Consider the following 105,140-nt stretch of genomic DNA (forward strand, 5'->3'; position numbering starts at 1 on the left):
AGAGAAGAGATGACTTTTACTTCTACCTATCATCTTAAAGGTTGCGTCATCTCTCGTTCAATTCTATATATAACAACTTCTGAGGAAGAGTGAAGATGATCACTACATTGAGAAAAGATGATGAAGATACAAGCTCTCCATTCTCAATAGCTTCTTGATTTTCTTTAGTTAGATTTGAGTTTCATCTCAAAATGCTCTCAAAAGTCCCACAACAAGGAAAAATAGTCTGTTAACAACTAATAGATTGAGTGAAAAATTGTCACAACATTGGCAAAAGTAGCGCGAATTTTTGGTGATATGATTATCGATGGATTATTAATTGTAATAATTGATGGATTTAATCAATCATCCAGTGATCTTATGAAGCATGATATTTTTTTAAGAATCGGTGCAGATTGCGATGACAGCGGGATATTCTACAACACACATCCGAACAGGTTTCAGCACACGTTGAAAATGTTGTCATGATTACAAAATATTAAAATAAACTTTACAGGTGTCTTAGATTTTTATAAATTTTTAAGTATATTCTTGTACTTAACGTTTTATTTATTTAAAAATATTATAAAACTAAATTTCTTATTTCATGTCCACAACATTCAAATCCATCGCCTGCCACTCATACCCATTCATCAATATTTTCCTTTCATTCTCTTTTGGGGGAGTCGCGACTATTGATTTCACAATAATGCATCGAACTGTCATTTAAACATGATCTCTGACATCCGTTATTACATTGACATTTAAAAACATCTCAACATTGACTGTTTACACTTGTCTTGACATTGAATAGCTCACACCTCTAATAATTTCTATCACCCACAACTGGACAACGTCATATTTGTCCAGACATCGTTCTAACATCGTGACAACCAACGCCTCGCAACATCTGACGACAGATGCCTTCTTGACAATCGACGTGTATATACTATATTGCCCTGAACATGCAAAGCCCGACTCTAGACAGCATTCCTTGGTCCTCTGATCTCTCATTGCTTGATACACGGCAATCAACATCTATCTGACTCTCGACATCCTAATACTAATCATTTTAAGCACAAATTTTAGTTAAATGACTTGTTATTTCTAAATTATTTTTAATACTATATTTATTCAATTTTTATACATTATTTTTAAAATATAAAAATTATAATGCAGTGTCCAACCCATATATGTGTCTTATATTTTCAATAATTTGTGTGTCTCGTGTCATATCTGCATCACTGTGTTCGTATATGTGCATCATAGCCACTGGTAAGAAAATTTAATTTTAATACGAGCATGATAAAAACGAGAATATTTCAAACCTAGGAAGGATAAACCGAGAAAAAGATCATACCAAGAGAGATCAGTAGTAATACTTCAAGCAAAAAAGATAGTTGTAAAGATAGAATTTTCATTAGAGATATCACAATAATATTTTTCATCACAAGTTCCATTAATGATTATTGCCAACATTTTTTAATTAATATTCATTACTTAAACTCCATCTTCAAAATTGACTATGTTCATTAATAAGACTTTATTGCTATTACTGAAGGAATTTCTATCAATAATAATATCAATAAAAAATTTTAATATCCTACAAGAGTTTTAATAATATCAAATTTTGACTATAAAGTCTGTTAGCAATAAATTTATTAATGGATAGTGCCTTTTGCCCATGAAATTAATCATCATATTAGACAACTTTTTTTGTAATGTAATATCTAGAAGTGTGAAACCTCTTAAATAAAAATAAGTTAAAACTCTTAAATATCGATGCGACTTTTGGTGTATTAATTGAAATTTTATTAAGAAACTTCATGGTTAAGTGTGCTTGTGCGGGAGTAATTTTAGGATCAGTGACCTCCTGAGAAGTTATACCAATGAGACAATACCTCAATAGTTAAGAGTTTAGACTATTATAAAATAGTATCAGAGTAATACACCAATCGAAAGATGGGAACTAAGTGTCATACATAATAAAGCAGTGCTACGTCATGGGGGCTACCTCTTAAACCCTATATGAGAGACACAATATTCATAACAAGAGTCACGACGTAAACTTGTAGGGGCCGCCTTTAGAATCCTATCTACCCAATGGATGGTTCTGAGATAAGGATATTAATGAGAATGTAAGTGACTTAAGTAGGAGAGATTGTGAAATCTCTTATGTAAAAAAGAAGCCAAACTCTTAAACATTGATACGCATTTTGATGTATTGGTTAAACTTCATTAAGAAACTCTAAATTAAGCATGCATGTACGAAAGCAATTCAAAGATGAGTGACCTCCTAAGAAGTTACATCAATGGGACAAAATTGTGAAACCATTAGTCAAAAGAGGACAATGCCTCGATAGTTAAGAGTTTGAGTTATTACAAGAGTACCTCTTAATTAGAGGCCAAAGAGGTTATATTTATAAAAAAAGAAGGCTAAGTCATATATGATTGGCAAATTTTGGCAATGTGGGATTCATGCCATACATGTCTTTAACTCTTATAAGTAGTGGATCAACATTCTCTTATGCACTAGGCAATATAAATAACACCTTAAAGCACATGGACTATGATTTGTGAGCCGGGGAGTAGTATATAGTCATTACTTGAAATAAAAATTGGTCACATTGTATCAATGGAGAAGTTTGATGGAGTAGTACCAATTGGAGTCATATTAATGCCATATGCAAAATCTTTTGGGATTCAAATAACAAATCTAATTGAGAAGATGAGGAGACATCATAATATGCTTGGAGATAATCCAATTGGCAGAATTTTATAGATATGATTAATTATAAACTTAGTAAAAGATAGGTGGCAAGTCCTTTAATATCCAACTAAGTGAGGTTACTTTAAAATGGTTGACATTCTATATTCTATAATGTTCAAATAATCCTAGTCTAATGTTACATATAACTTTTTTGACCCAAATCAAATTTGGCTGGCTCAAAGGTAAATTGATCCAGCTATGAATCAAACTATCGTACTCCTCATTGGACTTTTGAGTTTCATGAATACCATAATGTAAGAGAGCCTATACATTCATTTGAGAAAGCACTATAATATTCACATTGGCTGATTTAACCATTTTCAACTCTAACCTCTTCATATCATGAATCAATGCTACATTAAAGGTAGTCATCCAACCTACTACTCCCATGAGCATCCTGCTTAGAGCATCGACCAAAATATTTAGACTTATTGGGTTGAAACTAAATGTTGAGATCATGATCATTAATCAACTTTTTTTTTTGAGAAAATTTGGGGCAAAGCCCTTTCATATATCAAAGAAAATTACAAGTAAAATGAGCAAAGAAACTATAACTCCTAAACTCAAAAAGAAGAGAAGGAGTTCTAAAGAAACAAATACATAAAAGGTAAGAAAAAGAAAACCAGGCTGAGGAGCCAAAGGACTCAGGCTGTTCTGGCATTCTCGTTTGGGTCAGGAACGGGCTCATCCAGAACACATACCCCTGGTTGCCAGTTGGCCATCCAAGGGGTAGCATCATTGTCCTATCAAAAAACGGACGAAGTCACCTGTAAGAGAAGCAAAACTACAGGCATTACAAAACTACAAAGGCATAATGACATCAGCAACGGGTTCAGCCTTCAGCCAAAAAACAGCAACCAGTCGGGATAAATCAATATATCTTCCAGCCATAAGTTTTGAGAGTGATAGCTTTCCTGATTTTTATAATAACCGTGTCTTGACTGTTAATAATGCCCCCAAAAGTTCTCTCATTTCTTGCTCTCCATAAGTGATAGACAGTGGCAGACGCATAGAGAAAGTAATAGTGTCTGTTTTGATTGGAAAAACCTTGCTCAAAAATACTATCATAAACTTGATTTAAATTTGGTTTCATCAAAAGAGAGTTCAGCCAGGGAAGCAACGCCTTAGCAACATTAAAAGTAAAGTTGCAATCATAAAACAGGTGGGAAAGAGTTTCCTTGTAAGAATGACAAAAACAGCAAGTTTGATTAGTGATAATCCCACGAGAAGCTAAGAAATCTGAAGTTTTAAGTCCACCTTTAAGAGCCAGCCAAGCATAAACAGAAAATCGAAGGGCTGCTTTTTTATGCCAGATAAATTTGCACCAGGGCACATTTTCAAGATTGCTAAAGAAATTGGTTCTAAAATCAGCAAACCTGGGAGAAGATTTGCCCATCCAGTAATGACTCTCCTCTTGAGTGTCAATATTAACAGCCAAAATAAGAGAGTGTAAGTGATTATCAAAAGAGGAAGGGATAGCCCAGTTACCACCCCAAATAATATCAGCAACTTTCCAGTCAAAGATCTGGGAATAACCAGCCAACAAATTTCTATGTATCAAATACTCAGCAATAAAGCCTCCCCCGCACCAAGGGTCCCAAATAACAGATAGAGAACTATTCTGGCAAATCGAAAAGGTGATACAGTTTTTAATATCTGCAGCTTTCTTACACAAAAAACTCCAGTATTGAGAACAATTCATAGCCAACGTGTTCCACAAAGAATAGTATTTTGCTCTCCACCAACAAAAGAGCAAGTTGTTGGTGTTTAAAAATCTCCAAATGACAGAGCAGGCATAACTATGGTACATATAGTCAAAAGATGGAATTCCCAAACCCCCATTTTGCTTTGGGAAACAGGTGTTTTTCTAGGATACCGGATGTAATTTCCTTAATTTGATGTTGCCAAAAAAAGTGAACCTAGAGCACATACGGTTAATGAGCTTGCAACAACTTTTGGGTATTATGGAACCACGTATCTAGTAAGCCAGGGTGTTGCAAATGGTAAATTTAATGTTCTGGACTCTACCTGCAAAGGATAAAGTCTTAGCTTTCCAGCCATCAAGGAGGGATGAAATTTTTTGCAAGAGAGGCTGAAAATCTGAAACCTTGAGTTTTTTGTAGAAGATTGGCAAGCCCAGATAAGTCATTGGAGAGAAAGATTGTTAAAGATTAAGGATACCACAAATGCTACCAGCCTGAGGAGTATCCTTGGAAATCAAAATAGTGCTCTTCTAGGGGTTGGTCTGAAGTCCAGAGACAGCGGCAAATGAGCAGAGAATTGATTTAAGAGCATAAGCATTGCTGTCGGTGGCTAAACCAAAAACAAGGAGATCATCAGCAAACAATAGGTGAGAGATAGAGCAATTTCCCGCAGTGATGCCAATGAAGGATCTATTAGCAGTAGCCAAGTCAAAGCACGAGGATAACCCATCCATTATAATACTAAAAAGATACGGGGATAACGGACAACCTTGTCTGATACCAGAGGAGGAGTTGAAATACCCCTCAAGAGCTCCATTAACACAAACAGAAAAATGTACATCCGTAGTGCAAGCCTTAATCCAAGAGATAAACATCTCCGGAAAACCTTTTTCCTCAAGTCTTTGAAAAAGAAAATCTCTTGAAACCATATCAAAGGCTTTAGTAATATCAAATTTAGCACAAAAATACTTGTGCTTAGCCTTAAGATTGAAACTGCCAAGGATGTCAGTGGCAAGAAGAATATTATCAGATATGATTCTCTTATGAATGAAACCACCTTGGTTAGGGTGGATAATAAAAGGCATCACCTCCTTCATCCGATTGGCAATAATTTTTGCAATGATCTTGTAGATGACATTACAGAGTGCAATGGGTCTATAATCTTTTACGTTGCTAGCATGAGAATGTTTGGGTATGAGGGCAATTGCAGTGGATTTGATTTGATTGGCCATGTACCCAGTAGTAAAAAAGGATGAGATAATCAACTTCAAACATCACATCTACCTTAGGTTCAACTCCTCCTAATTAAAAATATATTTAAGCTTAAATGGCCAAAGTCAACTAAGAAAACTACCACCAATGAAGTCCTTTATTGATAAAGGTATGGTGTCTTTCAATGCTTTCAATGTTATGAGTATAATGGAGTTAACATATCAAAATTTTGAAAGTCAAATTGTCTGAAATAATTTTATGAATATCCATATATCAAATTTAATGCTATAAAAAATAGCCACAATAAACCATTGTCTTGGTATTGAAATAAAATTCTTTACAAGATTGATCCAATGTCTCAAATAGCTCACAAATCAGAGGTCAGCCCATAGAAGTTGTAGTAATATAGTAATATCATAAAAATTTTTAGATTAAAATTGGGCTGCTGGAAAAAAGCAAATGATTTTTTTTTTACTTTTACGCGAAATAGTTTTCTTCCTAAGAATAATTAAAAGCACGAATATCTTTCATATTAATCTCATTTATAGGTCGTAAAAACTCCAATAAATTTTGATCAAAAGAATAAACTATGAGAAATTTGAGACATTTCAATATGACGTGAGGCTAACTAGGCCCATACTACTCACGAGGAGAGTACTTTAGTGGGCCCGTCAATATGACAGGCATCAACGATGATGACCACTTGTCACTCCCTTTATGTATGAAGAGCAAGCTGAGGAAGGATAAGCGGTCTCGTCGACCCCACATATAAGAATAAATCTATTATCAATCAATCCAATTTAACCATTCAAGATCTAAAAATGCTCAAAATCATCCAACTTTTAAGTCCTTAGAATCCTCACAACAAGACCATTTTGAAATTAATTTCATTTAAATCATTCTCATCTCAACAAACCTAATTTATATCTTTAAACTCTATTTTATGATTTTCTAATTTCTACTCAACTTATGCACAATAATTGAAGTTCACAAATCAACTACCATATTTATTGACATTGAAAACGGGGCCTATTATTAGCTATTTATTATAAACTATACCATTAAAAGCTTATTAAGTAGTATGAAGAGCAAAAGTAAACGTGCGCCGTTTGTTATTTCTTTATTTTAGTTGTTTGAGTAAGCTCTCTTTGATGGCGAATTATTGCGGCCGGTTACCGGATGTCCGGACATCCAATCCGGTGACGCTATGTCACTCAAGTACACTGGGTCCCAATGTATTTTGGTGACTTTGCGACACCGAATTCGTGTCTAGAAAAATCCGGACACCGGACGCAATAATTTGCCCTCTTTGATTACCTTGTTTAAAAGTCCTCCAAGATTTAAAAAGTAAAGCCATAAAAAAAAGTCGGGAAGAGAAAGGTTCTTAAATTTTTACCTTAAAATCAACAAATTTTCAAGCTTTTAGCTCTTATATTAAATAATATAGAAGATGCGGGCGGGCGGACGAGCACATATGATAGGACTTATTTCAAAATGACATTCACATAAAATATTTTATAACATCATTTTAAGGCTTTTACTAATATATATATATATATATATATATATATATATCAGTTAAAATACTATATCAGTTAAAATACTCAAAATTCAGTACTCTATAACATATTAAAAGTTATACAAAAAAATATAAAACTCTTAAAATAAATTTAAACCTCATAATGTTTACCCATTTTTCCCAATTGAAAACTAAAGCAGAGAAACAAAAGCCTACCTTGTGTGACAATTTCGTCAATTTGTTTGACAGACGAATTCAAATTTGTTGCCTCCAAAACTCTTTCTGCTTTCTCTCTCCTTTCCTTCTCTTCTTTTCTTCTTTTTCTCTAGCTAGCAGTTGAGGGTGAGGGTTAAGTGCTAATAGTTTTAAAAATTTTACATAAAATATCATTTTTGATACAGCGCCGCGATGTTACCCATATCAGTGTCGTAAGGCCCTCTAAAATATTCCAGATGCTACCATATAGCGAGCGTCACAATGCCTCTAGCAAATGCTGCAATGCTCCATAAAATAGAAGCCCTATATAGAGAGGGAAATACCGCACCTCAATCATTCACAACACCGTAGTGCTCCCAAAAAATTTTCTAGCCTTAACATTTCTCACCTTCAAATTCAAGTATTGATTCAATTAAACTAAACTAAAAGTTATTATATGTGATATTTTTAACACCTTACAACCAATACCAAGAGCAAAAAGATTGACTTGCTTCAAATTAGCAACTAATATCGTTCGTAAAAAAAGAAAAGCCTTTTTTTTTTTTTACAATTTTAACTATATTTGCCATTTATTCATGTCGTAATCTAAGACAATTTTGATTGGACGCAGCATATTTGTGATGAATATATTTGTGACTGTCATTATGGTGAGAGATTATTAGGTGAGGAGTGCGGACGGAGAGAACCGTCCGTCACAAGCATTGGCGGGTGCTCGATACTGCTTGGTACTGCTAGACATTCAATACTTGTGCGGACGGTGCGCACTCCGCAACTAATAATTTTTCCATTATGACGAGCCTTGCCAACGCAAATATGTCATTGGAATTAGTTTTAGACTAAACGCAATGATATTTACTTTTATGAAATAACATTATTCCTATAGTTACATTCATTATTGGAAACATAGGATACTATGACATGATCCACTACAGGAAAATGCTCTGTTACCGACGGGAAAAAAATCTGCCGGAAACAATTAAAATTCGCAGGAAAATTTCATTTTCTGAAGAATTTCTGGCGAAAACTCATTCAACGGTAATTCGTATATCGAAAAAACTAGCGCAATTTTTCCGCCAAAAAATTTTCCAACAGAGTTTCCGGCGCAATTTCGACGAAAAATAATTATGCTTATATGTCGGCCTTCCTTAACAGATTATGACGTTTAATCCGCCGGTTAGGCCGTTACTTTTTCTGGCACTTGTGTATCCACCAGAAAGTCCGCTAATAATAGTAGATTCTCATGTGGTGTAAGGGTATGATTGCCATGAAATTCATTCATTTATTTTCTTTTAATAAAGTATATAAATGATGTATGATAAAATTCAAACTTACATCATATCATACATATACATATTTTTTTTCATATTTTACAATATAAACCCACAGTCATTATAAAAAAAAAATATTTAACAATAATTACAATCACAATAATTTATTTATTTTGCCATTAATTAAATAATAAGTAAATTATTTATAAATCAAGTTGCTTAGTAATTGAGGAAAATTTGCTTAAATTACATATATTTAATAATTTTTTATTTTTCTTTAAAGGATTGAGAGATTTTGTTGCATTGGAATGTGCATCAAAGGGTATCTAGTATAGATTCAGCCACATGGTTTTGAAGGGAAATTATAAAAGTATAGCTCGATGTGTAGCTTACGAATTCATTACTGGCTTTTGTAATAAAATATAAAATTGCACTCCGTGGCCTCTGTATGACCAAACAAATACTATTGGACTGGAAATGCAATTTTTATAAACAAGAGGTGCTCACATGGTAAAGTACACTAAGATGCACTAATTTATCATTTAGGTAAGATTTTGCAGGATTCTATTTGCTTTTAAATATTATTAAGGAATTGCTTGGTAAGTGTATGAAATGGGATAAATAATTATGATAGAATGAAATAATAATTATTTTAAAATTATAATATGTGTCATTTAAAAATATAAATTATAAATTTTATTAATTATTTTTTATCAAAAATTTATAAAGTAAACATTCAATCTCATCCAGACCCAAATTACACAATCATATTCCTACGTAATATTTTTCAAAAATAAAGGGAAATTAGTATGCTCAATCTTTTACTTTGGAACATCTTTCTTACTGCTTTCTAAAATAACTTTCGATACAATTTTTTTTTTTCAAAAAAAAATTGAAAAAACAAATTTGTACTAATAAAATGCTTTAGAAAACAGTGAGAAAACTATTCCAAACGGAATCTTAGATGAACCACTACTAAGATAATTCTCAAAAGATATAATAAGATGAGGACTCTTGTAGCTCTTTTCGGTCTGTTGGTTGAGAGTGTTGGCTATCGATTAATTATTCTGTGCGGACGTCAAACGTTGTCCGGAGACCAACCAGAATGAGCCACATCACCATGTGCTCGGTATCGCGGCTCGGTGCTGCTCGGTACCACGGCTCGGTGCTACTCGGTACCGTGTCTCGGTACCGTTGAAGTGACACATTCTATTTGGTCTCTTGACGGTGTTCTGCATCTGACCTCCACATAATAATTTCTGTCTCTTGGGTATCAACTAAGAGGTCTTGAGTTCGAGCCTTATGTATGTGATGTATATGAATTTGACTTAATTGACCTAAATGTTCCAAAAAAAAGGGCAAAAACTCTTTTGTAGGACAATTCAAGGAGATCCAGTCTTCAATAATCTAAGGATCATCATCTTCTGATGTGATGTTCACATGAATCGATATAAAATAATTTTTTTACATTTTTTTCTATGATATGGATCTAAGACAATGATAGGTTTTTTGTTTTGTTATGGTGAAGTTAGCTGGCACTTTTTTTGGAGTTTTCAGAGTAAAAGTTCTTATTCTTCATCCAATTCTTTGTTGCCTTAATGCTTATAGCATGATATTATTATTTTTTTTCAAGATTATTTTGGGTGAATATTAATTTTTTTTTTGGGAATTTATATACACACTACTTTATTTATGCTATTTATTTATCTAATATCTAAAATTTTAATATTATATGTGTTGCGTCCAGGAGTATTCGCGGCGGTACAGAAATATAAAGTTTATCGTCTTAGCGTTGTACGAAAATCTGGCACGCAATCAGATAAGGAGAGAGGGTCTAGCATTTATGAGACACCAAATTGGAGAGATTTTTAATTGGAAAGCACGTTATCGGCTAATTATCGTTCTAGAAGTTTCTCGGATATTTTTTTTTTAATTTTTATATATTTAGCGTTTATAAATTGGAAGCAACTTAGACTATTTTAAGGAAAGAGCAGAGCAATCGCATGTATTGCCACGTAGTGCTATAATTTTTATTACAATGTATAAATATTTAATTTTTATTATTTGTAATAAAAATAAGAATTAGCAATTAAAATTAAAATAATAAATATTGTGCAGAATTCTTGCGTTTCCTGAAAATCCGGCAAAGTTTCGGCGTCTTCAAGCGGCAGGAAAAACTCCGGCGGCGGCGGTGGTCGAGGAGGTAAGGAATCTCCTTTTCCCCTTTCTCCTCTTCTTCTTCTCTCTCTTCACTTGAGTCCCCTTGGTGTAAAATAAGGGCTCTATTTATAGTTTTTCTGGAGTGGCATAGCCCGTAAATAGGCGTGAGATCAAGGGCAAATTGGGAGTGGTTTGAATGGACGGCCGATATCAAATCCTTTGATCATGCACCGTTCGTTGATCATTTGGAGGTTTTAATGATGTCGGAATTCAATGATCTTGGGCTCGTTGGATTCGTCTTGTCGAGCCGTTCGATTCGAGTATAAGCTCGTCAAAATCGAAGACCGTTTGGTAACTCTAATTGCGGTTTGAACCTTCCAACAGCGCTTTGAACCCTTGATTCGGACTCATTTGGGCTCGGATTGGGTTGATCTTGGTGTCGTTGGGTTCGTATTTTCGAGACGCTCAGTTTGACTATAAGTTCGTTGAAATCGGAGTTCGGGTGCTTCCAAAATTAATTTTTGAAGTTTCCAAATAGCTTTTGCCTCGAGATTTGTGCCCGATCAAGATCATTTTGCAATGTCGTATCATTATGCCTACCATCCATAGAATAAATATGGGTGTATGAAATGAAATATTTAAATTTATATGGTGGTATGAGTGGTAAGAATAAAATATAGGAGTGATATATTTGATATTAAAATTTTATATGAGTGGTAGGCATGTAATATTAAAGTTTTGATTGTTAGATATGTAAATGTCATGAAATAAAGTGGTATGTATGTAAATCCCCTAATTTTTTTATTACAAATAAAACTTTAATTACATTTTAATTTTAATTTTTAAGATTATCATTTGAATGATGTTTAATATAGTAGCATGATTAAAAATATGGGCAAATTTTAAAAAGGGGCACTATATAAAATTATATAGAAAAAGATTAATTAGGAGATAATTTAATAAGAAGATTAAACTTTAAAATAATTATTTTTAAATTGCTAAAATAGTTTGCATTTGTCATTTTCTTCAATGCAATTGTTTTTTTCATTTACTTAAGAAAATGCAAAAAAGTATTTTTTCAAGAAACGCCTTTTTTTTGTATTTTCTTGAAAAAACGTCATAATTTGTTTTAAGTTTTCCTAAGAAAAATGCTGAATTATTTTACAAATGCAAAATATTTTCATGTTTTCAGAAAAATTGAAAAAATATTTTAGCATTTAAGCCCTTTATTAAAATAATTTCTCTTAATTATATTCTTATATAATTTTATATTTTGCTCATTAAAATTTGGCAAAAAAAGTATCTTTTTTTAAAAATATGAAGATAACCAAAATTAGTATATTAACAAACTATCAAAGATGTTGCCCATAATTATTAATGAAAACATAGATTAACTCTTTGTTTGGGACGATTTTCTTATTATTATAAAACATGTGGGTCTTTTCCGACCACTTGAAGATCGTTGATGAGGGTTTAGGGTTAGGGAATTAATCCCAAGCGTTATGGAATCAAAAGATCACCATTTAGGGTGATTGTAGAGAAGGGAGGGTAAGGGTCGCTTAAATTTTTTTACTTTTTTTAATTTAAATTTATTTTTTACAAAGTAAATAATGTCATGATCAAATTTTAAAATCTTATTTAAAATGTCCTAAATTTGAGTTATAAGTCGGACCAAGCCTTGTAGCCAATCCTCCTTGACTAAGTTGCCACAACTAAAGGCATATTGGTAATGTGTTGTTTACTGGCCTTGGCTTGCTAACATTCACATCCAAAGCCTTTGTTTATGTTAGGATGACCACGTCAAATCGTAAACTATGATTGAAATTTATTGGTGTCTTCACCCTAAGAAGTGCAAGGCCAAGCTATCGTTAAAGAGGTATTTAACTTGAGTTATTGTCAATAGAGAACCAATCATCCCAGTGTCATAACCCTAAAGTCAACGCCTTTCTTAACCAACTCACCATGGGGATATATTTATATGATTGTTTGCTTATGAAGGAAATTCTAGTTTTGACATATTAATTGTTCTAGTCAGGTCGCTATGAGTCTATGACCACACTAGTCATCTTTTTTGCCATTTAGATTGTTTATTCAATATTTAGTCACATATGCTAACACCATATAGGAACATCTTCGATTCACATGTATGTACTATGTTTCATGCCTCACCTTGATGTATCTAAAAAATAAGATGCAATAAAGAAAAGACTCTAATATAAAAATAATTATCAACATCAATATTAATTTATATTTAATTGATATCATATCAATCAATTTTAAGACCAAAGTTGCCCTCTTTAAAGGAAGCCAAACCATTAACTCAAAACTTGGGCTAAATTCAAGGATTTTTTATCCAACAAAATGCATAGATTATACAAAAATCTCTATCATATGATTCAATCTATGAGCAAGGGGATTGTTCCTCGAGGGCACCTACCAAGTTAAATGATTGAAAGAAACAGTAATTTTATGCTAATGCATGTCTATTAGGATAAAATTCTTACCCATTATTATTTTTTAGAATACTCATATTTCAGGGTTAGTCAGGATTCATTCTTGACTTATTAAAATTTTTGTAATATGCCTTTAAGCCATTATCAAACATATCAAGTGACTTTGAAATATAATATGTCAAACTTAATGCCTTCATACCAATTTTAGTATGAATTAGCTAAGCTAGCCTATAAAATTATTTTTGATCTTGTCCAACAAGTTCAAAACTAAACTATTCATTTACTCTTGGCCCTTTGTATCAAAGATGAGCTTAAATCTTATATTTGGAGAATACATCCTTTGACATGTTGGTTTTCCCATCTACTTGATATATCTAAAAAATGACAAACCATATTAAATCCCCTCTAATTTTTTAAAATAAAACCAACCAAGTCAACTTGGGATGTAGAATTATAGGATTTTGATCCAGTTGATTATACGTTCCAATCCATCCCTTACCAACAATTTCCTTATCCAATGCACAATTTCCATCCCTAATAGACAATATTCTTTTCTTATAATTAAGGATGTATTAAATGATTGATATGACATTTTGCCCTTGGAAAATTTTAGTATACTAGAATAAAAATAAACGTTAATCAACATATCATTTGACTTTGGAAAATTTTGGCCACAACCAAATCTTCCTTTGAAATCTCATGATGCTAATTTTAAAACTCCAAAAGTTGATAGGTGTCTTATTTATTCATCAAATCATATGAGTGAAATATCATGACAAATGTTGAAGGCCCGAAGTTTTTTTTTTGTCTCGATTAGAGTAAGTTTCTTTATATATGTATAGTTTTCTCTACACTTTATCATAATATCACTAATATGTATAAACATGAAACTATAATCAAATTTCTCAAATTCACTCTCATCATACAATAAACATCTATGTGTTTTCCACTTACAAAGTCTTCCCACTTAAGAAAAATCTAACTATTATGATTATTTTGCTATGGCACAAAGCCCATATCAGTGTCATATCTAAATTTATCCATGGGATACTATAATATCATATTCATAATTATGGCTAAGTAATAAGAGAGAATGAATGAAAGAAAGAGAGGTGAAAGACATAAAGAGAGAAGCTATGAGATTTCATTATATTGTTAGAATGTATAAAAATTATGATAATGATATGAATTGAGGAATATCATTATAGGAAAGATTAATTTTAAACTAAATAACTAAATTATATGACAATAACTAATATTGACTTATTATAACATGAATATGGAAAGCTCATAGCTACCTAATTACATTAAGTAAATTCTATGATTTTCAAATAAGGAATAAGTTATTAATTATAAAGTCGTTAGCTGGCTACACTAGAGTTTATCTATTCCTAATTAATAAAATTACTAAAAGTATGAGATGATTTCATCTAGTAGTTTTCTCTATGGCAAAGTATCCATACGGGTTGGGGAGAGTAACTCTAACACTTAGCAACTTTCTCTACCAAACTATGAAGCTGAATACATTTATCAAGGTTCTTTTGGTAAGTCCATATTGGTGGATTCAACATGTCGATCTTGTTTAGTCGAGTAATTATCCTTAGACTCGACCTAGATTAATTAGCAAGACCCATCCAATCTATTTCAAGAAATTTTGCATGCACAACTATCACCTTATAAAAGCTTTCATGTTTATTATTGTTACTAACCTAAACACCACCATATTGCTTCTAAGAATATCGACATCATTTCATACCTTAGAACTCGTGCTCTTTTGGTTATAATTGTACATAGATAAGATAGTTATTGTGCAGTTCACCCATTTATTCCGTATTCACTAATAGCAATCAGCTTTGTTTGTTTTCGCCATATAAGCCTTTACATTAAATATGGAAATAATGAAACTAATGCTCATACCATTCAAGAATAATTGACCCTAATTGAAGCCATTGTCATCCAGCTTCAAGCCTGAAAGGAACATGTTATATTTATCCTCAAATAAACATATTAATTATACCAAAAATATTTTATAGAATTTATTAATTGGGAGTGCTACTTTTTTATGATTCTTGAAAGCCTACTCCACATGAAAAGTTGAATACACATAGGCTGAAAAGGAATCCTTAATAGGACAAACTTCAACATATATTTCATAAGGATCATGAAATGCTTTCCTCTATTCAATCAATATTATCTTTAGAATTGTTTGTATTATAAAAACATAATTTATTTAGATGTTAGGGCATTTTCTGTCATCGATCTTATCTGGTAGTTAACTGCTTTATGAAGCTCACGAAATGGTCGCCTACGGTTGACATCGGGGTTGAATCTCCGGTGATCCCTATTTGGGTATCTTTTCCCTCCTTGCGGCCGCACCTGTTTGCCCCAAAAATTCTTCATGGAGTGGCATCCATTTTTGGCAAACCTCTAAAAATTGATTCTGCCACTTCTTTGGGTTCTAGACCGTCTGTAGCTAGGGTGTTAGTTGAGCTTGATATCACTAAATCATATCCTGATCGTATTTGGTTAGGTTCTGAAAAGCTTGGCTATGTTCAAGATGTCGTTATGGATGAATTCCCCTCTTTTTGCGGTTCTTGTCGTTGTTTTGGCCATGCGCTGGGTGAATGTCGTTCTAAAAATATTGTGTTGGAAACGTCTGCTTTACCTAAAAATGTAGAGCATGTAGCTAAAATTGATGATCCTGTTCATGTGGAATCGATTGCTGTGAATCTGGATCTCGGTGATTTTCCCGTTTCTGTTCATGGGGGACGGCCCTTCCATGTGGGTGAAATTTCGGGGAGTTTGAATGGTCCTCACTCTTGCGAGTATGCAGTAAAGCCTATTAATAATGAGAATATTGGTGTGATTGATAATTCTTTGGCTGTTGATGAGGCGCAGGTTGAGGAAATTCCTTCTCCATTTTATGTAACTGGGGATCAGTCTCTGCAGGTGAGCGGAGTGGTGTCTTTGGTTACTACTAACCCGTCCATCATTATACCCCATCTGAATGTGGCTGAGTTGATTTTTGATGCGAATGAAGTGCCTGGTGGGCGCGTTGGTAAATTTTCTGGCTTATCCCCCGATGCTGTTCCATTTGTACCTCCGGTTGTGTTAGATGTTAGAGTCCCTGTTTCTCAGGCGGTGGTGCCGGAGGTGGTTTCTGGTGCGAGTAATGTGGTGAATTCGGATGGCTCACCAGTTTGGGGTGTTGTGAATGCAGAGGGTGGTTCAGATGGTTTTTCGCCTGTTGCGGTAAGGTCGGTTGAAATTGAGAAGGAGGTTACGTCTATGGGTAGAGAGGAAGTTATTTCGAATAACAATGTTTTAGTTGTGGTACCTGTTAGTGAGGTTGATACCCAAGTGATGGCTAACTGTGTTGGTAATTCATCTGGTTTGGATATTAGGAACCAGAGTAATTGGTTGGTTCATTCGTCGGATACTGATTCAGATTCGGAGACTCTTAAGTCTGACCATGATTTTGCTCTTGTGCGTACTGCAAAAGTTGGCTCTCAAGGAAAATTTTGGGGAAAAGGTCGACGCAGAAGATGATTTTTCCTTTCGTTATGTCGTGTCGTCTTGCTATTGCTGCTTGGGTTTTGTCGGATTTTCTGTTCGATTTGTTGCTATGTGAGGAAGTGAGCAATGATGTGGTCAGGGCTCGTGTCAAGGTCGTTTTTGCTGGTGGCAACCGTAGGTGTGGATTTTTGGGATGGATCGTTGGGAAGCTATCTTCGACTTACTGGAGGGCCCAAGTGGGACGGCCTGGACGCTGGAAGCCTTGATCAATTCCTGAGCTCTGTTTTAGATTCTAACTCTCTATGGTGTTCAGTTTTTATTTTCTTTTATCCTCAAATAAACATATTAATTATACCAAAAATATTTTATAGAATTTATTAATTGGGAGTGCTACTTTTTTATGATTCTTGAAAGCCTACTCCACATGAAAAGTTGAATACACATAGGCTGAAAAGGAATCCTTAATAGGACAAACTTCAACATATATTTCATAAGGATCATGAAATGCTTTCCTCTATTCAATCAATATTATCTTTAGAATTGTTTGTATTATAAAAACATAATTTATTTAGATGTTAGGGTATGAATGATCCTTAAAATCAGTAAATTTATTTTGAGATTAGTACACTACAAATTTATCAAATATAATTTAAATCTCAAAGCAAATCCAATGATTTCAAAAAGCTCAAATTGATCAAAATTATATCAAAATATCACTACACAACTTTTTTTTTTGATAAATTAAATATTTAATCCTATCAGCTCATAAATACTCAAGAGTCATGGCAAGCCAAGTCTAATTCATTGTGAAGAACTATATTACAGATCAAGGCTAAGAAATGAGCCACTTCAAATCAAACTAATCAACTAAAATATGCAAAAGCCCTTAAGGAGGTAATTGCTTATTAGTACTCCAAGATTTATTCTCTATATTTATAGTAACTTGCATTTAGTTAAATTATTATGGTCCACAAACTTCATAGTTTGTGACTGAACATCATAGCTTAATCAATTGCAAATATGACTGAATAATTATATGATAATTGTATATTCTTTTCATTAATTGAATTGAAAATATCATTGCAAACAAAAAATTTCAATCATCTATTGATCAATAGATTCAATCGGGTCGATTGGAATAAAAGGTTGGATTGTCCGCTTATCTCTGTTTATTGTTGACTTTGGGTAATATGGCATCCATTTTATCCAAGAGATAGATTATTTTTCTCTAATCATAGACAATTTTTTATCTTTCAATCATCCCTTTTAAGAGCAGGATTATTTCGACCGTATTAAGCCCAAATCATTCCATTATCTCTTTCCTTTCTTAAAGGGACTAACATAACTACCCTCCGTTATCATCACCTTCTAATCATGTCATCTAGAGGTGTCAATATTTGAAACGACCCGAAAATCCGACTCGAACCCGATCCGAAAATTTCGAGTTAGGGTCAACCCGAACCCGAAACGGGTCGGGTTCGGGTTCAACATTTTGACCCATTTCAAAAATCGGGTCGGGTTTGGGTTAACCCTTTGACCCGAAATTGACCCGAAAATCCGATTTTGACCCAGCAACCCGAGATTGACCCGTTTTTTACTCGAAAAAGAATAGATATACCCGTTTTTGACTAGAAAAAGAGGATATAGACCCGTTTTTGACCCGAAAACTAGCAATTTTTTGTTGGAAACGGGTCATTCGGGTCGTGTCGGGTTGACTAGACAAAAAAGTATTGAATGATAGGTACATAATTCCACTAAAAATAAAGTGTTTCTTAATCATATGTTAAAATTTGAATATGAGGTGATCTAATCATCTCCAATTAACCTTTCATAATCAATAATATCTTAGCTATGCTTGGTTAGATTCCTTTCAAGAAATGAACCAAATTAATGTGGCATTTCACACCAGCACTGAACAATAACAAAGTTGGTATTATATATGTCAACTTAGGTGTCTTTTATAGCCATATTTGATATGATTATATTGATATCTTATTTTTAATATATGTATGAAATAAATTACTATTTCCTCGCATTAAAACTCATAAATGATGAAAAGGAAAAGCTCTTAAATGAATAAAAAACATATTTTTTTATATGAATTAAAATTACTTTTAAAGAAATAAAATAAGAAAAAAAAAAATGAAACCAAACTTGGCCTAAATAATTCTTTCCCTGTAGTCATTAAAATTTGAGTATCTATTGACCATTGCACAGTATGTGGAGCTGAGTGCACATTCTAACAGTAAAGTGACTTGCTACTCTCCTTTAATAGTAAAAACACAAGCTAGCACAGTTGCATGCTTTCTATGCCTGTATTGGTGAAGGCAAAAACTTAGCAAATAGACTTTGCAGACTTCTTATGCATAAAAAACATCATTTCAGCTCACAATAGAGTTGTTGTCTTCATCACTTTGTTGCCACTTGTTGATTTCAATTTCATTTTTCAATCTTTATCAAAGTTTTTGCAGCTTGTTTATAGTTGATGATTAATGGAGATAATGGAACATTTTATCAATTTCTTATAGTTTGTGAGATTATGATTTACTATCTAATTTCATCGCTATCTTCGTTACGTCAATCATAATTGTTGAGATTATTAACAACAAGATGATTATTCATCTCAATAATCTCTGTGATCTGATCATATTAACCGAGGGTTGATTGTTCGTCTCAATAATCTGCTTTCATGCCCGTGTTTTCTTTTGTTATTGTTACTTATTATGTATTAAAACTACAATAATAGTGAAGCCTCATTTGATGAAACTTTAATAATGGGAAGCTTTGATCTCCTACACCCATTATGCATGGATAAATTAAAAATAAGAAAAAGTTCTTCAAATTTCTTGAATATTTTAATAAAAGTTTATGAATGGTAAATTATAAATAAAACTATCTATAATCTCTTCAATAATATTCTTTTAAATCAATAGAGCCTAAAATGGAAACTTCAAATTGTAATCATGATTGACATTAGTTGAGTTATAAAAACATATTTACCAAATAGTTTTTCCAACTGTTTAGTTTTTTTTTTCTTTTTGGGAGATAATGCCTATCATTTTTATTATTGGGTGGAGTTTATGGAAATTCTTAAGATGCAATGCTATTGTTATTATTACTTTGAAAACATAGATATACGTAGCTCATCTTGATCTGTTAGTTGAAAGTTTAGCTATCAATCAAGATGTCTTGAATTTAGAGTCTTTTGTGTGTGATGTGTGTGTGAGTTTGCCTTTATTGGCCTAAATGCCTCAAAAAAAAAAAAAAAAAAAAAAAACCCATGTTGTATTTCTTTCCTTACAACTATGATGGCACTGAGGATATAACTAATTTCATGTATGGTGTAATATTGTTTCTTTTTAGTTTTTTTCAGTTACTCAGCTCAAGTTGGTCTATTGGTTGGGGTTTTAGCTATTAACCTAGAGATCATGGGTTCGATGCTTACATATGTGATGTGTGTGTACGTGAATTTGTCTTAATGGCTCTAATGTCCCAAAGAAAAGTTTCTCTCATTTTCTTCCTGCTCTCCTTTGTTCGTGTTGTGCATTGGTCCGATTTTATATTAGATTGATCCGCATAGACACCAAACCATGTGTAAATGCTTATAAATAGGTATTGTAGGCGGGTGTAAAGAGACCCTTGGTTTGCTTCAAGATGATTGAATAAAGGAATTCATGTCATCCCTCTCTCCCCCTCCTCTCTGTCCTTCTCTGTTGCCTTCTCCCTTTCCTTCTCTATTGCATTCAAGAATTCCTCCAAGATTTCATAACAATTAGCTTTATCTTTATTAAATATCAGAAATTATGTGAGAAGGACTCCATTTTTTTATATTTTTATTTGGTAATATTAAATGGATTAAATCTATAAACAATGAAATCCTTATAATAACATTGGGTATTAAAAAAATTTATTAAAAGAATTGTATGGATAGAGTTAATAAAGTGTGCCCTAGTTCAAAAGCAACATTTGTTTAGTAAAATCTCCTTCTACTTTTTAAATATGTTTGATATATTTTATTCAAAAAAAAATATATAAATAAAATATATTAAAATGAAAAAAATCTTAGAAATTGTATCCAATATGAATAAAATTAATTAGGAGATTTTAATGAAATGATAATATTATCAGATTATGTGGATTTTGTTATACATGATTTGAATATATACTATGAATTAAAATAATAATAATAATCGATAGTACATTAAGACTTAAGAGTAATAATAATAAGAATATTTAAGAATAGTATAATATAATTGATGTTTATATGTTTCCGAATTTTAATTTTTAAAAGTTTTTAAACTCAATTTTTGCCTCGAGATTTGTACTTATCTAAATAAGTTTTGATGATATAAACAACATCATTTGATTTTGTTTTAAGATTAGTGCTATATGAGAAGAAGTTGTATTGCACTAATCTCAAAACAAATCTATTAATTCTAAAGCCAATATGAATACAATTTATATGAAAATCTAAATATTTTTTCCCTTAGATTATAAATTTTTTTCCTCAGCTTATCCTAAAAATTTACCATATGATAAAATTTTTTAAATAATAGATATTTTATTTCCATATCAATTAAATATTATTTCTTACAAATAAATAAATAAATAAATAATAAAATGGGATAAGCCTTAGGCAGCTAACTTTGGGTTCTAACTCCTCAGTCACTTGCATTGACTTTTCCTCCCCCACTAGCTTTGCGTGTGATGTCTAATCCATTATTAAAACGCTGTAGGTTTTGAGGACAAATCCCTAAGGATCTGGCCTGAATAGTTACTAAAAATGCTAAAAATTTATAGCAAGTTTATTTATTTATTTATTTAACTTCATCATAAAATTTTAATTGTATGAATTTAATTAAATTTTGATTTTTGTTATTTTTTATTATAAAATGTTGTAAAAAAAAGTGTACTTCAAAATATAAATAAAGAAGATTATTTAATTGAGTTCAAGTTAGAAAAAATAGACGTTTTAATATGAAATTGGTCAAATTTGACAAATTTCAAATACAATAAAAACTAACAGCCCATCACCTCACCTCCCCACCAGAGAACGACATCTGCAAAGTCGTCCGCCAGCACTGCCAACCTACCACCGGTTACTACCGCCATTATATTTCAATGCATTTGAGTTGTATTATAATAAACGTACAAAAATATATTTTGATTTGCATCCAACTAAGCAACTCATATGTTCTAAAAGATGTTTTAATATGAAATTGGTCAAATTTGACAAATTTCAAATACAGTAAAAACTAACAGCCCATCACCTCACCTCCCCACCAGAGAACGACATCTGCAAAGTCGTCCGCCAGCACTGCCAACCTACCACCGGTTACTACCGCCATTATATTTCAATGCATTTGAGTTGTATTATAATAAACGTACAAAAATATATTTTGATTTGCATCCAACTAAGCAACTCATATGTTCTAAAATGTATGCATTCCAATGAGTCAATATTTCTATAATATATGCATTTTAAAAACATTCACCTAAACAAATCCTTAAAATATAATTAAATTATGAAAACTTTATATCATATTTTATATCACCTCACAATTCAACATTGCCTATACCTACTAAACTTCTAGAGAGAGAGAGAGAAAGGGGTGCTTTCTCTCTCTAGAGATGCATGATAAATGGGATGGTGTCCCCTCACCCACCACCATCTCTCTCCCTAACACCATGCTATGTCCACATGCCATCCATAAATTGCACCATGCCCCCTTTCTTCTATATCATATCTTCCACTTTGGCAAACATCTCATTCTAATTAATTTGGTCACATTTCATCATTTTTTGATGAGATATAATTTGGGCTACCTATATATTCCTTGCATTAAATGTGCTAACTCTTCTAAGTTCTATGCATTAAGAAACTCAATAGAAGCTTCATGTGACATGTTTTTAATTTTTAATACGCTTAGGCTTCGTTTGGTTAGAAAATATTAGGAATGACCTTTCTTTATTAGATTTAAACGAGAATTTGACTTTTAATAGGACACAATGGAGAAAAAGGATTCATGTAGCCGACCCCACATAGTGGGATAAAGGCTTGATGTTGTTGTTGTTGTTAGGCTTCGTTTGGGACGATTTCTTACTGTTTCTTAAAACATTTTTTTAGTACAAAAATTCTTTTAAAAATAGTAAAAAAGCTGTCCCAAACAAAACTTTAATCTTTTATTTGTATATCTAGCTAGTTTAGGGTTTAGGAAGGTAGAATTTTTCCTTTTTTTTTGAATAGTGAAAGCTCTTATAATCATGGTAATTACTAGTTCGCTTCAAAATTCTTATGCAATGGTGTGTTGTATAGTTGAAAATTAGTTAGAACAAATTGTTCATCTATTATAAGTGGTGTAAATGAGTAGAGTCCAATCAATTATCTCTCTGATCAAGAAGCTCATTTAATCTTTATTGAACTCAAATTTGAGCTAATGTACTAAGCTTGAACTAAGCTCATTCGACAATTATTTCAGTCAAGCTCAACTGAATTAATCAAATTAGTTTGGAAAGCTCGAGTTTGACTCGATAAATAATTAAAAGTGTTTGGTATATATCTATTATATGATTATGAAATTAATTTTGAAATATATTTTGATTAAAATGAGTGGCTTGACAAGCTTATAAGCCAAGCAAAGCTAAGCCTGAGCCCGAGCTCATATAATGTACAAACTGGATTATAGAATCGAGTTCGGACTCGTGGCTCGATAAGTTCAACTTTTGAGCTCGTTAATGAGTTGAGTTTGAGCCAGCTCACGAGCTGACTCAACTTACTTGCACCTCTAAAAATAATCATCAAAGAATAATGCTTCTAATACCCGTGCAACATACTCTAAGATCAACAAAGTTTTCCATATAATGTAGCATGAAAAAGAAATATGTTGAGTACGATAAAAAGATGGATTAATATCATACTTTTAAATAGTATGATATAGAACTAATGTTAAAAATTTAGATTAATTGATTGATATAAATTTCAACATAAAAAAATATTTAAAATTTTAATGGAGAAATATTTTTTTAAATATGCATAAGATGAACGTTTTGTTTGGCTACTTCTAAGGAACATAGCATTTTTTTTTTTTAATATTAGAAATAAGATTTTTAAGAATATAAAGGTTAAATCCTAAATTGTTTAAGGATTTTTATTATGTGCTATATATTTAAGAAAAATTTGAACTTTCTTATTGAAAAATAAAGGCTAATTTTTGCCTTATCGTTTTAGAATTTTTTTAATTGGTTAATTTTCTTTTTGGTTTTATGAAAAATGGGAGAATTAAATATTTAATTAAAAAAACTAAACATTTTAATTAAATAATGACCCAACCTTGTAATATAAAATCCATTTTATTCAATAAAACAAAACAAAAAGAGATCCTTATAATAAAAAGAATGTGAATATGCCATCATTGAAAAATGGACTCAAAGAGTATTTGTAACCCGTATATTTTCAACTGTCAAAAGAGTCAAACATCATCGGGCCCAAGCCAACCCACCCAACTTGACCCGACAAGATTGGGCCTACCCAACCCATTTACCATCCAAAGACTGATTCATCAATACAGTATGCATCATCATCAGACCCACAGAATTTCAACTTTAAATGCATTAATGCAGCATCCATCAACCAAGCAAGCACCAGCTTATGTGAGAATTACTTAAATCAACCAAAGCATAAATTACTTCGAAAATTAAGCACAAAGAAAGAACGATTGGGAAGACTTTGGCTTTATTTAGGATAATTTTCTTACTTTTTTTGAAGTAATTTTTAATATAAAATTTTCTTTAACTAAAATTTTTTTTACAAAAAAACTGCTTTAAAAAGCAATAAAAGCTGTCTCAAATGAAGCCGATTTGTTTGTGACAACTTTCTTACTGCTTCTTAAAGCAACTTTCTAGTATAAAAATTTTAATTTTTAAACTAGAAAGTTGTTCTAAGAAGCAATGAAAAATTCGTCCCAAACGAAACCTAAAAGGCGAGTTTGAAGCAATGGTTCAGTTATCCCCATTGTTCGAGTCACGAAAACAACCCCTCTACAAGTAGTCTATGAAAAAGGAAGCCGAAGTAAACAAAAAACAAAGAGGAATGAATGATAGTTTCATATGAGAAATAATACTTGAAAAAAAGAAGGATAGAATTTTTATTCTAGAAAACTGTTTTAAGAAGCAATAAAAAAGTCAACCCAAACGAAGTTAGAAGCAGTTGTTCAATTATCCCCATTGTTCGAGTCGTGAAAATAACCTCTCTACAACTTGTCTATGAAAAAAGGAAGCCCAAGTAAACAAAAACAAGGAGGAATGAATAATAGATTCATATGAGAAATAATATTTAGAAAAAAATAGAAAATGCAAACAGTAGTGAGGCAAACCAGCAATCATTTACACAAAATAGAATATAAGGTGCAAGCATACAAAGATACATTGAAGACACAATTTTGATCTGATAGTATACTCTCAGACAGGCAGTAAATGTAAGAAAACAAGCCATAACATATAAGTTTACAAGACAGTTCCCAATTTAAACACTTGAACTACTCGGTTTTAAGAGGGATAGTTGCAGCCATTTCATATTAACACTTGGATTGTTATCTCGGCAATGGTGATTCTAGTTTCGATTTTTGTTCTTCTCCATCACTCTTGGAGCTGTTAAAAGAAGAGACATAACGGTCAATTTAGTATTCAATGAGCATAAGGTTTCATGAAAATTGGTATAGTGTAATAAGGAAACTGTAGAGAGGAATTTACAGTATCAGATAATATCTTGTAATAATGCTAAAAGTGCATAACAGTTTCAGGTCTTCCAGATTGATGGAAGTTCAAATTCCAGGCAATATATTTCACTTCGGAACCCCCCAACCCGTGCTCGATTCCCCTCGAGCGGCAGCGCCTCTTAGATGGGCCCCAATCATGTTCGGACCAGGAGGTTTCTGGGGGTGAGTGTCTCTTCTAGGTCAGCTAAGGATTTGTCATGCCGCCAACCACCCTCTCGGGGGTGGCAGCGGTTGGATATCCCGTTCCCAAAAATATATATATTTCAGTTCAGAAGTATAAACCGCCACACACACTATTTGTATATTTTGCAGTGAGGATAAGGATGACAAATTGAGATATATGAATTATTGTCAGTAAGAGGTATATGAATAGAATTCAATTATAATATTGGCATAATACAGAGCAGTGACAGCAATGAATGCCAGAAAAGTTTTTAATAATATAAACAATGTCAGTAGAGGTTCATCCAGATTATTATAAAAAGGAAAAAAAGCTCAAAGGTTCAGCAAATAGGTTAGTGAAAACTAATTCAGAGATAATCCATACCAAGTCCAATTGCATCTGAACCTTTCATAATCCGCAGCCTCTTGCAAGAGTCGATAAACATTCTGAAATTCATGTGAAAAAAGACTATCAAACATGGAAAATTATTATAGCAGACAGATTAGTTTCAGAGACAAATTCAGATTAACATAGCAATAAATGCAAGGCTATAGAATTGATGCCTTAGATACAATTAGGGGTGTCAAAACTGGATTTCGGGTCGAACCCAAAATTGACCCAGGTTCAAACAGGTCGACCCTAACCCAACCAGATCATGTAAACGGGTCGTAAATCCGGACCTTGACCCGACCCGTCATTTAGGCGGGTTGACCGGACCCGTCGTAGAGGCGGGCAACTTCGGGCGCAACGTGGGCGGGTGCTGGCAGCCGTGGGCAGGCTCGGGCGGGCGCGCAGGCAGGCTTGGGCGGCCGCGCAAGCAGGCTCGCGGGCAAGTTCGGGCAGCGCGGTCAGCTCATTTTAAACGGATTTTTGGGTTGACCCGGAAACCCGTCGGGTCAAACCGAACCCGACCCGTTTCAAAACTAGGTCGGGTTCAAGTCGGGTTTTCGTGTCATATCAACTATTGACACCCTTAAGATACAATTTACAAGTTCCTTGAAATTTCTTACATGCGAACAGCTGCGCAACCTGATTCTATAATATATTTTTTTGGCTCTTTTACAGAGCAAAAGATTCTAGAAACTGTCAAACAAAAAAGAAACAGAACATCTTGAATGATATTTATGGCATTATGGTATAAGCCACAACTTTATACTTCTTAAATGCAGTAGGAGCTGACTCAGAATAGATAAGACTAACGATGAGGAATGAAAGGTGAAACTTACTCCCATGGAACATCACCAACGAGCATCCAATCTCCATCTTTGTCTTCATATGTAAGCACATACTCAGAACCAGTAAGAAGGTCCATCAAGCAGCTTTCACTTAGTCCATCCCTACCAGGAATTCCATGAGAGCCACACTGGCCTGAAGCACAACAAATTACAGGTCCAAGTAAACTCCTCACAACATTGGCCATTTGTTCAAAAGAAAATTCCAACTCAACAGCAAAAGTAAAGAATAGTGCATTTGTAAGGTCTTGAGGATGGCACACAGAGAACCATGAACAAACATTCTTCCAACTTGAATAACCACATTTCTAGAAATCATGCAAGCAAGGCAAAGATGCAACTTATTTTTATATAAAAGCTATAAATATGTAAGCTGATGTGACTATAAAAGAAAGCAAGGCAGAACCAGTGAGGAGTTTGAATGAAAGGAAACCAAAGTTTAGGCAAATACATATATTTTCGAAATATTTAAGCAAATGGATGAGGGTCAACCATTTGGTATTTCGACACTAATATATTTTTCACTTCTACATCTATTTTAGAGTGATGGTGAAATAGATGGGGATATTATCGACAGAATTCAAGTTGGATGGTTGAAATGGAGGAATGCATCGGGCTTTAGGTCACCACCAGAGTCAAACACAAAGTTCCCAAACCTGGCGACAAATTGGGGCTCATCCTTGGTGCGAGCAAGTTTATATCCTTCCCCCAGGCTATCATATCGAGCATCGGAGGTTGCCCCCATATCAACAGGCTTCCATGACACCAAAACTAATGTAAGTTGATTGCAACTGCAAACAAGCAGCTCTAAGATCAAGGATCACCATGGCACCCGAACTTTCACCAATTGATCTTCCATGATGGCTTACTCTAGAATTAGGGATTCGCATAGGGAACAAGTATAAGGGTGAGTTATAAAAACGAAGTTGGCTTGGAGGAAAAATTTGCTTTGAAAAGTTTTAAATACCTAAAGCATATTTTGTGTATTTTTAAAAAAGAAATCAATTAATTTCTAAAAAAAAACTTACCAAACTTGTTTTATTCTCTCATTAACATATTTAAAAACAAAAAACAAAAACAAAAAATAAAATGAAAAGTCTGGCCAAAGAGATCCTTGCTAAATGATAATCTAGCAAACCATTTGATGGTAAGAGCATCCATCATAAGCATAATAGTGACATAAAACAAATACATAAGACCGCACCATATATGAAATAAACATTTTCTCATTACTTTTAATTAAAAATTAGTACAACTATAAAATGATAAAATTAGAGAGAACAAATTGAATTGAAGGTAAACTAAGCTCACCCATAGTAAAACCACTAAACATCTTCTCCAGTGCTGATGAGAGCTCCTTGTAGCTGAAATAAGTCTTCAGGTCTACCTTCCTCAAATAGGGAGCTCCATCCATGCTAACCTTGACGTAGAGGCACCCAAGACCTTGATTCCCATCAACATCTTCTTTGTTCTTCGATGGGTTTGTAGCCATAGTGTTCTTGCGGTAGCTTCTAATTGGTGGCCAACCTACAACCTGCGCCCTGTAATCATAATATATGCCTTAATCCCATTCAGTTTAGTCCATTATGTACAATAGATCCAAGATAGAGAGGTCACAGAAAGAAATAAATGAAAAATTCCTTTCAAATCCATCAGTCAGAAAAAAGAGAAACAGCATATAAAGTGAAAACTAAAAGGAAGAGAGAGGAAAGCAAAATAAATGGGAAGAATCTATAAGAACGATGGTACGATAAGCACTATATCTGCAAGAAAACAGTAGAAGAAACAAATTCTCAACAATTATATAACATTCTTCCTTGCAACTTCTTCTTATGAAGTTTTTGCAGTTTAGTAACTGAGCAAAGACATAGATCAAACTATATAAATGATACAAAAAATAACATTTTTAGAAAGTAAGATAGAAAAGTCGTCAGCCTGAAGAACATATAACAATGCATGCATGACGGCCCAATCTGAAGATAGACTGCCAGAAAAAAAAAAATCTAGAAAAAAGTCTGAGATTTTTTTTTTTTTTTTTTTTGGGCAGTAATAATAAGGAAGTGAAAATGGAAAGAAAACACACCATGAGATGATGAGATCCACCAATTTGCTAAAGCAACTCACTCACTCATAATTTCTCAACTGCACTAAGCCAAACATAAACCAAGAAAAATTTTATGAAGATGAAGTTTTAAGAAAAAAAAAGGATCAAAATAACAGATCAAACAAACAGATATTGCTGAAATTATGTTCAAATCCTCATAAAAACACCAGAACAATCACTATTCATTGCACAAGTAACAACTGAAAAAGAATAAACGGAATTTACAACATCAAAACATATTCAGCAATTTCTCCTCGGCAACATCCACATTTTACTCCTAATAACGAACACAACAATATCAACAAACGAGACCAAAAAAGGCACATCAGAGTGTTTCTGAGCTACCATTTCCTATTCTCCAACCTCAAAACACTACAAAGTACAAACCATAAACTTACTTCGCAGCCGGCGGCCTCTGCGTCTTCTTCTCCTGCGATGCCGTTGCCTTCCCGGCACCAGCGAACTGCCCTCCTCCTCCAACTTTAGGCGAGAACAAGGTGCCGCCTTTCTCCATTTCCACCTCAGATCCGCTACTCCCGGACAAAGCCCACATTCCATTTCCATCAATGGCGTCAGAAAACCCTCTCTTAGCACCGGAAGCGAAGCCCTTGGGAATCTGTAGGCAGAGTGCGAACCCCACTTTCTCCTTGCGCTCCGGCGACTCGGAGCCCGGAAGGCCTAGCCGGAGCTCCGTTTCACGAAGATTCTCTCGCGCACCAGCAGCAAGCATATTGGTAGAGGACGCATCAGCAAGTCCTATGTAGTCGAGTTCAAGTGGCGGCGACATCAAGCTCTTCGGGGAATTTCAGCAAACATCAAACGAGTGCTCTGTGATGAAGCAGCGGAAAACCGAGAAGAAAATTGGTGCGGTAAAAGAAAGATATATCACGAAAAAGGAAACGCCTTTGCGATTGGGTGCTGAAAATGCAGAAGCTCTTCTTCCTCCTGTACGCTGTACTCCTTTTTGCCTTCTCCCACTCTCCACCACTTTTAATGGAATTTTTTTCTTCTGGATTTTTTACATCTTGATCCCTGCGTAGTTTTTTTGTGTCGAATTAATTCTTATTTCACAGTTTAAAAAGTAATTTTTTTTTATTAAGATTAAAAGTTCTCAGCTGTGTTTCCTTATTTACATTTTAATTTAATTTAGCTATTTCGTTTTAATCTTCTTCTGTCTAAGAACGTGTTTGAATTTGCGCCGCTTGGATATGATGGCCATGTTAGCAGTTGTAAGGAGGAGAATTTAAAATTGTAATTTGCAAATATAAAATTGTTTGGGGGCTGTTTTGTTCATGGCATTTATGATTCGGTTGGACTGCTTATAATATTGTATTTTAATATACATATTATTATTATCATGTAATTATATTATAATGTACTGAAATTTTCATAATAAAATAGAATTTTTTTCGTCTTAATATTATTTTTAAAAAATTATACATGCACAAATAATTAAATTGAGAGTAATGCATGATGAATATGAGGGTTTTTATGTGAAAAATCTAAGAAAAAAATAGATAAGGATGTATAGCCTATTTGATTTGATTCATAAGTTATAAATAATATCATTCTTTATAATTGTATGCATAATGTGGATGGTGACTTTCATTGTGCGAGTAATACGAGCCTTTGGTGCCTGATATGTTATCGGAAGATCGCTAGTGAGCTGCTTGATTGTTCTTTTGAGAATAAAGAAGAAGAACGATCAGGGTTTGACCTTCGTAGAGATAGGGAGCATATGCATTGATGGCTTCAAATTTATAAATATATTATTTTCAAATAAAAGTTTCTTAAAGCCAAATAAGTTGAGATGGTATGGCCTAAGTGTATTTCAAATTTTGATATAATACTAGTTTTGGTGGTATTATCTTGATCATTTGAAATGATTATTTAGGCTTCATTTGGGATGATTTTTTATTGCTTCTTAAAGTGGCTTCCTAATGTAAAAAAAAAAAAAAATTAATTTTTGTACTAAGAAGCTGTTTAAAAAGTACTAAGAAAGCCGTCCCAAACGAATAGCTAATCACATATATCAAGTACATATTGGATGTTATGATAGGCATAGCTTTAGATGAAATTAGGCTTCATTTTGGACAACTTTTTTACTACTTTGTAAGGTTACTTTTAGTACAAAAATTTCTGAAAAAACCTGTGTTCTAAAGACTTCTCAAACGAAGCCTTTTGGATAACTTTATTACTGTTTTCTAAAATAGCCTTTTAATACAAAAAATTTATTTTTTGTACTAGAAAGCTACTTTAAGAAGTAGTAAGAAAGCTGACCCAAACGAAACCTTAGTCTATGATAAGTCCTAGTTTAATTTTGGTTTTTCATTATATCATGTGTTGTAATTATGATTGGCTATCCATTATATTTTAGTTGTAATTGCATTCATTGTTGAAGGTATATATAAAAGTGTATATATAATGCTCCCTCTATATTTTTGCTTGCTTATCTACTTTCTAGATTATGAAAGCTTTATAAATGTGCACAAAGCATTAGCATGAATACACCAATATACATCAAATTAGAAAATTATGGAGAGCAAGGAGCTAAAAAAGATCATTCATTGTACTTTAAAAATGCATCTCTCTCTATATATATTAATATTTCTATATAGATTTAGAACTTGATTATATGTATGCATATCCCAATTGTTTTATATTTTCCCCCCTTTATTAGGGTGTTTTAAAACCTAGCTTATTTGAACATTCTCTTATAATTTGCATATTATTTATTAAAATGATTTTCATGTGCTTTTGTGATTTTCATCTTTATTAATGATATGTTATTTGTTTAGATACATCAATGTTGTTAGGCCTTAATAAAACTTACATTTTTAATAGATTAAATTGAAAATTTTAAGCAACCTTAAAATCAATCTAAGACTTTCTTACTAATTCTTAAAGCAATTTTTTAGTACAAAAATTAAAATTTATGTACTAAAAAGCTGCTTCAAAAATTTTAGAGAAAATCACGCATGAACTCTCTAAGCAACTCTTTTTAAACTAAAAGAGCAAACACTCTATTCATGTTAATATAAGAATACAAGCATTTTGGGTTGCCTAAACCTTTTAACAAAAGTAGATTCCTAAGTCACCAATAGTCAAATTGCTTATCATGACATGACCCAAGTAGTCAAGCATATTAGAATAACCTTCATATTAAGTACATATAACATTACATATCTTACAAATCCTATGGAGTATCATTCATTCATTTGAAGCAAATTAACTCCATGAGTTTTTTTTTTTTTTTAATGGCTCAGATGAAAATTTAATATGCTTAATTAGTTTAGAGGTTGTTTTGATCCAAAAGAGTTTGTAAGACTAGCTGGATATATTGACCCTATTAATCAAATCATTCATGCATGCTGGCTCTTTATATATGCTTCTTCTTATTTTGTAAGAAGAAAATGTCTTTGTTTTTTTTTTTTTTTTTTTTCATCATTTAGAATCATACTTTTTGAAGTATTTTGCAGATGATGTAATAAAAATATAGACTACATGTATTAGGGGTGTCATTTCAAGGTCACAGTCCGAATCCGAAACTGACCGTCACTATTCGGGTCAACCTGAACCGACCTAATTTTTGCAAACAGGTGGCTTTTTTCAGACTCGAACCCGACACGACCTGAATAACGTCCAGGACCGACCAAAAATTGCTAATTTTTTGGTAAAAAATGAGTCAATCTCCGATTTTCTGGTAAAAAATCGTTTTATCTTGGGTTTCCAGGTCAAAAAAGGGTTAGCACGTCAAAACGGGTCAATTTTGGGTTACTGGGTCAACCCAGCTTAGTTTTTAAAATCGGTCGATTTGTTGAACCCGAATCCAATCTGTTTCGGGTCCTGGTTGACCCTAGGGGTGTAAGTGAGCAGAGTTAGTTTAACGAGCCGCTCGAGCTCGATTTTGTTTATGGGCTCGCGAGTCGAGCTTATCAAGCTCACGAGCTCGCGAGCTCGAGTCAGCTTGGCCGTGAGCTCGCGAGCCTGCTTAAAATAAATATTAATATTTTTTAAATAATTTTATTTTATATATTAAATTTAAATATTATAAAATTTAATAAAAACAACTTAAGTTTTATTTAAATGTTAAATATTTCATCTTTAAAAAAAAATTGACCAAGTTTTAACCATCCCGCTTAAGTTTTAATAATCTCACCTAATTTTAAAAATCCCGCCTAAATTTTAAAATTCTCGCCCATGGCTAGCGAGCCAGCTCGAGCTCGCCTATCGAGCTCGAGTTCAAGCTCGCTTTCCAAGTGACGAGCCGAGATCGATAAGGGCTTCAACTCGACTCGACACGTTTAAACCCCTAGTTGACCATAATCTTGAATTTTCGGATTGGATTCGAGTCGGATTTTCAGACCGTGACAAATATTGACACCCATATATATATATATATATACACACACTAAGCCATAATTAAATTGGCTCAAGATCTTATCATGCATCAATGGACATTATTAGTCTTCCAATCCACCCAATTGCTTTTTTTTTCTATAATTATTTTTTAATTGATTTGGTTGCTCCATGCATTGGTTGCCACAAAGAGAAATCATTTAATATCTCCAATAGGGAGCATGCCACTGAGCTAATACAATTTTTAATTACTCACCTTTATTAATTAAGCTTTATTATATTCTTCATTAAAGGCCTTTGTGCCCTCTTAAGCAATGCTTTACACCTAACACCACCTCGATTAAAGGTGAAGAATGTCGCATTGGCAGCTTTCATGGTCTTCTGCCGGGAGACTATTAGTGCTTAATTAACTTTTAATTATCTTTGTTTGCAACTTTTGCTCTTTTTTTTTTTTACTTTTGAGATTTTCTTATTAAATAAGCTTTATAAGAATGTGTTGAGAAGTATATTGCAACCAATTGAAAGAGTTAAATTGAAAATATTTTTGCTGATTGGAGAGTTTAAATTTTGAATCTGTGAAAGGAAAAAAATTATCTATCTGTCACTTAAAACTTGAAGAGAAGTATATAAAATGATGTAATAAGCTAAATGGGTAGGGGGAATACTTTCAATTTTATATGGAGGGGGTGTTCTTTTGGGGCCCACAAATCTCATCATGTTGGTGGAGATAGAGAGAGAGAGATGATTCCATCTTAATGATGATTACGTTCGATGGTGGAATTATTTTTTTAATGAGGGGGGCGAAAAGATTTATACAATAAAGTTTATTAGGTAGATGGAGGTTATGACATTATTCGTCTTCTTAGAGGTGAAGTTAGGATGGCTTTGAGTCGTTAAACAAGGTGAAGCGGGAAAGTTGTGGAGGTAATTGAAATGACTAAATTGGTCCTTCTTATGAGTGCAAAATGGATAGTTTGATGTCTAACGATCAAAAGTGACGAGACATATAGGTTATGGATTTGATTTAAGGTGACGGGTTGATCCGTCTCTTAAAGGTGCATGAAACATGAATACAATATGTCATTTGAGGCAACACTAAATGTCATGCAGTCTATTAAAGTTGGTTGAATCAAGCCTCACGTGGAGGTAAAAGCCGTATAAGTTAAAGGTGCTCATCACGGTGGTGCTCGAGGGTCATGGAAATGACTAAATATTGACAAACCGAACCTCCCATGGATGTGGAGGTGACATGACCAATATGTGGCGGTTGATACCCCTTAGAAAATCATGGAGGTCATTATAAAAAATCACATCAAAATTCCAATGAAAATGCAAATGAGGTAATCTTAAGACTTTCATCAATGCAACATTAGAAAATCATGGATGACATTAAAAATAGCTAAATTAGTAGAGATAACACAACCTAAAGTAGATAATCAAGTGGAACTAATAGGTCGGAGAGGCCGAGAAAGATAACTAAATTAAAATTTATTAGTGGTGGAGATGATATAACCTACATGCATTAGTCAATATGGTGTTAAAAGGTATGGAGGTTATTAATGATGGTTAGTTCAAACCTCCTTCAAAGGAAGAGGTATTGTGACTTGAAAGAGGAGGTTGAGAGAAGCTTGCATTGCCTTAGAAGCCATTATATTTGTCTAAATTGGATCTCCTTTAATAGTAGAGATGACATGATCTGAAGATGGTGTCAAAGTGGCATTTAAAGTGGTGGAGGCCACTGAAGATTATGGATTAAACTACCTTAAAAGTGGAGGCATGGCCTAAAGACATTGGTGGAGGCAGCTCTAGATGGTCATGGAAGTCACTGGAGATTTCCAAAACAGACCTCCCCAAGAGGATGAGATGTCACAACTTGATGGTGATGTTTGAGGCAATATTGAAGGTCATATATGCTATGGATGATTGTCGAGGTGATCCTTTTTCCTAGAGAAAGGGATTTACTAACCTACAGTCTGCAATTGACTAAATGATATAAACATCAAAACATGATTTCTCCTAAAAGAAGGGAGATTGAATGTAAATGAGAGAATAATTAAAAGTGATCGAAATAGTCATTCTCTCAAATAAAGGGATAACAAAAAAGACACAAAGTTGGTGTGCAGTTGAAGGCAATCATGATTGCCCCACTCTTAGAAAGAATAAATGATTTGGAGTCAATATATAAGAGATTGAAACTATGATTAAGGAACACTAAAATAATCACTTAAAACTCTAAGCGGTGATCAGAGTTCAAGAATTCGCTATAAATTTGAACACTAAAATATCCAAAATGATGAGAATTTGGATATTATAAAGATTTTGGAGGAAAAATTTCTATCCTTATTACACCAAAATATTTTTTGGTCTTATATGAAATTTATCATGCATCTCATAATAAGAAAGTGATTTGATAATTCCACTCTTAGGCCAATGCAGTCAGCCGTCAAAGTCACATCAATGGTCGATATTGGTGTAATAATGATTATAGATGGTGAAGTCTTTGAATAACAAATAAAACAAACCATCTTATTGATTATCATGTTATCATGTCATAAATCTACTATATATGATTGGTTAAAAACATTGATCAAAATGATAGAAATAATTCTAAAAATCCATGTGGACCAAATTTACTACTTAAAATCTTTTTCCATGGTAAAAATTATACAACATAAATACGAACAAATTGTAAGCTAGGATATATGAACTCTAAAATGTTTAAATTTAATCATATAAATTTTGCAATATCAAATGCTTCCTAGCATGGTTAAGGGCGCCAAGCAAAAGCTCAAGAAGGGATGATACATAATATTAATCCCTACTCATTTATAAGGTAAGAAGGAAGAGGGGATTGACCCATTTTTTGATATGGTTCCAAATGTATTCAAATTTGAATAATTTTGGTGACTAAAATTTATCTCAATGAAAATTATTATTTATTCCAATATTTATATTGATTTAGTTTTTTTAATCTCCCTAACACCATAAAATATGCTTAGCTAAATCAAGACACAGTTATATTGGTTTGTTAATAGTGAAATATTTATTTCCCCATTTTTTTCCTTAAATTTAATGGATCAACATGCTCTTTGAATGGGATTTTCTTTTATCCTAATGATTTTGATCCCTTATATTTTTAGATACCTAAAATTACAAGTTTATTAATATATTAAGTTCCAAAAAAATAAGCCAATGGAGTTACAATAAGTGAGAAACTTTAAAACAGAACTACTGGTTAGACATTAATATCAATCTCCATTCACGATTGTGAGCCAAGTCATTCTTCATCGGTCACAAACTCCATAAGCACTAAAGTTTTGAATTTCACAGGAATGATATTATATGAAAAACCCTTTAGAAATTTGGATAAATTTCTTTTTGCTATAATATTAAAGCATCATTATGTAGCACTTTGCTTATATGTAACTATGCGAACTGAATCTTTATATAATTAATAAAATTACATTGTTTGCTCAATTTTGCTGTGAAATATGCACTGCTTTGATTGGAAATGAGACTTACTGAATTGTATCAACTTATTGAAATATTCACCTCACCACTTAGGAAGATGAACCTCTTTTAAATATTGTGTATTAATTTTTAGTCAATTTATTAATCCTTAGAAAATTTTTGTCTGTGAAGTAAACATTTGATGATTTGAACCCTCGTAGTTGACATGCCTTTGAAAAATTTTACTATGAGATAAAAGGCTTGTTAAAGCTTTGTTGACAAGTCCAGTCCACCACTTAATTACCTTTGCAAGTGGTATGCAATTAATCTTGGGAAGGAGGTAGCTTTGATCTTCTATTTCTATGTTAACATGATGAAAGTCCATATGATTTAGCTAGGGTTAGATTCTCGTCCTAGTATATGAAAGAAATTAACCCTCCACTTCTAGTGCAGAAAGATGCAAAATAGATATTCGATGGATACATATAACAAGGCTAAAAATATAGAACTATGAGATAAATTAATAAAATATAATAAAATAAAACATCCTCTTATTCTCTCTTCATTATTTTCTTTCACTTCCTCGTCTCACTTTATTTTCTTGGTTACGCAATGAATAACACCAACCAAATATATTTTTACACAAATATGCTGATCTTTGTACAATTAGTGTTTTGTTTATGATTATAGACAAACGATTTAAGCAGTCAAGGCATTCCTACTCTAGTTCTAGCCAAATCGGCTCATCTCAATTTAAGATAATTTGAGACCGAAGTAGTTCAAGCATCTATAAAGTCAACACGATGCTATCGAACTTAGTTGTGATTAATCATAACCATCTAGTGTTATTTGGACACCAATTCAAACTAGCTAACTCAATTCAAGTTCTAATAAGATCCACCTAATTAAAGTGGTATTTTAAGGATCTAACCACAAGAAATATAACTTTAACAAAAAATATGATAATTTTAGCAATAATTATTTGTTATAATGACATTCAAATAATATGATAATCATAATAATATTTTGATACAAATCATAAAATGTGACATACAAAGCAAATTAATCTTAAATTCATCATCACCAAATTTCATAATATAAAGAATTATTCTCAAAAATAAGATGTAATTATTTGAGAGAAATAGCATATATGAATTGAATAAAGACAAACCTCTTAGGAGTTAGGATCCACATCTACAAGTCAATTTACTAGACAAGCCCCTTAGGAGCCACATGTACAAGTTAATTTGCTAGAGGTTGACATGCAATGATTGCATGAGTATTACATTTAAAAATGTAATATTTTTTTAACTTTCTTTTTTTTTTTTTACTAATAAGCAATAAATTGTAAAATATGTTGCTTGAAATTTATGACCTTAAAAATATTTTTATTTGACTATTTTATTTTTTTCCTTTTATTTCTTTAAAATAATGAGCTATGAATATTAAAAATATATATGATTCGAATCCTGATAGGACAGTTCTGAATTATTTATTCCACTATATATATTTTTTTACTTGAGGTAGATATCTAAAATCCTAATATATTTCATATTTTTAAATTTGTGATTGATTAAAATAAATTTATTTTTCTATAAAAAATATCACTTTATTTTGATTATTTTGAGAATCCCTAAAATGACTCTTAAAGCAAATTAGGATTAAATAAATTTCATTTTAATTTCTTAATTTGTTTAAAAATAAAAATCTTATTTTAAAATTAAATTTATTATGAAAATATATTTAATCAGATTAAACTATGTATTAAATAATTTCCCTCCTTAAACATGATTATGATCGCTAATTATAATTAAACAGTGAAATTTATCACTATTTTTTTTATTATTTTATTTATTTGTCGATAATGATGTGAAATTAGAAATATTTTTTTAATTTTTTTGAGAGGGTGGGACCCATGGATGTGGGTGGTTTGGGTTACAGGAAGATCAGAGGTCCTTCTCAGTCACCATTTTGGGTCACTTATTTGGGTCAAACAGTTTCCCATGCTGCATTGTTATGGGCTGCTTAGAAGGTGCTGAGCAAAGGAGACAGTGATGCTTAGTTGTATTTGTTAAAATATAAATAATATTTTATTGGGAGAATATATAAATAATATTCAAGATATGGTAACTAATCAGAGTAATATTTTCTAAATTGCCACTTGGTGTGAAATTGAAATATTAAATGTTATGATGCCAAAAATAATTATATTTAAAGTATGAGAGAAAAAAATATTTTTATAATTATTTTAAATATTAATCATTATATGATAATAGGATATTATTTTACAAGGAGAAAATTTATAAGTTATTATTTTATTTGATGATATAATGAATTTTAGTTATTAATATTTATGATAAATTTGATGAATAATTAATTTAATCAACAAAATATTATCATATTTGAAATTAGATCAAAATTAAAGTTTCATATATTTTAATATCAATAATTGTTTAAATTAATCTTATAATTCATTTTAGTACTTTAGTAATTGATTAGGAGAAAAATATTTATTTGATTAAAAACTAACATATTTAAAATTATATAAATAACTTAATTTCAACTTATTTTATTGTCAATAATGGTTTAAACTACTCACATCGTCTTAAGATTTTTTTTTAAGTATTTGAATATCTATCAAACATAATTTTTAAATATAATTATTTATATTAATTAACAATAAAGTAGATTAATATTTGGCTAAACTACATTTATTATTTATTTAAATGATTTAGTAATCAGAAATGATAAGTAATTACCAAATTTATCATTTCTATTAATTAAATAAGAGTTGTTATAATAATTATAATAAACAATTATATATCAAATATTTGGATTTATTTTGAAAGGGCATATAGACCATTATTTAAAGTAAATGATAAATTTAAAAAATACTACCTTTATATATATATCCATGTAATTTAATCTTCTTTTTTTTAATTATTTTTGCATGAAAACTATTTTAAATTAAATAAATTAAAATATTAAAGTGGTTATATTATAAAATAAGCTTTTTTACATTAAATCTTTTAGGAAATTTATCTATCATTATGTATCACAAATAAAACAAAAGAAAGTAATCGTATGCGATACATAATACAATAAAAATAAAATTAATAGTTTATATATATACAATAAATATATTATTTCATATATTCATTGAATATTCATATAAATTTGTCAATTATTAAGAAGTTGCTTCATATTTGTGGCTTGAGAGATATATTTGAAGTCATTTGTAATGAATTAAAAATAATTCCTAACTTTAATCAAAACTTACTTACAATCTCAATGAAAGAGAGCGAATAATAAGTAAGAAAAGAGAAAATTTAGAGTGAGAAGCTTAGAGATTTCATTAAAATAGACTTTAATACATCAAATTATGTATCTTGGCACCACATCTAACCTCCTATTTATAATTTTGAGGTATAGTTCAAGTGCTACATGATTGGCTACATATAAGAATAAAAAAGAGGAAAATTATATGGTATGGAACATGAGTCATGTAAGCTATATGTAAAATTACTAGTTTTAGATGAGCTTTTTGCTTTAATTATTAGTCACACAACTTGTCTGAAAGAAGCTACAAACTTAGCTAATATAAGTGCTAAATTATCTAAAAGAAGTCCGCAAACTTGTCTAATATATGTCACAATTTATCTTAAAGAGTTACAACTTGTTTGATAGAAGCCACTGACTTACATGAAGAAGTTGTTTTCTTATGAGTCGAACGAGCACTTTGGGAGCTTTTAGCAATTTATAGTCGAATTGAACATCTCAACAAGAATCCAATGACAATAAAAGGATGTGATTTGAGTCTAACTGAACACAAATCAACTTAAAATATATTTGAAAACTTTAGGATATTGATTAAAGGACTAACCAATCTCTAAATCATGCATGCTTATAATCAAATTGAGTGTCTTGACAAGACAAATCAAACTAGGCTAAAGATCATTTAAGTCTGAGGTTAATAAGACCTTTTAAATGCTGATAAATAATCTATGATCAAATGATTCAATATGGGTCATCTTAGGAGTTATAGATATTTGACTAGATTATTAAAAGGGATAAATAGCACTTAATTCTTCAAATTAAAGTCACCTAGATTTGAGTTTGGAGAGAACTTAGAGATTAAAGACTATAGAGCTTTATATAGCATTTGACACGTGATCACAATCCATCACTATTGGTGTTCGAGTACTATTGTCGCTCAATGTTGTGTTTGTCCTACCAACACTCCCCAACAATATAGTACAGTCTTGTCAAATGAACAACGTACCATCATCGCACACATCATCTTTTTATTATTAATATTACTCAATTATCATCATTAGACTACTGTATACATATGAAAAAAAATTGTAAACATATTCTAATTATATAAATTGTATCAAGTTGGGCTTAAAAATCATTAAATTTTTATTGAGTAATTTGCATATAAAAAAAATTGTATTCCACTAATCTCAAAACATATCTAATAATTTTAAACCCATTCATAAAATTTATATCATCATATTCTTTACACATATTTTATTCAACAAAACATAGTTCCTATAAAAAATGAAATGATAATTTATTCATTCATTGATCAATTTTTTTAAATGTCATGATAATACAATAACAAGAATTTTAATTTCTTCAAATTGATTATTTATGCACCAATGAATTTTCATCTATTAAATTAAAAAAAATAGAAATCTATCTATTGATATTAATCCAAATCTTTTCATTAATTTTTTTGAGTAGTGATGATGAAGAATGCGACACATTCCTAACACTTTTGGGTTCCTTTACATCAAAATGTAATATTTTCAATATTTTTAAATTTTAAAAATTATTTTTAAGATCTAAAATAAGAGCAAGCTCAAATATTAAGGTCAAGTTGTTATGAGTGCTTGAATTGGTTTTAAGATAATAAGTAATAACTAATAATTATAAAAAACTCTAATTTTCTTAGAACTTATAACTACTAAGTAATAATTAATAAATTAATTAAGAAATTTATGAAATTCTAAATTTATACACATATTCTTAACACGTCTATGTTAAGTGAATAGAATATTGGTTGAGTGATAGAGAGATGTTATCTTTATATTATAAATTTTGAATTTGAATATGATAATAACTAATAATTAATAAAAAATAGCATTGGGAATAAAAAAGCATTTTCTTTATCTTTAAAATCTTTTATATTTATTATTGAAATAATATTAAAAGGGTTATAACAAAATAAAATTGTCAATTTTTTTATCATTGACTTTGTATAATTCTTTAATTATTTAATTATATTATTTAGAGGCATGGAGTATAATTTTTTCGTATAAATTGAAACTCAAAATTTATTTAAATTCATTAAAATATTGAATAAGATTTGAGACAAATTTAATTTTTATTTTCAAATTAATTAGCCACCAAACTCAGCATCAAATCCAATATCTTATCTAGCTTAAACATTACATACAAAATTGTCATATATTTACTAAATTAACTCAAGCATTATTTTTATTCATTTAATTTATTTTAAAATAAATACAATATGATGAATAATTAATTAGATATAAATATTACATTTATCTATAAATAAAGAAATAAATAATATATAAATTTCGACTAAATTTAAGTGAAAATAACCTACCCTTTTTTTTCAAAAAATTTATCACCATATTTACCCTGAGTTATATTCTTTTATTTACCTAAGTAATTTTGACAACCCATGAACAATGATTGGCCTCAATTCATGGCAAAGAAGCCACCTAAGGCCAAGAGCGGAACCCCATTGGGGTCAGAGGGGACAATTGCCCACGCCTCAAAAAATGTAAAAAAAATTGTTTATATGATTTTTTAGGTAATGTATCCCTCTTCATTTATTATTTAGTCTTTATTACAAGGGCTTTTAGGCAATTGTCCGACTAAAAATTTTAAAATACTATGGTCTTTAGGTAATTGCCCCCAACAAATAGTAAAGAGAATTCATCATTGAATTCCAAAAATATCCTTCAAACGAAAATTTGTTCTGGGGGCATTGCCCCTGGAAACCACCGCAAGGGCGCTGCCCCTTGACCCCTCCAGGAGGTGCTACTCCCTTTAACCCCCAACATATATGTCTTATAAGTTTGTCCCCACCTGAAAATTAGGGCTGGTTCCGCCCCTGCCTAAGGCCTTGTAGCATGTTCATAGAGGACCTCCCATTACTACAGTAGGTGTAGACAATATCACTACCCATAAGGACTTGGAAAACATTGGAATAGATAACTCTGTATCAACATTTCATTTGGGACAGTTTTTTTACTGTTTCTTAAAATAATTTTTTAAAAAAAAATTAAAAATTTTAAACAAAAAAGCTATTTTAAATTTTATTTGAGATAACTTTTTTAACTGATTTAAGTAGTCAAAAAACCTCCCAAAATGAATCTTTACAAGCCCTGCTTCATTGATTCTAAAGAAGAAAAAACATCATTAAATGACCAACACTTACCTTGAAAAGCCAATCTAGTGGAGAACAGTACAACTGAACAGTAGATGAATGGCCAGCAATAAGCTGCTTTAATTCACTGTCCTTCCTTTATGCAATCTTCCAGAAAAGAAATCTAAACTAAATTCTGTTGCTCCTTATTAGGAAATTGGATGATTACTGTTTTTAGAATATTTTCATAAACCAATGGTTGCTTGCTTTGTGATGATCCTTTTGTTTGAAAAGGAAGATGGTGGATGAATTGATTGGTACACTATGAGGAATTGAGATTTTAGTATGTTTGGTATGATTTCAGTTTCATTATTATCTAAGTTGAAAATCAAAATCAAATCTAGAGAGAATAAAGCCAATCAAAAGTAGATGATTTTGAATCAAATTTTTGTTTGATTTGACTCTATTTGTACTGAAAGTAGATGAAATTGAGGAGAAATTATTCTGTCCTGAGATCAGACGCAAAACGTCGTCCGGAGACTAACCAGAATGCGCCATGTTAGTAGTACTGAGCGGCAGTACCAAGCCACACCGAACATAGCAATTATTACATCCGGTCAAAACCGAACGTATCTAAATATATACCGAGTTTTAGGTGATGTGGCGCGTGGTTATTGGTTTATGACCGTGTTCGGTGACCGGACGTAATAATTGCTTCACCAAATAAGGGGTGACATGACGCACTCTGGTTGGTCTCCCGACAGTGTTCGACATCCGCACAAAATAATTAATTGAGGGGATGCACTTTGTTCTTGTAAGGGTGAGTAAGATCACATCATCCATATTCAATGTATTTGGTGATCTCCATTATGGCACCATTATCAGTTTATGCAACTGAGAGGCATTCAAATATGAATTGCTTTTAACTGGTTTCTTTTTTAAAAAGCCAATAAAGCTGCAAATGCTAGCTTATATAGAGGTCATTTTTAGCTATGAGGTAGCTTGCTTGATCTTCTTCCATTATCATATCTACCAGATGGATAGATCAGGTTGAATCCATATAAAAATAAGAGTTTGAAGTTCAACTCTGTAGCCAAGTCACTCAGTTGTTGGAATTTTTATAATATTTGACTTTGCTTGGAATCAAGGTGACTTAACCAGCTCAAATAGAATTTGGATAAGTCAAATTAGGCCAAATCAAGCACACTTGAGACTAAATTAAAATATATAAATATATACAAATACATTCATGCATATAAATATTTATCATTTTACTTCAAATTATATACATTTATGATTTGTGCTTAACCAATATATTTAGCTAAATTTTATTTTAAAAAAACAATCGACACAGAAAGATCCACAATGAGAGCACTGAGGGTATACCCCTACTCGCCCAAGTGTTTTTCCCTGTTCATCGAATGCATCTGCCATCATTGAAAAAATATTCTGTGCGGAGTCCACACCCAAATAAAAATGCACCACGTCTGGTATCGAGCTTAGTACAGAGCAGTACCGTGGCTCGGTATCGTTAGGTACCTAAGCGTAAACCGGACGGTTCTCCCGTCCGGTGTCCGCAAAGAATAATCTCTCCCATCGTTGACCCAGCCAAACATGCTACCTAGACACCCACTCCTAACGCCGGCCGCCAAACAGTGACGTTGTTGGCTGCTTGCATTTGCACTCTGATATTCTTTGGCCAAAAAGATCATTGTTTTAAGTTTGTTCCATATAGTAGAAGATGATACGAAAGTTCACACAAGTTTTTATAATGTTTTATTCAACTTAAACGAGACAACTTTCTTACTATTTTTTAAAATATTTTTTTAGCACAAAAATTCTTCGAACTAAAAATTTCAATCTGCAGGCATCATCAACTGCCCAGGCATGTGATATTTGCCTCCTAAATTATCTGTTAAATCTAATATTAAACTTGCTATCCACTGCCCTACCAATACAAACATAGGCAATGAATGATTTATGATTCCCCTTCTAAACTACTCTGATTTTAGCAATTAAAATATCAGCAATACAAAAAATTGTGTGCGCTTCAAAAACAAAATAATTGTAATTAGATCATGCAGATCATCTTTGAACAAACAATCTACAATTTAATGATCAGATAGAGCCAATTCAGGCAATTTGATAGATTTCAGATGTGAAATCTATGCAGATTGAAAAGCAGCCGTTCTCAATTAAAATAATTTTTTGACTTAGGCTTCATTTGAAACAGTTTTCTTACTGCTTCTTAAAGCAACTTTCTAGCAGAAAAATGATCAGATAGAGCCAATTCAGGCACTTTGATAGATTTCAGATGTGAAATCTATGTAGATTGAAAAGCAGCCGTTCTCAATTAAAATAATTTTTTGACTTAGGCTTCATTTGAAACAGTTTTCTTACTGCTTCTTAAAGCAACTTTCTAGCAGAAAATTTTTATTTTTTTTACTAAAAAGTTGCTTTAAGAAGCAAAAAAAAAACCGCCCCAAACTAAGTCTTAGACTTCATTTGGGTCGGCTTCTTCCTGCTTAAAGCAGATTTTTAGTTAAAAAAACTAAATTAAAAAATGTGTGTATTAAAAAGCTGCTTTAAGAAGCAGTAAAAAAACCGTTCCAAATAAAACCTTAGCCCCTAAAAATCAAATATACTTTTCTCTCAGAGAGAAATTAATGAGTCAAATCCAACCTACCTAACCTGAAACTAAGCCCAAGCTAGGGTCGAATCGAATAAATACGGCTAATGTCGAGATTAATCAGCTCAACACTCATAACCCTGCAAAAAAGAACTGAATAAACCATAAAGCATGAATGATTTCGTACCAGATAACAAAAAGAAAGATGCGGATTAAAGAACGGTTTGCCAGGGAAATATGACTTTCGGTTGCTGAGAGCTTTAAACTTTCAAGCATGGAATGTAGCTTCCAGCATCTGAGAAGAAATACTATGCAAAAACTCATGCCCCATAAACACTTAGGCTTCATTTGGGACGGCTTTTTTTTTCTTCTTAAAATGACTTTTCAGTTTAATTTTTTAACTAAAAAACCACTTCAAAAAGCAGAACAAAAGTCGTCCCAAACGAAGCCTTATTATTGCTGGATAACATTCTTCGAAATTTACTAAGCACCTGTAGGAAAGGTCTTAGCAATTTTTTGTAAAAAAAAATTTGGAAGAGTGTAGCACTACATCTTGGGAAGAAACCCAGCCATTTCAAGCTTTATAACTAAACACAAATGGAAAAATGGTGGGAAGAACAGGCCAATAAGAAATAGTGGCCTCAAATTAGCTTCAATGATAATTCAATTGGGAGCTTAGAAAAATATCGTTCAGTTTTTTAAGACTTAAAAACGGCTTAAACTAAGCATGATTAACGTGGAAAAGAGATTATTGAAAAATAATGCAAATGCCAGGTTAGGGTTTAAGACAATTTAGGTTATACCAATATCAAACAATCGTTGAGACAAAACTTCTGTAGGATTGGAGTGACAAATAATGCTTACTTCCATCTATCCCTCAGTTCCTTTTTCTCAGACAGGACCCATGTCACCAAGATAGCAGCTACCAGGGCAACAATAGTGATGAGCAAGAGGGCATAGTTGAAATCTTCTGTAAGAGAATCATAGGTCCGTGATGGGGCAATTCGGGTGAAAAAGAGATCGACCCCGTAGGCAAAGACGAGGGTGGTGGATTCCAATTTGGCTGGGATCGTTACTATGCCTCGAATGCCTTCCACTTGGAGCGAGTGCGTCACGTACGACTGTGGACCAAAATCGCCATGTGAGATCATGAATTTGAAAACTCAAAAAAAAAACCTTGATTGCTGCAGCATTATAGTTTATATGGCACATATAGTTCTGATTCTAGGGTAGAATTTGACTACAGGAAAACAAACTTAAAAAAAAAGTAAAGCCATAAGTGCTGAAATTTGACAGTTGAACATTGTGAACTTTTAAATTTTCCCTTGAATTTTTACACGTCCAATCCCCTTTCTATGGGCACAAAGTCACTGCTGGCTTTGCTCCATTAGATGAAGGCAACAGGCTTGGAATTACATTAGGCAGCTTCTTCATGTTCTCAATACACTAATCAGTAGCAATCAGAAAGAACAAAATGCCTTATTTACGGTAATGGTTGCAATGCACAGGTATGTGAGGAATGATGGGTCAAGATGTAATGGTTGTTTTTTTTCTTCTGTTATAGATATCTGAGTGTCAAAATTCATTCCTTCATAGAATTCTAACCAAAAAACCTTAAGCGTACAAACTGGACAACCAAATTGCCTTAAAATTGGAGTAAATCATATAAAGACTTTGAGGCCAGTAAAAATATGAGATGGGTCTCAGCTTTCGGAGAAAGGCGACCAATAACAGGGCAATAATTTGAAATTGTACAGACAACTGCATGTAAGCTAAGTCCACGTGCAAGTGCAAGATAATCACAAAAGCTAATAACTTGAAGTCAAATAGGCTTTGTTTTGAACATCAACGTGCATTCATCCTTGATAAGTTTTGCATAAGGAATTAAACCTATTTTGAGGAATTTTTTTGCATGACTTCCATCCAAGTTATCTTTTGATCAAGTACTTTTCTTCATAATATTTTGATGTTAATTTTATCCACCCTTCTTATTGGCACTTCCTCTACCGTGTAATGTATATTCCCAAGTCACATAAATAAACCTTCTAACATCTTATCTTAATACTACTCTTACTGACCCTCTAAAATAACTATTTCTAATTTCATCATTCCTAATTCCAACACCAAGCAATCTTGGCATTTAACCACAATCAAGGTTTTATCAATGACTTTTTTACTACCCAACTAGATCTATACAACATAGCTAGCCTACTCTATTTTAAAACTGACCATTTAAGTCTCAATAATATTCTCTTACATAGAACTCTTGAAGCACTTCTTCATTTTAGACATTAGTCTATCCGCATTCTTATGGATAACATACACAAGCTGCTAAAACCTATCATCTAGGTATACCTTATTTTCTAGTTCTATTGATGGAAATAAAATGTTAGCCCCACTAAGATTGCATATATACTCAATCATTATTCTATTAATTCTAAGATCTTAATTTCATAGACTTTTTATCCATTATTCTCATTTTCTGCTGCTTGCAACAATGGCCTTATCAATTAGAATTACTTAATCTTAAAAAAAATACAAAGGTGCTTTGAAAATATTTTATAAGCACCTCCATAACGTCTAACAAAAGATATGTAGTTAATATTGACCGATGTAAACAAGCATGTTTGTGAACTCCATCAATCCAAACAATAAATTATAATACCAGTCAATGCTTCATAATGCACATCTTTGATAACTTTAACATATCTTTGCTACCCATCTAATAACATTACATATTTCTCCAAACAATTAATTATTCAAATGTAATAACAATTTAAACTTAATAAATAAATATATCTCACTGAATAATCCTAATCATAAATCCAACAAAACAATTTTCAAGTTGCAACAACACCATTTCTTCCTAATTTATACAAAAATAAAAAATAAAAAATAAAAAGTTGCAATAGGAAATTGAAAGCTCTAATTTACATTTTATTTAATGAATTTAGATCAACAAATAGTAAAAGGTAAAAAAAATGTTGGTAAAAGTGTGTATTGATGCCTTTCAAATGTGAAGCACTACAATGCGGCCGGCTTGAGTACTACTAGCTATTCACGCGAACAAAAAAAGCAAAACACGTACTAAATGATGCTTAATCACAAGAAACGCTTGAACAAAGTGCTTGCACGATGGTTTTATCTGTCAAGCTCGATCATAAACTCCTGGGTTTGCTTCACAAAGCTTGGGGTTGAACAATATAGTCAATGAATAAAAGAGGTAGAAAATCAGTTCACTTGAAGAGTTAACAACCAGGGCCTGCACACTATGTACTTCATGACTAGTCTTACTTCATGCTCGCAAAATGACCGAACACTTTTTCTCCTTCACACCCTCATTTATGCTTCAGAGCTCAAGTTTTATACTTCACACTTCATCTCATCTCCGGGCTTTTTACCTGTATGCATCTTGTAGATGCAGACAAACTATAACCCTCTATGCATACAGGCATCTTTTTCCTCACATGTTCTATTTAGTTTTAAAGTATTTTTCACTCTTTATCGACTCAATTCATATTCGGACATTTAAATTTTTGAATTTTTTTTTTTTAATTTCTATGTTTTGTTTAAATTCTCAACTCATTATCACTTTAATTTTGAGATGACATGTGCACACTGCATGCATACTTTCTTAAGATTTATAATTAAATTGAAGATATTACTATCGTGATGTGAAATTTTGGCACAAAAAATTGGTCATTAAAAGAAAAGCATAAAATTAAATGTAACAGAGATGAGAATGCTTAGGTAGATGAGTGGCTTTACACTTAGAGATAGAATGTCAAACCAGTATATATAAGAAAAGTTAGAGTAGCTCCGGAGGCAAATAAGATTAGAGAGAGTCGCCTAGGTGGTTTGGTCACATAAAACATAAAACTTCAGCCTTCAGATAACCCTTTTAGGATATTAGATTTATTAAATCTAACTTATGTTAAGAAGGTTAGAAGTGGACATAAAAAAACTTGGTTAAAAAGAATTAAAAATGATTTTTTTTTAATCAAGATTTTGAAAACCAGACCGGACCGGACGGTTCAACCTGTTGAACTGTGAACCGGTCGGGCAGCCGGTTATGTTAACTCTTAGAACCGGTTTTGATTCAAACCGAGGAAAATAAGTCGGACCGGAGAACCGGCGTCGGTTCTTAAGAACCACACGGTTCAAAAAACTACGGATTTTAGCTGTTGATTTTGGATCAAACGGTCAAGTAAACTCAAGAAAAAATAAGAAATAACCTAATGCGTTCAATCACCCGGGTCGTAATTCATTTCGCTTACTTGCAACTCGTGATTTCATCTGTGCAGTGTTGTTCGTCTCCCGCTAACCCTAGTTGTAGCTATCGTTGGTGATTAGCGAGCTCGACGACGGAATGTGTGTAGTGTCGCTATCGTTCGTGCTAGCAATGTTGCTGCCTCTGCTAGGATTTTATTTTATTTTTTATAATGATTTGATAAGTTATAGGTTAGCCATGAACAAAGGGATTGTTTTCAATAGTTTAAATTTGAGATTTATGTTGATATTGTGTATTAATCTTGCATGAATGTTAATTGACGAAGTGTTTCGTGCTTAAGAAGTGGCACCGCTACATGTTAGAGGAGGGGGATTGAGTTTTTTTTTTTTCCCACCTTGTTATGTCTGTTCGGTGGTGTTTAGTAAGGCTTTACAAAATGCTTGCCCGCCATCTATTTGCTAGAACAAGTGAAAGCTGTGGCTTGACAGTGAATGTTGAGGAATAAGGTTAAGTTGTTTTGGGCTTGCAATGTGAGTTCGGCTTTTTTGATTGAGGCAAGGTTGTAATCTCTTGATTTCTCAGAAAACTTCAGTTATTTTATTTGATCCTGCATTGAGGATAAATTGATAGAGAACTCTCTTTTGTAGTTTATGGGATGACAAAGCATTGGTTTTTGTGTTGGAAGAGGTTTTGGGTTCGTTTCTTACATGATTTTGGTGCTTGATAATGTGAATGTTGATGAGCCTTGAGTTCTTCTTATATGCAATGCGAGTTCGATATGGTTTTGACTAAATGATATGAATTTAGTGTTTTTTTATGAGGCTTCAAAAAATTGTTTGCTGCGTCACAATATTTTCTTTAGGGGCTATTTGATTTGAAGTAAAATAGGTTTAAAGTATTCTAATAGTATGGTTCAAAATTGCGCAATATGAGGCCCGCCTTTGCGCAATTACATTAAAAAACGCCTCGATGCTTACGCCTCGAGTTTTTTTATGAGTCTTGCGCCTCAACTTGGTTGAGGCCCGCCTTGAACCTGCCTCGCCTCACGCTATATATATTAAAACTTACATAAATCATGAAGTAAATGCCCGACATTGGACTCTATAGAAGAGGAGGAAGAGGAGAGAGCAGTTCATCATAATGATTATTCAAATGAAGAACCCCTTAGTGATGACAGTGATGATAACTTATGAGTTCTTATGTGATATGTCATTGCTATTTAATATTTATTTTTGGAAATTGGAATTATATGTTAGCGAAAAGAATACTGGGATTTGGGAAAGATAGAATTTTGAGTTGAACTATATTTCATGTTGTCTAATTATTGGGATATTTTGATTTCACTTCATATCTTATGCTTTTTTATGTTTTATATTATTCACTCATTAGTATATAAAAAATTTATCATTTTATGTTTACGTAATCTTTTGATTTTGAGGCTTACGCCTCAAAACGCCTTGCGGCTTATGCCTCACCTCACGAATGAAAAACGCCTCAATACCCGAATACACAATTTTAAACATTGTCTAATAGCATAGGTTTTGAGAATATTGGTGTTTTGTTTGAAGTAAAAGAAATGCAAAATAAAATTTCGGCGTATTTGATATGAACCATCTAGTGTAATTTTGGTGTATTTGAAATTCGTTAGATTTGGATGATTTCCGCATACATCATAACTTTTTAGTCATTGTTGTCGGCTACCTTGCCAGAGGTTGTAGCCTTTTTGCATTAATCTTGATTATTCTTATTAGACATTTGCAAGAGGTTGTACCCTAGTGTATTAAGTGCATGGGTGGTTGATGATATTTGGACTACATTCATTGTAAATGCATACGGAAACAACTTACTGAAATTTTAAGTGCAATCTGCTTTAGTTAATTCAATTCATTGTGAACTACTGCACCTGCCCGATGAATTAGCTAGATTTAATTACATATTTTTCGTGATTTAGGGGAGAAAAGGGATTGTGCTTCCTTAGAATGACTTCAATAATTATATGCATAATTGTTTCTTAAAATTTTGTCCTCCATTTTAAGTTGTAGAGAATGCATGTGATTATTATTTATGAGAACTACATTCATTCTCTTGTTAGCTTAGTTGTGTTTAAAATTCATTTGATTGTTCATATTAGAATGGAAGCTCCTAGCGCTCAACTTGCAACATCAGGTTACGATGTGCGCAAAAAAAAATGATATTGTTTGGAATCATTTCACTGAAATTAGGGGGGTTGATGGGAAGAAACAGTTCAGATGCTGACATTGTGGTACTACATATAAGGGAGATGGCATAAACCGAATGAAGCAACATTTAGCAAGAGTTAAAGGAATATAGCTGCATGTAAAAAATGTGTCACATGATATTCGTTATCAAAAGAAGGAAATTTGAAGGGAATATTTTAAAAAATAGCAAGCACTACAGAAGTTAGAGAGTGAACCTATTCATATAGAAGAAATAGTAAAAGGGATTCAGTTTCTCTGCCTGGATCACAAACTTCTGAAATACATATAAAAGTTGATAAAAGGAAAAGAAAACTTGATGAGATAGAGAATTTCTTTGCTCCTAGAACTAAGCCTGGATCTTAACCCTCGCTTAAAAGTGTCTTAGCATCGAAAGAAGTAGTACATCGTGCAGATATGGCTGTAGCAAGGTGGTTCTTTGATTCTTGTATCTCATTCAATGCCTTGAATTCGATCTATGCACAGAAAATTGTTGATGCCATCGAAGTCATAGGTTCAGATAACAAAAATTCATCATATTATAGAATGAGAGTAAACCTGCTTAGAAATTATAAAGAGTATGGATTACTTATTGATTCATATAGACAATCTTGGAAGGAAAAAGACTGTACAATCATGGCTGATGGTTTCACCGATAATAGAACCATAACACTCATAAACTTTTATGTTTTTTTTTAAAATCAGTTGATGCATTTGCTCTAACCAAGGATGCTACAACCTTGTGTTCTTTATTCACTAAGTTAGTTGAATGGATAGAACCAGAGAATATAGTGCAACTGATAACTGATAATGCTGCGAATCATAAAAAAATTGGAGAAATGTTACATGAAAGATTCAGCAATATTTACCGGTCACCTTGTGTAGCATACTGTATGAACTTGATATTGAAGGATATAGGTAACATGAATCACATAGAAGTGCTAGCTAGAAAAGCATCAAAGGTGACATTTATACTTGCATGGCTTAGAAGAAGATCAGGTTGGAAGGAGATTGTGTGACCAGGAGCTACAAGATTTGCTACTACCTTTATTTCTTCAAGAAGTATCTATGATCACAAGCATGACTTTCAAGCTTTAGTCACCAGTAAATTCTATGCATATTCAAAGTTATCAAAAACCACCAAAGGAAAAAAGATTGTAGCTACTTAGATATGAACTTTGGAATGAGTGGCTAGTTATATCAAAAATATTTGGTCCATTAATTAGATTGATTTGTATAGTTTTTTTTTTTAAGATTGATTCGTATAGTTGATTCAGATGAAAACCCCACATTAAGGTATTGATATAATGGTATGTACAGGACAAGAAAAGCAATAAAGGCTGTCTTCAAAAATACGAAGAGATTGTATAAGTCATATACAACTATCATTAAGAGAAGATGAGATTCTCAACTTAGGCAAAATAAAAACTTTTAAGATGCCTTCGAAAGTTTTGGAAAGTCGATTGCTCTCACACTGTCAAAAGAAATACAACCGGGTAATTTTTTTATTATGTCAAAATATATTAACATTTCAATTTTATAAAAAATGAAAATTCATTAAGATCTCTCAATTGATATTTTTTTAGAAGAGTGGTACAAGATGTTTGGATCAAGTGTTTCAAACTTGTAAAAATTAGCAATAAGAATTCTAAGTCAAACATCATCCTCCTCAGGCTGTGAAATAAATTAGAGTGTCTTTAAACAAATTCATTCAAAGAGATATAATCTTTTGAAGCATCAATGGCTCAACGATTTAGTATCTATTCGATACAATCTCAATTTAAAGAATAGTATAATTTTCAAGTATATTAATATAGAATAATATTTTTACAACATTTAGCAATGCACTAATTAAAACAGTTCCTTTGAGTACGTGCCGATTTTGTCGCGTGAATTTCATTGGATGAAATTATATGCCATTTTGGGTATTGTCGACGCTCCGAGCGCAACGGCGAAATCCGTTTTGCAATCAGATGTCGTTTGGGAGACGTCGCGCGTCAACTTCTTCAATTTGCACGAGGCATCGGGATCTACTCCGATCTCCTCGTGTGACCTCAATTAAACAAACTTATAGTCACTTTTGAGTATTGATGACGCCTCGAAGTCTGTTTTGCAATCGGACATCATTTGGGTGACGTCGCAGTTAATTTTAGGTGTCGGTCATCCCTTTTGATCGATCTCTTCTGATTTGATTGTGAAGTGCTGCCAATTAGAGAAATTCGACATTCTAGTCGCAACGACGCAATCTGTTCGGTGATTGGCCTTCAAGTGACACATTGTGCTGACGTGCATGTCGTTAAAATCGCCGATTTTGCCCCTTTTCACGTGTTCTTCAATGTAGGTATCAACATTGGTTTTCTATGGACCTAAAGCCAGTTCAAGTAGGGTTCAAGCTGGATTAAATCTTATTTTAAATCAGAAAATGGAAAGCACATTTTCAAGGAGGGGGGGGGGGGTAGACAAGGTAAAGCAACTGCTAATCATTTTACTTCTATATTTTCTTTATGCATATATATCGCCATGGAAAGCAACAAGGGTAAAACAACTGTTAACCATTTTGATACCATATTTCCTTTATGCGCATAATGCCTCAATGCCAGAATCCCTCAAGATGCTGGTAAAAAAAGGTATTCAGAAACAATAACCATACCTTGAAACCAAGAAACCATTATCACAACCAATTGTAGATTTGTAAAATGGCAAATAAGGTGTGTATGAGACGCAGGCCAAGGATGCAAACGTAGAGTAGGAAATAAAGATAATTGTTTAACAAAAGCAAACTGTTCTATCATCTTAGATCGCAAGACTAGACTGAATATAATTAGCCAGTAGAGTAGACAGGAGAATACCTGAGGTATGATTGGCAGAGTATCGGTTAGTGGTATGATACCCTCTTCCTTCTCTGACTGGGTAGGGCTAGCTGTACGCCTTGGATCAAGATAGCGCTTATCAAGAGCCAATACCTAAAATTAGGCAGTAAAATTTATAGTTGATTTAGAACTTTCAAAATTTTCAACAAGAATTTGATCAATCCAGAAACGCAAAATTTATAGAGAACACATTTTAAAACGACAATGAATGACAAAGTAACGGAATTATATCAGCATAATAGAATACTTTGTTTTGATATATTTTAGCTAACCTGATCGGCAATAGTTCCAATGAGAAGTTGCTTAGAAGTTATACCCTTAGCTGTCGTAGTTACTGTCATTACTTTCACAGAATGGGTAAAGAAGTATGACTGGGATTTGACCACCACCTCCGGCCGAGAATACAAGGAGATCGGAGATGTCAAGTTATGCTTACCCAGAACAAGCTTCAAGACATCTTTGTTATCCTGTATAAAAAAATTTAAATTCTCAGTACTTTATGGTTTGAAATGACAATGATAGAAGTGTATGTATCATTGTAAGAGCAATTATGCCATAAATACTAACCGCCCGAGACTGATCATAGATCTCAATAACTGACATTTCATATCTGTGCGCTCTCAAATTGAAGTAGTGATATACTACCCAATTTTCACTAACAACCTTTAAAAGGAAAATAGAAATGAGGTCACTAGAAGACTATTTACAAAAAACTGCTTGATATTGTTGATAGAAACAGAAGAAAGTGAAGGATCAAACTACTTACAGCATTCACAGGGCCTTGAGCACCTTGGTGAATTACCCGATGCAATATGCGTCCAGTTACAGCATCAATAAGGTATGCTATTAACCAAGCTTCTTCAGGTGTCACTGAACCAATCTCACCGGCAGCCTTTGGAGAAATGGTCGCAACAAAGATCAAGCTTTTTGATATGTACTTGTACATCACATCCTGATCAGCTATGACCTTTGCTTGTGTATGAACAACCTAGAATTCAAACAGAATGTTTATAAACAATTCTGTGACCAAGATGTAATAACACGCTGAAGAAGAAAAAAAAACAAGCACCCAATATCTACAATCAAAGATCTTTGCACATGAGAATGGCAATTAAACAAGTTTTTTATGAAAAAAATAAAATGGTAGCCATTTAATTATTGATTGATTCATAGCATATGTTTTCAAAAATTACTTTCATCATCACTAGCCTTATACCAACTATTTGAAGTTAGTTTTATGAACCACCTTCCATTTAAATTGAGTGAACTATGTATGCTTAATGAATATTCCTCCTTTCATTTAGTTGGTTGAACTAGGTAATTTATATGAATCTTCTAAACTGTGCTAGCCAATTTAATTCTTGCATTGAAAGGAAATGAGTATATTAATACGTAATTTAGGCTCCGTTTGGGACGGCTTTTTTTACTGCTTCTTGAATGAGCATTTTAGTTAAAAAATTTAAATTTTTATACTAAAAAAAATTATACTAAAAAACTGCTTTAAAAAGCAGTAAAAAAGCCGTCCCAAACGAAGACTTAGGCTTGGTTGGGACGGCTTCACGGCTACGTTGCTTTATAAAAAATTATTAAATGTTCGTTTGGGACATCGCGGCAGAACGAAGTTAGAAAAATTTTTGCGGCCTGACGCTGCTTCCCGCGACCTTTCCTGCCTCCCGCGGTCCGCTGCTTCCCCTGCTTCCCGTGGTTTTTGAAGAGAAAAAAATGTCGTAAATGCCCTGCGAGATTGGTTCTTCCTCGTTGTCAGCGGACCACCCTTATCCTCTTCTCCTTCCCTACCTCTGTCATTCCCCTTGTGGCAGAATCAATCGAAACAAAAAGAGATAAATGGCAAGAGCGATAGGACACGCCATAGCTGCCATGATTACCAAAATCTCCGGCAATGCGAGGACGAGTGGTGACGCTGGGACCTCAGTCGCCGTTTGCATCGTCGGAGAGAGGGGGCCGGCGACTACGGCTCCGTCTCTTATTGTGGGTAAGAGAGAGGGCCTCTACGCATGCTTCACGACGTCATCAAAACCCAAAAACTCCCTAACTTTCGCTGCAAGAGATTCTACATCTGAACTGCAAACCACATCAAACTTCTCCAACAGCTTCAGCTTTTCGGCAGCGGCGAGAAATCTTTCTCCGACAAGCATTATAAGCCCAATAGAATCACAACAATAGAGATCGAGCACCAGTTCATGTGCACCAGTTCATGTGCACCAGCTTCAGTCGCACCCAGTTCAAGCATGTCGCCAAGTACGCAAACCCTTTTACCAGTACAGTCAAGGTTCTTCAAAGATTCAATGGCCGCAGCCATGCTCGTAGGGCTGGCATTGTAGGCATGTGGGACGCATTTGGGACCGCATGGGCGCTGGACGAAATCTTGAGAGTGATTATGCGATTTGATCTTCTTCTTATCTTCATGAATGCTATCCTGCTTTATTTTAATTCAATCTTAATTAAAAATGTATAAGGGTTATATTATTATTATAATAAGAAATTTTTTTTATTTCAGGTAATATCATATATGAAAAAAAATTTCAAATACCTTCAAAAGATGATATAACATTGTCAAAATAAAATTAGAGAACTTTGATATTTAAAAGTCATAAAATATTTTGATAAAGTGGATAAAATTTTAATTTAAAATTGTTAGTTTGTATTATGTACATGAAATGAAAAAAAAATTACATTTATACAATTTTTTTTCATCTTAATATATCTAAGGGTAGTACGGTAATTTGTTCGCATAAAGGTGCAGCACAGCAGTTTGACAGTTATGCTATCCAAACAAAATATAATGATTTATGTACAGTAACTTCAAAAAGCAACTTTCTGTACACCAACTTCACAACTTGCTTTAACGACAGCTGCAGCCGTCCCAAACGCACCCTTAGTTAGAAAGAGTGCTTCTCCTGCTCCAGAAAATTGAAAATAAGTTGATGCGGACAAATTTTCAGTGTTTTAGTGAAATGAAATAATATTTAGGCTTTGATTGGAACCATTGTACTGATGCAATACCTTTGTTAGATTGCATGAAATCGCCATATTCATATCAAAAGACATGCCACTTCACATGGCCCAGCTCCTCCATAAGATGGTCCACATGTCTATGAAATGATAATTGCACATGACAAATGGGATTTTCTAAATGCATGCCCCAGTTTTTCAAAACGTGAAACAAAAACTGAAGTGAAAGGATTCACGGCCCGATGGTTCAAAAAAGATAATGTTGTTTCTCTAGGCCGGAGGTTTGAGCCACACACATTATGATTTTACCACTCAATTTTCCAAAACATAAAAGCTGAATCAAAACAAGCCTAAACATGTATGGATTGCATGTCTTCTGATATTTGATAAAAATTCCTCTAGATGAAGTCAGTCATCCTTGTTAATAAACAATGCTAAGGCAGATTTTGTGGCAATGCACAATTAATAGCTACAGAAATTTAATAAAGACACAAGTCAAATAAGCAAAACAAGGCAAAACTTAAAATTAACAGATCTTAAAGATATAACCACACGAATATATTTTTAAATGGAAATTCTAGAAAGAGATAATGAAGGGTAGTAGTATACAGCAAGTTGCCTAGGAAAACTTGCCATGGAATAATGAGCAAAATAAGTATACGCTACATGTAGTATCAGGGTTGAAAATGAGCATAAGTTTAGCGTGCCCAATTTTCTTCAAATATTTATTATGGGTGAAAATTTCAAGAAACAGGCATAGGATAAAAATTTAACAAATGGAAACTGCAACAGACCTCATTCATCTTTCTCGTAGCAATGATTGCAAGCTTCTCAGAGTGAGCAGGAAAGATGATAGACCACAACTCTTTACTATTAAAGCAGTATTGATCTTCCATATCAGCTTTGCATTTGCCATTGAAAGAATAACCCTTCATAATGCCTTCAATATAATCTACTGCATACCAGTAAATATTTGAGATTTCACGGAGAAAGATGTCAATAGAGTCAGGTGTTCTTGGATACAAATGTGCCTCAAAATTTGAATCTATCACAAGATGAAGTCGTTGTTCGGTTGAATCTGTAAAAGGTAGTGGGATAACTTGAAGAAGGGAATGAGGAAGCTTTTGAGAGCTTCTCAGCTTCCCAGTATAAGAATCAATTATTGAGAAAACACCTGACTGAAGAAAATCAGGTCCACATTTGGCCAAAACAAGAACAGAAGGGCTCTCAACCATTGCACGATGATGAGGAACCTGCCACTGTGAGAGCTTTAGAACAGAGGGACATTCACAACCTTCTGATATACGAAGTGAACGAAGCAGAAGAGACCAAACAACTCGTCCATCTCCAGTGTGAAGTGCAAAAACCTTTCCAGCTTTAGTTAGCACAATAATTAACTTCCTAAATCCATTATGATCCCTAGTCATTTTAGTTTTCTCCGAACTTTTCAATCTCATCTCTTGTATAGCAGCAATGTCATCAGGAGTAGCAAGCATAAGAGTTTCTTTAAGTTTCAGCAAATGCCCCTTCAACAAATAAACCAAAGGCAGAGTCAGATGTAACCTTATTGCAGGAATCTTTTGCTTTGCTAAAAGCTCAATATGATAATTAGAAAAATAGCTAAAATGGAAAATCACGAAGATTTAAGCTTCAACTTCCCAATTTTGCCTTTTATGTACTCCTTATATTGATGCAGGACATGTATGACAATTTGATTTAGATAAATGACTTTTGCACACTTGATAATTAAGAGCAAGTTAATTAAAGCTTTATGATGATTCAAACAATGAAATAAAACCAAAGAGCGGTAAACACAAGCTTAGGCCAAGTTACTCGCGAAAAGTAAAAACCCCATAATAATCAATTACTCTTGACGTTGCATATGAGATGGGTTTCAACAAGAAATCCCTAATCTAACAATAAGAGTAATGCTATGAAAGATCTCTCAAACAATTCCTACAAAATACTAAGCTTTTAGCGGAGCCTGGCAAGATTTTGCATGAATCAAATAAAACCACAAACGAGGATCAACGAAGGAGGTAAGAGAGAAGGAAAGAATTCACCCGTTGCTAAGATTCAACCTCCTCGCAAGCTTGGACAGCAGTTGGTGGCGTCTTGACGGCTCGGACAGTAACAAATCCACGCTCGAACCTTTGGACAGCAAGTAGCCAAATTGGGACAGCGATTCCGCACAGTTCCGAGCAGCAACGGTCACTCCCAGAGGGGCTGGACAGCAGCGAACTGCTGCAGGAATCTCTGGACAGCAGATAGGTGGTCTTGAGAAGATCCTGGACAGCAGTTTGCCACTTGGAAAAAAGTTGGACAGCAACTTCTAATGCATAGAAAAACCTTGGATGGTTGCTAGATGATGCTGGGAACTTTTAGATACTAATTCAGGAACTCCAATAGTGCAGGACAGCAGGATAATTCTTCTGATTTGTGTAGACAGCAAGCCAAAAGTTACAAAACGGGAGGGAAACGTCAGGGACAGCTTGGGAGGGGCTGGCTGGATTTGGGATTGGTTAGGGAGAGCTTGATTTGAGGATTTAAGGAAGGATTTTAATTAGAAAAGAGAGATGGGGGGCTAGCAATGGGGAGTTAATTGGGGAATTTATGAGTCCTTCCAAACTTGGGTTGCTAAAAGGGGAAAGAGAATTAGAGAGAAATCTCTATCAATTTCAGATTTGAGAGGATTTGGGAGTTTCCAAAAATAAATCAATCTTTTTAGGAAATGATTTCAAATTCAATTTAATTTGAATTTAAAATTTGAATTCTTTTCAAAGTTAAGATGATCTAAATTAGGAAAGTATTTAATTCTTTCCCACATGAGAGGTTTTATTTTGGAAAGCATCAAGGAGGTGGGAGCTTGGAGGGGCCGACAGCACCAAGGGGAATTGGGGAAATTTTTATGGAAGTCTTTAATGCTTCCTTTAGTTAAGGAATTAAATTTGGGAAGAGATATTTCAGTTGGTGGCTTAATGGGGAAGGAGGAAGGGAAAGGAAAAGGAACGAAAGAAAGGTAAAGGAAGAAGAACCACAAACCCGGCCGTCTCCAAGATTGATGGGTGATCCAATTTCCCTCCCTAGGGATTGCTCCAAAGCTAGAACTCTCACAACTCTCCAAAGAACACATATGCAGGAATTTTCTTATAATTCATTCTTTAACCCTCCAAGAAGAAGAGGGAGGCTTTAAATAGCAAAATGCATGAAGAGAAATAACAAAGACACTATTGCCCCTAGGGCATACATAAGACAAAGCCCTCAAGTGAGGGTAGAAAGGGAAAAAGAACAATAACAAATCAAATACCTAAAATAGATCAAAATAAATAAGCACGATCGTAGCCGTGATCTCTGATGTCCTCATCATATATACTACAAACAACATTCACTTTACAAAGAAGTTTAAATGAAGATTCTCTTTTTTTCCTGTTGAGATGAAATGAAATTTGCAGAAACAAAATATTTACAGCTGAACAAAATATATGAAGCATCTTCATAGTTCTAGAAAAGTTGCAATAATAAATAAAAATCATTTTTAAAGACTAATTCATCTCCTTCTGCTTCAGTAACACAATTCAATAAAAATTTGTCTTATCATGATTGCTCAATTGCTTTGTACTGAGGTGGTGCATTTGACAGAAATTGAACACATCTCTTATGAGGTATGTGATTCATAAGAGGAGCGCGGTGTATGGGAAGATGGTGGATCACGCTTATTTCTTTTTATAATATATTCCAAAGAAACGGCAATCAAAATGTGTGACTTAGCGGTACTGAAAGAAGTTATCATTTCAGAATGAAGGATTAGAATAAAATTTTATTAATTTTCCTCAACGCAAGAATATAATGTACTTAAAGGACTGTCAAAAGAAGAAAAACGTCATAAACATTTGCATATCATACAAGTTCAAGGTTTGCACATAAGAAATTGAATTTTCCAAAAATATAATTGATGTCCAATGGATAGGCCTCTGTTGTATGATTGTTGGTCCTCACTTCAGGTTGCTCAGAAGATGATATTGATTCGCAGGAACTCCAAGCCAACATCAAAATCCTGATTTACGTAATATAAAAACAACAACATCAAGCCTTTATCCAACTACGTGAGGACATGAATCCTTTTTCTCCATTGTGTTCAGTTGTCAAATTCACATTTAGATCTAATAAAGAAATGTCATTTACAATATTTTCTAACCAAGTCTTTTTAGGTCTATCTCTACCCTTCTTAACATAGGTTAAATCTAATACATCTACTCTCCTAACCAGGTCATCAGAAGGCCGTCGTTTTATGTGATCAAACCATCTAAGGCGACTCTCTCTAATCTTATATGCCACTGGAGCTACTCCAACCTTTTCACATATATGCTCATTTCATATCTTGTCTTTAACAGTAAAGCCACTCATCCACCTGAGCATCCTCATCTCTGCAACACTTAACTTAATATTATGCTTCTCTTTTAATGGCCAACATTATGTGCCAGAAAGCATTACAGGTCTAACCACCATCTTATAGAATTTTCCCTTTAAGTTAATACATAAGCAAATAAAAAATACATGGTTTCCCAAAATAACTAGTTAAAAAAAGGTTTTTGACAACTCAAACATCACTCAACAGGAACAAAAAGAAATGAGGATTCATATTACCGACCCCAAATAGTTATAACAAGGCTAATGATGATGATGATGATAGGAAAACTCAACTACTTGATTTACAAAGTGCTCCACAAGCATCAATCTAGATAATGGAAATATGCTAAGATCTAAGAGATCAAAAAAATTCAAAGATTAAGTAATGGAAATCTTGTGTTTTACTATGGAAAAAGCATCATATCAAGAAATACTTAATGCACAATTTATTTGTTTTGTTTTGATAGCATGGTTCATTTTTATTTAACTTATTATTTTTGTAATTCAAAATATGCCAGTGATGATAGCAGTGAGTATTTTTTTCCTAAGCATTAGGTTAGTTTATATGGCTTGGTATTGACTGGGGCTAGTTTAATTCATGATTGTTTCCAGTTTTAAATAATGAGGTCAAAGTCATGTACATGTTATATTCACAGTTCTACACAGTTACGGTCATAAGAATTGCCTGAAGTCTATTGCATTGGAATAAAGGGGTATGCAGCCACGGGCTACGGTGACTTTATCATTGTTCTGAACTTTTATTCAATGCTCATCTTAAAGTTATATTAGTAAAATGGATAAATTACTACACGTGTTTACAAAGGATTCCACAGTCCAGCGTTATTTTCATCAGCCGCAAATTGAGGTATGTTGAGAAGGAATACACAGCTATAGATTTTATTTTCTGGCTGCTGATTTTAGTTCTTGTATTAGTGCATGGACTGTTCTGTTGTAACAACTATTCATAGAACTGAAAATTGAACTTTAATGACTATATTGAACAAAACAAAGCTGATCTTATGCCAACCTGGGTGATGAGTAGCCAATAAAAAATATAATTAAATTTTTAGCTGAAATAAAGTTTACATTCTAGTTTCAATTTTGTGAGTACAAGATGAATGTGGGATTCCTTCAAGCAAGGTCCAAGTGCGATTAACTAATTATGAGAAAGTTATCACCTTATATCAGCAAGATGCCTAGTTTTCATTAGTAATTCCGTTTATTGTCAATGTCTTCTGCATAATTTGATATTGGCTTGTGTTCAACTTTAGTCAGAAAGTGATATATAATTTTGAGAAAATTAATTCATTTGCTCGTTGATTTTATTTATTTCAAAATTTTGCCTAAATTCTCAGATATTTATGATCATATATTCATATCATTATCAATTCATAGCCTTTTTTTTAAATGAGTTGTTGGATTGATTCGTAACATGTAATCTATAAATTCTTTTTACTTTCTGTGCATGAAAGCACTTTACGCATTATATGATTTGCATTAAAAAGCCATAAACTTGAGTTGTCCAACTTTAAAAAATATTTCAGTTTCAATAGTCTAAAGAAGAAAAAACAAGCATATATACATGAAAAGGTTGGAGTAACTCCAGTGGAAGATAAGATTAGAGAGAAACGCCTTAGATGGTTTGCTCACATAAAACAGCGGCCTTCCAATGAACTGGTTAAGAGATTAGATGTATTACATTTGGCTTATGTTAAGAAACGTGGAGGTAGACCTCTAAAAGGCTTGGTTAAAAAATATTAGAAATGATCTTTTTTTAATTTGATTTAAATGAAAATTTGACTCTTAACAAGAAAATGGAGAGAAAAAATTCATGTGGCTGACCCCGCATAGTGGGATAAAGGCTTGATGTTGTTGTTATCATCATCTAAAGAACAGAAAATGTTGAGTTTTGAAATATATAAGAAACCAAACTATGCCAACATTAAGATAGATTAATTTTATTGTTAGAATTTTGATCAATAGTTTCAATTTCATATCTAAATGTTCAAGGTCAAAACCTTATCATCATCTAAAGAACATAAAATGTTGAGTTTTGAAATATATAAGAAACCAAACTATGCCAACATTAAGATAGATTAATTTTATTGTTAGAATTTTGATCAATAGTTTCAATTTCATATCTAAATGCTCAAGGTCAAAACCTAGGAGGATGCTAGTTTAATACTTAAAATATGTGTACAAAGGTGAGATCATAATAGACTTAAATTTTCAACCCTTAATTTTCTCACATCATGAAAATTATCAAAAATAATTTAATAAAGTTCTTTTAGGGATCTTAGGAGAGATATATATACACACACATAGAATGTTTAGAAAACTAGACCGAACCAGTCAGCTCAACCGATTGAACCGAGAATCGGTAGGCTAACCGGTCCAGAATATCCTTAACACCGCCTCAGCCTAGAACTGGTAAAAAAATGGATGAACTGTCGATTCGACCATGCAACCGGCGAACCGGCCGAATTTGAAAAAACCAGCTCAGTTCGAAGGTTGATGAATTGGCACAGTTGATCGCACATCTAATGGTGGAAAGGAAACCTCTCAAACCGTATAACCCTACCCTAGCTCATATTTGTTATTTCATTAGTTTTCTCATTCTATTTCCTTTGTTTCTTCCTTCCAGCCGCGAGAAGAGCTCTCATCTCGTTCATTCTCTCGTTCTCCTGTAGGCCGCAGCTACATTGCCCTTCATTCCTCCTCCAAGAGCTCTCATTCGTTCACTCGTTCCGATTAGCTTTCCACCATCTGTGGCAAATCGATTGCTTATCGAGGTATGTCATTTTAGAAGCCTCTTTTAATGTCATTGGAATGTTTTTGGATTGTTTTCTGATTAGGCATTTGGAAATGGATTTGTGAATCAGTATGGTTCAGTTTTTTTTTTTTTATGTTCGTTGATGTTGTGATGTTGATGAAACTTTGCAAAGCAGCTAACAGGTAATTTTGGATAACCTGTAAACATTGTTTTTCATAGACTAGTGAAGATAACATTGATGAAAACCATTGCGATGGTAAATAATTGGTTGTTTATATTTTCAAAGAAAAATAAAAAACAATGACAGGTTAATAATACTTTTATTATACATTCATTTAATCAAAAAATATTCAATATGAAAAACTGATATAAAATCATCATTTGTTTGGTACATATAGTATTCTCACGACCTACAAAATATAATACTTGAACATGCAGATTTTTTATATGATTGCATCATCATTATGTAAACTATCCTATATTGTAATAAAATTTGTATTTATTATGTCATCCAGTTTGACCCCGATTCGACTAGGGTCGAACCATTGAACTGTGAACCTCTCCTTCATGTTATTTGTCCGGTTCAGTTTTCACAACCTTATGTGTGTGTGTGTGTATATATAAACACATACATACATATATCATGGTGTAAAAAATTGTTCAAGGCACACAATGAGGGCCTCGAGGCTTACGCTTCAATAGTGCCAGTGAGACTTACGTCTTTTTTAAATGAGGTGCACACCTCGAGGCGTTTCGAGGCAGTGCCTCATTATAGTTAAGTTATATAATTTTTATTATATATTATTATTATTAATATATATCCTTTATTCTATTATACAAAAAGAATGAACCAATTAGCTATAGGACGAATAAGCAAGGTTGAAAAATTATGTTATGTTTAATAAAATTTGAAAGATACACACTTCAAATTATAAAGGCAAATAACTGGTGATGATGAAATGAATTCTTTGATTGTTAATGATATATTTTCTAATGATGAATGGATAATAGCAAAAAATAGTAAAATTTTTAAATTTGAAATGGAGTAATGCATTTGAAGATGAGAATAATGAAAATATCAATGCTAATATTAAAATGATTACTTAATTGATAATAACTTCTACTTCACAAGTAATTTAAAGAAAATAGCGAAATTGAGTTTAAACTATAAAAAAATAACAAATGGCGATTTAAATATAATGGATTATTTTGTTGTGTTATTAATATGTTGTTTTGTTTTATATTAAATTGAATCCAATGTTAATTAATATGAGATTAAAAAAATGCTATAATTGAAGAATGTTTAGAAGATAACAATAAGTCAGAATTCGAGGAAGTTATAATTATTACATACAATGGTTATTATGAAGAATATGCCATGGATAATCTTTATATTGTATTTAAGTTTTAAATGAGTGTTTACTTTTAATCTAATCTCAATTTTTCATTTTACAATAACATTTAATATTGAGATTTATAGTTTATATTTTTATAATGATGAATCAAATAAATATATTGATGTTTTCTTTTATTTTTGTCACACATATAAACATTGAGATTTGTAGTTTACACACACACACACACACACATATATATATATATATATATATATATGTAAACATTCAAAGCACTCACCACCTCATCCGTTTAGCTTATTTTCATCCTGTAACCTATCAGCCAAAAAGTACAGGCCGTGATCAGGATCCATGGGAGAAGAGAAGAAGAAAAGGGCTGGGAGCAAGGCTTGAGGAACAAAATCTATTTTTTTTATAAACTTTTCAGGCGAACCAACTTTGAATTGATGTTGATACTTGATACATTTGAGAGCTTCAGATGTAGTGATTGTTCTAAAGTAAAAGATTATTTTGAAATTGTTTTAATTTTCATCATGCAACCTATCAACCTAAAATTACAAGCCACGAGGCGAGAAGAGAAGAAGAAAAGGGCTGGGAGCAAGGTTTGAAGAACAAAATCTGGTTTTTTATAAACTTTTCGGGCTCCTTTTTCAAATCTAGATTACTTCAACATGTTGGAGCTAACCAATTTTGAATCAATGTTGATAGACTTGAGAGCTTCAAGTGTAGTGATTATTCTACAGTAAAAGATTATTTTGAGATTGTTTTAATTTAGATCTTAGAATTGGCTATTTCAACAATTTCTATATATTATTAACCTTGATGTGGGAAGGGCCTTAAGTAGTAAATAGATTTGCTCTATTATGATTTGAAGGTCACAGTTCTGACTAAGGATAAAGCTATGTACATCAACCCCTTGAAATCCAACAGTACTCAAGTTGCCTCCACTATCAAATGGAGGTCACTAGGTCAAGTTACAAAAACAATCTCAATACAAATGCAGTGGTAAAGTTGTGTGTATCAACCCCTCTCTAGATTTTCATTGGCAGGAGCTTCAGGCATTGGTTGCACCTTTTATATTGCTAACCTCAAGGATCTAAGAGATGTCAGCTAAAAGACCTAAATGACCCAACAAAAGCTAGCAAAACGCTTAAGGAACCCATATGTAAGGGCGGTGGAGAGAACGTCAAGTAAAAAACTATTATCATAATGTCTAACGGTCATCTTGAAATAAAGCAATAGCACTTAAAGTAGAAAATTATTACATATTACACTTGTAAAAGACATTTGTGCAACAACAACAAGCCATTATCTCACTACGTGGGATCGGCTACATAAATTTTTTTCTCCATTGTGCCACGTTAATAATCAAATTTTCATTTAAATCTAATGAAAAAAATGTCATTTCTAATATTTTCTAACCAAGCCCTTTTAGGTCTGCCTCTACCTTTCTTAACATAAGTCAAACCTAATACATTTACTCTCCTAACCAAGTAATAGGAAGGCCGACGTTTTATGAGACCAAATCATCTAAGGCGACTCTTTAATCTTATCTGCCACTAGAGCTGCTTCAACGTTTTCACATATATACTCGTTTTGCATTATATCTCTAAGAGTGAAGTCACTCATCCACCTGAGCATCCTCGCTTAATTTAATTTTATGCTTCTCTTTTAATGACCAACATTTTGCATCATAAAGCATTGCAAGTAGATCCTCCTAATTCTTTTCTTGGAATATCATAAGCTCTCTCTAAATTAATAAATATCATATGGAGATCCTCCTAATTCTCTCTATACTTCTCTATCAAACCTCTCAATAAATATATATCTTCCATAGTAGACCTACCCCTCATGAATCCAAATTGATTTTAAGAAATATTAGTATCACGTCGTAACCTATGCTCAACAACTCTCTCCCATAGTTTTAAAGTATGACACATTAACTTAATTCCTCCATAATACATACTCTTGTGCATCACCTTAATTCTTAAAAATAGGAATCAACACACTCCACTCATTTGACATCTTCTTAGCCTTCAAAATAATATTGAAAAGTTTCGTAAGCTAAGAAATTCCTTCATCTCCTAAGTATTTTCACACATCTATTGAAATATCATCATGTCCAACAACATTTTCACACCTCTATTAGAATAGATTAGGAATGAAAACAAATCTAACTGATGTTACTAGCTTTTTTTTCCACATAACATTTGTTTTCTCATGCACAGACAAAATCTTAAGATCTCAAATCTTACTCTCAAAAATATTTTTGTTGGTGTTCTTTAAATGCCCTCAATTAATCTTAGAACAATATTTTATTATATTTTTCATATTATGTCCATTCATCTTAAAGTCTTACTAATAAACGATGTTGGGTACATAAAATTTCACTCGGAATAACTTTATAATCTTTGCAATCTAAATGATTTATTTTTCTTATAGGCAAATAATCAATCTGTATTTTACTATATTCATTCTTATAAGTGATGAGAAGCTCATATCTTTTCTTAAATAAAATATTAGTAATTATAAAATCATAAGCTAGAACAAAATCTAATATAGTCTTACCACCTTCATTAGTCGCTCCAAATCTATATCCACCATGAATACTTTTAAATCCTCTATCTCTCTACCAACATGTCTATTTAAATCCTCTCAAATAAAAATCCTTTCTTTAAGAAGTATATTTTGAATTAATTCTTTTCAAGTCATTCTAAAATTTTAATTTTAAACATATATCCAAACTTACTTGAGGAGCATAAGCACTTATAATATTAATAATCTTAGCATCAACAATAATCTTCAAAATTATAATTTTTTCTCCAATTCTATCAATTTTTATAATATTATCCTTCAAACTCTTATATATAATCACACCTACGCCATTTCTAATACGACTTTTACCAGACTACCAAAGTTTAAAAACTTCAATTGAATATCTAGTTTTTGTGGAACTGTAGCATCCAAACTAACCAGCAGTACCAAAAATAAAAATAAAAAACCAGATGGCAGGTACAACATTCTATGCAGCCAAATCAATTAAAAATTGTCTATGGTCAATAGCATGATGAAATAAATGAAATGTTAGAGTATAAAAGGAGGTGCCATATAGCTTAACGGAAGAATTCATATTGAAATAGTCTACCTTAAGCCATTCAAAGAGGCTGTGCTCCACCTTTGCAACTGACACGCCATCTTTCTCAACAGGCAGTTCAGATGTTGTTGAATCTACAACTGAAGCAAGTCCATCCTCCCTACTCCAAACAATTTTTCCTTGTTGAACCAAAAGCAAGGAGTGATCTTCCATGACTAAAAGGGCCCTGAATCCATAGGACCTGTCTGTTTTAACATAATTATTAATGAAAACTTTCTGCACATTTCCTCTCTGGGGATGTAGTTCAATGGTTTCTTTGAGAGCTTCACTTGTCAAATCATTAACAAACCTCACAGCAATGTGGACTTTTGTTTCAGCATGTTGCATAACCGCAAAAACTTGATGTCCTTCTGTGATAGAAATAGAATCACTAAGAATAGTTGGATGGCTGAATGTATTTTCTACCACCAGTTCGCCTATACTATTGAATCTAAATAACACCAATGATGCATCAGTTTTTAATGTAAATAGTCCAGAGAGTTTTGAAGGCACAATTTCAACTATTCCAGCAACTTCTGGAACAATATCTGAAATATATGTCTGATGGAAACTAACAGAACCCCTGGAAAATTTTATTGAGACTATGCTTGACCTGCTGGCATCTAATGCAACTAGAATATCCCGAGAAACAAGTAGCATACTCCCATAAAAACCACTAGCAAAGGATTTCTTGCTTTCTTCTAAGACCTCCCCATTTTTAACACTTATGTGATATGCAACAAACTGCAAAGAATCAAGAAATCCAACAGCATATAAACTATCACTGTCATCTTGCTGAAAAACTTGTTGTATGTCCAACCTGGAAGGAAGTCAGAAAAAAAGTAAATTTATATGCATGATGCAATGTGTAGCCTTGAGAGACAACTAAAGAAATGCAGCAGGTTCATTAATTACCCTTCTGTATATAATTCTTTCTTCCAAATTTTCTCGCCATCAATGCTTGATATGGCATGAAGCCATCCACCTCCAAATACAAAAACTACACTCTCTCTCTCCAAGCCAAATTTCGTCTGCAGGATTTACAATAAATAAAGCTACTAAGCAGCACCTTATCCATGGTATTACACAAAGTTTGAACCCAAAAGGAACAAAAAAAAAACAGAAGCATTTCGAGGGAAATTTGAAAGAAGATCATTCTTACTGGTACATGCAACAAAGATCTGGAAGGAGCAGAGAATTGTAGGACGGATTCCCAAATCAGCTGCCCATCAGGAAGGTTCCACGCCCTCAAAACACTACCTTCAGATGAGAGTGTAATAACATCTAAAAGAAAGAAGATCATTCAATCCGATTAAATGAGTCCATGATTAGATATATGGAAAATACTAACAGCGGAAATTAATTACATACAAGGAATAATATAAGAAAAAAAATCTGCGTGCATAAAAGAATCATAAGTCCAGCGCTAGAAACAAATATCACGAAGTATACAGGAAAACAAGGGTTATTTCATAGCTTTGGTTCTTCTTGCTCTCAGTTGAAAAAATGAAAAGAGAAAAATAAATGAAACAATCTGGTACCAGCTCCAAACAGCTTTAATCGCTGTTCCACCAAAATGGAATATCAGGCTGTAAACGTGGTGTACAACGTTACAGCAAAAACAGGTGAGCTGTACACCTGCAAACTGACACAAACCTTTGAACAAACGAACTACTGTCAAATTAAGGGCTTGTGCATCTTAGAGGTAAAGTTCAGAGTTCAAAAGCAGGATAAACATTCAGGAAATATGGAGAAGCATAGGAATTCATGAAATTAAATCCAATGCATGTATGCTGGCTGATTCACATATTTCAAGGGACGCCTTAGCAGATAAAATCCAAAAAAAATATATGTAACTTGACAATGAGAATCAGAACAATTCATGTAGCTAAAAATGGAGGTAACCAGAAAGGATAACTTTGTTGGCTTTGAGACCTGAAATGGTGGCAAAAGGTTATACTACGTTGAGAGCCTTTTAGTTAAGCCACAAGCCAACTTTTGCATTTCAATTTTTACATTTTCCCATAATTTTCAAGCAAAGAGAAAATGGCAAGCGTAAGTAATGAAGCATCTTAATGTTCAAACCAGTAAGTAATGTCCTCGTCATAAAACTTGGAATAATTATAAACCTTTTCTTAATGAGAATCTCTACAGATATGGAAACCATTAACCACAATTGTAGTAGATATAAACTAGTTAAGCCACTGCAACAAGCAATGCTAAGAGTTACTCTCCAAAATATAATAAAAGTTCTTGTCTTATTTTTTTCTCATGCGTGTACGTCTGTGAGTTTTTTTTTTTTTTCCTTAGTGATTTTTCAATCTACGCTCTACTTTTGAAGTCAAAGGCAGTATCACTCAACTAAGTTGCTAATAGGTAGCAACATTACCATAAGTCTTTGAGTAAGCTCCATTCCAAGATCAATTTGTTGTGACGAAACTTTTAGGGCTGCTTGGTACAATGATGTCTACAGAGCAGTATTGTAGGTCTCTCTGAACTGGTCAGTTCAAGATTGAGGATATCTGAAAACAGTATAGGTCCTAATTGAGGCACCAGTTGATTTACCTTTAAATTGTAATCTATCTAAAATTTCTCAATCTTGATAAGAAGAATAAATAAAGAAAAACAAAAATACTAGAATCACCATTGACTATTCTAGAGAGCATTGCTTCTTCAAGCAAGAACACTGAAGCAAACATATGGACAAGAAAATTGTTCCGTGAATTACACTGTTACCTTAGTAATATTGAACCAAAAAGCCCCAAACTTTCCTTCTAATACAAATGCATTCATAGAACATTAAAATTTTTAAACATCTGGCTTAGCAATTCTTCTGAATTTTTGTATCCATCACATTCTTCAAAGGTTACAGCTTCCTAACAACTTTACAAATTTAAACCCAAAGATAAAGACAAAACCAACAAAACATGAAGAGAAAAATTGTAATCATGTCATTAGGTAGATAGTGATATTCAGTGATATATTTCATAAAGGATCTAATTAATAGGGATATTTGTGCCACTATTTGTGATAGGGGATGTTTTAACATTTTGTTTAGGCGGTTATTTCTATAATTTTAATAACAGATTTTTTTAACTTGTATTTCTAATAATAGTTGTTATTTAGGGATTTGGGCTCTATTTAAGGCCCTGCCCACTTCATATTATCTCAATTTTTGTTGAGTTTTGTTTCAGGCTATCCTTATTTTGAGAAGGATTTCCTTGAATTTGGAGAGCTGGGAGGCAAAAGAGGATAAAAGTGGGGAGTCCAAAACTCCACCACAGCCAATCATCAGAGCTCCTAAAACCTTCTTCAATGTCTGTCCAAGGTTAGAGATAGCGGATAACTGCTGCTGGGAAGTATTTATTGGCAGTGGCTGAACCAACTCCTAGCAGGCAGTGGACTTTACCCAGGACACAAGAAGAGAAGCTTTTTCCTTCAGGGTTTGGACATAAGTTTACTACAGTAATGTTGCAACTTGTCTATTTACAACTTCCATGCAGGTCTTGAAAACTTTGAGGCTTTGGATGGTGAAATTAAGAAGGCAACAATCATTTTCTTGAACCAAGAAACCTTCCAATCAGGTTTTAGGCTGTTTACTTGTTAATATGATTTTCCCTTTATTGAGCAATTGACTACCTAGTTCTCCTTGCATCGTATTACTTAAAATTCCAGCAGACCTTGGTGTCTGTTCCTACAATCTAAATTGAAGACAGCAGCTTTGAACAGAGCTTGAAACTCAAGGCATGGAGCAGGTGATGAGTGGAATAGACCTGGATATTCACCTAGACAATATCCATTCACTGGAATGGAAGAGGCAGGAAGAATTCAAGAGGCATCTGAGTCATAAGGCTGAGAACCAATGAATAGTTGCCTTTCAAGGGAGCTATATTGGCAGCAACTGCTGGAGGAAGTTCAGCGATGGGGATATCAGATTATGGAAGGTTTATCAGAGGCGTGACCGCCGATCTACGGCCACAATTGAGTCATTGTACTTTTGATTTATTTTATGTATTTTCTTATTTATGATGTTGTTATATTTGTTTTTTTTAATTTAATTTCCCATTGTACCCTTTTATTAAGGGATGTCGTATGTAAGCCCTGAGGGCATTGTCTTCTTTTCTATTTTGAGTCCTATTTAATTCCCCCCCCCCAATTAAATCCACTTGGATTTATTTCCTAAAACCCAATCCCACTCTTGGAAACAATTCAAAACCCCCAAGCCCCTCTTGGCCGAAATTTCCTAAAGCCCCGCCTCATGAATACTTTCCAAAATCTCATCCTTGATTTTGGAAATAAATCCCAAGTCTTCCCTTCTCTTAACCGCCGCCCCCCTCTCCTTTTTTTTCTTCCTTTAATTAGTCCCAATCAAGAGGCTAATTAGAAAGTGTTGAATTTAAATTCCCTCCACCTCTTTCCCCAAAATCTGAACTTAAAACCTTAACCCTGTTCTCCTCCCTTGGCCGGCCACCTATTCTTCCTCCTCACTTCAAAGAGAAGAGAAGCTTCTTTCTCTTCAACGAAGTTCAAGATTACTAGTAATCTTTGGGAAGAAATCATCATCTAGCATCCATGAATGGCCGATCCCGGCACTGATTATGGACTTGTCTATGACGAACATGGTTTCGTGCACATTCTTCATTCAACCTTCTTCAAAATCAACCTGAGGATCGATCACACGGTGGAGGACTACGTAGAACGCATCTTAGACACTTTGGTTGAAGCCATCGAAGAGCAATTGGAGATCGTCGAGTGGAGGATTGTCGTCAATCCTTAACGAAGGTTTTCTAATCATCCTTTTCTCATATTTGTTAAGCCTAACCTCTCTTGTGATTTGATTGTAGTCACGAAGGGCGCATTCGCCTGATTCTGCTAAGCTTAGTAAACGTAGGAATTTGAGTGCATTCATTCTTTACTTATCTTACTGTTAGACTAGGGATTTTTGTTGAAAACTACTACTTGGGCATAATGTTATTTTCTAAGATATTTTGAAGATGCAAATCTTTTGGATGTCCAACTTAGCCTAAACGAAAGTGACCCCTCTTACGTTTTAATTCGTTGTTTTATTTGCTAAAAGTTTCTTTGTTATTTCTCTAATCAAGAATTTGTACAAGTTCTTATTAAAATCATTTGCAAGCATCATAGTTTTACATCATTCAGGCTAGCAGGTTTCAGCACTAACGCCCTGCCAAAAACGGAAATTCATTAGGAAGGAAAGGATCTTGAAGTTGGTTATCATTGTCAATTGTTCCTGTAATATTTTATTCCCTTGTTTTTCACTAGCTTGCTTTGTCAATTAGTTTCACAAGAAACTTGAGATTGATTTTCATGTAAGCGCAATGTTGTTTCAAACATATTCCGCACGTGGTGCATTATTAAAGAGAAGGTATGCATTGGCATAAGTTGTGAGAATGTCATCTTTATTAAGATGGTAAAGAAAATTGAGCCTTCCCACAAAAGATCATCTTATGCCTTAAATCTTTTCAATTATAATTTTCCAAGAACAAGTAACTTCAAGACGAAGTATTTTGTGATGTTATTCCAATGGATGTTGTCAATTATTGCTGGGGAAATTGTAGCAATACCATAGGTGCAACACCTATGATAATTACAAGAACACCTATGCTATGGAATGCAATGGTGATGTATGATAGAACTAAATAAGTTTGAAACAACATTGTGATATCCAAATCCATGTCCATGAGAGACATACAAGACTCGGAGCCAACCCATGCCTAAGTGGTTAAGGAAAAAAATCAAAATAAGAAGGTACCAAAGGAGGACCGACCTTTATTGCAACAATACCGAGACATCATTCCTACTACCCTACCAAGGGCAGGAAACCTAAAACGGTCAAAAAAATTTCATCCTTCCCATTCAATTTGAAGCACAAATTGAGTTTCCAAATAGAATTATTAATGCCCAAAGTTGAAGAAGTAATCTCCTCAATACTCTCTTAGAATTCCAAAAGATCAAAAAAACTCCATTCCAATGACAGGCATTTTTGCAAGAACTAGCCAAAAGGCTGTGAAAAGCATAAACCAAATAAAAGAAAATGCTTACAAGATTGGTTTTTCATGGGATCCAAACATATTTACAACCATTAACCCAGCATTTATTTCAACTTGCCAAGAAAAAAAAAATTATGACATTGAGAACGAGTCTCTCTCAACCCAGGAGAATGAAAATTGTATTGATAACTTATTTAATAGAGTTCTTTGTGCTAATTTCTTTATGGGGGGATTATTTTTATATATTGTTTAAGTAGGGTTCGGACTAAAAAGATGTCAGATGAGTTGAGGAGAGTGTTGGTTCCTATTTTTTAAAATAAAGGTGATGCAAAAGAGTGCAAATTATAAAGGAATTAAGTTAATATGTTATTCATTAAAACTATGGGACATAGTAATTAAGAATAGGTTATGACATGATACTAATATTTCCCAAAATCAATTTGGATTCATGCCCGGTAGATCCACTATGGAAGCTATACATTTAATGAGAGGTTTGATGAAGAAGTATAGAGAAAAAAGGAGTATCTACATAAGATATTTATTGATTTAGAAAAAGCATATGATAAAGTTCAAAGGGAAGTGTTTTGGAGAGTTTTAGAACAGAAAGGAGTTAATAATGTATATATTCAAGTCATTAAGGATATGTATGCAGGAGTTGTTGTGTTCAAACACAAAGTGTTTTAACCAAGTATTTTCCCATTTCAATTGGATTACATCCAAGAACAATTTTAAGCCCGTATCTTGTTGCTTTAGAAATAGATATTCTTACTAGAAATTTGCAAGATCTTGTTAATAATAGAGAGGGTGTTGAAGAAAAACTTGAATTATGGAAGTCAACCATAGAATTTAAAGGTTTTCGTGTGAGTAGATCTAAAACAGAACACGTTGAGTATAATTTTAGTACTAATAGATCTAGTTGGGAGATTGTAACATTGGGTAATCAAATCATTAAAAAGAGTACATGTTTTAGATGTCTCAAGTCTATTGTTCAGAGTGATAGAAAAATAGATGGGGATATTATTAATGGAATTCAAGTTGGGTGGTTGAAGTGGACGAATGCATCTAGCTTGTTGTGTGTAGAAAAGTAAACCCTCAAACTTAAGGGAATATTCTATAAGATGGTGGTGAGACCAACAATTCTTTATGGTGGGGATTATTTTTATATATTGTTTAAGTAGGGTTCATACTAAAAAGATGTCAGATGAGTGAAGGAGTGTGTTGGTTCCTATTTTTAAGAATAAAGGTGATGCAAAAAAGCGTGAAAATTATAGAAGAATTAAGTTAATGTGTTATACATTAAAACTATGGGATAGAGCAATTGAGCATAAGTTACGACGTGATACTAATATTTCTAAAAATCAATTTAGATTCATGGCGGGTAGATCTACTATGGAAGATATACATTTTCACCATCTTAAATTCAAAAAGTATTATTTCCATTGTTTCTTAATATGATCATCTATGAATTTACCCTTCTTATTTCGATGACACATTCATTTTAAACATTTAAAAATCTAATCTGACTCAATTTGGTTAGCAATGGTTGTTTTGTTGCCCACCACTAGAATATCAGCAGCATTGTCAATTATATTATACTCTACAGAAGTTACATTAAGATTTCACAATATTCTCACATTGCAAAGTAGCCTTAATGCACTACTAAATATTAACCTCTCAAAATCAACTCTAGGCATATCCACAAACATCTTTATTTTTTATAAGCATCTACAGTACTTAAATCACAACCTAAGAGATATGACCTCTTGATAATACTGATTGATAATTATCCATTTCAAATTTAATATTATTTTTTATAAGCATCTACAGTACTTAAATCACAACCTAAGAGATATGACCTCTTGATAATACTGATTGATAATTATCCATTTCAAATTCATTAAATTTGCATATCATATACCTAATCATTCCTCTCATGATCATAAGCCTCTTATCTTCTAAACACTATCACCATTGTTGTAGTTTCCACCTTAAAAAATGTCTTACTAATTATAAATCTTTATTGTATCTCATCCAAATTATTTTTTTGTAAGCATCATCCTGAGTGACACAAAAAGATATGAACTTAATGTACTCTTATAATGAAGTAACACTCATAACTCAATCTCTTTTAATGTGGGTCAATGCTACATTATTCCTATGTTCAATGCTACATTATTCCTATGTTCAAGAAGTTTGAAATATTGTCAAAAAACACTTCTCCTTAATGCCAACAAATATTACCCTTGGAAATTTATTAAATGAAATGGGTGCAAGGGGTCAAACATAAGCATTTTCAAAATGAATGAATCAAATGAAATTTTTTCATTGCTCCATACTTTTCCAAAAACCACAGTTAATAAAACTAGAATCCATAGAAGATCTCACAATATAAAGAGAAATCAATTTCCGATACCAGTATGATTTTTCCGCCACTATTCCATTGTCCTCTCTCACAATATTATTATAAAACTAAAAAGTTGAATCCCCATAGAGCAAACATACAATGATTGTGGATTCATTCAAAGAGGTTGGTAGCAAAATAATCTTCTAAAACATTTTACCTCCTATAAATCTTGGAAAGATTTATAAATTTTACTACTCCCATCTCTCTCATTCCACTTTAAATCTCTCGTTACTCTTCGAATCTCTGTAGATATCTCATCTAGGCTTACATCCATACTTCTTGCATGTACTTCAAAGATAACTTTTTTAAACCAATTAGATTAATTATATACTGAACCATTCATTGAAAAGATGTGTTAATTATACTTCATCGATCAACTATCAGGCATCTCATCTAGGCCTAAACCATATACTTCCAACAACTATTTCAAATATCACTTTTCTTTAACCTATCAGATTAATATTTTACTTGCTCTTATAAGAAATTATCCTTTTTTAAGCTTTGATTTGATATTTTCTAATATAACATTTTTTGTTTTTTTTAACACATGCATCTCTAATCCCATAGTTCCCCTTTAATCCCTTAAAAGCTCTTAAGCTCCATTACTTATTTACTTTATGCACAACAAAATCAAACACAACCCATTTTAATTCAATACAAGTGGAGAGGGTCATAGATGGGAAGTAAAAATGTTCAACAACATTGATAATATAAAAATTGCATTCAATATTGGTTTAATTTATTCATTTGGATGATAATTGTGGAAACAAAATGTGTACAGAGAGGTACATGGGCATTACTACTTGGCGTCATAAAACTTAAATCTTAAATCAAATCAATATTTGCTACAAGTCGATCACAACCTCAGAATATAAATGTAATTTCATGTACATGCACGGTTTTAATCAATTGAATAGAGAATTAAAAATAGCTAAAAACTAAGACTGCATAAGGTGTTGCTATGAGTTGTGCAGAGCACTTTATTCAACAGCATTTTTCATCTTTCAGTTAATGACAGCAAATTTTTCCAAATTTGTAGTTTTTCCAACCAAGAAAATGCACTAACTGAAAACTAGGAAAAAACTTGGCCCCAAGTAAGCTCAAGTTTTTGAAAGCATCTTCCATTTGACTGGGTAAATATGTCCCTCATCCGATCCTCCAATACACCATTGTCCATCATTGCGTCTATTACTAGCTATCTGGCACACATGCTTTCTCAGTTTAGCTGGTTTTATCACTAATAAAGTTTAGATGCATCAACTAATCTACATGGAATGTTCAGCGCATTCACCAAATAAGCTCACAGTATCGTAATAAAGGTGACAGTAATATTATTACAATCTTTACCAGACAACGTTGAACTTCACTTAAAAGTACTTTTAACAGCATTTTTTACAGCAGCTTCTTCAAAAACTATAGCTCTGCCAAATGCAGACTAAGATGTAGAGTTTCATGGTTCAACTGCAGATATTAGAATATTCAGCATACTCCTCAATATGTTATATAGAGCGACAGAAATTTCATACCCTTAAGCTTCAGGGAAAATATAACAGGTGATGAATTGCACTAAAATCAAAAAATCAAAAATGTGAAATGGTTATTACTATAAAATAATGTCTGAATGGCAAGAATAAGTTTGAGATGTACCAGCATAGAATCCACCCATTAGCATAAAAGACATAAGCAACTAAAAAAGAAGAAATAAAGGATGCAGATGATTACATTTCCCAAGAGAAATATCAACTTGATTAACAGGGTCATTTTCTCCAAGAACATGACGCCAAACTGCATAAACAAATGAAAGACAGTTTTAGATAAATGTGAAATCACCAAAAAACGTGTCATTAAAGCGGAAGACGTTAAATATGCACCCTTAATTGTGGGCACAACAAAGTTTTCTCTACATGCACATAAATAAAAGAATGTAAGATTTAGTAGAGCTTGTACAAGGATAACGGTTCTTACATATATCCCCTGTACGGAGATCAAGAGATGCAATTACATTCTCTTCTGTAGAAACCACTACACGCTTTCTACCTGTCTTATGACTGTGGAAAACAGCATGCTTTGTTTTTCCAATGTATCTTTGGTGCCTACAGTGCAAATAAAAACCGCAAACTACTCAAGATACCAATATGGTCAATGAATCACAGCTCATATGCAAACAATCAAGCATCTAAACCCACCAAATAAATTATACAATAACACTAATATTATAGATTTGCAATATAACACTTTTCAAGGAAATAGCTTAAGAAACTAGCTTGATATCTTTTATGAACCCTTTGACCATACACTCGAACAAATATATGCAAACTTTAAATAATTCAAATAAAATAAAAATTCCTAACCAGAGGTCAATCTGCTTAACCAATATACAATGGTGGAAATTTCATGCATATCTATTAAGATCCCTTCAGAGATTTCCACTGGATGAGGATTCAAATAGTATTCAGAGATGGAATCAGGAACAGCTCAGGGCGAGCAATTATCCCACTTGAATTTTTTTTCTTAGAAAATTGATGCATTTATATTTTGGTTTATTTTATTTTGATGTAACTTGAATAATATTAGTTGTGTTTTATATTTTTTTTTAAGCTATCCAATGATGGAGAAAATCCAATGATCATGGTAGGATGTGCTTGGGCATGGCAAGGCTTGGGTTTGCTAGCATTTGGCTCCTTTTGTCCTTGGGCTGCTTGTTGTTTCTCAATTTGGGCCTTGGATTTCTCTTGGGTTGGGCTTTGGATTCCCTGGTTGTGAGATGAAATGTTGAGATCTACTTGGTGCTAGCTCATTAATACTTGAGCTGATGTTTAGCTCATTATTTTGGTGGTATAATTGCACTTCCTAGTTCATAAATTCATAAAGGTATGTGGAGTGGAGCTTGTTTCTTCCCATTCTTGTGTCTCTTCGGTTCCTTCTTTGTGTTGTTCCGTGAAACCTGCTGGGTGCTTGTATGGGCTCTTCAGTTTCTCCCCCTGGCTGCTTTCCCGTGGCCTCACCTTTCTGTTTTCTGTGTTGGCTTTTCGGGTCCCTCTGGCTGTGTTTCCCGTGGCTTTCCTTCATGTTTCCTGTGCAGATTTTGGGGGTTGTTTGTGGTGTCTTTTGGCCCTTCTTCTTCCCCTTACCTGATTGGTTTGGTTGGAGGTTGATGTTGGTTGTTTGGCTCCCCTTTTGGCTATATATATGTGAGGATTTTGTCATGGAAAGGTTGTTGATTAACTTGAAAGAAGTTGTTAAAAACCTGAGGGTTTCTTCTCTTGGAAAAGCTGAGAACTTGTTCCACCTCTTCCTCCTCTCTATTTCATCTTGGCTTCTAACCTCTTTTTCTCTACGCAATTTCCACTCCACTTGTATCCTTCTTCTTAAGCTTTTGGAAGTTATTTGTTGGCTGATTTTTTGGAGACATTTGCCGGAGGAGTTTGGTTGGATGTTGGACTTTTTTTGTTGTGGTGGGCCCTCGGTTTGCAAGCCTAAAAACTTTATCATATATTTCCTACTTTTTGTTGCATGTGAGGAAACCGCTTGTCGGTTGTTCTGAGGATAGTATTTTTATATTATAATTTTGTTTCGTTTGATTTGACTTTTCGTTTATCTAGATGTTTGTTTGGTTGTTTGCAAGTTAAATTGAATCGAGTTTGGTTTTCATTGTCCTTGTGTTCTCCAACTTGGCTTTTTTTTTAGTTTGCTTGCATCAAGTTTGATATCAGAGCCAGGTTAGAATATCCTTGGTTGGTGAGTCTTTTCTTTTGAAATCTAAGATGGATAATAATCCGAGAGATTGGCAAAATATGATGCAACAGTTAGCATATTTGCAAAATCAAATGAATGAAATGACTAACACTCTTGCTAATCTAAATGTCAACCAACATAATGTTCAAACATCTGAAAGCGAAGAAGTCCCTAGGAACCAAAATAGGCGACAACAAAATTGGATTTTGGGATTAAAATAGATGTTCACAACTTTGAGGGGAAATTACAGCCTGATATATTTCTCAAGTGAATTGAAAAAATGGATCAATTCTTTGATTGGAAAGAAATTCCAGAAAACAGGAATGTAAAATTTGCAAGTTTAAAACTTACTGGTCATGCTCTTACGTGATGAAAAATTTTACAAAACAATAGGCAAAGACGATGGAAAGAGAAAATACAAAACTGGGAAAGAATGAAAGAAAAAATGAGGGAGAAATTCTTACCATCTGATCACGCACGAGCACTCTTTCAAGAATTTAATAATTTGCGACATAGAAATCAATCTGTTGAAAAATACACTGAAATGTTTTACAAACTTCAATCAAGAAATGACTTAGATGAATTTGAAGAAAAAATTGTCTCAAGGTATATATCAACGGTCTTAAGTGGTCAATCCAAGATCAACTGGATTTGCATCATGTAATAAAAATTGACGATATTTATCGTATGGCATTAAAACTTGAAAAGCAACATCAAAGGGAAAGGGGTCACAACAAAATAACGGAAACATATAAACGACGACCAACTGGCGGGGTTAAAAATTAATATCAAACTTCTGTGGAAACATCGGGTATGGAAGTTAAGTCTTTTGAAACTCAAAATGTGGATAAGGGAAAAAGAATCATGGGATCTAAACCTACTGAACAACCAAGATTAATTGGATCATGCTACAAATGTGGGCTTTATGATCATCTTTCTGCAGCTTGTAGAAAAAATAATCCTCCAAGAAACAATTTCATTGAAAAAGATGAAGAGATAGAGGAAGAAGAAGAAAATGAATCTGAACCTAAAAATGGCATTGAATTAGAGAAAGTTGATGTAGAGGGAGATGAAGGTGAGCAACTTTTAGTAATCTGACAAGTTTTAACAAATAAAATTGAAAATGGGGATATGTGACTTAGGAGAAACATTTTCAAAACAACTTGCACGGTTGAAGGAAAAATCTGCACTCTTATGATCGATAGCGGATGTTCAGGAAATTTTGTGTCACAACTAATGGTTGATAAGCTAAAGTTAAAATCCAAACCACTTGTCAAACCTTATAAAATCTCTTGGTTCAAAGAAGGATGTGAAGTACCTATAACAAAGCAATGTTCTGTTAACTTAACAATTTGGGGTTCTTTTAAGGATCAAGTTTTTTGCGATATCGTTCCTCTTGAAGTCTGTCATATTTTGTTTGGTCGTTCATGGCAATTTGATCACAAAATCATTCAAAATGGGAAAAATAACACTTATACTTTGATTCAAAATAATAATGAGTTCACTCTCTATCCTCAAAAACATGTGCCTGATTCGTCTGCCAAAAATAATAAGGTTGCCAAAATAAACACTCCTGAACTGCTTTTGAATACAAATGATTTGAAACATTCTGAGGTAGCTTACTTGGTTTTGGGAAAAAAAACTGATTCAACTCTTCAAATTCCTAAAGAAATTCAGCCTTTAATTAATGAGTTTTCTGATATATCACCTGAGGAATTGCCTATAGGTTTGCCACTGATGAGAGATATTCAGCATCACATTGAATTAATATATGGAGCCGCTTTGCCTAACCTTCCTCATTACATGATGAGTTCAACTGAACATGCTGAACTTTTTAAGCAAGTGACTGATTTGTTAAAAAAGTGTTTGATTAAAGAAAGCTTAAGTCCCTGTGTTGTGTCTGCTTTATTAACTCCTAAAAAAGATGGAACGTGGAAAATGTGTGTGGATAGTAGAGCAATAAATAAAATCACCATTAAATATAGAATTCCTATTCCTAGACTGGATAACATGCCGTATATGTTAAGCGGTGCTAAAATCTTTTACAAAATTGATTTGAGAAGCGAGTATCACCAAATTAGAATAAGACCTGGGGATGAGTGAAAACTGCATTTAAAACAAAGCTTTGTATGAATGGCTTGTGATGCCTTCTGGACTTTCTAATACTCCAAGCACTTTTATGAGAACTATGAATCATGTTTTGAGATCTTTTATTAGAAAGTTTGTTGTGGTTTATTTTGATGATATTTTGATTTATAGTATTCACCGTTCTGAGCACTTTAATCATGTGAGACAAGTGTTGCAAACTCTAAGGGAACAAAAGTTGTACATCAATCTTAAAAAATGTTCCTTCATGACTTCGAGCTTAATATTATTGGGTTACATTGTGTTTGTCAATGGTATTAAAGTTGATCCTGTGAAAATAGAGGCCATTCAAAACTGGCCTACTCCTAAAAACATAAGTGAGGTGAGAGAATTTCATGGCTTAGCTTCTTTCTATAGAAGGTTCATTAAAATTTCAGTTCTTTGATTGCTCCTATTACTGATTGTTTGAAAAAAGAGATATTTAGGTGGACACCTCAAGCTGAACAAATATTTGAAATCATAAAGAAAAAAATGAGTCAAGCTCCCATCCTTAACTTACCAAATTTTGAAAACATTTTTGAAGTTGATTGTGATGCTTCTCATGTTGGTAATGGTGTTGTGCTTAGTCAAGAGGGAAAACCTATTGCTTATTTTAGTAAAAAGTTAAATGATGCTCAATCCAAATATTCTACTGATGACTTGGAATTTTATGCTATTGTTCAAACTTTGAATTTTTTGAGATGTTATTTGATCCAAAGGGAATTTGTTTTAAATACTGATCACGAGGCTTTGCGATTTTTTGGCTCTCAAAAAAAATATGAACAAGCGGCATGCCAAATGGGTTTTTTTTTGCAAGAGTATACTTTTCACATAAAACTGGTGTGCTAAACCAAGTAGCTGATGCTTTAAGCAAGAGATCTCATTTGTTGGTAATTGTTTACCCAACTATCACTTCTATTGATATTTTGAAAGATACTTATGCAAATTAATTTGATTTTAAAAGTATTTTGGTCTCTTATCTTTCTTCTGGAACTGATCATTCTGTTCAATTTGTCATTCACCAAGGATTTTTATTTAAGGACTCTAGACTTTGCATAACAAATAATTCTTTAAGAGAGCAACTTGTGCATGAACTTCATAGTGGAGGTTTGGGTGGACACTTTGGGCAAGGAAAAAACTGAAAAACTGTTGCTTTGGTGGAAGAGAAATATTTCTGGCATCGTATGAGAAAGCATATTATTAAGTTGGTAAAACAATGTAAAATATGTCAGGCTTTTAAGGGAACTTCTCAAAATGTTGGTTTGTATACTCCTCTTTCTATTCCTAATAAACCTTGGAAGGTTATCTCAATGGATTTTGTTTTGGGGTTGCTTGTTACTGCAGTTTGATTCTATTTTTGTGTTTGACGTAGTACAAACGTGTGAAGATAAGTTGTTTAAAGAAATTTGCACGCTTAATATTTCAAGAAAAATATTAAATAAAAATTATGTCGATTTAAACGCTAAGATAAAATAATAAGGCGATAAAACCAACTTAGGCTAAATCACATGCATAGGGGTTAAGGTAGTAAAATAATCAATTAATCTAACATTGCGTTCGTGGTTGATTTTCAACGATAATCCCTAAACTAATAATGAGATTAGTCACTAAGAGATATCCCTCACTCAACTCTCTAATATACTAGACTTTAGCGGAGAGAATTAACACGGTCCTAGTGAATCAAATTACAACCACAACCGAAGACGACTAGGAAGGTAAATGATTTAGAGGATTAGCTCACCGTCGTCGAGGCTTAGCAACCATCCGTGTTTATCGGAGTTCGGACTTTGGGACAGCAGGTAGGGGATTCCCTGAGGGTTTAACAGCAGTTATTCTTACTAGAATTCCTGGGACAGCAATCTGTCAATATCCAGAAATTCTGGACAGCAAATGGGGCCGTTCCAGCAACCTGGACATCAAACTACATTGCTGAAAAGTGCAGGACAGCAACCTTCGAGGTGGATAGAACCCTGGGCAGCAGTTGTGGGGAGACTAGGGCTGTTGGACAGCTGGTAGTGGCCTTCAAGTGGTGCAGGACAGCAGGTTGTCCTCTCTGAAATTCTAGGACACCACTCAGTAATACCAAAGAATAGAAGAAACCGAGAGGGAGAAACTGTGAGGGCCGGCTGCTGGGGTTGAGAGGGAATTACGGATTGTTTGGAAGGTTTAAGGGAGGGAATTAATGTGAGTTAATTAGTTTGTGGAGAAAGGTAGGGAGAGGGAAGGCCGGCCATAGGGAAAGGAGGGGAAAGCGTCTTGGTTCGATGTATGTTGTCCCCATGCAATCAATTTAATTATATGATTAAATCTGAATTAATTTCATATTTTAGAGATTGAATGGGTTCCCAAAAATAGGATTCATTAATATGGGATTAATTTGAAATTCAAATAAGTTTGAATTCAAATCAAGAAGTTTTCATATTAATAGAAAAATATTTTAGGAAAGTAATTAATTGGGGATTTGAATTTTGAAATTCAAAATCCATGAGGGATTTGGAGGGGATTAAATTTGAAATTTTGATTTCAAATTCAAAGAGGGTGAGGCCCAAAGAGGATAACACAAGGAGGAAGCCTAAAAAAGGAGGGGGGTCATTAAGTGGGAGAGGAGGATTGTGGGGAGGAATTTAAGGGTTTCTAAAATAACTCATGGGAATTAGAAAAGACATTAAGAAATCCAATCTAATTTGAATTTCAAATAGGATTGACTTTATGCACTTTCCTAATTAGGATTTGCAAATAAGGAAAGTATTTGAAATTTGAATTTCAAACTTCAAATTTCCAATAAAATTAATTTCTTTCCTTTCCTCTTGGAGTTAATTTAGGAGGGGAATTATGACAATTGGAATCATCATAATGGAATGGGGCAAGAGGGGAGGCCGGCGGCAAAGGGGAAGGGGGCAGCTAGGTGTTGGGTTGGATGAAGCTATGGTGGCGGGTGGGCTTAAGGTGGTGGAGTTGTTCCGGCGGTGGAAGCTAGGAGAAGTCGGCAGGTGGGGTGGAGGAAACGGAGGAGAAGACGAAGATAAATTAAAACCACGAGTCGCGGACTCTTCCAACAACTGGTGGGTATTGCGCTTGCTCACCTTGAGCTCTCTCTCCCTTCTCTCTAGTGCACTCACAAGAAGAAGAAGAAGAAGAAAAACACATAAAATTTCATTATCAAATCATCATCCTACAATACAAGAGACGCCTATAAATATGCCTCATGAAAAGAAAATTAGCAAAGACTAAAACGCACTTCTGGCTAAAACACCACATGACCACTCCTAAGGGTAAAAATGGGAAAAACAGTAATATAAGATAAACTAGTACATAGACATAAAAATAAAATAAAATATAATAAGCTCTAGATCGTAGTCGTTGATCTTCTGAAGTCCTCATCAGTGGTTGTGGATCGCTTTAGCAAAATGGCATATTTTATTCCTTGCAAGAAAACTTTTGATGCTTCATATATTGCTGATTTATTTTTTAAAGAAATTGTTCGTTTTCATGGTATTCCTCGCACTTTTGCTTCTGATAGAGATACTAGATTTTTTAGTCATTTTTGGAGAACACTTTAGGAAAAAATAGGAACTACTCTTCAATTTAGTAGTGCATATCATCCACAAACTGATTGGCAAACGGAAGTTGTCAATCGAAGTTCGGGAAATTTATTGAGATGCCTAGCAGGTGAGAAATCATCCCAGTGGGATTTGATATTACAGCAAGCTGAATTTGCATACAATAATTTTGTTAATCGCTCCACTGGTAAAACTTCATTTGAAATCATTTATGGTCAGCCTATACCTCACATTTTAGATAGAAATTGTTTGCCTATGTCTAATAAAGTTAGTGATGAAGCTTCTGAAACTTTTAACCATATCAAAACTGTCCAACAATAAGTCCTTGAAAAACTCCAAATGGTTATTATTAAATACAAATATTAAATACAAATCTGCTGACAAACATCGGAGAGAAGTTTATTTCAAGAGGGAGATTTGGTTATGGCTTACTTTCGTCGCCAACGATTTCATGTTGATACTTTTGAAAAGTTAAGCAGGAAGATATTTAGGCCTTTTCGTGTTCTTCGAAAATTGGCCTCAAATGCATATCTCTTGGATCTTCCTATTACTGTTGGTACTTCTCCTATGTTTAATGTTCTGACATTTCTTTGCATGAAGTAAATTCTGAAGATCATGTGGAAATTGAAACTTTGCCACTCTCCACGTCAGTTTTAAATAATGATGAACAGGTTGAAGATGTTATTGATGTCAAAATTATTAAAACTATACATGACGAGCACAAGAGGTTTTTGGCTAAGTGGAAAAATCGTCATTTGATAGACTGTACTTGGATGGATGCTAATGAGAAGAAAATTCGTCATCCGGATCTTTATAAGAAGATTGTGGAAGCTTCCTCATCAGGAGATGAGATTCTCCCACCAGGGGGAATTGATGCATTTATATTTTGGTTTATTTTATTTTGATGTAATTTGAACAATATTAATTGTGTTTTATGTTTTTTTTTAAGCTATCCAATGATGGAGAACATCCAATGATCATGGTATGATGTGTTTGGGCATGACAAGACTTGGGTTTGTTAGCATTTGGGTCTTTTTGTGCTTGGGTTGCTTGTTGTTTCGGTTTGGGCCTTAGATTGCTCTCGGGTTGGGCTTTATATTCTCTGGTTGTGAGCTGAAATGTTGAGATCTACTTGGTGCTAGCTCATTAATAATTGAGCTGATGGTTAGCTCATTATTTGGTGGTATAATTGCACTTCCAAGCTCATAAGTTTATAAAGGTATGTTGAGTGGAGCTTGTTTCTTCTCATTCTTGTGTCTCTTTGGTTCCTTCTTTGTGTTGTTCCCGTGAAACTTGTTGGGTGCTTGTGTGGGCTCTTTGGTTTCTCCCCCTGGCTGCTTTCCCGTGGCCTCTCCTTCATGTTTTCTGTGTTGGCTTCTCGGGTCCCTCCCTGGCTGTGTTTCCCGTGGCTTTCCTTCCTGTTTCTTGTGCAAATTTTGGGGGTTGTTCGTGGTGTCTTTTGGCCCTTCTTCTTCCCCTTACCTAATTGGTTTGGTTGGAGGTTGATGTTGGCTATTTGGCTCCCCTTTTTTGCTATATATGTGAGAAGTTTTTGTCATGGAAAAGGTTGTTGTGTGCTGATTCCCAAAGAAGGTTGTTGCCTACATCAGGATGGCTGCCTGTTGGCCTGAGCTTTTGGAAGTTGTTTGTTGGTTGATTTTTAGGAGACATTTGCCGGAGGAGTTTGGTTGGACGTTGGACCTTTTTGTCTGTGTTAAACTCTCGGTTTGCAAGCCTAAGCACTTTATCATATATTTTCTACTTCTCGTTGCATGTGAGAAAATTGCTTGCCGTTTGTTCTGAGGATAGTGTTTTTATGTTATAATTTTGTTTCGTTTGATTTGACTTTTCGTTTATCTGGATGTTTGTTTGGTTGTTTGCAAGTTAAATTGAATCGAGTTTGGTTTTCATTGTCCTTGTGTTCTCCAACTTTGCTTTTCTTTCTAGTTTGCTTGCATAAAAATAAATATTTTAAATGTTTTGCCCGCCTTCAATAAATGCAACTGCCTAAATATTAAGAAAAAAAAATTCTATTTCATACATAAGATTATGCATTTCACAATCATATTTTCCCACCCTCAAAAGAGAGGTTGATTATGCCTCTGACAATATTTATTTAGTTTTAAGGGGCGGGGGCAGTCAAGGTTTTGTGGTGCTTCTTCATTGGAGAATAAAATGGAATTAATGCTGCTCTAAGTTTCCAATTGAAGGAAAATGTCAACTCTTGCCAAAGTGTTTTTACATAAATCTAATTCTTCATTTCCTTGAAGCACAAACATTTGTAGATGGTCGTGTCGTGTTAGATGATATGTCAAAAACTTGGACTTCTGGATGCTCAAGGATGACAAGTAGACAAGCCATTTGGTATGCCACTTTTTTCTATAAAAATTAACATGTATTGGAAACCTCACAGGCTCACACACACTTTGCACAACTCGAAACATCATGTGTTGGATACTTATTACAAACAAATTATGCTACTCTAATTATAAATACTAGAGTTTGTCATGTTTACTTTACAAGTCCAATGACAGTGTGAAAACTGAGAGGTCGAGGCTATAGCAGCATTTAGGTTGTTTCCATTTTATTGTTTTTACAAAAATATATGTTATAATTGTAAATGATGTAGATTTTATTTCAGAAATATGTATATATGTTAGTGTCATATTGTGCCTCTGTCTATGCATTAGAGTCCATCAGTCCACAACCTAACAATCATTATAACTTTGTAATCAACAATTTCATAATGCAATGCACAAATATCATCAGCCTCCGCTAGTTTAGTTACTTCTCACCGTCACCTACATCATTTTACCAGGCAACTATAAATATTGACAGTTTGGTTCAAAAATGGATAACTCAAGTAGTCAAGTGAATATTAACAACACAAGGGTTGGGAAATTTTGGATGACAACAAAAAAAATATCAAATCTCATTTTGATATGCATAAGATTCTGTGATCTAAGAGGTTGAACCAGAATTAACCCAATCCATATTTGGCATGCACACCAGTTTATTGAAGTGATGTGGTTAACCCCAAGATCTCATATTAGGATCATTGATCAATCCTCACCGAAGTGTGATGTGGGTGAACTTGCTTAGTCAATAGGATTTTCTAATCCAGGTAGAAAAACGTGAAAATATATCATTTTCAAATTGGATGAATGAACTCTATCCAATCCAAAGTTAATCTCCAAATTATGTGACTGCAAGCTCCTTTGATGGAGCATCACATTTATATTTCAACATTATTGATCAATAATTATCTGTTTGACTGAAACGCTCAGCTCCATGGATTGGGCATCACATTTACATAAGGCACAACCATGCACGTAGATGGCCACATTACTGATCCAATAATTATCTGTTAAAACGGAAGACATACAGCTAAGCTTAACTAGAAACAACAAAAATCTACTCGTAAAGATTAAATTTAACTGCCCTATATTGCATACGCAAATCTCCCAAAACGTGAAATGAAACAGCAAATCAATTATGCAAAAAAGCAGTTTACAACCACAATAGGCATGCATGCGCTAACTCAAAAAAAGAGGGAAAGTCAAAGGCCAGGTTGAAAGAGAAACGGGAAGGTCGAGCAATTACATACCACATTTAAAACAGACTATATGCAAGCCCTAATTGATACAGCCATATCATTCATGTTATTTTAGGCATAAATATATTATAGGATATTTAGGAGAAAGGATGGGAGATCTGCGCACCAATCTGCAAGCCCTACTTGATCCTCATATACGCCGCAGGAGATGATCGAGTGAAGAAGCAGTATCAGAAAACCTAGGAAAAACCTAGCCGCCATGAAGGCGGAGGCTGGACCGCTTCGAATCGGGGCAGAACTGCACAGTGACGAGCAGGCGGGTATTCGATTTATGGATGATGGAATAGAAGAGATGGTAGAAGCAGAGGTTTTGGGGGAAACACAGCGCCGGTGGTGCTATCGTGGGCAGTGAGCCGGCAGTCTCTGTAGCAGCATTATAACAGGTCCGTTCGGCAATAGATTTGGGCTGTTTTCCAAAAATAATAATAATAAATAGTTGGGAATAATTTGTAAAGCCCAGTAATGATGCTATAAGAAAATTAGTACATAATTAAATAATTAAGCATATATAATAATTCCTTCAAATGATAATTGAACTTTAAATCTTATTATATATCAATACAATTATTATAAAGTAATTCGAGTTTCCAACTAAATAAAATTTTCATCATTCATTTTAATTTTTTAAATAAAATCTTAACCTTTCATTTTAATTAAACTAATTAATATATTTAATTTTACATTTTATTTTATGTGCATTAATTACAATATATAATTCTTCATCACTTTGAAGGTTATTAAATTCAGATTTCCGCTTGTAGGAAGAAATTTTACATCTATAAGCATTCTACCCTTAAAATAATCTTCACAAGTGTTTTATTAATTATAATTAATATGTATCGTCTAATTTTGTGCCTCTTCAAACTCTGCTCAGTTCATTTATTTCTTTGGATCGTCTTCACCTCCTATGGCTAAAAGGGCTTTTTAGCCTTCTTCTTCTCCTCTTTTCAAATCGAAAGTCTCTCGTGCTTAGCTTGAATAAGATTTCTTTGCCTTCTCCTCTTCATTTGTCTTCTTCACCTCTTATTGAATTGGAAGTCAGCTTGAGCTTTGCTTGAAGAGGGAATTGGAAACTGTACAATTCTGCCTCCATTTTTTATACATGGCATAGATCAGAAAATACAACAATCGAAGAACCGTTCTCTTTTTCACTAACTGTTCTCTTATCTACGAAATAGAAGATAGCAAGTGGTTCTTAACTGTTGATTATTATTTATACTTTTATTCATAGCAAGTACATAAAATGGCTTTGTGTGTTTTTTGATATTGATTGCTTCTCTAGAATCCTGGTTTTGATTTTGATGAGAAGTTTTTAGGCTTTATTAAAGGACTTTAGACGTGTGTTTGCTCTTGGTAAGATAGTTCCTATAAAATAAAGAACTTTTTTTTTTTTTTTTTTTTTTTTGCCATGTAATTGATGTTAATCTTTCTCATAGCATGCATAGACTGCAGAGGTACATTTAAACATCCAATAAGAATCCTCACGCTAGAGCCCAAAGGAGCAATTTGTGTAAGAATATCTTAAACATTTTCTTGTCATGTCAGTGCAATATTTCCAACTATTGTTTGCTCTTTATGATGTATATGGATATCCACCATCCCATGTTCAAGTTCTTGGAGGCCATAGGTAAAGCTTTCATGACAATATCAATTTTTTGTGAGAAATATTGTGTATGATTTCTTTAATAACTTTCTTACCCATTAGCAACTAAAATAATTTTGTATTCCTCATTTTGTCGTGTCATAATGGGTGCTTGTTGTCTCTTTCCTGGTCGAAAATCAGACTCGAACCAAAACCAAAAATTTTAGGTTTGGGTTTGACCCGAACCTGAACCGGGACGGGTTTGAGTTAGGGATTTCAACTTGCTTGTAAAACCCGGTCGAGTTCGAGCTGACCGGGAAACAACCTGGGTTGACCCAGGAACCGTCTAATTTCTCATCGTGTCACATCGTCTCACCGCTAATCCGCGTCAAGTCTCGTCGTTGTCTCCTCACCACGTCGTGTCGGGCGTCAGCTCACCGCTAATCCACGTTGTTGTCTCACATCCAATCTGCGTCATTTCATCGAGTTGCTTCCAACAGCTGTTAGTTGTAAGCCGACGTCGCTTGATCGCGTACGATTCGAATGCACGCAGGCGGAGGCAGTGACCAAAGCTGCAAGCAAAGACTGAAGTTGTGACCGACGGACGAATGAACAAACATGCAACGATAGTGAGCCAGCGACTGAAGTCGAGGGAGATAAGTCCACCACATAAGCCCTAGCCGCTCTTCCTCTCACACTCGTCGGGTCGTGTTGGGTTGACCCAAACCGGAGGCGGTCGGGTTCAACTCTTAGAATTTGGACCATTTTAAAAAATGGGTCGAGTTCTCATCAAGCAAGTTGTGTCCGATCAGTTTCGGTTTGACCCGAAACCCGATTTTTATAACAAAGGCTTTGCGGGATTCACTCAATAACTTGCAGCCCACACAGTCTCAAACAACATTTTCTTCTATATGTTTAATGTTAAAATTGATGTGTTATTGACTACAACCCGATGCATTTATGATTTAGTTGCTCTAATCCCAAATAAAATTGCATCCCTAATAATTCTCGTTTAAATTTACTTTATTAATTGATAGAATATAACAAAATGAATCTCAAAACTAAAATCTCTGAATACAAAACCTACAAATAGAGACATATCATAATATGCCACACATGTTTTGTCTTGCACATATTAGTTACATTGCATTCAATTTGCTATATTAATGCTCAATTGCAAGGAATGAGCTATTTTAACTTTGGTTTACATTACTATTAGTTAAATTACATATAATATTTGATGTAAATTAAATTACTAGTAGTAAAAAAAACATATAATATTTGATTGAAATTAGAATTCATAAATTTGATTTAATATATTATTTACTTTGAAAAAAATACTATTGTTGCGTCCAAAAATATTCGCGGCGGTAGAGAAATATATAGTTTAACGTTTTAGCGTTGTACGAAAATCCGGCACGCAATCAGATAAGAGAGAGTGTATAGCATTCACATGAGACACTAATATTTTTATGTGGAAAACCCCTCAACATGGGGAAAAACCATGGGGCCTAGCCCAATTTGAATGAATCCACTAGTCTTGTAGTTGATTACAAAAGAGGCCATTCTATGGTAGAAGGCCTTAGATTGATGTACATTTTATAGAGTACATTATATGATGGGAACACAAAGAGTCACTACTGATGTGTTTGTTTGGCAGGAGGACCATAGTCTGATGACAGAGATCAGAAGAATCGTAGTTGGCGGGCGACGGAGGTGAAAAAGACCTGTAGTCGGCGGGCGACGTATGTCAGAAGGAGCGTAGTCAGCGGGCGACGGAGGTCGGAAGGACTGTTGTCTGACGATGAAGGTCAGAAGGACGGCGTCAGGTAGAAATTCAACAATGAAAAGAAATCCACCTTCGGATAGATGTCCGATGAAAGTCCGATAACCGATAGAAGTCCGGCATCGGGTAGGAACTTGGCAAAGAGTGAAGGTCCGACGTCGGGTAGAAGTCCGACGTCTGATGGTGGCCGAGGAGAACTCCAGCATCACTTGGGTGGAGTTTCAGCATCAGGAGGGAACTCTGTCGTTAATTGGGAAGAATTTCAGCATCCCGTGGAACTTGGGCATAATTCTGACGTCCCGTGGAAGTCGGGCAGAATTCTGGCGTCATTTGGAGTTCGGGCGGAACACCGATGGTGGTCGAGGAGGAGCTGATTCTCCTCCTCCTCCTCTTCTTCTTCACTTCTTCTTCTCTTCTTCTTGCTTCTTGCTTGGGGTCCCCTCTCAAGAAAAATGAGAGGGCTATTTATAGATTTTTTGGAGTGGCATGGCCCGTAAATAGGTGAGAGATCAGGGGTAAATGAGGAGTGGTTTGATGGACGGCTGATATTAAATCCCTTGATCATGCACTGTTTGATAGACATTTGAAGGTCTTAATGATGTCGGAATTCGGCGATCTTGGGCTCGTTGGATTCGTCTCGTCGAACCACTAGATTCGACCATAAGCTCGTTAAAATCGGAGGCCGTTTGGTAACTCAAATTGTGGTATGAACTTTTCAATAGCGCTTCGGGTCCTTGATTCGGACCCATTTGGGCTCGAATTGAGTTGAATTTGGCGTCGTTGGGTTCGTATTTCCGAGACACTCAGTTTGAATGTAAGTTTATTGAAATCGGAGTTCAGATGCTCTCGAATTTAATTTTTGAAGTTTCCAACTTGATTTTTGCCTAAAGATTCGTGCCCGACCAAGATAATTTTTACATGATGTATAAACTAGAGTAAAAATCAAACTTTTTAACATTTATTTAATATAGAATTTTTTGTTCCTTTATCACTCTGTCATGATATTTATTGTTAAATCTATAGGATAGCCTCACAAATCTTATATATTTAGATACATATTTACTTGAAAGTATGATTTATGTATAATTAATACACTTTCCCTAGCATCTACTTGTCGATATGTCCGAGTGGTTAAGGAGACAGACTCGAAATCTGTTGGGCTCTGCCTGCGCAGGTTCGAATCCTGCTGTCGACGGCACTACGCTTTTTACCATTTTTACTAGGTTCGAATCCTGTTTTGGTTAACGGATTTTTTTACCGTCTAATACTTATTAGAATTATCGTATCAATTTTATATAAACAAATTTTAGTTATTCATTGAAATTGATTAAAACTTAAGTTTGAATTCCTCGTCCCTTCCTGCTTATTTCTTTTAAGAGGCTATCAATTAAAATATTACAAATAAAATTTAATTAACAAATTACTAATTTTAATTAGATAATTAACATTATTTACTAACCCTAATTCCGCATAAAGTTGTTATAAATATATATGAGCTCATCTAAAGCTTCAAAAAAAAAAGAATTTATAGTGTAAAATGAATATTTTGGAGTTGTATAGATGAGTGTAAAAGAAATATATGAGATTATTATTATTTTTTGTTTGTTTTAGCAAAGAGGGTTGTGGTAGGTGGTCACAATTTAATGTGTAGGCGGTGATGGACGATGATAGCTATTAACGGTGGTGGCTGGCGATAAGCAGTGGCAGCGGTTGTGATCGGCAGTTGGGGGCGGTAATTGTAATTGATTTTTGATGTTTTTGAAACTTACCCCCAAAAAAGAATTAGGATGTATTCCAAATGGCACCAAGATTTTATGGTGGATGATAATGGCACGTATCATGGTGGTTAGAGTTATAGAAGAGAGAACATCAATTATAAAAGAAAATTATTAAATTTATTTACATAATTTTTCCTTAGGGCACATATTTAACTGCACTACGTACATATATTCACACAATGTATGTTTAATTTAATTATTTTAATTTACTTTCAATTCTATTAACTAATATCATGTAGCACATCAAGATTTTATGGAGTTAATCTAAAGGCTCACAAAGTTGATTATTTATTTCTATTTATTTAGAGTGTTGTTAGCCTAGAGAGATAGGAAGATTATTGTAATCATCCAATAGCTAATCGAGGTGGTGTGGCTCGGGGCTTATTGGTAGATGAGGATGAATATATTGTATATAAGGAGAGATATTATCATGGTTGACTATGATAAATTAATATAATAATGTTGAGATCATCAAATTAATATAAAAATATAAACTTACTTAAGCATACATAAGTGCACATTTAAGCTAGGATTTAGAGCGATCTTAATTTAGAATCAAGATATTCCTTATTAGTGAGTTTTTTTTTAAATAAGTTAAATACAACCCTTAAGTAGATGGTTAATTTGCACATCAATATGTACTCTTTTATAATAATTTAAACAAAACCAATAAGTAGATGGCTAATTTGCACATTAATGTATACTTTTTAACACATTAATATATAATTTATGATAGTAATCTAATGCAATTATAGAGCTTCTCTATCTAACATATCTTTCTCTCTTATATCTTTTTGTTAAGACTTAGACTTTGTTTGGGACGACTTTCTTATTACTTCTTAAAGTATCTTTCTTGTACTAAAAAGCTACTTTAAGAAGCAGGAAGAAAGCCGTCCCAAACGAAGCCTTAGACTTCGTTTGGGACGGCTTTCTTATTGTTTCTTAAAGCAATTTTTTTGTATAAAATTTTAATTTTTATATTAAAAAGTTACTTTTAGAAGCAGCAAGAAAGCCATCCCAAACAAAGCCTTAGTTTAGACTTATTATTGTAATTTTGATGTCATTTATGAATAGATTTGAATCCAACACCATTTTAGATAAGATGAGTATGGGTCATTATGAGGAAAAGAAATTACACTATGGGTCATCCTGAAGAAAAGGACAAATCTCCTTCACAATTGAGTTAGATGGGTGAGTGTTTGCTAAAAAAGATAGAAGAAATCCTATACTAGGTTCTAAGAATATCCTCTTGTGTTTAAGATCCTTCTAAAGCAAAATATGATATGATACCTTCATTCACAAGCATACCCAAATTTTAGAACACTCTCCATAACTATAATAATTGATAAAATACACCTTTAGGAGGAGGAGGAGAGCATTGTTTGCCATATTTGTTTTGTAATCTTGACAAGTATCAACCTCATCTGTCTAATGAATTTTTAGTTCACATAGTAGAACAATCTTCACAATGTTAATGTATGTTCACAAAGCTTATACATGAAGAATGGGTCCAATTGATCACTTTGCAAGTTCAAGTTAATAATTTATTTTCTTAATTCACAAAGTAGGACAATCTTCACGATATTTAAAATGTTTGTTCAAAAAGCTTATCCATAAAAGATGGATCTAATTGATCAATTTGCAAGTTCAAGTTAATAATTCCTAATACTCTAAAGTGCCAAATACTATTCATAACATGCAGATAAGTAGTACTATGCAAATAAGCCCTCTTGGAAGCATAATAAAGTTCTTTGAAATTTAAGTAATATAACTTTGTAGCATATAGATGCCTTGCAAGCTCTCTTAAATATGAGGCAGAAATCTATTAAATCTCTTAACAATTTTTTTATTCATTTTTAATAGGAAATATTGAAGATCAAATAGTCACAACATATATTTTCTCATGACGCACTCAAAGTCTTGGGAAAGTTCTTTCTAACGCACAACCAATTTAAATAAACTAATGTCTTTGATTGAATTATTATATATAACTCACTAATAATCTCATTGGCACTGAAGAGTACAATCATATGAGGAATTATACTTCAGACACTCACTTTCTTGTGAGATCATGAACGTAAGTCGAATAAATATCATCATCATCAAAGTTAATAATTGATTCTTATAAGGTTTTAACTTTTGAAATTAGTTAGCAAGCAATTTTTATTTCAACAAAAGATAGGCATTTATAGAAGGAAAATTCCATAAAAATGCGTATTTTTCCTTTTATTTTGACTCAATATAGCCTTATATGAAACTCATTCAAACCTTACTCAAATATATAATCTCTTATTCAAATATATTTTGACACGATCGATGAAGTGTCGAAGAAGATTCAAATCAGGTTAAAAATAATTATAGATATGTTGATGCCACGATCCGGCCTGGATACTTAAATTAACGAGGCGAAAGCGAAAAGTTGGAAGGATGTACATTTCATTTAATTTCATAAACAATTTTTATTCAACTTCTCAAATAAAACTGAAGAGCCAGTATCACAGAATTACCATAAAACTATTGATACCATTTTTCAATCTAAATGTTTAAATCAATCATATATTAATGTTTTCATTTGAGCGTCATCTTCTATTGGCGTACTCCTCCCTTTCAGGCTTTTTTATTTTTTATGGAGATTTACCTAAAAATGTTAGTTGAATGGGTTGAGTTTACATGATAAACTCAATGGATTAATTACCATTACTAAAATAACCTTCAACCATATATAAGATGCAATGCATGTTTTTTTTTTCATTTCTTATATAATATTAAAACTTATAGAACACTTGGTATATTTATATTCTTATATCATTTAGTGTATATATATATATATATATATATATATATATATATATATACCTTTTAGAGATGACATGGGGTGGATTGATTTTGTATATGCGTGTCTCAATTTAAAAGAAATATATGTCAACATAAGAATGCAAGTGCCTTTGTGATTGTTATGTTAGTATATGCATGTATTTCTTGGAGCTTGACAGTTAGAGAAACTCATGTATACCTTTTCTTTTCTTACAAATGAGTATTTGTTGCAAGGAAAAAAGATGCATACATATTTAATAGAAGTTGATTCACTACTAATAAATTAGGCTTTCGCAGCATTTTTTCTAACCTACAGCAGCAGTTTAAACACCTGCGAAATTATTCACAGCAGTTTAAGATCTGCTGCACATTTGTGTTCGCTGGAAAGGCTTTAGCAGCGGTTTTAAAACCGCTGCTATAGGGGAGCTTTAGCAGCGCTTTTAATTAGGTGTTAAAATTGTTGCTGTAGGGGAACTTTAGCAGCGCTTTTTACTAGGTGTTAAAACCGCTGCTAAAGGATAAGACTGATTACAAAAAAATAAAATGCCAAAAATCAAATTTTTTTGTTAAATAATACAAAAGCAATGTCAAATGGACACTTCAACATACTAGTAAAAATGTCTGTCCATTAAATTATAATCACGTGAATTTTAAATTTACTTTTAAGGATAGAAATTTATATTAGAATACTCTTAATTATATTTCAAAATTGTTTAAGCATGGGAGGGGAAAATTATATTAAATGAGTATTAATTTATCGTATAATTATAAACACTTAAGATGCTTATTTGCATATGCACAAAGTCTACAGTAAATAAAAAAAAAATTATTAAAATTAGTGATATTAACGTGAATTACATTTTGCTAGTACATTAAGAATTGAAATAGCAAAAAGCAAGAAAATTAAGTATATTCATGCATTATTTTTAATTACTAATTGTAACATAGATAGAGAAATAAATATAGGATCAGCTACAACTGTATACCAAATCTTTATCAATATATTAATAAGTCATCAAAGCATTGAGCTTATTAATGTTCCAAACCTATATTCTCTTCTTGGCTCCCTTCAGGGTTGACTTGTAACCTGGTGAAGTGGGAGTATTTGTTCTCCAGATAGTGTAATGATAGATTCAAGTTGTCTTCTGGTCAAACTCAGACAATTCATCGGAACCTTAAACAAATGCAATAAAAACAAAATCCATAAAACTGGATGTTTGAGATCAAGCCGCATCAAGAAAGAATTGAAAAGGAACAGACAAAAAGAAATAAGCCATGAGTCCTATACAAATTTAGAGAGGTTTTCACTAAGCTTCACCTAAAAATTTAAAATCCTTTGAATGATAGGTTATATCACTTCCTGTCGATGTATGTATCTTCTTGCATATACAACAGCTGCGTTTCATTAGCAACCAGCTTTCCTAGTCCAGACGTTTCTAGAAGATATTTACTGTGAGATCTGTTTAATTGAACAGTGAATACGTATAGAATAAAAGTATGGAAATGGAATAGATAAATAGCGACCTTGAAGAGAGAACTCGTATAATTGTCATTCTCCTAAATTGCCTGCAGCAAAACTCTCTCCAATTTCTCTGTTTTAATGTTTACAAAACATGTTGATTTCAGTAGTTATGAGTTGGAGATTTCTTTCAGGTGATTGTTGTTCAAGGATTGATGTCTCTAAAAATATTGTATTAAAAAAACCACTAGAAAAGCCCAATAGAGAATCATTTTTCGTTCATCAATCCCAATACCTTCAAATATCTATGCAACAAGATATGAGAAATCTCTTCTTCATAGTTCTTTATGTCTCTGCAGCAAACAACAGACAAGAAAACAAACGTAGAAGACGATAAAGGAAGCAAACAATAAAAAAAATAGAGAATCATTGTAGAATAAGCTTGTTTAGCAAGAAAAATAAGATAATTTTTTTGCTTAAGAACTTTAAAAATTAAACCACCAAGAACATGAAAACATGATTTTGTCGAACTGCCATCCATATTGACTGATAATGGGGGGCCAGGATGTTTTTTTGGGGGTCTGTATAAGCTGATGGCCCATGGATACGACATGTAAGACTCTAGTTGCATTTTGCCGCTCAGCCATCTTTCAGGTGCAATTTGAACCTATGATTTTGGAGGTTTTTGAATAACTCTAACCACAGGTAAACGAGATCTCTTTTATTCATATAATTGTCCATTTTATTAAAATTACCATCAAAACATTGGCAGATCCAGAAATTTTTTACCTTTGTAGCGCCATGATTATAATAATTTTTATGATAATTCTATTTATGCAAACAAAAATATTCTATATTATAAAATTAAGAGGGTAAATCATGCCCCCTTAAATCCACCTATTGCATTCCAGAATCTAGTTAGCTTCATAATAATATTTAAATAAAAAATAAATTATATGTTTAAAATTTCATTATTAAATAATATAAATATAAAACAAATAACAAAATTTATAGAAGTAAAGCACTGTAAAGGAAAAGAAATGATAATCGAAACTTCACCAAATTCAAATACTAGAATGAGGACATTAAATTTTTTGCTTGCATCATTGTTTAATTGATAGGAAAAACGCAACTCTACAAAGGTTGATTTCTAAATTAATTACTAGCACTTTACATAAATTATTGTAATTAGCGAAAGGAAAACAAGCTGACATGGATTAGGAGATCAATTGTGTACCTTCAAGTGAGAACCTTCATTATGTTCAAGAAAACTAGGTTTAATGATACTTTGAAATCTAGGCAAAAAGAAAATAAGTCTTGATGGCATATGAAGATAACATTTTTACTCTGACTTTAATGTAACTATGACACATGGCGAAAATGACACAGTTATAACCAAAGAATATAAGTTGACATTACAGGATGTTCTACAAGTAATAAATGCATCAAAAAAAAACTATAATCGAAAAATCCTTTAAAAGAGTGGCCTCCAAGACGAACTAAGCCGTTTGAGTCTTTTCAATCTTCATGTCGTAAGGTGTGGGTGTCTCTCAATCAATCTATAAAAATTTTTTATAGGCAACCAGTATCAGGAATGACAAAGTCTTTAAATCCAAATGAGCACACAAAGACAAGTCCATGCATAACAATCACAGCACGGGCTTCTTCCATTGGCTTCAAATGCAAAAGGTTCCGCTCCTTGACCAGCAATTATAACCTTAGGGATTTATAGAATGTCCTTTCACCAATACCTCTGCGTTAAGCTTTCAGATTATGAATTGGGTAGCTTTACTGATGTGGACTCAGTAGGGAGCAGATTCCTCTCTATTAATAGAAAAACGGCAGGATAGTTTTAACAGATTTAAGAGGGTAAACCCAAGACAAATCTAATGATGAAAATATATTGTTATAAAAAGTAGCAGGGTTTAAGAGCAAAGTCTCTTTCCAGAACCAAATGCCCTAACAAATAGTTTTGAATCGAGAGTTACAAATACTCAGGACCAGTTTTCTAATTTCATGCAAGAGAGCCTAAGATGACTAACGTTCGAGAATAAAATGAGAATATAATACGCTACAACAAGACAATTCAAAGCTTAAAATTCATAAAATAATCAGATTTGCTGTGATTAGAAATGACATACAACTTTGCTTGTTGATGCGCCACATATATAAAGAGCGTTGATTTAAAAATTTCAATCTTGTTGAAGAAAAGACAATCTTTATTATAACCCAAGTAGCATATGCTAAATCCACTACAAGAACATATATCCTACATTCAACTGTCTTGAAGAAACAAAACTTTATAAAAACATTAACAGAATAAGGTTGACTCGAGAAGTTCCGCAATCCTCGAACACTTAATTATTGCAAAGGTTAAATTGATAGGCAGCTAAGCAAAATGCCAGTGGGTTTACAATAAATAACGCAAACAGAAACGTTTATTGCATAGTAGAGGAAAAACATTAATTCTTATATTTGCACAGGAATGACGCAGCTAAAGAATATTGACGACTTAAGTGAATCACAATAAATTTTTGCTGAACAAATTAGCGAAACATACATCCATAACTTTACAACCAAGTAACTTAAAACAAAATTATAATTGAAATATATTGCAACAACCTTTGAACTAAATAGCTCTGCCACTTCCTCTTAATGAACACAATCCTTTAATATTTCAAAAACTTGGCCATAACATAAGAGAAAAAAAATATTCATACCCATTTATACTAATGCCTTCCATTCTTCTAACACTTTTGGATGTCAATTAGGCGAAAATTAATGCATTATCTCCCTGTTATTAATATAGAAGTTTAATAACAAAATAAAGGTGATAAATACATTTAATAATAAAATATCTAATTTTATATTTTAAATACCAATAGTTTGAGCTTCCTTTGTGGTGGATGTTGTCCTGATATTTTTCATGAATTGTCTGACACTGTTCACTTTATAGGTTGTTTGCACCACTCCTCCGAAGTCTTACAACTCGATCAAAATGCAAATAGTTGTCTCACTACTGCGCCTTTGTTGAGTCGCGTGGTGCAGAGGAAAATAATCTGCTGGAGTGACCCAAAACCCTGTGTACGTTACCGCTCCTGGGTGTTCGGCTCATGCAATTGTGTGTACATAATCTAATTTTTTAGTAGTGATCTTTGACTGGTGGCATGTACATTTTCATAACTTGATAATATATATAAATGATCCTCATCTATACCATTTGTAGCCCCGCATGTTAATTGCTTGATGAAATGTCTTAGTAGCGATAATGTGGTCGGTAGTGCGAGCTTTCTGTGCGGATTCTTATTTCTCTAAATAAGTATGTTGACGGTCTAATCTTCTTTGCAAAAATTCCTACAATTCTCTTATTGGGTGTCTTACGCTATTTTGTGAAGAATAATGCAGATTTTGTGGGGTTTTCTTTCCACTGATTTATACAAAAATCCCTATAGCATTTAGGAAGATCCTTCATTGCTTTTGGTCAGAAAGTCCTACAATCTTTTATTGGTTTTATGCGCTGGTCTTTGTGGGGTTAGATGTAGGGATTTTCACTTTGTTTTATGCTCCAACTGCTTTGGAGATGAAATTAGATGCTCATTTTACTTGTTTTTAGCTCCAAAAACTATCTTATAAAAGATGAATTAGATTAAGATTTTCACTTGTTCACATGATTCCAAACTTATTTTGGGGATGAATTAGAATGAAGACTTCTCTATATTCTCATTGTTTAAGGGACTGCAGTATTCTTTATTTTGGCACAAAAGAATGTTTATTAAATTTAAGTTAACTTCCTTTTGAACTTTTTGATTGCATATGTGTTGGAAATTTGGATTGATTTCGTATATGTGTGTCTCAATTTAAAAGAAATATTGTCAACATAGGAATGCAAGTGCCTTTTGTGATTGTTTGTTGAGTATATGTGTGTATTTAGTGTTGGAGCTTGGCGGTTAGAGAGAAACTCAGTATACCTTTGTCTTTTCTTACAATAGTATTTGTTGCAAGGAAAAAAATGCATACATATTAAATAGAAGTGATTATTGATGGGGTTAAGTGGCGACATTTTCCAATGTATTGAATATATTTATATATAAAATGATCCTCATATCAATTTTTCGTATGCGTTTTTATACGCCCTCGCATTTAAATTGCTTGATAAATGATCTTAGTAGGGATAATGTGGTTGCATTATGTGCGAGCTTTATGTGGGAATCTTGTTCTCTAAAAAGATATGTTGATGAGTCCATCTTCTATGCCGAAAAAAATTCCTAATATTTTACTGGAACTATTTTCTACAGATTTTGTGGGAAGAATAATTGCAGATTTTTGGGGTTGTTTTCTCAAGTGGATTTTTAATAATCTAGTAGTACCGTGGACTGCCTGGGGCCCGTACGAGTCGCGAA

The 105,140-nt window shown here is 33.3% G+C and overlaps 2 protein-coding genes and 1 non-coding gene across 4 annotated transcripts; 1 reads left to right on the plus strand and 2 right to left on the minus strand.

Annotated features, from left to right (window-relative positions):
* Positions 1-25,141: 25,141 nt before the first annotated feature.
* On the minus strand, positions 25,142-30,197 carry LOC110095191 (auxin-responsive protein IAA17). The gene is made up of 5 exons (XM_020820625.2): positions 29,468-30,197; positions 28,277-28,506; positions 26,960-27,101; positions 26,118-26,179; positions 25,142-25,442 (listed from the first exon to the last, which is right to left on the minus strand). Exons 1-5 carry the CDS (start codon positions 29,854-29,856, stop codon positions 25,405-25,407), a joined length of 861 nt encoding a protein of 286 aa, XP_020676284.1. The 5' UTR covers positions 29,857-30,197; the 3' UTR covers positions 25,142-25,404.
* Positions 30,198-46,588: 16,391 nt separating this feature from the next.
* LOC110095172 (ER membrane protein complex subunit 1) lies at positions 46,589-91,732 on the minus strand. 2 transcript variants are annotated; one of them, XM_020820595.2, is made up of 13 exons: positions 91,428-91,732; positions 82,486-82,545; positions 80,252-80,379; positions 80,009-80,071; positions 71,034-71,155; positions 70,787-70,902; positions 69,884-70,691; positions 58,998-59,729; positions 55,997-56,218; positions 55,798-55,893; positions 55,503-55,697; positions 55,210-55,323; positions 46,589-47,034 (listed from the first exon to the last, which is right to left on the minus strand). In XM_020820595.2, exons 2-13 carry the CDS (start codon positions 82,533-82,535, stop codon positions 46,774-46,776), a joined length of 2,907 nt encoding a protein of 968 aa, XP_020676254.1. In that variant the 5' UTR covers positions 82,536-82,545; positions 91,428-91,732; the 3' UTR covers positions 46,589-46,773. The 2 variants fall into 2 exon arrangements, with proteins under 2 accessions (XP_020676254.1, XP_020676253.1); XM_020820594.2 differs by lacking the exon at positions 82,486-82,545.
* Positions 91,733-95,802: 4,070 nt separating this feature from the next.
* TRNAS-CGA lies at positions 95,803-95,884 on the plus strand. Its single transcript has one exon. It is a non-coding gene; the product is annotated as a tRNA-Ser (tRNA).
* Positions 95,885-105,140: the final 9,256 nt, after the last annotated feature.

Source organism: Dendrobium catenatum, unplaced genomic scaffold (genome assembly GCF_001605985.2).
Source record: "Dendrobium catenatum unplaced genomic scaffold, ASM160598v2 fragScaff_scaffold_1063, whole genome shotgun sequence".
NCBI classification, from domain to species: Eukaryota; Viridiplantae; Streptophyta; class Magnoliopsida; order Asparagales; family Orchidaceae; genus Dendrobium; species Dendrobium catenatum.

Bases quoted from the DNA above. Each gene is read 5' to 3' on its own strand.
- LOC110095191 (XM_020820625.2), bottom strand. From the start codon at position 29,856: ATGTCGCCGCCACTTGAACTCGACTACATAGGACTTGCTGATGCGTCC. The intron at 27,102-28,276 runs GTGAGCTTAGTT...GTTGTGCTTCAG, and splicing joins GTTTAGTGGTTTTACTATGG to GCCAGTGTGGCTCTCATGGA. The intron at 25,443-26,117 runs GTATGGATTATC...TTCTTTTAACAG, and splicing joins TTCAGATGCAATTGGACTTG to CTCCAAGAGTGATGGAGAAG.
- LOC110095172 (XM_020820594.2), bottom strand. From the start codon at position 91,522: ATGGCGGCTAGGTTTTTCCTAGGTTTTCTGATACTGCTTCTTCACTCG. The intron at 56,219-58,997 runs GTCTGTTGCAGT...TTTGAATTCTAG, and splicing joins CTACGAGAAAGATGAATGAG to GTTGTTCATACACAAGCAAA. The intron at 47,035-55,209 runs GTATTCTCCTGT...TTTGGTCCACAG, and splicing joins CTCTGCCAATCATACCTCAG to TCGTACGTGACGCACTCGCT.